Genomic DNA, 144,179 nt, shown 5'->3' with positions numbered 1-144,179 from the left:
TTGAATTTGTTACAATATTGCTTCTGTTTTGGTTTTGGGGCCACAAGGAATGTGGGATCTTAGGGTTTCCCAGGTGACACTAGTGGTAAAGAACACATCTGCCAGCACAGGAGATATAAGAGATGTGGCTTCAATCCCTGGATTGGGAAGATTCCCTGGAGGAGGGAATGGCAACCCACTCCAGTATTCTTGCCTGGAGAGTCTCATGGACAGAGGAGCCTGGCGAGCTACAGTCCATAAGGTCACAACGATCTGGACATGACTGAAGTGACTTAGCACATGTGGGATCTTAGTTCCCCAACCAGGGATTGAACCCATACCCCTTGCATTGGAAGGTGCAATGGACCACCAGGGAAGTCTCAAGAAGAGGGTTTTGAGTAGGAAGACGCTGTGGACGGCAGCCAATCCCGCAGCCGGACACCATAGGCTGACTGGTAAATGCCTGCTGGATTTGGTGCCAAGAAGGTCACTGGAGCTCTGGGAGCAGCAGATGGGCAGTGACAGAGGAGAGGGTGGCCCAAGGAGTGTGGACCAGGAAGCTGAGCTGGGAAGCTGAGCTCGGAGGAGTGGAAGGCTAAGGGCAAGGGCAGACTTTGTGTAGTTTCCTAAGTGGAGATACTGGATTTAGGAGAAAATAATGGGGAAGAGGAAGAAGCGATAATCCATAAACGAGACAAGTGTTTTCTGCAGAAGCCAAATCGCTGACTTCTCTTTCACACTTGAAATTTCTTGCTCTCCTAAACTGCACCACATCCCTTATTAGAATCCATCTCAGACAGTCCTCGTGATCCACACATAAATAGCAGTTATTCTCATTCAGGCAGTAATCAGAACTTCCTCCTCTCTCCTGCTTAGCTCCTGAGCCACATCCTGGTTTCCTCTTGTGTCTCAGGGGCCATCAGGAGCCACCTTGCCAGCAACAACCTTTCTAACTTCTAGCTTCTCTTCCCACTGTCAGATCAAGATGTTTGCATATTAAAGGCTCAGGAAGAACAGTGATGCTCAGGAGTGTAAAATCCATGAGTTGATACTTGGGGACTAAGAGGAAGAGGGTGCAGGGCTGTGGGGAGGGAAGGGGTTCAGTACAGCTGACCTTCTCACACTTGAGAAAAATGGTTAAAGAAACTCAAGTTCTTAAATAAGGGCTAAGGAAACCCCAGCACCTCATTACTTTACCTTATTAGTGTCATTCCCCTCCACTTTATTAAGAGAGCCTTTCCTGATGCTCAGCAATTGTCATGAAAGTCACACTTGTTATAGTTGAACATGATCAGAAAGACACTCAAGATGCCATTAAAGCACAGGAGGGAGATTAACACAGTAAGTTTGAAGTCAGGTGATTGGAGACGAAATGTTTTATGAGTTATTTTCCCAGGGTTCAGATTATTCAATAAACTTACTACTCATATATATTTTTAAAAACACATCAAGTCCAAGTCTGCACTGCCTTTTGCTTGCTTGTTGGTTCTGTACTCACCCAGGTCCTCATCATCACCATCGTTCTTTTCATGAGAAAAGCATTCATCTCCATCAGAAAGAGCTTCATCTTTAACCTAGTACAAATTGGTCATGGACAGAAAGTAGATAGCTGATTAAAATTCCACAAAGACTTTCAACAACCAACAGAAGCCAAGAAGGTAAAGGTTACAAATGCAGAGCAAAAGAAGAGGGTCAAGATTATCAGTCTTGGAAACTTTTCAAGGTCCTTTTGAGTAACTGGATGGTGGTACACAGTGAGAGCAACTGAACACAAGGAAATCCATGCTGATCTTAAGGTTTAGAGTCTGCCTGTTCAAATCAAGTAGAAACTAAGGAAGAAGAAAGATGAAATAGAGAGTTGACAAGCAGACAAGTGAAGAATTGAAATACAAATATATAGAAAGCAACTGGCTACACTGGGGAAGTAGTAAAGACAGATCATTTATCTGTGGAGGAGGCACAGGTGTTTTCTTTCTTGGGGAAAATTTGCCAGTTTTCTGGGGGAAATATATGCTTTGATTCCAATCCATTCTATGAGAACAGGGCTTTGCTCTTTGGAATTGAGTGTGAAATTTTGAACACTGGACACTGAACAACGTTAAGCCTCCTGTGGCAGCCGCTCAGAGCACAGGAAATATTTCTAACTAAAGGGTGTCAGTTTTCAAAGGCTGCCGATTCTTTATGAAAAATTCACAGTCCACGTTATCCTGAAAATATTGTACCTAAATCACAAGCAGTGCTTGCTGATCCTATTTCTCAAAGTAATGACCCCTTTCTAGTTAAAGATATGAACCCCCTGGGGTCACAAATAAAACCTAGGAATGAGAGGGGAGGGCAGGTCACCAGGAGAGATGTCCCCCCGAGGCTGACTCCTCCAACCCACTCCTGGATCCATAACTTCATTTTCATTCCTGAATTCGCTGTCAGGGTTACAGAAAGCCCTGTTGGGAGATCAAGTGGGGATGAGTGAGAAATAGATGAGACACTAAAGTGTTCTGGAGGAAGAGGACTTCTTCAAAGACTTCTTAGTGGGCCTTGCACCTCCCCTGAGCAGAAAGGCATTTACTGCAGCTTTCCAGGGATAAAGAGGACACTGGTGGGGCAGGGGAGTGACCTGCTGGCCTGGCCACTTACCACTCGCCGTTCTCTGCCTTCAGCCAGCACCCTCTTTTCTGCCTCCAGCTGCTCGCGGATGGTTTTCTCCAGCAGTGGGGCATTCACTCCTCTCACCACCGCCACCAGCTCTCCTCCCTGGAACACAGCACAGAGGTCCTGCTCGGATCACACAACAGCAACCTCTTTCAAGAGTTGGCAAGTGTCCAAGGGCTTTGTTTGGGAGTGTGCCCAAGGTCAAGGTCCATGGACTCCACACCCACAGCCTCCAGTCACTTCTCTGCCCCCTACCCCATGCCCCAACTCCCTTCAAAACTTCCTTGAGGGCATCAGGGAGTTAGGTGGGGGAGGACCAGGGCCATAGGTTGTGAGTCACTAAGTATGGATTCTCTGTGGCTCCTTCATCCAACAAGTATCAACTGAGCACTTACTATGCCCAGCACCAAGACAGAGGCATAGAACGTAAACCCTAAACATGGAAAGACACAGACACCACCCTCAGTGAGCTGGGTGTGGAGCGGGGAGGGAGACGGCGGTGTCAGAGAAACAATGACAACAGCATAAGACCATTGCATTAACAGGGGTGCTTGGGATTTGGGGCAAGAATCAATTCCCAACTCCATCTGGGGTGATGAGGGAGAACCTCACAGTGGAGGTGCTGTTTGCAGTGAACTGGAGCTTCCCATCTTTGATTCTTCAGAAGTCTGCATGCCCGTCACTCACAGACCCTCACATACACTGGGTCTTCCTTCTGTCTCCATCCCACCCTCAGGGGACCACCTCTGTGTGATGACAGTGACAAGATTCCACGTGTCCCCACATGGCCATTACCATTGATGCTTTAATCCACATGCTCCAGGCTCAGGCAAGCCAACTACTGTGGTAATGATGCCTTTTCTGCCACTGAGCTCTGATGCCATGTGGCTGGGGGCATGTCCATTTCAGCATCTCCCGCTCCCCCTCCCTCCCCCACCATCAGATAACTTCAATCTCCCTCCTGAAGGCCAAAGCTCAAATGAGGTTTCACCAGAAGCTTCCAACTTGTGAGACTTGCTGCCGAGGGCAGGAGCCTGAAGGTTTCCAAGGTAAACAACCCTGGTCCTGGTGAGCGGACCCCAGTTGCCCTGACTGTGTGATGGAGCGCTGCACTGAGTCAGGAGGAGAAAATCAACCCGTTGTCTTCAGGGCCTGGCAGGTGACCTAAAGCCAGGAGCCAGATGTGAGATGGCGGGCCCTTGGGGGCCGGGAGCCCCACGTGGATGTCACAGCTGAAGGCAGCCAGGCCGTCTTGCAAATGCTGGACCACTGGTTGTCATCCATTGACCCTCTCATTTCCAACTTTATGTCAACATATCTTCACATTTAATGATGAAACAAAGGTAAATACAGGAGCATTCATGTTCCCTCTGTGGAGCACAGTGGGACTCGCCAAACTCTGTGCTGGGAGTGAGTCTTCAGTCAAGAGTGCTCACGAGCTAGAAGGTGCACAGGCATTCGAGGGGATTGTCCTCTGTCCCGAGTCCAACCCTCAAGAGGCCTGCAGCCCAGAGTGACTCCCCAGGGTTCTGCCCGTGAGCAGTGCTGTGATTGAGGGCATTGGTCCTTGGCCAAACAATAAAGAGTCAGGATAAGCCAGCACCTTTTGCTGGGAGCAGTGTGGGCTCTTGGTGAGAGGCGTCCTTCTGAACCCTCAAGGGTGAGCCATGGGACCATCCCTGACTGAAAAGGTACTCACGGCATAAAACAGAAAGGTTGGCTCGCATCTCCCTCGGTATCTTTCGAGCACATCAAGACAGTCTGCCTCTGCCTAAAGGAAACAGATGGTCAACAGGGTGATGGGAGAACTGCATGGGACACACATATCACACACGCATCTCACACACACACACACCCTTCATCCCCCACATCACATACCACATACAAACACACAGACACCACAAACACACATGCCCCTCATCCCACACAAAACGCACACATCACACCCCCCCACATACCACACACACACATACACCTCATCCCCATACCACATACACACACACACACACACCCCACACGCACCACACACAGACATCACATACACACATACCCCTCATCCCACACAAAACACACATCACACACCCCCACATACCACACACACACATACCCCTTATCCCCATACCACATACACACACACAACACACTCACCACACACAGACATCACATACACACATATTCCTCACCAACAAAACACACACACCCCACATCCCCCCTACATACCACACACAGCAATACTACATACCATATACCACATACACACACCACACAACATGCACACAACATACATTATACACCACACACACACCACTCAACACACATACGTTACACACCACACCACACACAGTACACATAACACACGGATCACATCACACGCATACATTACACATAAGTCACATACTACATCACACACACGTACCACACACATACATTACACATAACACACATTGTGCACGTACATTACACATAATACAAACTACATAACACATATATGTTACACACAACTCACCACACACATCACACACGCACGCGCACACACACACACGAGTGATGCCCTCCCCAGGTGGAGCCCTGGCTTTTCACTCTCATGCTGCGCCTTCTAATGTCTTTTTATCAGAACCTTAACAAGTGTCCTGTCAACATATGGGTAAAATGTGTTGCTAGTGTAGTTTTCTGAGGAATAAAATAAGGAGGAAATGACAGCTTTTCCTGCTCCGGATCAAGGGAGGTCCTCCGCTACCATCCCACGTCTGCTCCTAGGGGCTGGGACACAGGAGGGTCCTTGAGCTCTGCCCCCAGGTCGGATAAAGCCCGCCATTTAGGCCCCTCCTGCGCTCCTCCACCGAAGCCTCACAAGCGGATCCCAGGAGGAGGGCAGGCCCCGGAAGCCCAGCTTCTCCAGAGTTATCGCGAGGGAGCGTGCTCCCGTGTTCACTGGCTGAGCCTCACCCCTTGCAACTCATCCTGCGTCTCCAATGTGCGTCTCCGGAAGTGATTCCCATCTCCATCCACTGACCCAAGGAAACTTGCTGAAAGTCCCCTTTAAGGAGCAAGGATAGAGATATTAAACCCTGTGCTCTGGAAGTGAGACTCCAGGCTTCACAGTGTCCGGGAGACAAGGAGGAGCACTGGCCTTAGAGCAGCCGAGCAGTCCCTGCTCCAGCGCCAGGGTGGCCGAGCCCACCGGGACTGCGGGAGGCGGGGAAGGCAGGAAACCTCCTCCCTTGAGAAACTGACATCAGCAGAAACTCCACAACGGATACTCTCTCCATGATCTGCCAAAGGCCCCTCAGGCTTCCTGTTCCTGTTTTTCAATGTTTAAGTTTTTTTGCAACCGTTGTTCGACATTCTGCTGAGAGAGGATCTTACTGATGCAAAATGCAGAAGGTCCGGGCCGACCTCCACCCTCATCTTCTGGAAGAGGCTCACCACGGGCTTGCAGGGGCCACACCAGCCTTGGTAGACGTCAACAACTGCGGAGAACCAAGAAGCCGGAGCCCCGAGCAATGTCAGGCAAAATTGATACCAGCACATTTCCACCCACTGCGATAGCCATCTTTATTTGCTGTGGTAGTTTAGTGGTTTAGTCCTTCATGTCCAACTCTTGTGACCTCATGGACTGTAGCCCGCCAGGCTCCTCTGTCCATGGGATTTCCCAGGCAAGAATAATGGAGTGGGTTGCCATTTCCTTCTCCAGGGTATATTCCCAACCTAGGGATTGAACCCAGGTCTCTTGCATTGCAGACAGATTCTTTACCAACTGAGCTACAAGGGAAGCCCCAATTGCTGGTTAAGAGGATTTATTCTCCCAGCAGAGCATGAGCAAGAGTGGAAACACAGCATTCCCTTATGAACTCAGTGTTCCAAATTCTAAGCTCAATGAAGTGAGTAGAGTGAAAATCACTTACTTAACATGCATCCTTTACCACAAGGAGTTTGCAGGCCTAGCACAGACAGGCCCTCTGTAACTATTTGAATTGGACTGAAAGTATCCCTTCTAAAAGGAACAGTAGGTGACCTGTCAACATACAATCAACTCTTAGCTAATAAACACAGCATTACCCTTTCCTCCTGACAAGTTAAAAGCCACTTGCTTTGGGTAAAGGGGAATTTTACCTACTCTATCAAATCAACATTGTTCTCCCAGACAGTGAACCTAAGAGAGACCTAGGTGGAAACTGGGGTGCCTGTTTCTGTCTTGGTCCTGGTCTCTGGAGTGTGGCAGGGACTGGATAGGAGGGACTCTCTTGTCTGACAGCACTAGACCTCGAGGCCTGCAAGAAGATAAGCAACAAAGCCAACACATGTGCAGCGGACACACATAGGACCCACCCAGCCCAGTCAGACACTGCGAGTAAGTGCTAGATGGTGACGTCCTAATGGTCACATTTTAGAGAAAGGATGTCTTCATGAAGACCTCAGCAGTCAGAGTTCATGCCAGCAGGGCCGTTTCTGTTCAGCAGCAGGAGTGCATGGTCATGAGGAGGGAGTACGGGCACTGCTTATAAACTCTCAGCTCTGCCAGTTTTAATAGCATGCAATTTGTGATTTTACTTTTTGAAGGTTCACATTTCAATTTTTCACATCATATGAGAACATTTATTAATAAAACATGGTATAAATTATCTTTTTTTCCTTTTTTTGGCAGTGCCATATGGTTTTCAGGATCTTAGTTTCCTGACCAGTGGTTGAACCGAGGTCCTTGGCAGTGAAAGCACCGAGTTCTAGCCACTGGACTGCAAAGGAATTCCCTAAATTATCATGACTGAAGTTAGCATAGCCTCTGGCAGCACTAACACTGTACCATAGGAATTGGGAAGAGGTTACCCAGTAGAGGGGTGACTTGCATTGGATACTGTGGAAATGCCAGGCTTGGGTGGGCAGAGAGGGAGCCCTTGGTAGGAAGCATGGTAGGGCTGTTCAGGGGCCACTAGGATTGGGCTGTGGGAAGTGGTGACAGAGAACACTGGACAAGCAAGGAATGTGGGTTTGAGGAGCTCCATCCTGATTTACTAGGCAATGAGGACTCACAGTACGTTTTTAGAAAAGAGAATTAATATTTACTAAGCCATCTGCACTTGGCTTTTCTCTCAAAAAAATCCAGCGGAATAGGTATTTTTATCCTACCATAGAAATAGAAATGAAATAATCAACCCAAGGTAAAACAAAATAAAAATTCTCAAGGGGTAGAAACAAGTTTTGGACTGAGGTTTGTCTGATGCCATAGTTCATGCGTTTTCAATGACTCTAGCAATGAAGATGCACAAATTCAAGAGTATATGAGTCAGTTCAGGTAAGCAACATAGTTTTGCAGAGATAGAATCAGACTGGGTTTGGGAGGGATGGGGAAGCCAGACACAGGGGTGGTAGTGTCAAGGGAGGGATGGAAGGAATGGAAGAATCCCTGAGACTTTGAAAAGGAAGTGGAAAGACTGGAGGGTGACAGTCCTGCGGGTGTGAGAAAGACCCGTCATTGAGCCCAGCAGAGAAAAAGAACTGAGTGAAGGCAGGGAAAGAGTGTTTGGGGAGGGAGGAAAGTGAACTAGATTCCAGATATGCTGTATTTCCAGTACCATCCAGAGAGTCTAAGCCAAATGGTCCCAAAGGCAGTTGGACACCAGCAGGGGCAAGACAGAGGGATTTGGTCCTTAGCATCCAGGCAGAGGATGAAGCTCTGGGCTTCCTTAAGGATGACAGCTTCACAGTTGAGCAATTTCAGGAGACCACAGTAATGGGAGAGAAAGGCATTGGGTCATATTGGGAAAAAGTCATGGAAGACTCAGACGACCCTGTATCCAAGCCCACCAAGGAAAGCAGGTTCAAGCTCTGGCAGGTAAAAAAAAAAAAAACTGGGACACAGTTAGCTACCAATGTCTATGCAGGATTTCCATTGATAGGTCAGCCCAGTCATTTGTACCAACTTCCCATCTCCTCTTGCACTCCTTGGCTCTCCAAGGAGTGCTAGGGACAAAATCACACTTGCGATGGTTATGGGGGAGAAGGGACTGGGGACTGGGGAGAAACTATATGAAGAGATTGGATGGAAGGAAACAGAGAAGGAAGGAAAGAAATGGCAGAGAAATGAGAAGGGAGGGGTGTGTGTGTGTGTGTGTGCAAACCTGAATAGACTTTTGCATGTTTGAAGGCAGATGGAAGTGAGCCAGCCAGAGTTCCAAGATGGTGGTTGACTTTGGGCACAAATCTCTTCTGGCTCTAGAAAGATTCATGCCTTCCTGAGACTGCCTGATGAACGGGGCAGATGAGCCCCTGCTGCCTTCAGTCCACACGATTCCCTCGTGTTGTGCTTAGCGCTGGGCTCAACAATTCCACGCGCCACAGATGGCAGCTATGATCACGTAGCGTGTCTGGAACATGGCAAATCCTCAAAACATGATGAGTTTGTGCTTTTCTTACTTATGAGTAGTAATAAACTCACTTTCTTATGAGTTTGTTGTTAAAGATATAGAAGTTTTGCCTGGGAGCCGTGTTCTGATTGCACAGACAAGCCATATGGACAAAATAGTTAAGACCTGGCACCACCAACAAAACTTTGTAACCCCTCAAGTAACAGAGTGTGACCAGACTCACACCCCATCCTGGATCAATGCAACCGCATTTATTAAGTACCCACTCAGCCCAGGCCTGGACACATGTGCTCCAGATAGAGATGAAAAGACAACGGCCCTGTGTCTAGAGCCTGGGTGCAGGCATGGAATGTCTAGCCACACAGGGGCCACACAAGGCTGGCTGTGTGCTAGAAAGTTGAGACAGAGTCCCACCCCAGATGCCCTAGAGACACCAGGTGGAAGTGACCACATAGAGGTTCAGGAAAGATTTCATTCAAGGAGGTTGCTTTAGAGCTGCCTGAGAAGGAGAAAGATTTCAACAGTCTGTTGGGGGACCATGATACTCCAGGTAGTAGGAACAACATGGATATGAGTGAGGAAGTGGGGAAACTAGTGGCATGTGCTGGAAACAGGCTGGAGGCCAGGACACACCCCAGGGTACAGTGGGTGACAGGGCTGCCGAGACTAACTGAGTCTTAAGAGAGGGATAAGGGATGGGGGTTTGAGTGCTTAAGTCATGGTGTGGGGGACAGTGAAGGAGAGAGATGAGAGCAGATACAACTTGACAGAGCAGGTGCATTGATAGAGAGAACTGACCAGACACAAAAATAGAGCCCTTCTAGAAGAAAAGAAGTGGAGAAAGGAAGAGTCAGGAGCAACTGTGCTGGGCATACTCTAAGATGCCATCAGTGGGCCCTGTCTCCCAGGATTCACACCTTTGTGTGGTCCTCTGCCCTTGAGTGCAGGCTGGACCCAGAGCTTCTAACAAATAAACAGGGCAAACGCGATGAGATGTTACTTTTGAGATTAGGTTACATGAAGACTGTGACTTTCACCTCTCTTGTGTACTTGCTCGCTCTCTCTTTTCCTCTCTCCCTGAACCCTACTTTGGGTGGAGAGGCTGAGGGGAAGAAGCTACCATGTTGTGAGAAATTGATGGCAAGAAATGGATGTCTCTGGCCAACAGCCAGTAAGGACCTATATCCTGGCAATGGCCACAGGAATGGACTTGGAAGTGACCTTTGAAGATCTGCCAAAGCCACATGACCAAGTTTGGAAGTAAGTTAAACTCTAAGTTGAGCCTTGACATTCTTGGTCTGACTCCTTAGCTGCAGCCTGGTGAGAGACCCCAAGCCAAAGGCACCCACCTAAGCAACTCCTGGATTCCGGGTTCATAGAAACTGTGGGATAATAAATTTTGAGTGCTATAGACTGCTAAGTTTTAGGGTAAATTGTTACTCAGCAATAGATATTGATTCAAGGAGGGTAGGGGACCAGGAGGCTGTGCTGTTTCCTAGTGACTGTGCAGCCCCTGGTTCTACTCTCTTGGGCTACCTGGCTCTCCTTCCAGCCCTTGAGTTCCAAGAGATCCCCTATTCCCTTCAATACCTTCCCCTTTTGTGCCTCAAGTAATTAGAAGAGGTTTCTGTTCCTTAATACCAAATATGCCCTGAGCATGACAATCAGCTCTAAAACAAGGGAACCCTGCTATCCGGCAGTACTGACTAGTTTCCTGAATTGGACTAACAGATGTTGAAACCAGATATGTATATATATACAAAAGAATTGCCTTCTTCTTTATTTATGAAACTCAAGGTTATAGGGAAATGGTGCTCTTTGCAGGTTTTCCCTCTGTGGTTCAATATGCCATTTAGGAATTTTGAAAAGAATGAGTCTAAAAAATCATCTTAAATTACCAGTTAGTCCTTTGGAACTGAGCATTTCCTCCCAGAGTTCTTGGGTGCTGATGTTGACCTAGCATCAGAGAAGAACAAATGCTGTATTACTAAAGGTACCAATGGGGAGGCAATTTGGTGCATTTGCTCTAGGTTATCTACTAATGTCTATCAATCAGGCCTCTCTCTTCTCTCTCCATCTCTTTCTCAATGAAATACTTACAAATACAGCTAAAGCTGCCCTCTTTGCCCAGTCTTCTTTTCTCCTCTCTCTCCTCCTGCCTCCAAGAAAATCTCATTTAAAAAATTGCTGGGACTTCCTTGGTGCTCCAGTGGTTAAGAATTCGCCTTCCACTGCAGGAGACATGGCTTTGATCCCTGATCAGGAAACTAAGATCCCACATGCCTCGGAGTAATTAAGCCCAGACACCACAACTAGAGAGGCCCACGGGGGGCAACTGCTGAGACCGTGCCCTCTGGAGCCCATGCTCTGTAACTGGAGTAGCCTCCCATGGGCAGCAACTAGAGAAAAGTCTGCATGCCACAATGAAGACTTAGCACAGCCAAAAATTTTTAAACTTTTTTAATTAAAAAAATCATTTTTACTTGTTACTTTGCCAAAACAATATATAAAATTGTTTTGTGTACATAAATAGGCATAAACAGTATCATATTGAAGATCTCCTTTTGCAATTTGTGTTTTTACTCAACATTAAACTTTGACATTTATCTGAATTTATGTACAGGGAGGTACTCATTTGCTTTTGCTTTTTTGTCTTTTTATATTGTATGGAGGAATAAATTATATACAGTGAGACATACAGAACGAAACTGTTACACATGAGTGAGTTTTAACAAATGCATGTACCCAGGTAACCACACTTCTATCACAATACAGAACATTCCATCTCCCTAGAAAGTTCCCTCTGGTCTCCTCCCGGTCACTCCCTACTCCTCTCCCCAGGTAAACAGTAACCTGCTTTCTGTCATAACAACTTAATTTTACTGATTCTAAAACTTCATATAAATGAAATAGTACAGCATGTCTTATTTTGTGCTGGTCTCTTTTGCTCAGCTATTTTGGGCATTCATCTGTGTAATTGTATCTCAGTACTTTGTTCACTTTTATTCTTGAGCACGTTCCATTGTATGACGACATCACATTCTGCTTGATAGATGATTTGGAGCTCTTATGAATAAAGACTTAGGAACATTCTTGTTAAATCTTTTGCATTCACCCTTTCATTTGTCTTCAGTAAGTAAATACCTAGGAGTTATATTGCTGGGAATATTGGGTCAACTGAGGAACCCAAATAGTGTTACCTAGGGAGAGGACAAGGTTCCTGGTTGGCGGACCCTAGAACACTGTTTTCAAGGAATTGACCTGGTAGAGAAGCAATGCTTACACAGAGGCCTCAGTGCATAGCGATCCCCCACCCCCTGCCTCAGCAAAAGGGAGTACTTCCTTTGAGCACCACAATGAACTCAGAGCTCTAGGGAATATGCATGAAAAAAAAATTATAACAAATGTTATTACTCTCCAAGGGAATATCAGACATAGACACATGAAGAGACAATCATATGGGGCAAAACGTTTAGAGCCACAAGCCTGGACATATCTAAAAGAGTCTCATCACAGCTCTGCCAGGTATGTATCATCCCTCCTGTTTACACAAAGAACAAGGAGGCTCAGAGAGGTTGAGGAAATTGTTCACAGCAATAAATGATAGGACCAGGTGCTTAGAATTGATTTACAGACACAGAAAAGGCCTCATAATTCTAGAGTACTAAAATCTCAGTGCTGGAAGGCGCTTAGAGATAATTCACCCAATGATGTCCTTCCACAGATGTGCAAGCTCTATCCCAGAGCAGTTAGGTGATTTATCCGAAGTCCCAGAAGAGTCAAGAACTGCATCAAATCTTTGACTTCCAGACCAAAACTCTTCCCTTCCCTGCCCATCCAGCCCCCTGCACACTATCATTAGCCTGATATTGCTTTCTTCTTTTTAAAAATCACATGCAAATTCACAGGTAAAGTGCTGATGCCACAGAGAACAATAAAGGAGAAATCAGATGCCTGGAGACCACTGCCCATCTACTGAGAGGTGCTTAGGGCCTGACCATGAAAAATTTTAAAGTTTATTTTAAAATGCACCCACATTACATTATGATGATAAAGCCCTCCATCCTGCATCCATCCCCTTTCATGCCTGCTTTTTTTCTTTTTTTAAACCATCACTTTAGAATCAACCAGTACTTATTGTCTAGGGCCAGGACAATAAGTAGTTATTGTCTTATTAATTCACTTGTCACAGCTGCAAACAAAGTAAAGCACTCTATAAGGAAAGTGTAGTGCATAAAATATCAAAACATTTTTTGAATAAGCAAATGATTTTAAGAAAACAGTGATGGGAGAAGTGGGTCTTCAGAGAGGGCACAGTTACAGACATATGCCCAGACTCTAAGAACTTGTAACGTATTCTCTCAGCAAGTCATAACTATATCTCAACAAAATATATGTCAGATCGAATTATATTGATTCATATTTTCTTGCTATTTTTTGTTTTATTTTAATTCATGTTTCAGTTTCATTGTTGCATAAGCATTATAAACATAAGCAGCTTTTATCCAAGTTTATGATTATATGTTTATATTTGCATGCATAAGTTGCTTCAGTTGTGTCCGACTCTGTGCAATCCTAGGGACTATAGCCCTCCAAGCTCCTCTGTCCATGGGATTCTCCAGGCAAGAATACTGGAGTGGGTTGCCACGCCCTCAACCTGTTTATATTTAAGTGCACACACAAAACATTGTCATTACTAGAGGTCAAGATAAGCTTTTATTCCTTTAAGGCAGAAGGGTACAATATTCAAGTTTGTGAACACTGTTATATGCTACATTTTTAATAGTACATTTTAATTTTTATTTTTTGCTCACACTGTGCAGTTTATGGGATCTTGGTTCCCCCACCAGGGATAGAACCCGTACCCCCTGCAATGGAAGCACAGAGTCGACCACTGGACCACCAGGGAAGTCATTTTTATACTGTACTTCCCATTCCAGACTATCCTCCCCGCCCTCTATTCCGCCCCAATCAACTGCTGGAAGCCAACTTCGCCTTGAGACTTACCTGCAGGGCAATTTCTTTTTTCTTGCTGCCCATGGCTCTACAAATAAAACAGAAGCTCTGTTATTGAGGGTTCAGGTCATTCTGGCCGCAGCCTCACGACAAAACATTGAGTAGATCTGCAAGCCTAGAGCCTCCTTCAGATAGAAAGCCCACCTCCCCATCTCCGCTCCTTCAAGTTAATAATGAATGGCAGCAAATAAACGCAGTGATCCAAAATGAACACCCCACGGGGAAAGCTGAGCTTAAGCCCGAGGACTCTTGGCTCGCCAGGTTTTCTGTGGACATGCGGAGTCGCTTCCCCGCCGGGAGCTGGCGGAGGGGCGGGCGCGGAGGCCCGAGTAGGTGCGCCGGGCCACGCAGCCCATCAGGCCCCTAAACGCCTGCCAAGGAATTTGGACGGAAAAAACCTACAGAACCCTGCCATCCCTACTGTTCCCATTTATTCCTGGGAAACTGAGCCCCTGCAAACAGGTACCGGGTCCTCAACCTGCAGCAAGTTTCCAACAGAGTTTGCAGCTACCCAGCCACGGTCGTCATGGCAACACTGCGCGCGGGGGGAGGGGGGGTTGGGGGGTGGTGGTATTAAGGCGGCCAAGAAATGAACCCGAGTACACATAAGCCACGCCCACTCTGGACTAGCTCAAAGGCAGGAGGTTGGCCCGCCTCTTGCTGTCAGGACTGGACTGCAGAAGCACTTTCACTGGCTGAAGAGTTTGTCCTGTCTGGTTCTTTTGCACCCACCAAGCACAGATCTGGTGCATCATGTACTGTAGAGCTGCATCCTCCATTCCTGCTTCCCTTCAGTCCCACCAGGACTGGCATGCAGCTTTTCTATTGTTACTGAATACATGCTGGGCAGGGGTGGCTCCCAGGTTTTGACAGATCTGAAGAGGTTTCCTTCAAGATAAAGAATACAAAATTACAAATTCAAAACTAAGTATGAAAGTCAAGTGGAGAAAATAGAAACAATTATAAACATGGTGTGAATGATCTACACCAATAAAAAGAAATTGCCAGGAGATTAAAAAACAAGGCCCAACTATATGTTGTCTTCAGGAAATCCACTTTAAATATAAAGCACAGGTTTAAAAGGGTTTTTTGCTTGTTTGTTTTTAAAGACAGTTAGAAGTAAAAGGGTGGAGAAACTATGCCATGCTACAGTAATCAAAAGAAAGCTGGAGTCACTATACTAATTTCAGGCAAAGCAGATTTCAGAGCAAGGAAGTTTATCAGGGATAAAGAGATGGTATTACATAATGCTAAAGGGATCAGTTCTCCAGAAAGACATAACAATACTTATGTATGGACCTAACAGCAAAGCATCCAAATCCCTGAGGCAAAAACTGACTAAACTGCAAAGAAAAAATAGATAAACCCAAATTGAAGGCTTCCCTTGTAGCTCAGTTGGTAAAGAATCCACCTACAATGCAGGAGACCCAGGTTTGATTCCTGGGTTGGGAAGATCCCCTGGAGGAGGAAATGGCAACCCATTCCAGCATTCTTGCCTGGAGAATCCCATGGACTGTGGCCTGCCAGGTTCCTCTGTCCATGGGGTCACAAGAGTTGGACATGACTTAGCAACTAAACCACCACTACTATTATAATTGAAGACTTTAACACCATATCTTTAGGAATGAGTAGATCCAGTAGGCAGTTGAGAATGAATATAGTTGAACTGAATAACAACATGGTCAGTTCAGTTTAGTCGCTCAGTCATGTCCAACTCTTGGCAACCCCATGGACTGCAGCATGACAGGCTTCCTTGTACATCACCAACTCCTGGAGTTTACTCAAACTCATGTCCATTGAGTTGGTGATAGCATCCAACCATCTCATCCTCTGTCGTTCCCTTTTCCTCCCACCTTCAATCTTTCCCAGCATCAGGGTCTTTTCAAATGAGTCAGCTCTTCACATCAGGTGGCCAAAGTATTGGAGTTTCAGCTTCAACATCAGTCCTTCCAATGAATATTCAGGACTCATTTCCTTTAGGATGGATTTGTCGGATCTTTTGCAGTCCAAGTTACTCTCAAGAGTCTTCTCCAACACCACAGTTCAAAAGCATCAATTCCTCAGCACTCAGCTTTCTTTATAGTCCAACTCTCACATCCATACACAACTACTAGAAAAACCATAGCTTTGACTAGATGGATGTTTGTTGGCAAACTAATGTCTCTGCTTTTTAATATGCTGTCTAGGATAGGATGTTTGTGGATAGGAAGAATCAATATTGTTGAGATGTGATCTATGGATTAAACACAATTCCAATAAAAACATCAGCAAGCTATTTTGTGGATATCAACAAACTAATTCTAGAGTTTATATGAAAAGATAAGAGATCCAGATAGTCAATACAACAATGAAGATTAACAAAGTTGGAGAACTGATATAACAAGACTACAAGACTTACCATTAAGTCACAATAAGTAAGACAATATTTTAGTGAAAGGATAGATACATACATCAATGGAATAAAATAAAAAGTGTAGAAATAGACCTGTACAAATGTAGTCAAGCAATCTTGGACAAGGGAGCAAATGAAAGTCAATGTAGAAAGATAAGTCTTTTCTAAAACTGGTGCTGGAATAATCAGACATCCATTTGCAAAAAAAAAAAAAATTGGACACAGACTTTACATTTTTCACAAAAATTGACTCAAAATTAATCATAGACATAAATATAAAATAGAAAATCATAAAATTTCTAGAAGAAAACATAGGCAAAATCTAGGTGATCTTGGGTTTGGCAATAATTTTAGATACAACATGAAAAGAATGAACCACGAAAGAAAAATTAGATGTACTTTAAAACTGGCTTCCCTGGTGGCTTAGACCGTTAAGAATCTGCCTCTAATGCAGGAGACCCTGGTTTGATCTGTGGGTTGGGAAGATCCCCTGGAAGGGGAAATGGTAACCCACTCCAGTTTTCTTGCGTGGAAGATTCCATAGACAGAGGAGCCTGGAGGGCTACAGTCCATGGGGTCGCAAAGAGTAGGACACAACTGAGCAACCAACTCCTTTATACTTACTCAGGGCTTCCTAGGTGGCGCTAGTGGTAGAGAACCTACCTGCTAGTGCAGGAGACAAAAGAGACACGGGTTAGATCCCTGGGTTAGGAAGATCCCCTGGGGCAGGGCACGCCACCCACTCCAGTTTCTTGCCTGGAGAATCCCATGAGCAAAGGAGCCTGGCGGGCTGCAATCCATAGAGTCCCAGAGTTGGACACGACTGAAGTGACTTAGCACACACACATACTTACTCAACTGATTTGAAAATTTAGGTGGACACAAAAACATGCACATAAATATTTATAGCAGCTGTATTCATAATCACCAAAAACTAAAAGCAACCAAGATATCCTTCAATAGGTGAGTGAATAGTCTGTGTTATATCTATACAATTGTATTTGTAAAACACAACATTACAAACTGGGTTTACTAGGTGCAAGTGATGACTTGCTTTTGTTTGTTTGTTTTTGCTACATGATGGTGGTTACTCAAGCTCTTTAATAGTTTGAAATCTCCTTTAGATCTTAGTTCCAAAAATAAAATTCAGATCAGTTATGAAACTCCTCCTGCCAGTACACTGAGAAATAAAGACTCTTTATTCACTTTAAAAGGGTTAGATTTCTTACCACACAGTCTCTATAAAATGTGGTCACAACTTTGTCAGGCTAAACCACACAAACAATTTAGGGGAGCCATGTGTCTTCACACCTTGACCTTATACCTGCTGTCCTCTGTAATTATTAATAGCAGCCCTTTTTACTTTCAAAAGTGTACAGTTCAGACAACATGAAACCTCTTCAATTTTTTCTCCAAATGGATCACCCCAACTTTTAGTATCTTGTTTTAAAGAAATTTCCATCTTTTTCATATTTTATAGCATGGGTCAGTAATTTGATTGCTTTGCTCAAAAGCTATCTTTTTCATTGATATCTCTTTTATTTAAGCCTGTCCTAAGGAAGGCACTTTTCTGGCTTGTTTTGTTTAATGCAAAAATTTCCAACTTTAAGTGTTACCACTGCGTTTTGGAGTATGAAAGACAGGAAACAAACAGAAACCTTTATTGGTCCTGCAAGTTATGCCCGTTGCCACAAGGTGGTGGTTTCCTCAAGGGAAACCCTTTCTGTGATCCCGATTGAACACCAGGAGCATTTTCTCTATTAAAACATTTCAGAACTGTGATGTGACTGTGTAAAAGAAGAATGAACCTACTTGCTTTAAGAGCAAATCACAAACCACAGCAAAAATTTTCCCCAGACAACTTCCAGTTTTCCATGTTAGACAAGAATTTACATTTTTTGTCTAGGCTGACAAATATCTCTGCTCCCAGATATTGTTTTCTTTTTCCATGATTACCAGCATGTCCTTACTGTAAGTTGCTCTGAGGAAGGCAGCCAGACGTCTTAGAACTGGGGACTTTTGAGTCTCATAGTCTTGGGTTGGGCCCTAAACCTGCCACCTACTGCCCGTATGAGCTTGGGTAAGTCACTTCAGCTTCCTCAGCCTTGGTTTCCTTGTCTTTAAAAGAAGGAGTATAACACCTCCCATTCGGGGATGTTGTGAAGAGAGACAATGTCCTTTAAATTTTCTTGACAGCAAAGCCATTATTGGTATTGTTAGAAGTATCACCTTCTAAAGGCAGTTTCCCAGTCAAGGATCACAGTGGCTGCTCCCTCCCCTGCCCCCAGATGGAGCTCTCTGGTTAATTTTCCTCAATCAGCCTGGTAACTGCAACCAAAGTGATGAAATAGCGGTGTACAATTCTCCACACTGTGACCCTAGCTGCCAGACTGATGCTGTTACCAAATTGGATTTAATGACCATAAATTTTAAATTTTTGAGGAGATTTAAGACTTTTTAATTGTTTATTGTCTTCTTTGCCCTAAGAGATCTTTTCCTAAGGAATCCGCCTAGTCCCATGAAGTTATTTTTTAATTATAATAAAAGGAGTTATTCAAAATTTACATGTAGGCTTATGAGCCATCTCAAAATCACTTTTTCACTGGAATTTTTGTTGAGATAATTGTAGATTCATACAGTTGTAAAAACCACCCTCAGAAAATCTTTGTATATTGTGACAAGTTTCCCCCAATGGTAATATTTTGTATAATTATAATATCACAACCAGGATACTGACATCAATACAATCCACCCATCTTACTCAGGTTTCCCTAGTTTTAGTTGTACTCATTTATGTGTATATGTGTGTATTCAGTTCAGTTCAGTCGCTCAGTCATGTCCGACTCTTTGCAAACCCATGAATCAAAGCACGCCAGTCCTCCTTGTCCATCACCAACTCCTGGAGTTTACTCAAACTCACGTCTATCGAGTCGGTGATGCCATCCAGCCATCTCATCCTCTGTCGTCCCCTTCTCCTCCTGCCCTCAATCTTTCCCAGCATGAGGGTCTTTTCAGATGAGTCAGCTCTTCACATCAGGTGGCCAAAGTATTGGAGTTTCAGCTTCAGCATCAGTCCTTCCAATGAACACCCAGGACTGATCTCCTTTAGGATGGACTGGTTGGATCTCCTTGTAGTCCAAGGGACTCTCAAGAGTCTTCTCCAACACCACAGTTCAAAAGCATCAATTCCTTAGAGCTCAGCTTTCTTTATAGTCCAACTCTCACATCCATACATGACCACTGGAAAAATCATAGCCTTGACTAGACGGGCCTTTGTTGGCAAAGTAATGTCTCTGCTTTTGAATATGCTATCTAGGTTGGTCATAACTTTCCTTCCAAGGAGTAAGCGTCTTTTAATTTCATGGCTGCAATCACCATCTGCAGTGACTTTGGAGCCCAGAAAAATAAAGTCAGCCACTGTTTCCACTTTTTCCCCATCTAGTTGCCATGAAGTGATGGGATCAGATGCCATGATCTTAGTTTTCTGAATGTTGAGCTTTAAGCCAACTTTTTCACTCTCCTCTTTCACTTTCATCAAGAGGCTCTTTAGTTCTTCTTCACTTTCTGCCATAAGGGTGGTGTCATTTGTATATCTGAGGTTATTGATATTTCTAGTACATCATGTGAAATGACAGGCTGGTTGAATCACAAGCTGGGATCAAGATTGCCGGGAGAAACATCAACAGCCTCAGATATGCAGATGTCACCACTCTAATGGCAAAAAAATGAAGAGGAACTAAAGAGTCCCTTGTTGAGGGTGAACGAGGAGAATGAAAAAGCCAGCTTAAAACTCAACATTCACTCCAGCTCAACTCCAGAAAAATAAATGACCCAATCAAATAATGGGCCAAAGAACTAAACAGACATTTCTCCAAGGAAGACATTCAGATGGCTAAAAAACACATGAAAAGATGCTCAACATCACTCATTATCAGAGAAATGCAAATCAAAACCACAATGAGGTGCCATTACACGCCAGTCAGGATGGCTGCTATCCAAAAGTCTACAAGCAATAAATGCTGGAGAGGGTGTGGAGAAAAGGGAACCCTCTTACACTGTTGGTGGGAATGCAAACTAGTACAGCCACTATGGAAAACAGTGTGGAGATTTCTTAAAAAACTGGAACTAGAACTGCCATATGACCCAGCAATCCCACTTCTGGGCATACACACCGAGGAAACCAGATCTGAAAGAGACACGTGTACCCCAATGTTCATCGCAGCACTGTTTATAATAGCCAGGACATGGAAGCAACCTAGATGCCCATCAGCAGATGAATGGATAAGGAAGCTGTGGTACATATACACCATGGAATATTACTCAGCCATTAAAAAGAATTCATTTGAATCAGTTCTAATGAGATGGATGAAACTGGAACCCATTATACAGAGTGAAGTAAGCCAGAAAGATAAAGACCATTACAGTATACTAGCACATATATATGGAATTTAGAAAGATGGTAACGATAACCCTATATGCAAAACAGAAAAAGAGACACAGATGTATAGAACAGACTTTTGGACTCTGTGGGAGAAGGCGAGGGTGGGGTGTTTCAAGAGAACAGCATCGAAACATGTATATTATCTAGGGTGAAACAGATCACCAGCCCAGGTTGGATGCATGAGACAAGTGCTCGGGCCTGGTGCACTGGGAAGACCCAGAGGGATCGGGTGGAGAGGGAGGTGGGAAGGGGGGATCGGGATGGGGAATACATGTATATCCATGGCTGATTCATGTCAATGTATGACAAAGGCCACTGCAATATTGTGAAGTAATTAGCCTCCAACTAATAAAAATAAATAAAGAAAGAAATAAAGAAAAAAAAAACTAAGATTATGGCATCCAGTTCCATCACTTCAAGGCAAATAGAAGGAGAAAAAGTGGAATTAATGACAGATTTTATTTTCTAGGGCTCCAAAATCACTGCAGATGGTGACTGCAGCTATGAAATTAAAAGATGCTTGCTCCTTGGAAGAAAAGCTATGACCAACTTAGACAGCATATTAAAAAGCAGAAACATCACTTTGCCAACAAATGGTCATATAGTAAAAACTATGGTTTTTTCAGTAGTCATATATGGATGTGAAGGTTGGACCATAAAGAAAGCTGTGCACTGAAGAATAGATGCTTTTGAACTGTGGTGTTGGAGAAGACTCATGAGAGTCCTTTGGACTGCAAGGAGATCAAACCAATCAATGTTAAAGGAAATGAACTCTGAATATTCATTGGAAGGACTAATGCTGGAGCTAAAGCTCCAATATTTTGGCCACCTGATGCAAAAAGCCCCTGATGCTGGGAAAGATTGAAGGGCAAAAGGAGAAGGGAGCCACAGAGAATGAGATGGTTAGATAGGATCACCAACTCAATGGATATGAATTTGAGCAAACTCCAGGAGATAGTGAAGGGCAGGGAAGCTTGGTGTGCAAAGAGTCAGACATGACTTACTGACTCAGTAACAAGAACAACACCAGTACCTCTCTGACTTGATTGTTACATTTGCATAGTATTATGGACTGAATTTTTGTGTCCCCTCAAAATGTATATGTTGAAATCCTAATCCTAAGGGGATGGTATTTGAAGGTGAGGCTTTAGGAGGTAATTAGGTTATGAGGGTGATGCCTTCCTGATGGGATTACTCCCCTTATAAGTAGAGGCTAGAGAGCTAGCTAGCTCTCTTTCTGCCATGTGCCATTCTAAAATAAGTGTGTTGGACTTCCCAGTGGTTGGGACTCTGAGCTTCCAAAGCAGGGGCATGGGTTCAATCCCTGGTTGGGGAGCTAAGATTCCCACATGCCTCAGGGCCAAAAAATAATAATGATAAAAATTGTGTGAACATCTAAAGTCTTAATTCTAAATGGCCTCTGAGTTCTCTAAACTTTGCAAATATTTATCTCAAAAGATTTGTGTATTTTGGGATGCTATCATATCCATATTTATTTTAATGTAAAAATGTTTCAAAATCTTAGCCATCAGAGATCTAAAATTCTTCTTTGTTGACAGGGGTTGATGCTATTGGATTTCAGAAAATTGGGCTAAATTGAAATAAGCCAATATTGTATTTTCAGTTTCAAAATCAGGGAAATTTCCCCTTTTCTGACTTGGTATACTTCAAATCCTAAGAATACTTCAAATCCTAAGGCATGAGAACATGTGGCTACAACTGATGATCATTTCCCTACCATTTTGCAAGCTGGGGCTGGGGATTATTTAGAAGTGGTGCTCGGGATGCTGGTCCCAGGCTCTGAGCTGCAGAATGATGTCGGGATTGACTCCTGTTGAGAGGCTGGCCACATTTTTCACATGGCAGGGAATGGCTTTCACTCAGTCAGCTTCTAATCAGCTGCCAGGAAATGTTCATCAAAGGGTTTTTTCAATGTCTGATGCTTAAAATTTTATTTTTCACTCTGCTGTCAGCAATGTAACTATGATGAGTCTGCCTACAGTATTCTTTGCACTTAACCACATGAATTCCTTTTGGGAATTTATCAAAATTCTTGAATCTATGGATTTATGTCTTTCACTGGTTTTGGAAAATTCTTTCCCAATGTCTTTCTGAATATAGGCATTCCCACTTTTTGAAAGTTCACTTTAAGCCACTTTGCTTTTATGAAAGACTACATAAGTACATGTTTTTACTAACAGAAAGAAATCCATAGAGAGTTTTCGAAAAAAGGCAAAAAATTGAAGATAACATTCAGCATTTGTTTTGCAGGGAGCTGTTACATAGGCAGCAAAAATGGCATTGCCAAGCTCCTTTCCCAGGAACTACACCCAACATCTCAGCATCAAGACATCATATCTTTGAACAGTGTCTATGAGCATCTCTGCTTTATCTCAATTTATTTCGTGCATCCATTAGCACCAAAGTAACTGATATTATGAAAGGTTTCATAGGAATGCTCTACTTTCCAATAGTGGGGGAAACTCTCATTGCTTCTGTGCCATTTTCTCTCTCTCCTCTCCTTCTGGAAAGGAGATAGGAATGTTAGACGTGTGAATATGCCCCACATATCTTTTTGATGCTAGTTTCTCTTTTTCTCTCCATTCCCCCCACCCTCATGCTTTAGCTTCAATGTATTGTTTTGACCTGTCTTCAAGTTCATTCATTTTGTGCTCAATAGTGTTCAATCTGCTATTAAACTTAGCCAATGAGTTCTTAGTTTCAGTTCTTCTACTTTTTAAGTTCTAGAGAGTTCATTTGAATTTTATTGCTTTGGGCTTTTTTTTTTTATAGATTCCACTTATCTGGTGGCATTTTTATGCATCTATTTTATTAATCTTTTCCTCCACATTACCCAATATATTAATCTAAGTGGAGATATTATGAGTTTTTAAAGTATAGTTTACCCTTGAAAGGCATGGATTTGAACTATATTGGTCTACTTAAACATGGATTATCTTCAATAAATATACAGTTGGCCCTCGGTAGCTGTGGGTTCTGCATCTACAGGTTCAACCTACTGTGAATTTCAGACTTAACACATATTCAGAAGTTCGTTGAATCCACAGACATGGAACCAACAGATATTGGAGGGCCGACCATGGAGCTTGGATTATCTGTGGATTTGGGTATCTGTATCAACTCCTAGGTCAGGAAGCAACAGTTAGAACTGGACATGGAACAACAGACTGGTTCCAAATAGGAAAAGTGTACGTCAAGGCTGTATATTGTCACCCTGCTTATTTAACTTATATGCAGAGTAGATCATGAGAAACGCTGGGCTGGAAGAAGCACAAGCTGGAATCAAGATTGCCAGGAGAAATATCAATAACCTCAGATATACAGATGACAACACCCTTATGGCAGAAATTGAAGAAGAACTAAAGAGCCTCTTGATGAAAGTGAAAGAGGAGAGTGAAAAAGTCGACTTAAAGCTCAACATTCAGAAAATTAATATCATGGCATCCAATCCCATCACTTCATGGCAACTAGATGGGGAAACAGTGGCTGACTTTATTTTTCTGGGCTCCAAAATCACTGCAGATGGTGACTGCAGCCATGAAATTAAAAGACGCTTACTCCTTGGAAGGAAAGTTATGACCAGCCTAGACAGCATATTCAAAAGCAGAGACATTACCTTTGCCAACAAAGGCCCGTCTAGTCAAGGCTATGGTTTTTCCAGTGGTCATGTATGGATGTGAGAGTTGGACTGTGAAGAAAGCTGAGCGCTGAAAAATTGATGCTTTTGAACTATGGTGTTGGAGAAGACTCTTGAGAGTCCCTTGGACTGCAAGGAGATCCAACCAGTCCATCCTAAATGAGATCAGTCCTGGGTGTTCATTGGAAGGACTGATGCTGAAGCTGAAACTCCAATACTCTGGCCACCTCATGGGAAGAGCTGACTCATTGGAAAAGACCCTGATGCTGGGAGGGATTGGGGGCAGGAGGAGAAGGGGACGACAGAGGATGAGATGGCTGGATGGCATCACCAACTCGATGGGCATGATTTTGAGTAAACTCCGGGAGTTTGTGATGGACAGCGAGGCCTGGCATGCTTTGATTCATGGGGTCGCAAAGAGTCGGACATGACTGAGCAACTGAACTGAACTGAACTGATCAAGTCCTAGAACCAATCTCCTGTGTATACTGGGGGATGACTGTGTAACACACATACAGTGAAACGTGAAATGTGTTGTTATTGTTCAGTCACTAAGTTGTGTCTGACTCTGCAACCACTGTGGACTGAAGCACATAGGGCCCCTCTATGCTTCACTATCTCCCAGAGTTGTGAAAACTGTACTAATCATTAATGCTCAGCTTGTTGAATTTTCACCTTAGTGTATATCCTTGTAACCACCACTCAGATTGAGATACATAACATTTCCAGCACTTTTTTCCCACCCACGCAGTTCTCATTCCTCTCCCCCAAGAGAAAACCACTATTCTGACTCCAATCACCATCAGTTAGTTTTACTTTTTACTGGACTCAGTATATGTTATCTTTTGCGTCAGACTTCTTTCACTTAATATAATGTCTGTAAGATTCATTTCTGTTTGTGTATCATTCTTAGTTATTGTAATAGAATATATCATTATATGAATAAACTACAATTTATTTATTCATCCTGTAGTTAATAAACATTTGGATTGTCTCCAGTTTGGGGGCTATTATGACTAAAACTGCTATAAATATTCTTAAATGTGTCCTTTGGTGAATGTACTCATTTGTCTTTGGATTTATACCTAGGAGTGTTAATAAAAAAATTTGAGTCCAAAGGTATGTTTAGTTTTAGTAGAGTCTACTAAACAGTTTTGCAAAGCCAGTTTTGTCAGTTACCGATTTATTACCTCCAGGTCCATTCTCAGCTACCTGCCCTGTTCTAATGGAGCTGGGCCCTGCCAGCATTTCTCCTTTGCCATCCAGTACAGAGTCAAGGTTTGTCAGTAGAGAGCAATGGCAGCCACCGTCAGAGAAAGAGGCTTCTCTTCTGGTTCTGATGTCTTCCCTTGGCAGGTTCCTGAAGCCTGTGGCAGTCAGAAATACAGAGCATATCTCCATGTGCAGCTTCCTCCAAAACCCCAGAGGCTGACTTCCCAGTGTATCATGCCTGTGAGAAATTTTCCAGTAGTTTCCACAGTGTGACTCCCTTCCATGGATGACTTCCTTCAGCACCAAGAGGAAAATGCTTTCCAGTAAATTCCATCTGCATGGACCTTCAACAAAGGGCCTGCCTTGTTTTTGAGACGGGCCGTTCTTCATCATCCAGTGGGTCGTGGCTACACACTCTCCAACAATGGAGATTCTCAGCCCTGTGGTAGAAGGTGAGGACTGGGACTCATGCAGCTTTGTTCCTCCTTTGGGTCCTCTGCCTCAGCCCTAGAGGCTACTCCCGACACCTGCTATAACTGTAATCTTTAGGGTTATCTTTTCTCCTTAGTAGGTACTCTCCTCTAACACTTAATAATTCTTTATATTAAAATTTATTATTTATTTCTGGGGCTGTGCTGGGTCTTGGTTGCTGTGAAGGCTTTTCTCTAGTTGTGGAGAGTGGGCGCTACTCTCTCTCTAGTTGCATGGGCTTCTCAGTGCAGTGGCTTATCTTGTGGCAGAGCACAGGCTCAAGGCACACAGGCATCAGTAGATGTAGCACGTGGGCTCAGTAATTGCAGCTCCTGGGCTCTAGAGAACAGGCTCAAAAGTTGTGGGGCAGGGGCTTAGTTGCACTGCAGCATGTGGGATCTTCCCCCATCAGGGATCGAACCTGCTCTCCTGCATTGGCAGGCAGAGTCTTCACCGCTGAGCCACCAAGGAAGCCCCTTAATAATTCTTCACAGGAAAATTTCCTGTGTAAAGTACTGTGCAGTTTCTCTATCCTTAGTGCACTCTGGCAGATACACGGATTTTGCACTTCCTCTAGCAGTGCATAAGAGTTCCAGTTCCTCCATTCATTATTATAAAGTTCTGTCTACTGACTCCAATATCTGAATGATTTGTATGTCTGTTGTCTATTTTTTTTCTGTTATCAATTATATATTCATGCCTCTTCTCAGGACTAGTTATGTTTTCCTATGAAAAAAAAAGTGAAAGTTAATTGCTCAGTCGTGTCCGACTCTTTGCGATCCCACAGACCATAGCCTGCCCGGCTCCTCTGTCCATGGAATTCTCGGGGCAAGAATACTGGAGGGGGTTGCCATTTCCTTCTCCAGGGGATCTTCCCTACCAGGGATCGAACCTGGGTCTCCAGCACTGCAGGCAGATTCTTTTTTTTTTTACCAACTGAGCCACTGAGGAAGCCCCCAGTTTTCTTATACACAGACTCTTATTGTATGTAAGAGGTAGAGAGACCCCAGATTAGGTCATTGGCCCCACAGAGTGCACCCTCTTTCCTCTCTTAAGCAGGTGAGGTTGAGGCATGATCATCTCAATCCATGGAAGGATCAAGCTAGGTTGCGACTAGGTTTTAGTTTTTGCAAGACTCACCCTATCTCTGGTTTACCCTTATTTCTCACATGTGGTTTTTGATTGAGAGCCTTGAAGATCTGCCTCCTAAGACGGAAGGCTGGAAAGAGTCAGCTCTGCCCTTCAGAAGTTCCCAACCCTGGGAACTTCTTAACCTGGTAAAGCACCTGTCTTGCAGTGCAGGAGGTGTGGGTTTGATTCCTGGCTGGGTAACTGGGATCCCACGTGCTCTGGGGCAGCTAAGCCTGTGCCACAACCACAGAGCCTGCGCACCCTGGCAAAAGATCCCTCGTGCCACAACTAAGACCTGACGCAGCCAAACAAATAAATACATTTTTTTTAAAAAAGACATTCTCTTAAGAAAAAAAATATTCCCAACCCAGCTGTCTAGACACTATCCTCATGGAGTTTCAAAATCTGGCAAATCTCAGGAGGAGGCAGGAGCTGGGCTTGGTTTTGAGGCAGGCCGTTCCTTCTTGGGAAAGCTTTATTTTCTAAGCACTGCAGTACTTTGGAAGATTTCAGTCTTTTAGATGCATTCTCAGGCCCGGAACTCAGCCAATGTCATGTGGAGAAAATTGGTCATGTTTTTAAGGCCCCCTATTTCCAGTTTGTCATTCTAATACCATGTAGCCCCTAAAAACTTTACTGGGGTTTCTCTTTATTTCATTAGAAGTCTTCCTTCCGGGCAAAGAATGATCATCAGCCGGTGTCCCCAATTAGCAAATGTCCTTGGGGTGGGGAGAGGGCAGAGCTGAAGAGCCTCACCTCATTTTGTTGCTGGAGAACTGGCCGGCCACAACCTACACATCCTACTTAGAAGAGGAAATCACCTGAGGGTGATGCCTTCCTGCATGGGATTATCACTCTTATAAGCAGAGGCTGGAGAGCTAGCTAGCTCTCTTTTCGCCATGTGCCATTCTAAAATTGGTGTGTTGGACTTCCCTAGTGGTCCAGCGGTTGGGACCCTGTGCTTCCAAAGCAGAAACTCAGAACCCTTTTCAGATTATTGTCCCCAGCATGGGTTTCAAAATCTTGGAGTAGAATTTTCTTTCTTGACTAACTTTTATCATGTTTCTACCCTGAGGCTCCAGGAGTCAAAACGTGGTTCAATGGCTTTCAAACCGTAGGTCACAACCCGTTTATGGAGCATGAAATCAATTTAGTAGCTCTCGCTAGCACTTTCTCACCAAACAGAATGGAATAGATCAGAGTGCATGGCACATAGTAATAAGTATTGTTTCATAAAATTTTTGTTTCATGTCTGTGTGTCTGTTCTGGTTTGCAATGTCAAGCCTCTTTGTTCCTATGGGTTGCAGGACAAAATGTTTAAAAATTGCTGGACTTTAAGTAGAGGAAGGACCAAGGAGAGAAAAATAAATGATCAGAAGCAAATGTTAGTTGAGTGTGGACAACTTTGGGGAGAAGTTTGGCCATGAGTGGGAAGTTGACTCTTCTGGCCCCAGAAAGCAAGAGGGAGCCCTCATGAAAGATGGACAACAAGCATCAGTAAGCATAAGCATCAAAGAAGAAAATCTTGTGAGTCCTCCCCAAATAGGGCTAAGGCAGGCGTGGTGGGTGCAGAGCAGGTAGCAGAGAGAGCTAAAGATGAGAGATGGCCGAACCGGGGCTGGGAAAGACCATGTCAACCCTGAGAGAAGACTGTGTATAGCTCTTAGCGCCAGATCATGGGCGGCCCAGGGGAAGAAAGGCCTTGTACTTGGCAGAGAAGAAAGGTTAGCTAAGGGGAAGAACAGGCCTGGGGGTGGGGTGAAGCTCTTCTGCTAAGCCATGATTGGTGCTCTAGGGTCAGCAAGAGATTAATTTGGGCCACAGGCCTGAAGGGACTAGGGCTGGGATGAGTGCTAGTGTTTTCTTCACCTCTGCCCTGCTTTCCCAGCACACACACACACACACACACACACACACCTGACCAACTGACCTGCCACTGAGGCCACCAGACACCAGAGAAAGAGTGGAGGCTCTGTGGGCGGAAGGCCCTGATGCTCGGTCCACTGGGTGGGATTGGGCTTGTGGTCTTCTTATGTCTAAAGCAGGGTGGGTGAGACCTTCTGCCCTGGGCCCTGGGAGGCGTGCAAGTCATCACTGTGCCCGTGTGAGGCACGAATGTGTATTCCAGAGCCCAAAGCTGCTAGAACCCCCAGGGGCTGCTCTGGGCAGAGAGTTCTGGAGGAAGGTTGTGCCACAGTGACTTACTTGGCTGGCTCCAGGTCCTGAAGTCTGCAGCCCGTCTCCTCCAGGTTTGCTTCCTGAACCCCAAGACACCAGCTTGGGTTTGCTGTGAGGCCTGGTGCTCAGCAAGGCTCAGGCAGAGGCAGACACGGGATGCACCGCGGCCCATCAGGTATGTTTGCTCTTGTTGCTGAGCAGGGAAGTTCTCCTCTGGGTCACAGCTCTGATCTCTGTCCTATTTTAGGAACTATCTCCTGGCCCCATGGCTGGCCTTAGACCTCAGTGCCTGAAACTTGGGCTTGAACCCTGCCTATGTTCTTGGCCACAAGCCTAGCTTTCTATCATACCCCAACCACACCTGATTGGCCATAGGGTTCTGCTGGAGTTTGGGGAAAGACTTCAACTCAGCCATACCTCAGTCTATAAGGTTTTCTCCCTCCCTTCTCAGCCTAGCTGATTGGTCTTTGTCCATCAAACCCTGGTTTCATCATCACCTCTCACAGAAAATCTGCCCCGGGTGCTTGCCCCTCCTCTGGGCTCCGTCAGCCTCCATGCCTCTCAATTCCACACCATTTCCCCCTCTGCTGGCACTTGGAGGTAGGACTATGCGTTGCATTGGCACATGGTAGGTGCTATGCTGTGCAGTGCTTAGTCACTCAGTTGTGTCTGACTCTTTGTGACCCCATGGACTGTAGCCTGCAAGGCTCCTCTGTCCATAGGGATTCTCCAGGCAAGAATACTAAAGTGGATTGCCCTGCCCTCCTCCAGGGGATCTTCCCAAGCCTGGGATCAAACCCAGGTCTCCCACATTGCAGGAGACCTGTCTGAGCCACCAGGAAAGCCCACATAGTAGGTATACTGACAGTATTTACTGAATGAATGAACCATCAACCCCAGGCCTCACTTTTCTGCTCAGTGACCTTGTTCTTTGAAGCTCCTATTTGCTAGCAGCAGTTTGCTTTAGTTCAGGGCTCAGAAAGCAGAGCAGGCAGCCCAAGTGAGACAAGTGCCCTGTTGTAAGACTCCAGTGTCAACCTGAAGTGTCTAGTCTCACCCTTAGAGAAATCCAGGTACTTATGTGCTAGTACTAACTGCTTAAGTTCCATTTTAAAGGGAAACAGGTTATTAAAGATTTGTGTATGAAAGTGGTATAAAGATGAACCTTTGAGGGACTTTCCTGGTGGTTCAGTGGCCAAGACTCCACATTCCCATTACAGGGGGTCCAGGTTTGATCCCTAGTCAGGGAACTAGATCCCACACTCGGCAACTAAGAGTTCACCTGCCTCAACAAAGATCAAAGATCCCACGTGCCATGACTAAGACCTGGTGCAACCAAATAAATAAATGTAAATAAAATAAATATTTATATAAAAAAATTTAAAGACAAACCTTTGACTCCTTTGCAAACCAGGACACACAGACCCCTGCCTCCTCCCCCAAGGCCTGTGGTAAATGGAAGGGGCAGGGGAAGAGGCAGGTCCTAGGGCAAGACGAGATTGTCAAGACGAACAGTTGTCCCTCAAGCCCCATACTCAATCGGGTCTTTCATTCCCTCCCAAGACGCAATAGTCTTGATGGCATTCAAACCCTCCCCTGCTGCCATGGGGACTCAGGGGGTCCATAGGACCTTCAGGACAGCAGGCGGGGGTAGGTGTAGGGGACACAGTAGCTCTCACTAAATGGCGGCTTGGGTACCTGGGTGCCAAATGAAGCTTGTATCAGACCCTGTGCCACAGTACAGCCTGAAGGACTCAGGATAGCAAAGGCCTGGGGTGGCGGGTGAAGCTTTGAAAATAATAAGAGGATGGGTTCCAGATGGGTTTACCAGATGTGTAAAGCTGGTTCCAAGCTATCATCAAGGTCTGTCTACAAAAAGAACATCCTCAAAAATGATACTGATAGGAGACTTCACTGGTGGTCCAGTGGTTAAGACTTCACCTTAGAATGCAGATGGTATGGGTTTGATCCCTGGTTGGGGAGCTAAGATCTCACATGCCTCAAGGCCAAAAAAAAAAAAAAAAAAATCAAAACATAAAACAGAACCAACATGGTAAAAAATTCAATGAAGACTTTAAAAAAATGGTCCACATAAAAAAACAAAATCTTTTAAAAAAGGATACTCGTAATCAAAACTACAATGAGATACCACTCCCCCATCCCCACTACTAGGATGGCTATAATCAAAAAGACAGATGATAACAATTGTTGGTGAGGATGTGAAGATGTGGAACACTCATACATGGTTGTATGATATGTAAAATAGCAGCTGCTTTGGAAACCAGTTTTGGGGTTCCTCAAAATGTCAAACATAGCATATGATACACAATTCTACTCCTAGGTATATACCCAAGAGAAATGAAAACATAATTCATACAAAGACTTGTACATGAATGTTCATAGCAGTTTTATTCATAATAGCCCCAAAGTACAAACCATCTAACTGTCCATCAGCTGATGAGAGATAAAATGTAGTGTGTTCACACAACCCAAGGCTATTCAATCACAAAAGGGAATAAAGCATTGCTACATGTGGCAACATTGATGAACCTTAAAAAAATCCTCTGAAGTGAAGGAAGCTGGGTCACAAAAGACCACATGTATGATTCCACTTTCATGAAATGTCCTGAGTAGGCAAATCCGTAGAGACAGAAAGTAGATTAGTGGTTTCTAGCGGTCGGTAGGAGGAGGGAATGGGGAGTAATTGTAAGTGGGTTCTTTTTTTTTTTTTTTTAAGGGGAGGTGGTGTTATGAAAATGATCTGGAACTAGGTAATGGTGACGGTTGCACAACATTGTGAATATATTAAAAACTACTGTATTGCCCACTTTAAAAGCTGGAATTTTTGGTGTGTGAATTATATCTCAGTTTTTAAAATCAGGGGAAAATGACGCCTATGGAGAGGAGTCAGGGGAACTGAAGAAATGAAATGGATCGCGAGAGTCGCCTGTGCCCGTCCGTCGCCTCCGTTTGAACGAACTTTAAGCTCAAGAACCGGCACTGAGATGGCCTTCGGGAAGCGACGCTGGGGACTGGATCTAGGAAGAAACACGGTCCGGGATTAGAAGGGAATGCGGTTAAGGTGGCGGCCTGGGATCGCCTAGGACAGGGGAGGCGTCCGTAGGCTCCGAAGTTGGCCGGGCGGGAGCGGAGATTTAAAGGCTGAAGCGCAGAGGCTCTTAAAGAGGCCCGGGCGAATTCCCACTCGGCGTCCACCTTAAAACCAGCTCCCGGGCGCCGGTGGTCGGGGCAGTCGGACCCGAGTAAGTCCGCGGGGCCGCGGGGGAGGCCCGGTACGCGCGCCCTGCTGGGTCCCGGGAGTTCGGCGCAGGTGGCACAAACCTCTTGAGCCGCGCGTCCTGGGAGTCAGGGGCCCGCTGGGGTGGCAGGGTCGCGGCGCCAGGCCCGGCCCCCCCAGCGCCCACGGAGGCGGCGCTCTATTTTTAGCTGGCGCTGTTGCAATATAAGGAATGCGCGTCTCGCCTGGCTCTAGGCTGGGGCGCGCGCGGACTGCGCGGTCGCTTTAAGGCGGCGCCGGGGCGGGGATCGGCCGAAGCGGCCGGCAGGCCGCGGGCCCGAAGCCGTCAGTCCGGCCGCCGCGGGGCCGGGAGGGCGCGGCGCTGTCTTCTGGTTGGCGTGGGCATGGAGGAGGTGGCCTGAGGCCGGAGCCAAGCTGGGCTGGAGTGCGCGGTGAGAGGTCGGGGCGGGCTGGGAGGGGAGGGGACCGGCCGGGCGCTTTGTTCCGGGCGGGAGGTGTGGCCGCCCCGGGCCGGGCCGCGCTCGCCGCTGGAGGACTGCGCTCCGGGACTGGCCTTTTACCCCCATCGCAGGCTCCAGCGAAACCGTGTGCGATCGAGAAGTCGGCGACCATCGGGACCCCAGAGAGATGGGCCTGCTCACCACCTAAAAAGCCCCTTTCATGGTAACCGCCCTTGGGTTCCTTTTTCCTTGGGCGAGAACCCGCGGGGAGTGGGCGGCGGGTCTCGAGTGGAATGGGGAAGGGTTGGTGGTGGCTCTTTATGTTTTTAGAAGGGCGTTAACGAGGGCAGGGATCTGCCGAGAGAGTTGTCAAATTCATCTGAATGATAAAAAGCAGGCTGCTGCATTAACAGTCTTTTGCGGCGCCACGGGGCTTGGGGCTCTGGTCACCACCAGGGCCCCGGCTCATTCATTGAATGGGACCTGCAGGGGCGCCCACTGCGTGTGGGGCACAGTGCCAGATCCTGTGCCGCGGGGAAAGTAGGGGTGCAAAGTGAGCCCTGTGTGTCGGTTCTGGGATCAGGGGAGCACAAGGACTGTGAAACAGACAGGGTGGAGGGTCAGGGAAGGCCTCCTGAAGGAGGTGATGCCTGGCAGAGCATGGGCACTAGGCACCCAGATAGACTCTTGTGGCTGAAGCTGAGGTCTGTGCTGGCTGGGGCCAGAGGCCCGTCTGGAGAGGCAGACAAGGGCCACTTCATCCGGGCCCTGATCCCTGCGCTCTGGGATTGTCCCTTCTTCTCCCCCACCCCCAGCCCCTACTCCTAGCAAACCTCTTTGGGCTAGAATGGTTCTTGCCCCTCCAAGACTCACACTGTGCCCTGGACCTGATCAGAGAGGGTAACTGACAAGGCTCAGAACTGTAGCCTCAAAAGAGTGACCTTCCTCACAGCAGGAATGATGAAGAAATCTGACCAAAAAGCCCTGAAGCTCCACTGTAATAATAGCTGCCAGCAGGGCTTACACAGACCAGGCACTTGACTTGTCTATGCTTGCTCATCATTTGATGAGACTCCAGAAGGGTCTTCTTATTACCTCCGTGCAGTTGGGGAACAGGGGCTAGAAAGAGTCAGTAACTTGTCCAAGATCCTGTCTAGGGTCCATGTAGACCCTCAGCTCTCCAGCCTTTCCGGAGAGGGTCTGGCTGCCCCAGCTTCATGGCTCCAGGTGCAGCCTGTATTAGGCTTTGACTCTGTTGCCTTTCACTGGTTGGTTCAAGTGTGGGGTGGTGAGCTGCTGGTATTAATAACTGACATGTGTCAGGGGCTTTGCAGCAGACAAAGCATTTTCACCATGACAATTCTTAGAGCTGCTCCTACTTCTCTTCCCAGGAAAGAAACTTGAGCTGGCTAACATATTTGTAAATCTCCCAATTTCCTGTAAATCGCATTTCCCTGCTGACTAGGGGACTGAAAATGTTTTGGGTCATGATTTTGACCCTCAGTCTCATGTCATCCCTAGCAGCTAGTTAGCTTCTCTGTCTGTGGATTAGGGTGTAGTTTATTCTTTCTCTGCTAGGTCAGGAGGTTTGAAGCTTTGATGCTCTGGGGTTTTGAAGCTACAGGGTCTGCCAGCCTCTATGGGGGTGGGGTGGGTGTTGTGTAAGCCAGGAGCTCTAGTAGAAACTACCCCTTACCCCCCTACTTCAGCATTTCCTTATGGGGGGTGGGGGCGGTCAAGGTCCTCTGCTGAATGCTGGTGAGGCAAGTGACAGTTGTCCAGGGCTGCCAGCTCTGTTTGTATTTGCCACTACTTATGTTTTCAACCTGCCTAAGATATCTTTGTGACAGGTATAACATTTATTAACTCTAACCACAGGTATTTCACACTTTCGGTTGATCTCAGTTGCTTAGAGAGAGACAAGTCCATTATCCCTGGGGTTGGCTCCTGAGCTTGAGTGATCACGTGGAACCAGGGAAGACTTCTGGGCTCTGATGGACTGAACCAGTTCCTGGAGCGTCTGGGTTTAATATCAGCTTGATTCACAAGTTGACCAGCCTGCTGGATCAAGTCACTTCTTGGGGAAATATGACCTCCATTTTATATTTCACATCTGGTGTCATCACCATCTCCCAATGAAATGTCCCATAAGGAGTATGCCTCCCTGCAAGCAATTGAAAACATACCTGTTTATGAATATCATGTAGTTTGCACAAAACACACACATGTGAACTAAATGAAAACGCATTCTCATGTGAAGTTGGATGTTCTCAAGTGTCCAAAAAGTGCATTGAGTTCCAAAGGCTCCGTACCTGCCAGGCCTGGGGCAGGTATCTGACTAGCTAGAAGGTACAGTTACCTTTGTCTGGGGATGGGAGAAAAGAAGGATGCTTCTGGCTGCAAATAATGAAACCCAAGTAATAGTGGATTAAGCAGAGTTTAGGTCTCCCAAAGATGCTCTCAACTCTGGTGAAGTCTCTGTATAGGGATGGGATGTTAGTGCCACTTCCAGTAAGTTCTTGCATAGGACAGGCAGCCAAGAAGGCTGAGTGTTCAGAGCAATGGTTTTTACCTTCTTGGGCCACTGCCTCTTTAATATGCCAGTGAGAAGCCCAGAGAAATGTTGCTTGGATGTATGAAGTTAGGCATCAGTTTGGGAGATTTGTGGATCTCTGAAAATGAGCCCTGGATCCCAGGCTAGATCCGCTGCTTTACTGCTGTTCACTGACAATCTGCTCTGAGGCTCTGACCTCCCAGCCAGGCCAGCAGGCTGTCGTGGTGGAGCCGGATGGGCATCAGTTCTCAGCCATGAGAGGAAATCCATGCCACCAGCCAGCAGATCTGTCTTGTGGAACTTGGAGAGCGTGGTGCTGCAATCTCTTCTTCAGACAACAGAGGGCGTTGTCAAGACCAGGGGGACAACCTCACTGCACTCGCTGGTGTCTGCTATGCCTCCCTGGATGCCCATCTGTAGTCTTCCAGGCAGCATTCTTGCTGCCATAATGAGGCTGGTGCTGCATGTTCCAACTCCTCACCCCTGGCCATCTACTGAGCCTCACCACCAAGCCAAGGGTCTGTTGCCCACTGGCGTGATCCAAGACAGCTTTCTGCAGCCATCCACATTGTAGGGGTCATAAAGTAGCAGTGTGTATTTAGCTTTTAAATGTCCCTATCATTGTCCTTTCATTTTTTTTTAATATTTATTTATTTGGCTGTGTTGGGTCTTTGCTGTGGCATGCAGGATCTTTAGTTGCAGTGTATGAACTCTCGGTTGGCGGCATGAGGGATCTAGTTCCCTGACCAGGGATTGAACTTGGGCCCCCTGCGTTGGAAGAACAGAGTCTCAGCCACTAGACCACCAGGGATGTCTCTCATTTAGTATTTTTGATAGCTTTAGTCAGTGGAAATTGCTGATAGCCAGGTGGCCAAATGACAATGTGGGTTACCATTGGTTATGAGATGACTTGCTCAGAGGGGCACATTTTCATCTACAGAGCTGGCATCTGGCCACCTAGATGGATAAAACATTGTGATTTGGATGTGGGTTGTGTTGCTAATGAGATTTTGGAAAGTACAGGAAGGGATTTGGCTGTTGAGCATGTGGTAGTCGAAGGAGGTGGCTGGGGATGGTGTCCTGAGCCCTGATTTGGGCCCTCTGTGACCCTGTCCGTAGGGCCTTGGGAGCGTCCTGTGCTGCAAGGGCTCAGGCTCCATCTGTGACTTCTCTAGCCCGCCCTCAGGGTTGTCATGGGGATTAGATGAAATACACAGATGAGAACATGCTTGGGAGACCAGAAAGGGCGGTAAGAACTAAGAGCATTATCAGTATTCAGGCAGCCTTTAGATAACAGAATCACAGACCAGGAAGGGGCCCCTGGAGCATATTTAGTCTCAATTCAGACCCAAGAGAGCATATTTCTCATAGTGGTGAGGTAAATGGTTTTTAGGCAGGACATATTTTAATAGTTACATATATACTTACTTATGTGTATTTTAAAAATAAAGGTATGACATCAAACCTATTTTTTAAATGGCTATTTTGCTCAGATTAAGGCCAAGTAAGGCTTTTAAGTTAAAAACTATGCTGACTTTTAAGGTAAAGATTAAGCCAGTAATAGTTCAGTAGTAGACATTTTGGCCCAAATGGGCCCTTGAGTAGAGGCTGGGAAAATTTTTGCAGCCTTTGAGGAGCAGAGCTTAGCTGGGCCCTTCTAGAGGCAGGGAGGCTGCTGCCCCTCAAATCAGTTTACCCAATGGGGATTCATTCATCATTCATTCATTCATTCATTCTTTCATCCTTGAAAAGTTCTTTCCTTTCTTACCTTAGCCTGTCCCACTGGATCTGTGCCACATGAACCTTGACAGTCATGCTTTTCTCCAGCACAAGCAGCCCTGCATTCTCCAACCTATCCTCAGATGACGTGGCTTAAAGATAGTCTCTCTAGATGTCCACTCTCCCTCCGGGCTGGACTGGACTGGAGGCCCTGCATTGGCCATCTCTAAGCCTCACGGCAGTTTTGCTGTTAGCCCTTTCTTTACAGATGTGGAAACAGGGACTCAGAGTGGTAGTCACCCCCATGGCCATGGCCTAAGAGGGGCAGATCCTGGAAGGAGTCTCACCAAAGTCTGTTTGGTCCCAGAGGGCATGCTCCACCTGTTACACAGTGCTGCTCCCAGGACTGATAGATAACGCTGGTCATTCTGATGACATCTCCCTTCTCTCTCAGTGCTCCTGGGGCATGGCCCATGGGGGTCTGGCCCGATGAAGTCAGTGCTGAAGTGGAGTGGAGGCCTTGTGGGGAGAGGGGGCAGAGCCGTTCACACACAGGGATGCTGTGAAGCGACAGCACCCATGGAGGTGCAGGTGCGGCTGGTTGACAAGAGAGGCAGAGGGACCCTGGATGGTGGTAGTTTTCCCCTAATTTCCATTAATCCTCCGGTCAACCAGGAACCCCTCCATCATTTGCATACTTGACATATTTTGTAATTTTCAAAAATATAAAAATACAAAGGATGATACATAACAAACACCATGTACCCATTACCCCAATTGAGCAGATGGGACCCTTTTGTCTGCCCTTGATCCCTTCTATGATGGCAGGACTTCATCACATCCCTGCTCAGGAGACCTGGCTGGCTGGGCCTGCCCTCAGTCTCTGACTGACTTTCAGAGCCCCGCTCCCAAGTTTCCATGTCTTGGCTCTCTTAGCTCCATGTCCCCAGCAAATTCAATGAATAACCACCTGGGTCTCCATCAAGGTCCTCAGTAGATCTTTTTGCTGCCTGAACTCACACTGGGCAGAGATAAGTGTGCGTCTCGGGATTTAACCTATTTCAAAAACTTCCTCCACCCACATACATACCTGCCTTGACCATCGTGGTTTCAGGCCAGACTGTGGCGCATCATTTAGTCATAGCTACCCAAACCAAACTGTGATTCAGATGGTAAATGTAAATATTTGGAAAAGAGAGGAAAAAAAAAAACAGTTTTCTTTTTCTGATTAGATGACAATTTGTTAAGCTGCTCATCTTCAAAACCTTGAGCAAAATACATTTTATGTTCTAAAGTGCAGGACTGCTTTGAAGGAAGGAAGATGGAGTCTGATATAGTGCCTTTCTAACCTCTAACATGGCCTTGGGAAAAGAGCCTGATGTTGGGAAAGATTGAAGGCAGGAGGAAAAGCGGGCAACAGAGGATGAAATAGTTGGATGGCATCACAGACTCAGTGAACATGAGTTTGAGCAAACTCAGGGAGATAGTGAAGGACAGGAAGCCTGGTGTGTTGCAGTTCATGGGGTCACAAAGAGTCAGAGACGAATGAGCGACTGAACAACACCATCGCAGCCTTGCCAGCTGTCCCTTTCCTGGGCTTCCCCGGAAACAGGGCTCCCGTGTGCCTGGCCCTGGGTCCTCCTACCTGCCAAGCGTTCCAGCTGCAGAGGGGGCAGCTCTCCATGAGGACAGGAGATGGTTTCTCACCCCAGTCTGCAGGCTCCTTCTTCCACCCCGGCTGACTGAGCTGGAACCTGACATGGCCCATTTGCATGTAGCTTAGGCTTGAGTTAAGACAGTTAGCAAAGCACCACTTGTAAAGCTGTGAAGTAAAAATTTAAAAACCTTCTGGAAAAGCCCTGCAGATTGGCTTTTCAAGGAGTCACTGTTGGAAATAGAGATTTCAATTAGTTTTGTGATAGAATACAGGGACCTGAGGTGGTCCCCAGGTTTTCTTTACTAAGTGGTGAGAATGAGTTGAAATGTTTCCTGTGCCTGAGTTGCCAACAAAGGATAACACTGTCTGCATCCTTTCCCTTGACTTGATGGAGATGCTGCAGAAGCTGGCAAAGGCTGGAACCCCAAAGACCTCAGAAGGATCTGCTTTGTTGGGGTTTCTCTTGCAATAGAAATGGTCAGAGGCTGTGCCAATGAAGGCAGTTAAGTATATTCTAAAGCTGATAACTATTTGTTTATGCAAGAATACACATACATATTATGTTGATGGCCTACTTTTTAAAGAAAAGTTTTGGTTCCAAAAGAATCTGCTAAGTAATATTTCATTATATATAGGTACCACAGCTTCTTTATCCATTCATCTGTTGATAGCCCTCTGGGTTGCTTCCATGTTCTAGCTATTGTAAAAAGTGCTGCAATGAAATTGGGGCACATGCCTCTTTTTCACTTATGGTCTTCTCAGGGTATGTTACTCAGCCATATAAAGGAACACATTTGAGTCAGTTCTAATGAGGTGGATGAAATTAGAGCCTAAGAAGTAAGTCAGAAAGAGAAAAACAAATATCATATGTTAATGCATATATGTAGAATCTAAAAAAAATGGTACTGATGAACCTATTTGCAGGGCAGCAATGGAGACTCAGATATAGAAAACAGACTTGTAGACCCAGTGGGGGGAAGAGAGAGTGGGACGAAGGGAAAGAGTAGCATGGAAACATATACATTACTATGTGTAAAATAGATAGCCATTGGGAATTTGCTGTATGATGCAGGTAGCTCACACTTGTGTTCTGTGACAACCTAGAGGAATGGGATGGGGTGGGAGGTGGGAGAGAGGTTCAAGAGGGAGGGTCACATGTATACCTATGGCTGATTCATGTTGATGTATGGCAGAAACTGTAAGTATTAAAAAAAAATATTTTTTTAAGAATCTGCTATTCATACTCTATGTTAGGATGTCCCTTGAATCCTAACTACCCAGAATAAAAGTAAACGTATTTGTAAGCATGTGGTGCTGTGTGGAGACAGTCAAAGATGTGCTGGAGCTGAGGAGACCCATCCTCCCTTTAGAGCTGACCATTCTGGGGGGGCCTGGGGACAGGTTCTTGCCTCCCCAGAGCATTATATATTCATTTCAAGGACAAAATTTGTTTTGATTCAGTTCTGTTTGTTTTTTCTTCTTTTTTAGCCTTTAGAACTTTTAACACACCTTGAAAATTCCCCCTTTTAGATGACCCCAAACTCACCCCTTTGTATTTTAATTCCACTGGGAATGGAGGTCCCAAGGGAGAGGCAGAGGCAAACGCATCTTTTTTGGGGACTACCGTTCTCTCACAAGAAGGCTCGGCAGCCCAAAATAGCATCCATCATGTTCTTCTTTCAGTGCCTGTTTTATTGTAACTGGAGATGATGGAAAAGGGTGGAACCACAGTCCCAAAGCCTTGGGAGCATATGTTAGAAAAAATAACTTTCGTAAGATATGTCTTCTCAGTGGTCCCTCCACACCCACATTCCTCAGGTTGAGATTCCCCAGGCGTCAGAGTCAGGAAGGCCTAGGCTCCCCACATGCTCCTCACACCCATTCTCTTCTGGAAGAGGAAGTCAGCCCCCCCCCAACCCCCTTGCCCTGCTGGTGCTCCTGGGGTGCTAAGACGGGTGACCCCCGCCCCACCCGCCCACAGGGCTCCTTTCCACTTATCTGGGGCTGGGTGGATGTTTCCTGCATGTTTGAGATTTTAAAGAGGAAATCAAAATAAAGAAACAAAGCCTTTGTTTTACTTCTGGGCTCAAACTGAGGGCGGCTGGAGGGATGGAAAGGGGGAGCAGGAGCAGGTCACTTGGCGCTTCCACAAAATAACCATTCTCATAAGCACTTAAGAGGGGCTTTTTTTCTACTTGGGGCTGGTATGTGTGGATAGGAGAGCTGGGTGGAGGCTGGGAGAGCCCCTGTGTGGAAGGAAGGAGGAGAGGGCCCAGGCAGGGTCTGGGGCCGCCAGCAACTGGCCTCAGGGGGAGGCCTCAGGGCCCCTCAGTCCTCACTGCCTTCCTCAGAGGACCCACAGGAGAGGGGGGAGGGTCCTGGGCCACAGGCCCCCCTACGTGTCCTTTGTGTGACCTTGGGCAGGTCCCCACCTGCTTGGCCCTCCTTTGCCATGTCTGTAACAGAGACGGGGCTGCTGTGACTTACGTGTCCTGGCTGCGCCGCCCCCCTTTTTGTTTAATCCGGTTAGGCTGGGCAAGCTCTCATCCCACAGATGTGGAAGTGGGGAGATGTTCTCCCTAACAGTTCTTTGTTTTCCACAAAGATTTTCTCCCTGTGGAAGCTCTCTGAGAGTATCATTTATTTTTCTTTGAAGATTACCAGTTCATTGATGGAAACCCTCCCCATCCGCAGTATTTCTGGGGATTGCAGGGTGGGGGATCAGGCCCACTGGCTATCTGGGCTCCAGAGTCAGCCGCCACACTTTGCGTGGGTCCCCTAAGTGTGGCTTCCTCATTCCCTAAGCCCCACCACGAGAACGCTGTTGTGTGTAACAGGCTGTCGCCAAGGGCCTATAAGAAAGGGCCCATCGCTCAGAATGGGGCAGAAGTTAAAAGTGAGTGCCAGACCTCTTCCCCCTCTTCCCCTATCTTCCCCTTGGCTGTCTGTCTCCTCAAGCCTAGTTGACTGCCCTTTTCCAGGGACCGCTTTTGCTGGACACTTTCCTCCAGAACTTCTGAAAACTCCCAATTTGATTGTTCTCTTTTTTTTAAATAAATGTACTTATTTTTAATTGCAGGATACTTGCTTTACAGTGTGGTGTTGGTTTCTGCCATACATGAACATGAGTCAGCCACAGGTATGCACATGTCCTCTCCATCCTGGACCTCCCTCCCACCTCTCACTCCATCCCACCCCTCTAGGTTGTCACGGAGCACCAGGCCGAGCTCCCTGCACTATACAGCAACTTCCCATTAGCTGTTTATTTTACACTTCAGCCAGTTTAGTTCGGTCACTCAGTTGTGTCTGACTCTTTGTGACCCCATTGACTACAGCACGCCAGGCTTTCCTGTCCTTCACCAGCTCCTGCAGCTTGCTCAAACTCATGCCCATCAAGTCAGTGATGCTATCTAATCATCTCATCCTCTGTCATCCCCTTCTCCTGCCTTCAGTCTTTCCCAGCATCAAGGTCTTTTCCAGTGAGTCAGTTCTTCACATCAGGTGGCGAAAGTATTGGAGCTTCAGCTTCAGCATCAGTCCTTCCAATGAATATTCAGGGTTGATTTCCTTTAGGATTGACTGGTTTGATCTCCTTGCAGTCCAAGGGACTCTCAAGAGTCTTCTCCAGCACCACAGTTCAAAAGCATCAGTTTTACACATGGTAATGTGTATGTTTCAGTGCTACTCTCTCAATTCTTCCCACTCTCTCCTTGCCCTGTTGTGTCGGTAAGTCTGTTCTCTATGTCTGAGAAATAGATTCATCAGTACCACTTTTCTAGATTCCATATATATGCATTAATATATTTGTTTTTCTCCTTCTGACTTATTTCACTCTGTATAACAGGTTCTAGGTTCATCCACCTCACTAGAACTGACTCAGATTTGTTCCTTTTTATGGCTGCATAATATTCCATTGTATATATAGACCACAGCTTCTTCATCCATTCATCTGTCGATGGACATCTAGGTTGCTTCCATGTTCTAGCTATTATAAATCATGCTGCAGTGAACACTGGGATACATGTGTCTTTTTCAATTATGGGTATATGCCCAGTAGTGGGATTGCTAGGTCATATGGTAATTTTATTTCTTAGAATAAAACTCCTAAGAAATCTCCGTGCTGTTCTCCATAGTGGCTGTATCAATTTACATTCCCAACAACAGTGCCAGAGGGTACCCTTTTCTCCACATCCTCTCAAGCATTTATTGTTTGTAGATTTTTTGATGATGGCCATTGTGACAGGTGTGAGCTGATACCTAGTTATAGTTTTGATTTACATTTGTCTAATAATGAGTGATGATGTGTATTTTTTCACATGTTTACTAGCCATCTGGATATCTTCTTTAGAGAAATGTCTGTTTAGGTCTTCTGCCCATTTTTTGATTGGGTTGTTTGTTTTTCTGATGTTCAGCTGCATGAACTGCTTGTATATTTTAGAGATTAATCCTTTGCCAGTTGCTTCATTTGCAATTATTTTCTCCCATTCTAAGGGTTGTCTTTTCATCTTGTTTATAGTTTCCTTTGCTGTGCAAAAGCTTTTAGGTTTAATTAGGTCCCATTTGTTTGTTTTTATTTTTATTTCCATTACTCTAGGAGGTGGATCATAGAGGATCTTGCTGTGATTTATGTCAAAAAGTTTCTGCCTATGTTTTCCTCTAAGAGTTTTATAGTTTCTGGTTTTAGCATTTAGGTTTTTAATCCATTTTGAGTTTATCTTTGTGTGTGGTGTTAGGAAGTGTTCTAATTTCATGCTTTTACACATGACTGTCCAGTTTTCCCAGTTATCTTTTCTCCATTGTATAGTCTTACCTCTTCTGTCAAAGATAAGGTGCCCATAGGTGTGTGGATATATCTCTGGGCTTTCTGTCATATTCCATTGGTCTATATTTCTGTTTTTGTGCCAATACCATACTGTCTTAATGACTATAGCTTTGTAGTGTGGACTGAAATCAGGACTGTTGATTCCTTCAGTTCCATTCTTCTTTCTCAAGATTGCTGTGGCTAATCGGGGTCTTTTGCATTTCCATACCATTATTTGTGACTACAGAGAAATGATGACATGGAGACTAGGCTGGGAGCCTTCCCTTTTGCTTGTGAGCCATTAAAGAACTTGTTCGAGCAAGAGGTATGCACCTGCACCCCAGACCTACACTGTGACCTTCTGCAGGAACCACAGCAGGAGCTGTGGGATTGTTGTTGTCACTGTTATGAGCCCGGTCAAAGTCTTCAGCCAGGCTTTCTTCTCCAATGACCAGAGCAAACACAAATGTTAATCTTTTTTCTTTGTGTTAGAACAGTGTGCACTGTAGCTGTGAGGATTAGAACTGAGGTAGGTCAATATATTTATTGAGCATCTTCTCAGTGTAACTTATGTGCTGGGCTCCAGAGATACAATGGAGGATAAAATGGAGCATGGGCCCTGTCCTCCTGGAGCTGACAGTCTAATGGGGTATACACACTGCCTCATAAACAATTAAGCCATGAGTGTAGCATGCAGAGTGCTGTCAAGACAAGACAACTGGGTGTCTTGGGAGGTGGAGCTGTGACCTCACCTTGTCTGAGGTGCTGGTCAGGGAAGGTAGGTGAGTGCTTAGCACTTGGTCAGGACGTGATGAAGAGGCATTCTAATGATCAGCCCTGGCCACAGGACTCAGCCTAAATTTGCTCCAGCTGGTTACTGCTACCCGTCCAACAATGATAGTTTTGCACAGAGAGGTTTATACATTAATTTGTCAAGAGTCACACAGCTAGTAGGTGGCACAACCAGGATTCCAAACTGGGCCTGTTGGACTCATTCCCATGCTTCTAACATCTGCTCTGCCTCCAGTTTTACCTCCTGGGCTCATCCTTGTCAGATGGGATGAGGCTCTGCAGTTTCTGCCTTTCTCTGCACCCCAAAATAAGCCACCCATGGGTTGTGGGTGGTGATCATTCCTTGGGTCATCAGAAATAAAATGTGCTTCCTTGTTGAGCCCTGGCATGCCCTAGCAGCAGGAGTGGTGGTCTTGCATCCCGCTGGGTGGCCGAGGTCTTGCTATAGTCTCCCTACTGATCGCCTCGCAGGCCGAAGGAGGTGATCCAAAGGCAGCCCCTTCATTCCCCTCCAGCCCCATCCTGAGTGCTTCAGGGAAGCCTGGAGAGCAGCCCTGAATGGCCCCAGGCACCCTTCTGCGCAATTCGGTGGAGGGGACCCTGGCCAGAGTTCTCACAACATAGTGATGACAACGATGATGACGACAGTAATAAAACAAACACTTCACGTGCCGGGCGCTATTCTAAGCACTCATGTATATTGGCTCATTCCATCCTCAGAACAGCCCTGTGAGGTGGATTCTGTTGTTAACAGGTGAGAAAGCTGAGGCGCACATGGGTGGAGCAATTTGCCTAAGATCACGCTTAAAGCTGGGCTTCTCAGGTGGTGCTAGTGGTAAAGAACCGCTTGCCGGTGCAGGAGACATAGAGATGTGGGTTTGATCCCTGGGCTGGGAAAATCCTCTGGAGAAGGAAGTGGGAGCCCACTCCAGTGTTCTTGCCTGGAGACTCCCATGGACAGAGGAGCCTGGCGGGCTCCGTCCGTAGGGTCACAAAGAGCCAGACACAACTGAAGTGAGTTCGCAGCAGCATCAGCACCTGCGTAGCCAAGGGGGCAGATGCTTTGATTCACAACTTTTTATAAAAGTGCTGTATGTAGGAGAGAGAGAAGTAGGCAGCCAGCCCCCCGGCCGCTGGAGGCTTCTAGGTGGCTCCTGCTGCTTGGGAACCGAGTGGGCCTGCCCACTCTGCCCTTTGCTCTCTGTCCATCCTGGGCTTGTGGTCCAGCCTGGCCAGGAGGGCAGGGAAGATGCAGCTGCTCTTTAAGGTCTGGGGAAAGAGATTGAAAAGTGGTCTCCTGCCCTTTCAGAGTTTGGCAGGGTCCTTGAGGAGTCCGCCTTCCTCACCTCCGGCCGAGTTCAGGCCTTGAGACCCAGGGAGCTGGACCCTCCACCGGTCCTGCCTCCCTGGCTTTTCCCTTTGCCCAGGAACGCCACCCCACTCCACCCCCAGCTCCCCAGGGCGCTCATTGCCATGCCTGCCTCGCCTTCAGAAAGTCTCCCCTTTGTTTTGCTCCAGCCCTTTTCTCTATAGTCTGCTCACTCATCTAGAATGGGGATTGGATCGCCTCTCCTCACCTCAGGGATGGGCCTCAATCCTGTTTCTTTCTCATTTTTGGTTAAACAAAATTTTTCACATTTTTCATTTATGGTGTTTAACATTTTGTATATACATGATGGAAAGAAATCAAAGCAATAGTCATTTTTGAGTGTGCCTCTCTGCCCTCCTCCTCCTCAGGCTCTGCCAGGCTTTGGGGTGGTTGCGTGTGCCATCCCCCTTCCCAGCTAAAGATGGCCAGACTGGAGAGTCTCTGAACTGAGTACCCCCTACTGTTGCTCCTTGGTGTGATGGTCGCTTCCTTTAATCTGTGCTTAGTCACTCAGTCCTGTCCAACTCTTTGCAGCCCCATGAGCTGTAGCCCCCACCAGGTTCCTCTGTCCGTGGGAATTCTCCAGGCAAGAATACTGGAGTGGGTTGCCATGCCCTCCTCCAGGGGATCTTTGCAACCCAGGAGTCGAACCCAGGTCTCCCTCATTGAAGGTGTATTCTTTACCATCTGAGCCACCAGGGAAGCCCAAGAATACTGATGTGGGTAGCCTGTCCCTTCTTCAGGGAATCTTCCCCAGCCAGGAATAGAACCGGAATCTCCTGCCTTGAAGGCGGATTCTTAACTAGCTGAACTACCAGGGAAGCCCTTCCTTTAACCTCACACCAAAGTCAAGGCCAAAAGCCAGGCCAGGCCAAGGCAGTGCAAAAGGTTATCTGCCTTGGAGCGGCCACATCGCTCAGCGCTGGCATGCTCAGGGTGGCCAGGGGGGCATCAGGTGCCCTTATGGGCTGGGGTCCCTCAGGAGGGTGATTTGTTTGGCTTGTATAGTGTACACAACTTTTTAATTGGTGCGTGTGTGCTAAGTCGCTTCAGTCATTGTCCAACTCTTTGCAACCCTGTGGACTGTAGCCTGCCAAGCTCCTCTGTCCATGAGATTCTCCAGGCCAGAGACTGGAGTAGGTTGCTATTTCCTCCTCCAGGGGATCTTCCTGACCTAGGAATCAAATCCTCATCACTCTCTTACGTCTCCTGCATTAGGAGGTGGGCTCTTTACCACTAGCACCACCTGAGAGGCCAACATTAAAAAAAATTAGTTTCACATAAAAATTCAGATGTCTGGCTACTCTTAAAAAATTTGGACTCTCTGGTAACCCTGTTGCAGACATGCTCCTGTTGTTACAGTCAGCTGGTGGAGGCTACCAGAGGTCTCCTGTTTACCCCAGGCCCCACTGCTCCCTACTGCCTGTCCCTATTCCCTTCTCTCATTTATCCACCTCACCTCTGCCTACATGTGAGTTTGGGATATCCATTTGTCTCCCGAGTTCCTCTTTCTGCTACTGCAGGATAAAGCAGTTCAGATGGTGGGTCAGCCAGGATGTGGGAGGGTGGAGTTTAACAATTCAGCCCTGACAAGGAGCATCCATCTCAGAGGCAAGGGGCTGCTGACACAAATGGAGGCCTGCTCCCCGCACCCAGGCCTCCCCTTTGCTGTCTGTCACCATGCCTGCCCTTCTCCTGGGCCACTTGCCTCCTGGGCTGGTGGGAGGCCCTGGGCTCTGTGAGGCAGCAGCTCTAGGCTGGGTCATCCCTGAGACACAGCCTGTGAAGTTGTGCCCCAGTTAGCACACACCCCACCCAAGAGAAAGACAGTATGAGAACATTTGCCTTGCTGCTATCAGGGGGTTCCGGGGGTGGGGTATGGTACCCACATCCCGAAGGCAGGGATGGTCCGGGAGCTGGGCCTTGGGAGAGTGGGTGGCAGGGAAGGACCCCCTTACCGTCACCCACTCCTCCTGCTGGACTGGTAGCCATGTGTGCCCACTGGGACGCCTCACATGGCACCTTCCCTGTGAGGACCACTGCCCCACTTCTCTGTGTGGCCCACAGTCATAGTACCCACACCACCTTACCTTACCCTCCACCCAAGCAGAACCCCGGCGAGCTCCCAGGGTCTCCCCTGCATTTCTGGAATGCAGACAGCAGACACTGGGAGTCTCTCTGCCAGGGCCTTAGGGTGACCTTGAGATAAGGAAAATGAGGTCCAGCCTGTAGCTCCCCAGCCCCACTCTAGCGGGGGAAATGTGATAATAAAACAACTCCTGGCTCGTTGATTTGAAGGGAGAAGACAGTGTGGCCGTGCAACTAAGAAGGGAGCTCGTGATCACTTACAGATGGAGATGCGTGGCCTGGACAACCTCAGGGACCTCAGGGGCTAATCAGAACCCTGTCAGCAAGGTGGCCATGATGAGTCAAATGGAATAGTGGCTGCAAAGCCCTCTGGCTGCCACCTGGCCAGTGCTCCAGGTCGTCACAGGCAAGGTGGTTCAGTGGAAGGTGACTTGGGGAGTGAGAGAGGCCGGGGAGGAAGGTGTGGCTCTGGGAGGCTGAGGGGACAGGGTGGGTGTTCCTCAGAGGGAATGTTTTCACAGGCAGGGAAGGTAAAAAGGCAGTGCAGGCAGATAGCATTCATTTGCAGACTCCCTGACAGATTGGCACTGCCTCTGTCCCTAAGGACGCAGATGCTGGGGCAGTTCGGGTGGGCATGTGGGAAGAGCTTCCAGCTCCCATGGTGGGTTTTCCAGGAGCAGTGCCCGGGATTGGGTGAGGGATGACAGTGCTGGAGGTGGGGAGGCCAGCACTGGTGGAGGGGTCCCAGGCGACAAGGCAGAGCCAGCCACAGAGGGGGACGTGCCACCAGGCCTTGGCCTGGGACTCAGGCAAGGTAAAGACAGAGGCAAGGCAGGGGGCAGAGGGCCAGGGCAGGGGGCGGGAGAAGGGGCCTGCGGGGCTGGAGCCGGAGCAGCCCAGGAGGAGATGTGAAAAGGCGGGAGCCTCACAGGAGCCCCTGCTCCAGGCATGGCCTGAGAGGGCAGCTCAGTCAGAATGGGGAGGAACCTGCCAGGCTTTGGGGAGTCCGAGGACCTCACTTTGGGAGCCCAGAAGTCAGCCCTCTGCAGTGGGGTGACAGCTAGCAGGACTTTCCCAATGTGCACACAGATGCCTCTCTAAGGTTGGGAAGCTCTCCTCCAGCTGTCGATGGAACTGCCCTGCACTAGGGAAACAGGGAGAGGTCCCCAGGATTGAGAATAAGAACAACAAAAAGTCTTTCTTTCTTTCTTTGGCTGCGTCGGGTCTCAGTTCTAGCATGCAGGATCTTTCATTGCAGAACACGGACTCACTAGTTGTAGTTTGTGGGCTTAGCTGCTCCATGGCATGTGGGATCTCAGTTACCCAACCAAGGATCGAGCCCACGTCCCCTGCATTGCAAGTTGGATTCTTAACCACTGGACCACCAGGGAAGTCCCTGAGAATAAGAATTTAAATTCCTCTCTGCCTCTTGTTGGGGGGTGGCAGCCCTGGCCCTCACCCCTGGACTGAGTTCAGCCCCACCCTCCCTGTGGTGGTGGGATGTGGGGACAGAAGGGGCAGGGGGTTGGTGGGACCCCAACCCATGAGGACGTGGGTCTGTGAGGGCCAAGCGACCGGTGGCAGCACCCCGTGACCCAGGGATGCTAACAGAGTACGTGGTTCTGAAGGGCAGTGTGGACCTGAGACCTGAACCCTCATTAATCCCTCGGTCCTGAGAGCCTCTCTGACCACCCACCCCTGGAGTAGCTGGGTGGGGAGTGGGGCAGAATTTTAGTGTTTTGTTGTCAGTCTTGGTGCCAAATCCCAGTTTGGCCCTCCTCGAGCTGTGCCCAAGGGCACATGCCTTGGTGTCCCTGACGCTGCTCCCAGCTGCTAACAGGGGAGACCAAATGCCACCCTTTGCAGCTCTGCCTTGGGACCTTTGTGGCCATGCCAGCTGTGCCTATGTGACCTTCCTGCTCCCACCTGACCCTGCAGCCCCTTCCATCTGCTTCCCCTCTCCTCGGAGCCTCTGGAGCCCTTAGTTCTCACCCAACTTATCCAGTCTCCACTGGGCTTTTCTGCTGGGTGAACATCGCTGTGGTCATCAGAAAGGGCTGTGGGCCCACCAGACTGGGCAGCCTTCCAGAGAGCCTGCGTGGCGCCCTGTGGGGAGGGGAGGGCCCCAGGGCCCCCGGGCCCCCTGTGCCCCCCCACCTCGCCCCACAGCCCCTGCACGTGTTCATCATTCAGTGCTGCTGGGCAGCCACCACCTGCCAGATTCTGTGCTTAGTGCTCAGGATGCAAAGACCAACACCCCTGGTTGTCAGGGAGCAGCAGGCACTCCTCACCGGCCCCTTCCCACCCCACCCCACCCCCACCCTCCCACCCTGGCACACGGCACACAGCACACGTGCTGCAGTCCAGTCACAGCGTGTTGTTTGCAGAACTTGGCACCTGCTTGGTTTTTCACACCTCTGTGCTTTACTCCTTTGCACCTTCTGGTCCTCACCTAGGATACACTTATCTCCATCGCTCACCTTAGCTGATACCTACTTGGCCTGCAAGACCCCATTTTGGCATTGCTTCTACCAAGAAGCCTTCTGCAATGCCCACAGGCTGGGCATGATACCCTTCTGCTCTCCCTGTGTGCCTGCTTATTAGCCTCTTGTATTGTAACCCTGTCTGCCCCTCCCCCGACATACCCCTTGAACCCTGAGGCCAGGGGTGGGGCTCATTCATCTCAGGCTCCCCAGTTCCCAGGACCAGGCACACTGGTGGTGCTCTGGCAGCATTGACTGGACATGCATGTCTCCCGGACTTGAGCCTCTGTGTGACTGGTGGTCTGTCCACTTTACTCCTCCTGGCTCATTCTCCTCTGGGCCCTTTCTCATGTCGTGTGTTCCTAACAGGTTTTTCTTTCCAAGGATAAATCCTCCAAGCCAGTAGTAACCCAGAGCAGGGCTGGGTTTTATGATGGAGAGCACCTCTGGATTTAAAGAGGGAGAAACTGTGTCTCATGCTGAGTTCCCAGTAATTTGATATTTGCTGTGGTCTCTTCAGTGAACAAGCATCTCCTGAATATTTGGGGACATGTCTTTGAGGAGCTTAAATCTCCTCCAATGTTGGATCAGCAGCATGTGGGGGCTTGATGTCTTACAGCATCACTATAGGAGACTGCCCCCCCCTCAAAGACAATGGGGTGTTGAGACCAGCTGGCAGATGTGTGTGAGAGTGCCCCAAGGAGGGACTGACGAGGGGCTGAGTTGTGATGAGTCGTCATCTGTTGAACCAGCTGGTTGGCAGGGCATGAGCCCAGGAAGGACAGGAAGGACTCTGGGGAGGCAGGAGGGCTTCCTGCAGGAGGAGGGACTTGGGATGAACTTTGAAGGATGCTAATGATGGTAACTTTGCTGTTGTTGTTCAATAGCCCAGTCATGTGTGATTCATTGCAACCCCATGGACTGTAGCACGCCAGGCCTCCCTCTCCCTCACCGTCTCCTGGAGTTTGCCCAAGTTCACGTTCATTGCATCATCCAGCCGTCTCATCCTCTGACGCCCCCTCCTTGTGCCCTCAATCCTCCGCAGCATCAGGGACTTTTCCAATGAGTCGTCTGTTCTTATCAGATGACCAGAATACTAGAGCTGCAGCTGCAGTCCTTCCAGTGAATAGTCGGGGTTGATCTCCCTTAAGACTGATTGGTTTGATCTCTTTGCTGTCCAAGAGACTTTCAGGAGTCTCCTCTAGCACCACAATTTGAAGGCATCAATTCTTTGGCATTCTGGTACAGAAATGATGGTAACTACCTGATGTTTATTGAACACTGTCTGTGAACCAGACCCCCACAAGTCAAATACTGCTGTCTCCACTTTTATGGAAGAGAAAACCGAGGTACAGAATGTAACTTGACAGAGTTTGCAAATGTGTGATTCCTAGCTCAGGCTCCTTGGTAAGGGGTTTTAAGTGAGACGCAGCCCCAAGCTGGTCAGGGAGCAACTGGTGTGTAAGACCACGAGATGGACTGAGGCAGGGACAAGCACAGTGGAGAGGGTCCCAACCAGGGTGCTAGAAAATGAGGTCTCAGGGCCCTGGTGCTCCCACGATGCTGAGCAGCCACCTGGTCCCTCAGCTTCCTCCCTCGTCCTCAAAACAGGAGTACCTGGCAGTACCAGCCCTGTGTCCTGCTTGGTCATAGTCAGGATAGGGGATGGGGCGGGGGGGGAGGATGGCGTGTCTGTTCCCAGAGACTAGCATTTGCCCTGATGATTCTTGGGTGCTGACCTGCTCAGCTGCTCCTCTGGGGGCAGCCGTCTGGTCATGGAGGTCGCCCTGACTCTAACACCACCTCCCCGGCTCACTGCTGACCTCTTCCCAGGGCTTCTGGATCTTCTCTCTCTGGCCTGGCCTGACTCTGCCCCCACAACATCCTGCCTATCACGAGAGGATGCCTAGCCTGATGGGCTGGCCACAGGCTCTGGAGCCATAATGCGTGGTTTCAAATCCTGTCACTGTTGCTTTCTAGCTGATGACCTAAAAGAAGTTTGGGAAACTGACAGTCCAGTGATTAGGACTCCGCATTCTTACTGCTGAGGGCCCCGGGTTCAGTCCCCAGTCAGGGAACTAAGATCCCACAAGCCACGGGGCATGGCAGAAAAAGAGAGAGAGAGAAATGTTATTTTACTTCTTGTGTCTCAGTTTCTTCAACTGTAAAACGGGGACAATTAAGTTATACCTCATAGGGTTGTTATGAGAAATAAGTTAATTTAGTAAAATCTTCCAATAGTGTCAGACACATCACTTATATTATTTAAGTGTTCCTATTATTTTTAACAGGGCCACTGATATAATTATTATAACAGGTCATTTCTGCACACCTACTCTGACTCATAATGCTGGGTTGTAAATGGCTAAGCTCCCAGGCTCTGTCAGGAGGCACCCACAGACTAGCAAGTAAGACCCAAGTGTTAACGCTGTGATATAAGGAAGCACATGGTACTTGGGATTCATGAGGAAGGTCAAGGGCATTGTTTTCCTCACCTGAATTACTTCAAGCATTGGCCTTTGCCTGGATCTCTGGACTTCCATCTGGTATTTCTGCTCTGCTGCCGCAGTCCGTGTGTGATCCTGGCAGAGGAACTTGGATTTGATGGGGTAGAAAAGCAGGGGCTGATCCATTAGCAGAGTTATCCAGAGATAGCCAGGCAGGCTCCCCCTAAAGGTCCTGAGCCCCTCCCATGGAACAGGATTGCTAGTAGGTGGGATGTTTTGGAAGGAACCTAAAGAGTAGTGGGGCTTCCCTGGCGGCTCAGACAGTAAAGAATCTGGCTGCAATGTGGGAACCTGGGTTCAATCCCTGGGTTGGGAAGATCCCCTGAAGAAGGAAACAGCTACCCACTTCAGTATTCTGGCCTGGAGAATTCCATGGACAGAGGAGCCTGGCAGGCTACAGTCCATGGGGTCACAAAGAGTCGAACACGTCTGGGTTCCATCTGGGATGGCAAACAAGTTTCATCTCTGGACCAGTCGTCTGGTTCTGTCTGCCAAGGGTGCTGCATTGAAAAGGGTTGTAAGACTGAGCAGGAAAGAGGAGCACAATGGACTTCCATATCTGCCTTGGCTCTGGGAAGGAGGGGCACCCATGCCATATACTCACCATCTAGACCTGGTGATATTTAAGGTCCTGTCCAGCATAAAATGACACACACGGTTGGGTTGGTGGTCATCTTTTTTTTTTTTTAAACTTGTTTATTTTTAATTAGAGGATAATTTCTTTACAATATTGTGTTGGTTTCTGCCATATAGCAACATAAATCAGCCATAGGTGGTTAAGTCTTAATAATTAAGTGAGCTGAATGCACCAGTAGCTTCCTGGATGGCCTGAGTGATGCCGTAACAGTGCAGGCCTGGGAATAGCCAAGGTGGGAGACAAAGTGTGGAGCACAGTCTCCTCGAGGTGAGAGTGGAGCCTTAGGGATGCCAAGTGGCCTAGACCCCTGGCGGGTCTGCACATCACTTATGCACCGCCTGCAAATCAGCAGCCCCCGGGGAAGCTGCCCATTTCTGGGAATTGTGCAGAAGGGAAGGGCAGCTCCTGGAATGCAGAGCCATTTCCTCCACATGGGTTGGGTCCTCCCCCGCAGTGTGTCCTCATCCCCCTGCACCGGGCACACCCAGACATCACAGAGATGAGATTAATTTCCCCAGGCTGATTCCACTCAATGTGAATGAAAGTCCATTCACTCTCCCAAGAGCTGCATTAATAATGAATGTGTCCCCCTCTTCCAGCTTTATTTACCAGACAACTTGTAGTTCAACTGATTGGGTTAGAAAGGAATCTTTAAAATGATTAGTCTAGAAACAGAGAAGCAAAAAGCAGTGGAAACTAAACCTTCAATTAAGTTGGTAGCATCTTTGGGGGAGGCTCTGGGATGACCATTACCAGAGCTTGTGGTCAGGGAAGATGAAGAGTGCCCTTTGGGTTCTGAATCACAAAGACAGTCCAAGAAATGCCCTGTGATGCTGCAAAAATAACCAGAAGAATTCTAGGTGGTATGGCATGATGGCGCCTTTGGTGTCTGATCCATACACAGCCAATGCCCTCTAAATGGTGGGGGTTGTTACTGCTGTGTAGCTTCTCCTGGGCACCTCTTCTTCTGGCCAGCACTATATGACACTGTTTTGGAAGTGGTGCTGGCGGGGTGGGGTGCGTGGAGAGGCTAGGAAGCCCAGTGAGCCCCTTGACAGTGTCTGCAGCCAAAGTCTTCTTTTACCATGTGTCCACTTGGAAAAATGGGCAGTGTTCTGGACTATTCTTTTGGGAAATAAGCTCTGTAGAAGCCCTAGAAACTGGGAACTTGGGGAGAAGGGGGCAGATTTGGTGAGGGATAATAACCACTGGGCACTGCTGTTTTGAGGGACTGCTGGGGCCCACCCCTGTCCTAGGCATTCATTACTGTGTTGGGTCCTCCAGCAGCCCTCTGCGGTACGGGCGCCTTCAGGACGGGGTGGGCAAGGTCCAGATCACTGGGGCCTACCACACTGGGAGGGAGCCCAGGGGCCCAGCTACTTGGCACATCAGTGCAAATATGCCCTTACTCGGGGACCCCCGCCCCCAGTTTTTTCCCACTGGGACTGTAATTACGCATTCTCGAGGGTTCTGTTCTATTTTATAGATGGGGAAACTGAGGCTCCCGGAAATTAAGAAACTTGCTCCCAGTCACACAGGCAGTCCATATCAGAGATACTGAGTGGCTGGAGTCCACGGCTATGACTGATACCCCCGTCCAACTCCCCCTCCCCCCGAAAACAGAGTCTTTGCCCAAGACTTCCCAGGAGGTCTCAGGCATCACCCCCCCCCACTTCCAAGCACACTTTGAAAATTGCTGGGTGAAAAGATTGTTCTGGGGTCCTGTGTCCACCTAAGCCACCCCACCCCCCACATACACACCTTCTAGGGCCAGGGGGCTGCCCCTATCAGACGGGCGGGTATCTTGCCCTGCGTCTTGATCCAAGGGAAGGCGGGCTGGGTGGAAGGCTGCTCTGGGCAGTACTGAGTAGTCAAATACACTCTAAGGGGTATCGATGTGTTGGGCCCTGCCTGGCTGCATGAGTGGCAAAGGATTGAGGAGACGTGGCTGTTGCCCGCGTGGAGCTCCCCAGTTGCTGGGGAGGTGAATTTGCCATTCAGGAAATAACTTCGACCCATGCAGAATGGTGCTAATTCTGGGGAGAGAAAAGGAGCAAAAGACAGCCACCAGAGAAGCTTATTTCTCAGCTGAAAGATGCCTAAAGTTTTCATATACACGTCACTAAAATCGTCCAGGCAGTGATACTGCCTTTTAGGAAGAAGTTTCCAATATGAGGTAGAATTTGGGTTGCCTGTGCACTGGGAGGGGTTCTGCGAGCGGTGGTTGCCACGGCAACCCGCATTCAGCCGCCTCCTCTGCCCCGTGGCTGCTGTTCCAAAAGTTGGTTTCTGAGTGGAGCGGGCTGCCTGGAACCTCAGAGCCATTTCCCATGGAAACAATGTTCTAAATGATGGGTGACGTTGCCACAGAAGCCTATTTAATCCGACTGCAAGGGAGCTGAGGTGGCAGTGGGGCTGCTGATGGGGGCGGGGGAGGAGGCTGGGAATTGCCGAGCCCCTAGAGTGGAGGGAGGGAGGCTGTGGGTCTCTCTTCTGGGAAAAAAGTAAACAAGGCAAGAGAACAGACATTTGAGCACCTTCTCTAAGCCGGGCTCCTCTCAAACATTTTAATTTCATGCCTAGAGCGATCCTGCAAAAGATGGTTCTCTAGCCAACCCCGTATTACAAGTGTTAATAAAAACTGAGGTTGCAAAAGGTTAACTCGCCCAAGGTCACTCAGCTGGTGGGCTGGGAGAGTATCAGACATGGAAAATCGGTGGGGAGACTTTAAAGGGAGCCCCAGACCCACCTTATTTCACCCTCCCACCTCCGAGGGGCCGTCTGTGACCCCCAAATGGCGAAGAACCAGTGTTCTAGAATGATGTCCAAGATACTATCTAGTTGAACAGGCCGGAGAGGAGAGGGATGTAAATGGGAACAGTTTGCTACTTAACTACCAACCAACCTTTTACCCTGTGGTGACTTTCAAAAATCTTTCTCCACACCACGTGAGATCAGCCGACTTTGTAGGAGGGTGGTGCACGCCCCTTGGCATTTTGACTGCCTTCCCTGTTTACAAAGACATCCTTTGAGTCAGGGATTATTTCAGGGAAGGTTCTGCCCAAGAGCCCTTACAGACTGGGGAGTTTTCTGGACTCCAGTCCCACCCTTGCAAACCTTCTTTTTCTCCTAGGCTCACACTTGGGACCAGGAGGGTCTTATCTGTGTGACCAGTCATGCTTGGGGAGGGAGGGAGACAGTCCCAACCTGTGCCTGAGTGAGCTGTCTCCGAGCCCTCTGTGTGGAGAGGCTGGCGCTATGTGGTGGGTCGTCTAATGGTTGTTCAGACTTCCCTCGTGGTCCAGTGGCTAAGACTCCTTGCTCCCAATTCAGGGGACCTGGGTTTGATCCCTGGTCAGGGCCCTAAGATCCCACATGCTACAACTAAGACCTGGTGCAGCCAAAAAAAAAAAAAAAAAAAAAAAGCCATTGATGGGCTCTGGTACCTCTAGCTAACATCTGTCCTTGCTGATGCTGTGCCAGGCCAGGTGATGGAGGAATGAGATGCAGCCCTCCCCTGTTACGTGCAGTTAGTGTAGAGGACTTCAAGTCCTCTGCAAGTAGTGGGGGTCTCTGCACCAGGAGCTGTGGGGCATGGGTCGAAGGGGGCACCGCCCATGGGAGGCGATACCTGGGCCTGAGCTCTTTCCCCAGGGCCCCAGTGGGGGTGGGGTGGGCAAAGGGCACCGCATGACCTCAGGGTACACTGGAAAACACAGTTGCTTGGGAGAGAGCAGTGTGAGAGGTCAGCCATAAATGTCCAGTGAATCCCCATCTGCTGTGGGAAGCACTGAAGGGTTTTCCCCTATGAGGGACCAGTCCAGTGTTTGTGTTAACCATGCTTTCTAACCCTGTTGCATTGAGTCTGAGTTTGGAGGGAACTCTGAGTTGACCCCCACCCTGTGATCTCTTGGGCTTAACCCCTGAGCGTGGGGCACTGTGAAAGGAAACTGGCCCTCGTCTGTTTCCTGCCAGCTACCTTGTTTGCAGGCAGAGGGCAGTTTTGTCAGGTCCCCAGGTGATTCTGCTGTGGGTGGTTTGAGCGCTGCCTCGAAGGTTGGATTCATGTCCTCTATCATATCTATGATGTATTTCTTGTTTTTTGAGAAGAAAATCAAGAGAAACTATTTTTCTTCCTGATACCTTTCCACCCGCGTAGTATTTTTTATTCACGTTGCTGCCAGCGAGAAGGAAAGATAGCTTTCAATTTTATCTATTTTACTTTATTTAATTGAGGTATAGTTGATTTATATTATATTAGTTGTAAGTGTACAAAATAGTAATTCAAAATTTTTATCAATTATATTCCATTTAAAGTTATTGTGAAATATTGACTGTATTCCCTATGCTATACATTATATCCTGGGAGCATATTTATTTTATGCATAGTAGTTTGTATCTCCTCGGAAGGGAGCTTTAAAAACAGCCTCTCACAGGCAGACACATTCACTCTGGCCCAAGTGTCACCTCCCTCCTCAGACTAGGTCAGCGGTTAAGGAGAGGCAGAGAAGACAGAGAGTGGCCTATACCCTCCCCCACCGTCCGCCCCATTTCTGTCTCCCTCAACACCCCTCTGGCCCCATGGGACCACCAGCTTTGTCATGTGGGAAAGCTCAGTGTGTTGAAACCACAGCTTATCCTCACCATTATCCTTACCTGTTGTGGGGATGAGAGAGCCAGATGCTGGGGCTTAGCTGGCACCTGGTCCTTTTATCCTGCACCAGGGGAGCTTAAATTCCCACTCAAAAGGAGAGGGAACTGCACATTTCCAGGTGGCCTGAACATTCATAATATTGTCCGGCTTTTCTAATACACAAATAGAATACATGCTTATTGTAGAAAATTGAAAAAGTGCCCCCAAATCTGCCTTAGAGACAGCTATGTGCCAATCCTCTGACTGTGCCTGGAAGCACACCTGACATGTAGATTCATAAGTAGGTAACTTCGTGGAAATGTAGTCATATGTACTTACTGTTTTGCAGCCTGTTTTTTGAAATATATATTGTAAACCTTCCCTAGGCTAGTCAATAGCATTCTTTTTTAATGACTATCTAGTATTTCATTGTATGGATAAACTTTTCCTTAACTCTTCCCCATCTACCCAGTATTTATTTCCATTTTTACCCCTGTTCTTAACATCTTTGTACTACACTTGTCTGATTACCTCCTTGGACTACATTCTCACATGTGGTATAGCTTTACAAGAGGTTATGTCCATTTTAAATTTTGACATATCTATGCAAGTGTACTCTCAGCCCAGTTTGGACAGATTTATATTCTCATACGCAATGTATAAAAATGCCTACTTCCCCACCACTGCAGGAAATCCTAAATGTCTACATCAAGCTTCAGTAACTGCACAATCGCCTATAGCCCCATGCAAATCAGGGTGGCCTCGTAATCCACATTTGTGTCCAACACCCTTTCTGTTGAAATCTAGAATGGAGGACTCTTGGAGCTAAGAACAACTGTGAAAACTCAGCCCTTTACTCTATTAGATAAGGAAACTGTGGCTCAATTGGTGGCATTCCCAAGCAGCAGAGATGCAAACAGGACAGCAGTTCATTGTCTCCTGGCATGCCACCCCCCACCCTTCTACCAGCCCTGAAGCTACCCGGGGATGGCTCACCCCAGGTAGTTTGTGCTTCCCTCCAGCAGCATCTGCAGTGAGCAGCTTAGGTCTCTGGCAACACCCTCAAATTCTTCCTTAGATGACTCTCCTCCTGTTTCCCCCACCAGTGTTTAGCCTTGGTGCTGTCACCCTCCTCCTTCTGGAAACTCTGGGCTCCCTTTGCTGTGACAGGTCCTAGCTTCCCTCCGTTTTTCTGAGTACTCCTTCCATGCTCCATGCTCTCCTCCTTGTCACTTTGTGATACAGATTCCAAAGACCACTCTTCATGTCTCTGCCGTCTCCTCTGCACAGCCAGTCCTGAGCTATTCAGGCTCAATTGTCTTTTGGAATCTTGGTCCCATGTTTCCAGCCCCTGCCGAGTCGCCTTGACACTCTGGACATTTTAGGATGGATAATTGTGTGCTGGAAGGGGGAATTCCCTGGGCATTATAGGATGTTTAGCAGCATCCCTCACCTCTGCTGATGGGACGCTGGTAGCACTCACTTGGTTTTGGCATCTAAATACATCTCTAGGCATTGCATTTTGCCCCTGGTTAACAACCACTGCCTTCTCTGGACTCAACACCATCAACATAAAACTTGTCTCTGATCCTCCTCCTCTTCCTCCCCAACTAAAAGACGGGTTGACCAGATGTCATGACATTCTCACATGACTTTCTGCATGATCAAAGGCAAGTTGGCCAGAGACTGGAACCAGGATCACCGAATTCTGAGAGTCAGAAGGGACTTAGGACTCTGAGTGCAGATGTGCTAAGCTCTTGTGCTCCTCTTTCCACTGAGCTCAGAGAACCTCCCATCCTTCTCAGCACTTCAATCCAATGACCAGACTCGATGTGAAAGGTGAACCTCTATGCCCTCCCTGCCCAGACCAATGCCCATGTGTTTAGCTGTACAGGAATATAGTGCAGAATTCAGTGGTGGTATAGCTTGTTTGACACGGCCTTTGGCTGGTTCAAGACTCCATGGCATCTACTAGTATTATGTCCCCAAGGCCAGGCCTGGCACATAGTTGGTTTCCAGTAAATGATTGAATAAGTCATTTTAACAGTTACAGTCTCCGGGTGAGGGATCAGGGTTGGTACTTTTCTTTTGCAGGTCTTCATTTTCAAAAGAAGAAAAAAAGGAAACCCTGTGAATATTTTCCCCTAAGTCAAAGAGGAAGAAGCCCCCTGCCTCATTCCACATGTCTTGCCTCCCCAGGTCTGACCAACCAGCAACATGGCAACGAGTGCAGTCCCCAGCGACAACCTCCCCACGTACAAGCTGGTGGTGGTGGGAGATGGGGGTGTGGGCAAGAGTGCCCTCACCATCCAGTTTTTCCAGAAGATCTTTGTGCCTGACTACGACCCCACCATTGAAGACTCTTACCTGAAACATACAGAGATTGACAATCAATGGGCCATCTTGGACGGTGAGACTTGATGACAGCCCTGCATGGGGGTGGGGCATTAATACAGGTTTAGGGAAAGTTGACAGTTTTTTATCTCGGTGTGCTGGTTTCATCCATGTTGCCATTATGGGATGGTTGGTGTAAGGCTGTGCGTGTTTTCCAGGGTAAATTCTGAACAGCTTTGTAGAAACCAAAATGTGTATTCAACAAAGAGGCAAGGCTTAGAATCATGCTGACTCAGTGATGTCATGGTTGTTATTTCTCTCTGATCAGAAGCTCTGATTAACATTTACAGATATCTCTAGCTGATTAAGAAGTTTCCAGGTGGCGCTAGTGGTAAAGAATCCATCTGCCAATGCAGGAGATGCAATAGACCCGGGTTCGATCTCTGGGTCAGGAAGGTCCCTGAAGTAGGAAATGGCAACCCACTCTGGTATTCTTGCCTGGAAAATCCCATGGGCAGAGGAGCCTGGAAGGCTACAGTACATGGGGCTGCAAAGAGTTGGACACAACTGAGCACTAACTAATTAAAAAGTAGGAAATCAACTTTTTTCTTAATAAGCATAGTTTATTTGGTAACTGCCCCTAGGACAGGCTGGGAAAGCTTGCATTTGACATTGTGTTTCTAGTTTAGTCTATGTTGGTCTGGAGTAGCAGTTCACCAGCAGGAAACTTAGCAGAAATGAAAACCCTCAGTCCCTACTGATTCAGAAATTCTGAGGTTGGGGCCCAGCAATCTATGTTTTAACAAGCCCTACTGGCTCAGACGGTAAAGCGTCTACCTGCAATGCGGGAGACCTGGGTTCGATCCCTGGGTCAGGAAGATCCCCTGGAGAAGGAAGTGGCAACCCACTCCAGTACTCTTGCCTGGAAAATCCCATGGATAGAGGAGCCTGGTAGGCTACAGTCCACGGGGTCGCAAAGAGTCTGACACGACTGAGTGACTTCACTTCACTGGTGGTGGTGAAATTAGAGAACCACTGTTCTAGATTCTTACTGATCCTTACTTTGTACTGTTTTGACTCTTGAAACAAAGAGCCATTAATCATAGAGTGTTATGCTATGAGGCGAGTCTTTGAAAACCACCAGGATACAAGTCCTTTATCAGATATGTGAATTGCAAATATTTTTCTAGTCTTTGGTTTGTTTTTTGTTCTCTTAACAGTGTCTTTCAAAGACAAGAGTTTTTAATTTTGATGAAGTTCAGTTTATCAGTTTGTTCTATGGATTGTGCTTCTGGTGTTGTGTCTGAGATATCTTTTCCTAACGCAAGGTCACAAAGGTTTTCTCCTATGTTTTCTTCTAGAAATTTAATGGTTTTAGGTATTACCTTTAGGTCTGTGATCTGAATTAGTTTTTGTATGTGGTGTGATATGGGACAAAGTTAATCTTTGGGTATGTGGACATACACTTACTTGTCCAAGCACTATTTGTTGAAAAGATTGTCCTTTCCCCAATGAATTGTCTTTTTTGTACCTTTGATGAAAATTGATTGTCTGTGTATTCTATTTGTTTGATCTATTGTCTGTCTTAACACCAGTAGCATACCATCTTGTTAACTGTAGCTTTATAATAAGTCTTAGAATCAGGTATGGTTAAATCTCCAACTTCATATACTTTTTCAAGCTGTTTTGGATAGCCTAGTTTCTCTCATTTCTGTATGAATTTTGGAATCAGTTAAATTCTAAAATTCTGGATTTTGATTGAGCTTATGTTGAATTTATGGATCAGTTTGAGGAGAACTGACATCCTAACAATGCTGAGCCTTCCAATCTATGAAGACAGTGGAAGTGAAATCGTTCAGTTGTATCCGACTCTTTGTGACCCCATGGTCTGTAGCCCACCAGGCTCCTCCATCCATGGGATTTTCCAGGCAAGAATACTGGAGTGAGTTGCCATTTCCTTCTCCAGGGGATCTTCCCGACCCAGGGATTGAACCCGGGTCTCCCACATTGTAGGCAGATGCTTTACAGTCTGAGCCACTATGGACCAGTTTGAGGAGAACTGACATCCTAACAATGCTGAGCCTTCCAATCTATGAAGACAGTGTCTCTCTCCATTTATTTAAGTCTTCCTTAATTCTCTCATCAGTTATTTTGTAGTTTGGAGTGCATAGGTCTTTTACATATTTTGTCAGATTTATACCTACCTTTGTATTATAAATGACACTAGTTTTTATTTCAGTTTTTAGTGTTTGTTGCTAGTATATAGAGATACAATAGAATTTTATATATTGTAACCTACAGCCTTGCTAATTACTTATTAGTGCTAGTGGATTTTTGGAGATTCTATTGGATTTTCTGCAGAGATGACCATGTCTGTGAAAAAGGATAGTTTTACCTCTTCCTTTCCAATCTGGATAGCTTCTATTTCTTTTTCTTGCCTTATTTCATTGAATTAATGTTGTCTTGTTTCTGATCTTAAGGAGAAAGCCTATAGTCTTTCAGCACTAAGTATGATGTTGGCTGTAGAGTTTTTACAGATATCCTTTATTGAATTGAGGATGCTCCTTTGTATTCCTAGTTTGATGAGAGTTTTTATCAGGAGTACATGTTAGATTTGTTCATTTGCACATGTCACATGCTTTTTCTGTGTCTATTGAGATAATTATATGGGGTTCTTCTTTTTAGTCTGTGATACAGTAAATTACATTGATTAATTTTTCTAATGTTAAAACAGCATTGTATTGTAGATAAACCTCACTTTTTTTTTTTTGAATTATTGCATCTATTTTCTTGAGAGATATTGGTTTGTAGTTTTCTTGTAATGTTTGAGTAATGCTGGTTTTTAGAATGATCTCAGAAGTACGCTCTCTTTTTCAATTTTCTGGAAGACTTTGAACAATATTGGTATTATTTTTTCCTTAAATGTTTAGTATTATCCACCTATGAAAACATCTGAGCTTGGAGTTTTCTTCATGGGAGGTTTTAAACTACAAATTCAATTTTTAAAATAGATACAGGGCTATTCAGGTTATCTGTTTCTTCTCCAGTGAATTTTTGTAGTTTGTGTCTTTTAAAAACTTGATCAATTCATCAAGCTTATCAATTTTATTGACATCGAGTTGTTCATAATATTCTCTTATTATCCTTTTATATTCTGTATAATCCATAGTGCTGTTGCCTCTCTCATTTCTGATATAGGTAATTTGTGTTTTGTCTTTTTTCCTAATCAGGCTGACTAGAGATTTATCAGTATCATTGGTTTTCACAAAGAACCAGTTTTTGAGTCAATTGATTTTTCCTATATGGTTTTATTGCTTTCCACTCTTATGTTTTTTATTTCCTTTTGCCTGACTACTTTGGGTTTAAGTTTCTATACTGTTTCTAACTTCTTAAAGTAGAAGCTGATATCACTGATTTGAACATTTCTTGCTTAATAAAATATTCATTTTTGTGTTATAAATTTCCCCTAACTACTACTCATTTAGCTGTGTCCCACAAATTTTAATATGTTTTCATTTTCATTAGGTTAAAAATACCATTTAATTTCCATTTTGATATCTTCTTTGACCCATAAGTTATTTAGAAGTATATTATTTAGTTTCAACTATTTAGGAATTTTCCAAAGATCTTTCTGTCATTGATTTCTATTTTAGTTTCACTGTGTCAGAGAATGTACGGTATATTATTTGAATTCTTTAAAGCTTATTGAGGCTTGTTTTATGACTCAGGATATGGTCTATCTTGGTAAATGTTCCACATGCACATGAGAAGAATGTGTATCCTGCGGTTGTTGGGTGTGGTGTTCCGTAAATGTCAACTGTATCAAGTTTGTAAGTAGTGTTTCCTGGGTTTTCTGTATCCTTATTGATCGTCTCTCTACTTGTCCCCTCAATTATTGAGAGAGGGGTGTTGAATTTCAGACTTTAATTGTGGGTTTGTCTATTTTTTTCCCTTTTACTTTGATCAGTTCTTGCTGCATGTATTTTGATGCTCTGTTATTAACTGCTTCGTGCTTAGGATGAGTACATTCGCTTGATGAACTGACCCTTTTATATTATAAAATGATGTTCTTTATCCCTGGGCTTCCCCTCTCAGCACTGCAGCCTGGCAGTGCTCAGGGCAGTGAGCTGGGCACTCACAGGTGCCCTCTTTTTTATCCCACCCCCCAGGAGTCACTGTCCTTTGTTGCCTGTTGTCTGATGTCTTGAAATCCAGTTTCATATATTTTGTCTGTTTTTTGGTTATTTCAGGTAAGAAGGTAAATCGGGTCGCCCATATTCCATCTTGACCAGAACCAAAACAAATCATCACTTTAAAAAAATAGAACAACTTTGTGTATGTACTAAAAAGCACTGACTTGTATACTTTAAAAGGGCAAATATTGTGGAATATGAATTTAATTAATTTTAAAAAGCATCCTTCAGAGCTTGTCTGTAGTCCTGGAGCTTGGAACAGTTTCTTCAGGTACCAGGTGCATTACCACCTTGGGGATTTGTGTTTGCTATTCTTTCTGCTGAGCACGTTCTTCCTGCAGAATTACAGTCTCCTTCATTTAGATCTCTGTTCAAGCGTCCCTCTGTCTGAGAGGTTTTCCCTACACTCGTATCCACTCCACCCCTGTCACTTCTGTCCCCCTGCCCCCCTGCCCAGCTCTTTTTCTTTATTCTACCTTTTGCTGTTGAACTTGTGTTTATAAATGTTCAATTTATTTATTTGTTTCTTTGAGTTTTTGTTGCTCCCCACTAAAATATTAATTTATGAGAGCAGGGACTTTACTTACTGCTATATCCTCAGCATCTAGAGCATTGAGTAGGTCCACAGTGAATGTCTCTGAGATAAATGAATGAGTCCTGAACAATATATGTGCAATCACAGGTTTGATGTGCTAGTGATATACATTTGCTAACTGACATCAAAATAAATATGTGTAACCAGTAAAGTTTGAAACTTACATTTACACACTTTCTAAAATCATCTCATGCATCACCCATTTGAATATATACCACACTTTGGAATATACTGAGTTAAAGAAATATAAACAGTTTCGATACTACATGGTTTGAAAGAACCTTCAATATACAAACATGTTAGAAGTATATTAGGAGAATATATTGCCCTTAGGGTTTCCCAAGGGACCGTTTTTAGCACATCATTCTTGGTCTATTTCTACAGAAAATGTTCTGAAAAACATTGCGTAATGCCTGTAAGAGAGTAACATCATGCCTGGTATGTCGATGGAGCTCAATAAATATTATTTCTCTTCAGAGACATATTATCTTCTCTAGCGTTTTAAAAATCCATTAACTGTGGTGGTGGTGTTGGGCTGGGTCTTTGTTGCTGCTTGCGGGGTTTTCTCTACTTGCGGTGAGAGGGGGTGGCTCTTCATTGTGGTGCATGGGCTTCTCATTGTAGTGGCTTCTCTTGTTGCGGAGCACGGGCTCTAGGATGTGCAGACTTCAGTAGTTGCAGCTCGCAGGCCCTGGAGCACAGGCTAAATAGCTGTGGTGCATGGGTTTAGTTGCCTTGAGGCATGTGGGGTCTTCTCAGGCCAGGAAGTAAACCCATGTCCCCTGCATTGGCAGGCAGATTCCTATCCACTGTACCACCAGGAAAGTCTCTCTCTAACTTTTTAGAAACTAACTTTGGGTATTAGACTACTCAAAGTTGTTTCTTAAAAAAATTTTTTTTCCTTAAGAGTGACTTTAGGAAGGTTTTGGGATAACATTTATAGCAGCAGAGCCAGGGAGGGGGAAGCATGGCCACGGCATTACTTTGTAAGTGCGAATCTGCAGAGCTTGTGTTCTGAAGCTCCTGGGCTCCCCTAGGGGCTGCACCTCTGATCCGGACCCCAGAATCAGACCTGATTTAGGGCATTGCCCACCCAGGCTTATAGGGCTTCCCAGGTGGTTCAGTGGTAAAGAATCCACCTGCCAATCCAGGAGATGCAGGAGACATGGGTTTGATCCTTGGGTTAGAAAGGATCCCTGGAGGAGGAAATGGTAAAACCCAGTCAAGTATTCTTGCCTGGAGAATCTCATGGACAGAGGAGCCTGGTAGGCTCTAGTTCATGGGGTCGCAAAGAGTTGGACATGAGTGAGTGACTGAGCACACACCACCCAGGCCTGCCTCAGGAGTAGATACTAGATTCCCAGATTAGCATAGTTCTCCACTCAATCAGGTCTTATTAAGAAAAGAAAGGATTAAAACATTACAACTAGTTCTAATTAGTCTAACATTTAAAAGGATGTCCCCTATCTGGGGAACTTTCATCAAACGCTGGTTATGTTTAGGCTTGGGCATAATTCTGACCCCTGCTGGGACTGAACTCTTCTCAGTGGTTTGCAGCCCTGGGATGGATGGGACTTTCCCTGACATCTTGCTTCCCTGGAGGCCAGAGCATCCTGGGGAGGTGCTGAGCCTGGGATGCCTGCCACGTGCCCCGAACTCTGGGGTTTCTCCTCTTCCAAATTCAGAAGGAGGAAACACATGGCAGCTTGATATTGATGATGAAGAGGAGAGAGTAATGATTCTGCGGGCGATTACCGTGTGCAAGGTCCGTGCCACATACTTTTCGTCCTTACGGACATAATTGTGGTAGCTACTGTTGTTATAAAAATAAAGCGCAGAGAGAGTCACACAGCCAGCAACAGTCTCGACTTCCCTTTGTCTCTGTTCTCTGTCAATCTGGCTGGGTGGGAAAACCTCCCAAACCTCACACAGCTGGCCCCTGCGCCTCTGGAAATAGAGTTGAAATCCCGAGAGCACGGGCTGTGGCCTGGATTATCAAGGTCGACAGACACCTGCACCTGCCCTTGCAGCTCCTTGACCCAAGGTCTCCAGAGGGCCAGGGCCCCCGTTCTGATCTGAACCTCAGAGCAGAGATGCTCACGATGCTCAAGGGGCCTTCTCTGTGGTTTCCACACTGAATAGTCTCACAGGCTCCCTACCTCCTTACAAACAAACTTATTTCTTATTTTCCATATTTCTTTCTTTGTGTGTGTGTGTGTGTGTGTGTGTGGCCTCTCCACAGAGCATGTGGGGTCTTGGTTCCCTGACTGGAAACTGAACCTGGGTCCCCTACAGTAGAGGCGAAGAGTCCTAACCACTGGACCCCCTGGGGAACTCCCTATTTCTTGTTTTCTTTCAAGGAGTCTCATTGCCCAAGTCCTCCCAGAATCTAAAAGACAGGAGATGGACGACCACAGGGGCCAGCAGTCATGTTCCCCAGTGTCTGCAGGGGGCCCCCAACTTTGGAGCAAGCCTGCTCTGTGTTCTTTCCTACAAGGGTTGGGGACCTTTGTCTCACCTTCCGCTGTTAAGGGCCCAACTCTGGGAGCACCTCCCCTCGTTACTGGGCCCACCGCTTGCTGTGGGACTGCCTCTCCTCCCCGTCTCCCAGGTCTATGGCCCCCCTCTTTGGGGGTCTGTGACTTGGAGCTGTGTGACTCTCCACACCGCAGTCAGAGAGACCCAAGCCTGAGGCAGAGTCCTGGAGTTTTGTGGGGTTTGTGTGTGTATGTGGTAAAATAGATATAAGACAGACAATCTTCATCATATTTCAGTGGACAGCTCTGTGACATTAAGTACATTCATACTGTTCACAGCATCACTACCATCTATCTTCAGAACATTTTCATTTCTTCCAGCTGAAGACCTGTTACAACAACTCCTATTCCCCATTCCTAGCTCTTGGTAACCCCCATTTTCCTTTCTGTACTCTGGGTACTGCATATGAGCACATTCATACAATATTGTCTCTTGGTGACTGGCTTATTTCACTTGCCACAGTGGTTCAGCTATGTTATACCATGCGTCAGAATTCCCTTCCTTTCTAACACCGAGTAATCTTCTGTATACATCTACCTGCATTGTGCTGAGCCATGCATCCAGCGTGGACATTTGCATTGTTTCCGCCTTCTGGCCCTTGTGACTATTGCTGCCGTGAATGTGAGTCTACAGATATCTGCTCCAGTCCATGCTCTCCCTCGCTTTGTTGTGGAGTTCTTGCCTGCCTCTTTTTCTTGTTAGCTTGGAGCTGGAAGGCTCCTGAGCTGTGTGGTATCAGCCCCTTTACTTTATATCCAAGAAAAGTGCGGTGCAGACAGAGAAGTGACTTGCCAAGGTCAGAACTCACTGGAGGCAGAGCCAGGCCCAGGGCCTCCTCACTCTGCCCAGCATGTCCCATCCTGTCAGCCTGCCTCCTCCTCTGCCCCAAGCCTCAGGCCTGCAGGGGAGGATGTTGACCAAATCCTCTGCCCACTCACAGTCTTTGCTTTGCCACCCACAGGGCCACCAGCCCCGCCCTTGGCCCCACCAGTCTCTGGAAGCTGGAATCTGTCTCCCCTCAACAGAGGACAGTGGTCTCTGGACTCCCCTTCCCACCTGGGGGCTCTTGGGCCCCCAATTTGCAGTCACTCTCTCAGTCTCTGCCAAGAGCGAAAGCATCAGCTCCCCTCCTGCACCCTCAGAAGCTGGGACGTTTCCACCCTGGCTTCTGCCCAAACCACAGACACAAGTGCTGTTGTCTTCACGGAGGGGCCTGGATCTGGCCTTTCCCCGAACACTCGAATGCACATTCTTTCTGGGGAGGTTGGGGAGGAGGGCGTGGGTAGGGCAGTGAGAGGACAAGAACACTTACTGAGAGTTTATTCTGAGCCGGGGGCTTTGCATGGTGGGCTCTATGCTCAGCAGTCCTTAGGTCAACTGCAGAGCAGGCTCTTCTCTGTGGCCCCCACTAAGAGGCGGTTCAGGCAAAGCTGGCTGTCCTTCCTCCACTCCTGCCCTGTCCCCCCCTTTCCCTGTGGGCAGTGATGGGGGAGGAATTCCCCTCCTTCTTCTCCTTTCTGAGGGAGTAAGGCCACAGCCCTGAGATTATGCAATTCAGCCCTGCAGACCTCTGCCTGACCCTTTATCTTGCCTCCATCAGCTATCACTGCTTGAATGCTCCCAGTAACATGGAGCTCACTGATCTCCAAGGTGCTGGGGGCAGTGCCTGCTGGTAGAAAGTCCTTCCTTCCACTGAGGCCAGGTCACTGTCACTCCTTCTGCCCTCAGCACTGTTAGCAGCTACTGCTGGACAGATAGGAGGGCAGGAAGTCAGAGTTCCCAAGGGGAGGGCTCTTGGGAACACAGGGTGGCAACCGGGGTGACAGTTTTCCAATGGCACTAAAAGTATTGGGTTGGCCAAAAAGTTTGTTTGGGTTTTTCCTTAACATCGTATGGAAAAACCCGAGTGAACGTTTTGGCCAACCCCACATTTCACCGCTTTCCCCACAGGTAGAGTAGCACTGGCACTTCCTAGCCAGACCCTGTGCTGAGCGCTTCGCGGGGATTGCTTTGTTTCATACTTGTAGCAATTCTGCTACGTGGAGATTAGTGTCTCCACTTTACCAGTGAGCACAAAAGCTCTTTAGCCAGTATGCACCAGTACTACTGTACCAGTGGGTAGGGTGGTAAAATCCTTTGGTACCACTGGATAACTGCTGCTGCCGCCACCTGCACTCCAAGAGCACTTCTCCTGGGAACCCAGGCCTCCTGCTCCCACACCTGTCCAGCAGCCCTCGTGATTGGTCAGGCCTCAGCAGGGGCGGGAACTAAGACTCAGAGAAGTGAAAGAATAAGTCCCAAGTCACACAGCTAATCAGTGCCCCATTCCCTCTGACCCCAAAGCCGACTATATCTTGCTCTGTGCTCACCTTAGCCCTACTGGCCAGCCTGGGAGCTGAGGGACCGGCCATTGGCCAGTGACCTAGAGTCTGCTTGGCAGGGCTGAGTGATGAAGGTCTGAGTGCAGTGTGGGGTCAGTCCCTGGCTTGTCAGCAACCCAAACCCCAAGGGGAGTGGTTTCCTTTTACTCACAGTCAGGCCGTAGTCTCCTGCAGTTAATTTTGGCTTTTGCCCTGATTTCAGAACTTTTTGTTGATCACTGTTAGAAGTCATGTGACTCGTTCTGGGTTGCACGCTCCAGCCCACTTTGAGATTTCTCCTGTTGCCCTTGGGTTGGGTGATGCTCCTGGCTCCAGGCCCCAGTGGAGCCACTGTCAGCCTGTTATCACCAAGCCCCAGGTCCAGTGACTGGGGGCTCCTCTTTCCCTTGGGCACAAACACCCTCTGGACCAAGACCACATGCCCTTGTTGGTGGAGTCTCTGTCCGAGCTATAGAGCCTCATAGTTGTTGCCAAGAGTAAATGAAACATTACAGACTGTAACTCCTGGAGGAAAGATTTTGCCCACCACTGTGTGTCTGCTGCCAGCAGCACCTTTTGTGCTGTGCTGTGCTTAGTCACCCTGTCGTGTCCGACACTTTGTGACCCTGTGGACAGACTGTAGCCCGCCAAGCTCCTCTGTCCATATGATTCTCCAGGCAAGAATATTGGAGTGTGTTGCCATGCCCTCCTCCAGGGGATCTTCCCAACCCAGGGATCGAATGCAGGTCTTCACCATTTCAGGTGGAATTTTTATCATCTGAGCCACTGGGGAAGCCCAAGAATACTGGAGTGGGTAGCCTATCCCTTCTCCAGGGGAACTTCCCGAGCTGGGAATTGAACCAGAGTCTCCTACATTGCAGGCAGATTCTTCACCAGCTGAGCTACCAGGGAAGCCCAGCAGCGCCTATCAGGTACTTCATTGTTTGTTGAGTGAGTGAGGGAATGTGACATCTTGTGAAGCACAGCACAGAGTAAGCCTCGAGATGCTTTCATTGTTAAAATTGTTCTAATGTGACATTTGAAGAGGGTGGCCTGATGTTTTCAAGAATAGGTCCTGTTGGGGAAGAGGAGGGTGGGACAAACTGAGAGAGTAGCATTGACACATGTATACCCTGGGGAAAAAAGAAATGTGAAAGTGTTAATTACTCAGTTGTGTCCAGCTCTTTGTGAGACCACATGGACTATAGCTCACCAGGCTCCTGTGCCCATGGCGATTCTCCAGGCAAGAATACTGGAGTGGGTTGCCATTCCTTTCTCCAGGGGATCTTCCCAATTTAGGGATCGAACTCGAGTCTCCTGCATTGTAGGCAGATTCGTTACTCTTTGAGCCACCAGGGAAGCGTAGGCTCAGCTCTGTGCTCTGTGTTGACCTAGAGGGGTGAAATGGGGGTGGGGTGGGAGGGAGGCTCCGGAGGGAGAGAGGGAAGTAGCTGATCTACTTCACTGTATAGCAGGAACTGACACATTGTAAAGCAATCATACTCCAGTTTAAACAAAAAGAAGCAAGCAATAAAATGCATCATCCAACCAGGTGAAAGAAGGAAAAAGAATAGGTCCCATCACACATGCAAATGAGGAATCGCTGACCTGTCTGCCTATATCTGGGGAGGTCCAGAGTGAGGCTTGTGCCCCTGACTTGGACCTGCCACCGCTCCCCTTCAGTGATGTGTGGATCAGTCCCTGAGATGTATGTAGGTGAGAGTGTTCACTAATTCATTCTATGAACAATGCTGGGTACCTGCTGTGTGCCTGGCTCTCTTTGGAGCTCTTTGGTTGCAACAGTTGGCAAGGTCAAGTCCCTGGTCTCATGAAGTTTCTGGTAGAATGGGGGAAACAGAGTGTAAACAAATATGTAATGTGTCAAATGGTATGAATGCTGTGATGGAGAGTGAGGCAAGGTAGAAGAAATAAACAGAGAGGAAGAAGTTGCTACCTCATCCACACAGAGCAGGAAAGGCCTTCCTGAAGAGATGATATTGGAACAAAGACCTTAAGGAAAAAGCTGGGGGGAAAGGATCTTGGATAGAGAATCAGGGGCAAAGGCAGGGATGTTTTGGGGGAATAGCTAGGAGGCCAGGGTGCAGAGGAGGTGAGCGAGAGGCTAAGAGGAGAGATCAGGGAGATAGCTGGGGGCAGTGACTTCCATATCCTAGAAGGGATATAAACCATGGGAGGTTTTGAGCAGAGGACAGGCATGGTCTGACTGATGTTTAAAAGGTTCACTCTGGCCACGGGGTGGAGAATAGACCAGAGGGGAACCAGGACCGAACTAGGGAGACCAGTTAAGAAGCTCTTGATGGTAGACTAGGATATCGGTAAAGGAGGTGGTGAGAAGGAGTTAGAATCTGGATGTATTTTATGGAGGAAATAACAGGATTTGTTGATAGAGTATGTGGGATGGGTTGGGGGAGAATGAGAAGAGCTTTCAGACTGGACAGTTGGTAGAATAGAGTGATGTTTGTCAAGATTAGGAAGACTGATAAATCAACTATACTTGAATAAAATAAAATTTAAAGGAGATTAGAAAGACTGGGAAGAGTAAGTTTGATGGAAAAATCAAGAGTCTAGTTTTGGGTGTGTTAAATCTGAGATGCCTTTCACACATACAAATAAAAGTCAAGTCAGTGGCAGAGGTCTAAGTTTGGAGTAAGGGGAGGTGTGGGCTGGAGATGGAAACTTGGGAATTGCCATGTAAAGCCAGAGACAGGAGACCTCTGAGAAAAAGTGAACATGGTTAGAGACGGGGTCCCAGGACTGAGTGCGGGCACCCACCAATGTTCAGAGAGTGACTGGAATCAGAGAAGAAGCAAGACAGAGTGACTCACCAAGGCCAAGTGCAGAGGCTCTTCAAAAAGGAGGGAACCATCAAGTGTGTCAGGTGCTGGCAGGTGACCCAGTGGGATGAAGACCACAAAGTGTCTGCTGGATTTAGTGACCTGGAGATCATAGTGACTTGACAGGATCAGCTTTGATAGAGTGGCCTGATCACAGCGGGTTCAAGAGACAGTGGAGGAGAGGAAGGGCAGGCAGTGAGGACAGACTAGTCAAGGAGTGTGGCTGTAAAAGGACTAGAGAAATGAACGATCATTGGAAGGTATGAGGTCAAGGGGAGGGTTGTTTTTTACTTTTAATTTTTTGGTTTTATTTTTGTTTTATTAAGATAAAAGAAACTATGCCATGTTTACATACTGATGGAAAAGAACCAACAGAGCAATGGATGATGCAGGAGGGGGAGAGGTCAAAATAATGGCCATGTCCTTGCATAGGGGACAGGAGACAGGATCCAGCATGTAGCTGGAGGGGAGGGGATGGTCTTGGGCAGGAGTGGGCTGAGTCATCCACCGTAGAGAGAGGCAGGTGGAGAATGTGCTGCAGAGAAGGGAAATGGGTTTCCGCCCACCCCCCTGTACAATTTTTTTTTAAGTTGAGATGTAATTCTCATGTGAAATACACCCCACCTCCCCTTTTAAAGTGCACAGTTCAGTGGCTGATAGTATATACACAAAGGTGTGCACTCAACATTTCTGGTGGATTAAAAAAATCACCCATCACTGGGATCACTATCTCATCCACATTTTCATCACCCTCCAAAAACCTCACCCCCATTAGCCATCCTCCCTACCTCCCAGTTCCCAAACCTCTCGTCTCCTTTCTATGTTTATGGACATTTCACATAAATAGGATCATATAATATGTGTCTGGCTTCTGTCCCTTAGCACTTCAAGCATGCTCTCAGAATTTCATTCCTTATTCTGTGTGAATAATATTCTAATATGGTTGGTCCTTGAACAACACAGGGGTTAGGGGTGCCAACCTCTCATGCAGTTGAAAATCTGGGTATGACTTTTGGCTCCCTGAAGACTTAACTACTAAATAGCCTACTGTTGACCAAAGCCTTACTGGTAACTTAAATAGTTGTTAACATGTATTTTATATGTTATATATATTATAGACTGTATTTTTACAATTTTTACAATAAAGTGAACTAAAGAAAATGTTATTAAGCAAATCATAAGGAAGAGAAAATACTTTACAGTGCCATACTGTATATATTGATACCATAAGTTTATGTCATCTGTTTATATCTGTCAGTACCTACATCAATTTTGTCTTACCGGATATAAAACACTGCCAATATTATATGTATTACTAACACTAAACATCAAAAATGAAAGGATGATATGAAAAACACATTGTACAGGTATAATTATTCATGAGGAGCACACAGCAACCCACTTCAGTATTCTTGCCTGGAGAATCCACAGACAGAGGAGCCTGGCAGGCTACAGTCCATATGGTCACACAGAATCAGACACGACTGAAGTGACTTAGCACTTACATACATAATGATTCATGCATTGATAACAGAAAAGCAGCGATATAAGTGTTTTTGGTAGCCTGGTATAACTGATACAATTGTTTCCCAGTAGCCTAGTTTTTACACTAATGAAGGGTTATACAGTTTTTATGACATGTAGTATTATAGTCACATCCATAATACTGTATTGGAAACACTGTTGCATTTTTTAAAAAAATCACTAACCTGTGATGATAGACTGATACACAGTTTAATTATGAAAGAGAGAGAAGAAAAGAGGGGTGGGGGCCAAACATTGTGTGGTACTATAATTCTTTGAAAGCAAAGTTATAAAGTAAGAAAACTAACACATTTTAAAATTAATTAATTAATTTTAATTGGAGGATAATTACTTTACAGTATTGTGGTGGTTTCTGCCATGCATCAAGATGAATCAGCCATGGGTATACATGTATCCCCCAATCCTGAAGCCCCCTCCCACCTCCCTCCCCATCCCATCCCTCTGGGTTGCCCAGAGCATCAGCTTTGAGTGCCCTGATTCATGCATCGAACTTGCACTGGTCATCTGTTTTTCGTATGGTAATATACATGTTTCAATACTATTCTCTCAAATCATCCCACCCTCACCTTCTCCCACAGAGTCCAAAGTCTGTTTTTTACATCCATGTCTCTTTTGCTGTCTTGCATGTAGGATCATCATTACCATCTTTCTAAACTCCATGTATATGCATTAATATACTGTATTGGTGTTTCTCTTTCTGACTTACTTCACTCTGTATGATAGGCTCCAGTTTCATCCCCTCATTAGAACTGACTCAAATCCATTCTTTTTTATAGCTGAGTAATATTCCATTGTGTATATTTACCACAACTTCCTTATCCATTCATCTGTCAATGGACATCTAGGTTGCTTCCATGTCCTAGCTATTATAAACAGTGCTGCAATGAACATTGGGGTACACGTGTCTTTCAGTTCTGGTTTCCTTGGTGTGTATGCCCAGCAGTAGGATTGTTGGGTCATATGGCAGTTCTACTTCCAGTTTTTAAAGAATCTCCACATTGTTCTCCATAGTGGGTGTACTAGTTTGCATTCCTACCAACAGTGTAAGTGAAAGTTGCTCAGTCGTGTACAACTCTTTGCGATGCCATGGATTGTAGTCCATGGAATTCTCCAGGCTAGAATACTGGAGTGGGTAGCCTTTCCCTTCTCCAGGGGATCTTCCCAACACATGGATCAAGCCCAGGTCTCACGCACTGCAGATGGATTCTTTACCCGCTGAGCCACAAGGGAAGCCCAAAGATACTGGAGTGGGTAGCCTATCCCTTCTCCAGGGGATCTTCCCGACCCAGGAATCAAACCAGGGTCTCCTGCATTGCGGGCAGATTCTTTACCAACTGAGCTATCAGGGAAGCCCAACAGTGTAAAAGGGTTCCCTTTTCTCCACACCCTCTCCAGCATTTATTTTTGATGGCAAACCATTCTGACCATCATGAAATGGTACTTTGTTGTGGTTTTGATTTGCATTTCTCTGGTAATGAGTGTCTTTATTTCTTTTAAGATTTATTTATTTGGTTTTCTTGACTGTAGTGGGTCTTCATTGCTGCGTGCAGGCTTTCTCTAGTTGTGGCAAGCAGGGGCTACTCTGCATGGCGATATGCAAGCTTCTCTTTGCTGTGGAGCACAGGCTCCATGGCTTTCAGGCTTCAGTGACTGTAGCCTATTGGGCTCAGCAGTTGCGGCTCTTGAGCTCTGGAGCACAGACTCAATAGTGTGTGTGTGTGTTCCATGGTATATAGGATCTTCCCAGACCAGGGATCGAACCAGTGTCCCTTCCATTGCAAGGTAGATTCTTAACCACTGAACCACCAGGGAAGCCCAACACATTGTTGATTTTAAATATCACGCACCTTATGCCTAATGTAAGGATAGGCTATCCACTTTAATACCAGTCTTTCACACAATGTTCTATACATATATTTTTGTATATTTATTGGGGAAAAAATCTCCATATAAATGGACCTGCCCAGTTCACACCTGTGCTGTTCAAGGGCCAGCTGCATATGGAGGGATGACGTTTTGTTTATCCTTCATCAGTCGATGGACACTTGGCTTGTTTCCACTTTGGGGCTGTGATGGAGAATGCTTCTGTGGACAGTCATGTGCAAGTTTTTGTGTGGACCCGTGATTTCAGCTCTCTTGGATGCACCTGTAGGAGTGGAATTGCTGAGTCGAGTGGTAACTCTGTGTTTAACACTGTGTTGTTGTTCAGCTGCTCAGTCGTGTCTGACTCTTTGCAACCCCATGGACTGCAGCAGGCCAGACTTCCCTGTCCTTCCTCATCTCCCAGAGCTTCCTTAATCTCAGGTCCATTGGGTCAGTGGTGCCATCCAACCATCTTGTCCTCTGCCGTACCCTTCTCCTCCTGCCGTCAATCTTTCCCAACATCAAGATCTTTTCTAATGAGTGGGCTCTTTGTATCAGGTCGCCAAAGTACTAGAGCTTCAGCTTCAGCATTAGTCTTCCCAATGAATATTCAGGGTTGATTTCCTTTAGGATTTACTGGTTTGATCTCCTTGCTGTCCAAGGGACTCTCAAGAGTCTTCTCCAACACCACAGCTCAAAAGCATCAATTCTTTGGCACTCAGCCTTCTTTATGGTCCAACTTTCACATCTGTACATGGCTACTGGAAAAACCATAGCTTTGATTATACAGACCTTTGTCAGCAAAGTAATGTCTCTGCTTGTTAATATGCTGTCTAGGTTGATCATAGCTTTCTTTCCAATGAGTAAGTGTCTTTTAATTTAATGACTGCAGTCACCAGAGTGATTTTGGAGCCCAAGAAAATAAAGTCTCTCACTGTTTCCATTGTTTCCCCAACTATTCGCCATGAAGTGATGGGACCGGATCCCATGATCTTTGTTTTTTGAATGTTGAGTTTTCAGCCAACTTTTTCACTCTCTTTTTCACTTTCATCAAGAGGCTCTTTAGTTCCTCTTTACTTTCTGCCATAAGGATGGTGTCATCGCATATCTGAGGGTATTGATATTTCTCCCCGGAATCTTGATTCCAGCTTGTGCTTCATCCAGCCCAGCATTTCACATGATGCACTCTGCATATAACATTGTGAGAAGCTGCCAAAATGTTTTCTGAAGTGGCTGCACTGCTTTACCTTCCTCACCCACAGTAGGTGAGTCTTGTGCTGTCCCTGAGGTGGGTTGGTTTGGAAGCTTGTGGAGTTTAGTACCTGCTGATCTGTTCTAGACCTTCAGCTGCAGTGGAAGCTTGAGGAGTGAGGACATAGTGGGAAACGGTGGCTGGAGAATGGATGGACTGGTAGGGCTGTGTTTAGATTTATTGGGTGCTCTAAGGATGCCCTGGGAACTGCTGTGAGGGAACCAGGCCAGTGTACCCGAGCTCTCTCCTCCTGGCTCAGCGGGACTGCCCAGGGGCAAGTGTGGAACAGGTAGAGGGTTTGGGGTAACCAGGTGGGAGTAGGGGAGGAGGCATAGCCCTCAGGCCTTTGTCTTCCATCCCCTCAAACCTCAGGTGTTCTGTCCTCACCCCTCCTTTTGGGCCTGCCCCTCTTCACAGGCCATGGAGACAGATAGAGCCAGGAGCAGAACCAGACCAGGCCCAGACACACTTGTGTGCAGATCTTGCCTCTGCTGCTCATTACAGCAGGAACCTGGGCAAGTCCCAACCCTGCACTGCTTCAGTTCCTTCCCCTGTAAACCCCCCACATCCCTGTGGTTGTAAGGTGGAAATGGGATCCCAGGACAGTGCTTCGCCTCCCTGTTTCCCTCCCTCCTGGGCCCCATCTGTTTCTGGGATGCTCCTGGGTCCCTGGTTACACTGGTGAGTCCCCTGCTGCTCTCTGCCCTCTCTTCTCTTCCCTCCCTGAGAGTGACATTGAGGCGGGACTGGGGGGAGGTCCAGGCTCCTCTTAGAATCCCACAAAGTCATGGACCCCTCACATGCAACATGCCCATCAAGTCAGGGGTCTCATGGGCCTCATGAAAACGTCTCCCAAGACCTCCCCCCAACCCCCACACCTCCAACTGCAGTAGTGTCGTCATGAGGACAACTGTTCCCTGGGGCCGGTGGCCAGCACGTCTCCCCTGACGTCAGCCAGTCAAGGCTGGAGCCACTGCCAGAAGGAATCTTCCCCCATTGCCAAAGAGCCAGCCCGCGCCTGCCACAGGATTTTAGCTCCCTCCCGCTTAGAGCTGCCTGGCTCAACATGCTGGGCCAGTGCTTCGGAGAAGGAAACAGCAGCCCTTTTCCTGGGCATGGTGGCTGGTTGATGCATCAAGCCCCTCTGCCAGGCACCTAGCCTACCCCATAGGAGAACCCTCATCACTATTGATCCTCAGTGAACTGGCATTTTTTAATGGGAGTCTTTTCCAAGGCAGAGCCCAGGCTTCCCTGCCTGACTGCCCTGTGAAATTGGACACAGTCCCTCCCGCCTCCCAAGGTGAACCTTTGGATGAGAGACGTCGGTCCTTGGAGGCATGGTATCTCTAGAAATTATCATCTGTGTTGTTTCATATTCCAGAACACTTACTTCACTCTGAAGAGTGAGTTATAGGGCTTTAAAAGTCCGTTTTTAGTGGTTTCCCTTGCAGCTGGCGTGGGCTGTTTGAACACAATAACTGCATTTCCTGTAGCGTGCGTGTGATTTGTCCAGTCATTCTGCAAATATTTTTTGAGCCTTCATTGGGTGCCAAAGCTTTTGGGGGACCCAGAGAAATGAAAGCTAGACTCCCACCCTCTGGGGCTGCACCCTAGTCGGAACTGAGCATAGGCTTGGAGGAACCAGAGCCACATGCAACAGAAAGGGTTCAAAGATGGAGATCAGAGGCCAGGGCCCTCAGGAAAGGAGAGGGGCTGCAGCCCAGCGCGGGGGCAGCTGGGGGAGCCCTGTGTAGGCATTCTGGTAGAGGTCATGGCTGGGCAAGGGCCTGGATCTGAGGCATAGCTGGTCAGATCCACACCCTCTGGTTGAAGCAGACAGCTTGGACGAGCTGAGGCAGTTGGGTCTTGGGGAGTCAGGGTGACCTTCTCCCTAGCATGTGGCCTTGAGCAGATCCTTTAACTTCCTGGGCCTCAAATTTCTCATCTGTACTAGGGGGACAGTAATACCTCCTTTCCAGGGCCATGAAGAGGACTTCAGGGACAGATGTGTGTATAAAGTCTCAGCGCAGTGCTTGACATCAGTCGGAACACACTGGGCAGGACTACTAGCCAAAGAGCTTGGACTGTACCCTGGCTGTGGGCCAATGTCAGAGCCCCTAGACCCCTCTCCAAGGGTTTGTCTCCTTTAGGGGCCCTGGAGGAGAAGGGCGAGGGATAAGGAGAGACCGAGTAGGGGTTAGGAGGGGAGGGCTTAGCAGGGACCCGGGCTGGTGCTGCCTGCATGCTGGCTGTCCGCCTGCCTGGGGCCCCATCCCTGCCAGCACATGGGCTTGGCTTCTAGAATCCACCAGATCCAAGAACAGCTCCAGGGTGTCCACTCAAATCTTCCTCAGCAACACTGCAGGGTCATCCACCCCCGGGTGGGAAGCCTGGAGCAGGGCAGATGGAGTGCACAGCCCTGACCCGCTCTGATGCCAGAATCTCTCTTTCTCTCTTCCCTCCTCCAGACTGGCTGCCTCTGTCTGTCTCTGCCTTTGTCTGTCTCTCACATGCACACATTGGCAGGACCCCTCTCACAGTGACTAATACTTTCTGTCTCAGGAGTCCTCCCACCTTCATGACATCAGGCATGAGGGATACAGGCAAAATCATGATTTTTTTTTTGAAGCGCAGCTGCCCATTTTCTTCTTGGAGGCAGGGCTGCTGACAAGGGGCCTGTGACCAGGCATTTGCAGGATGTGTGGAGGGGAGAGGTGGGCGAGGGGTGGACCCCAAACCAGACAAGGCTCAGCTCAGCCCCCATGTCCTCCCTGGGTGTACCTGCCCTCCCCTCCTAGGGCTCAAGGTTAGTCTTCGGTCTCCCATTGGCTCCCATCCCTGTGTTCCATGTCCTTGGGGCACCCCGCTTGTTCCTTTTCCTCTATTTGAAGCACACACCCTCTCTCTCTTCCACGCTCGTTGCCTCTGCCCAGGCCCCTCCTTCTCCTCTTCACCAGTGCTTCCTTCACTCACTGTCCTCTGACTACATCTCTTCCCTCTCAGAACCTTCAATAGCTCCCCAGTACCACCAAGTTCTGACATCTTAGTTTAGAATCCGAGGTCCCAGCTTCTGACCTCCCTATATCCTCTTTCTCCCACCTCTTCCAGCACAAGCCTTTTCCGCAGTCACCAAGCTCATTACTGCTCTCTCCTTTCCAGCCCCTGGGCCCTTGCTTCTGCTGTTCCCCTGCCTAGAAGGGCTTTCCCCAGGCCCTGTCTTTTTATATCAGTTTCTATTCTTCCAATAAATGCCCTCTCTTCACTAAAACCTTCCATTATCCCTCTAAGTTGAAGCGACCCACCCCGCCTCTAGGTCTCCAATAACGTGTATCATTTACTGTCCTGTTCAGTTCAGTTCAGTCATGTCCGACTCTTTGTGACTCCATGGACAGCAGCACGCCAGGCTTCCCTGTCCATCACCAACTCTGGGAGCTTGCTCAAACTCATGTCCATCCAGTTGGTGGTGTCATCCAACCATCTCATCTTTTGCTGTCCTTTTCTCCTCCCGCCTTCAATCTTTCCCAGCATCAGGGTGTTTTCTAAAGACTCAGTTCTTTGCATCAGGTGGCCAAAGTACTGGAGCTTCAGCTTCAGCATCAGTCTTTCCAATGAATATTCAGGACTGAGTTCCTTTAGGATGGACTGTTTGGATCTCCTTGCACTCCAAGTTATTCTCAAGAGTCTTCTCCAACACCACAGCTCAAAAGCATCAATTTTTCAGTGCTCAGCTTTCTTTTTTTTTGTATTTTAATTTATTTTTTTAATTGATTTATTTTAATTGGAGGCTAAATACTTTACAATATTATAGTGGTTTTGCCATACTGCTTTCTTTATGATCCAACTCTCACATCTGTACATGACCACTGGAAAAACCATAGCTTTAACTTGACAGACCTTTGTCGGCAAAGTAATGTCTCTGCTTTTTAATATGCTGTCTAGGCTGGTCATAGCTTTTCTCCCAAGGAGCAAGTGTCTTTAATTTCATGACTGCAGTCACCATCTGCAGTGATTTTGGAACCCAAGAAAATAAAGTCTCTCACTGTTTCCATTGTTTCCCCATCAATTTGCCATGAAGTGATGGAACTGGATGCCATGATCTTAGTTTTTTGAATGTTGAGTTTTCAACCAATTTTTTCACTCTCCTCTTTCACTTTTATCAAGAGGTTCTTTAGTTCCTCTTCACTTTCTGCCATAAGGGTGGTGTCATCTACGTATCTGAGATTATTGATATTTCTCCCGGCAATCTTGATTCCAGCTTGTACTTTATCCAGTCTGGCATTTCGCATGATGTACTCTGTATATAAGTTAAATAAGCAGGGTGACAATATGCAGCCTTGACGTACTCCTTTCCCAATTTGGAACCAGTCTGTTGTTCTGTCCTATATTATTATTTAAGTATCAGCCCAACTGGCCTCTTAAGTACCCTGAGAAGGAGATGCATCTTATTCTTTAACCACCCAAAGTACCAAGCAGCACAGTGGGTTAGCACCAAATAAGTGCTGAGAAAGTAATTGGCAAATGGATGGGTGTACCTCATAGGGTCACAATGCAGGCTACTTCTGTCCCCCAAAGGTGGTCCAGGCCTGGCAGTCACTACATGCCCACGTGCTATTTCTGTTCAGGTTGTTATTAGGATTATGCTAGGTTGTTACAATGGCTAGAAAGTTCTGTATTGTTCTTGTTGTTGTTTAGTTGGTGTGACTTTAGTTGTTAGTCTTTGTGATTACATGGCCTGTTGCCAGTCAGACTCATCTGTCTGTGGGATTTTCCAGGCAGGAATACTGGAGTGGGTTGCCATTTCCTTCTCCAAGGGATGTTCCTGAACCAGGAACCAAACCCACATCTCTTGCATTGGCAGACAGCTTCTTTACCACTGAGCCACATTGATTATAAAACTAGTTTTGTGCTCCTCACAGAATAGTTCTGTCTCTTCAATTTCGCTGATAAGTATTGACTTATTTGGGTTTTACATATTTTCTTGAGCCAGTTTTGTTCATTCATATTTTCTTAAGTTAAATAAAGAGTTGAAAATGTATTGCTATAAAACTGTAGATAGTTTTCTCTTGTAATTAAATATTTATCTATATCCATAGACAGGGCCCTTTTCTCATTCCAAATATCTTATTTTTCCTCTGATAAGAATTCCTAAAAGGTTCTTTTTAAATTAGTTTTCAAAGAATCAGCTTTTGATTTTTAGATATCAGCTACTTTTCCCTTCTTCCCATTTTCTTAATTTCTACTTTTATTGACAATTTCTTCTTTCTTTGGTTTTATTTTTTCTTTTTAGCCTTTTGGTTTAAATGCTTAGTTACTTTTCAATCTTTCTTGTTTTTTAAAGTACATTTAAAGCCATAATTTTCCTTTGAGTACCACTTGGGTCTCAAAGCAGAGGGGTTTATTATTGTTTATTATCATACAATTCTAAATCGTCTGTTATCTCTGCTTCACTTTTCTCTTTTACTGGAGAGTTACAGAGCACTATGGGCTTGCTTGGTGGCTTAGTCGGTAAAGAATCTGCCTGCAATGGAGGAGACTCAGTTTCCATCCTTGGGTTGTGAAGATCCCTTGGAGAAGGAAATGGTAACCCACTGCAGTATTCTTGCCTGGAAAATCCCATGGACAGGGGAGTCTGGAGGGCTACAGTCCATGGGGTTGCAAGAGTCGAACACCACTGAGTGACTAAACCACCGCCACACCATAGAGCACTATAGCTTTTTAGATTTTTCAAGTGGATAGTTTCTTTTAGAATCATGTTGCTGTTCAGTTCTGATCTTGTAGTGCAAAACATGTTCCATATGACTTCTGCTTTCTGGAATTTGTTGACATTTTAATTTATGACCTAATATATAGCCAATTTTTATGACTGTTTCACATGTGTTTGAAAATATTTATTTATGGTTTGGATGTAAAGTTTGTTCTTTCAGTCTCTCAGTTTACATTTTTGAATTGTGTTATTTAATGATAAATCATTATTTGGGGAGTAACTTGTTCTGTCTCTAAGGAAAGGCTGTTCAATTCTCCCACAGTGATTGTGGGATCTGTCAATTCCTACTGTTTTAGAAAAATCAGTTTTTTATACATATACATATAATTTAGGCAATATTCTTATATATTTATGACTCATGACTTTGATACTATTTGATGCTGTACTTTTTCCCTAAATACTCTGGTTTGTTCTATTTGATGCCTTAGTCTTATTCTGTTTTGTGGGTGCATATTACAGGCATATCCTTTTTTTTCTTTCATTGTTTATTTCTTCTGTGTCATTTTGTTTTATACATATCTTTTATAGTAGCAGACAAGTGGATTTTGTACTGAGTATCTGCTTTTAATAAGTGGATTTAACCCATTTACTGTCGTTCCTCATAGATTTATTTCTGCCATCTTATTTCACGTCTATGTTTTAAACTTTCTTATTTGTGTACAGTTTGTTTGTTTGTTTACCATACTGTGTGGCTTACAGGCTCTCAGTTCCCCAATGAGGGATTGAACCCATGGCAGTGAAAATCCAGAATTCTAACTACTGAGCCACCAGGGAACTCCGTGTATAGTTTATTTTTGCCTTTCATTGAACTGGTCCCATTTACTTTGTCCTGTTTTCTCTCCTCTAATGATTAGGAAGTTTTGAGTTTTATCTTGGGTGATTATTCTATATATTGTACATATATGTGTGTATACTTAACATTTTTATATCAGCATCTGGTTGTAATCAGTATCTTTAGACTCTTCCCAAATGAGGCAAGAACTTTAGTATTTATTAGTGATAACATTTTTCCCAGCCCCTACATTCACATATGTATCATCATAGATTTTAGTTCTAGATTGTCCTTCATTGTTGTCAAATTGTTTTATAATATTTATTATAATATGTGTTGAAACTTAACTCAGGTTTTGCTGTTTCCTTTGCATACCACTGTTGGCATCATTTATAATACCACTCATCTTTCTTTTTTATGGATCTATTTTTCACTTTGCTGGAGTATGTCCTCCAGGAATTCTTTTAGAAAGCATGGATAATGTAATTTATAAGGCGGTTGATGTCTGGAATGACTGTTTTTCCTTTCTAGAGGGGTCCATTTTGATTTTCAACTCCCTGTTGAATTTTTTTTTTTTTAATTCCCAATGATGGTATTTATAGATATCTTAGATCTCTATTTTTGTTTCAGGTAATATATACCCTCAAAATCTGTGCATACATGAATTACAATATTACCTGAATGTCTTCTGCTGTTCAGTTCAGGCCTTGCCATCCCCACTTTAGTCAAATCCATGCCATTTGCATCTGTTTTGTTGACTACAGTTCTGAGTGGGATTCACTCTCTCTGGGTGAAGGTCAGTCTTCATCCCTCTTCCCAAGGAAATTGGGGAAACTTCCTCAGTCTCCCCACTGGTCCTCAGCTGTAAATCTTATTTTCTTAACCCCTTCATTTATTATTAATATTCAAACCAAAGAATTCTAGGATGTCAGAACTTAAAGGACTTGAAGACCCAGGAGCCCTGCCCTGCTTTCATACATGAGGAGACCCGGACTCTTATGTGTGGGGTACAGCTTGTGTCTGTGTGACCACCAAGCCTTGGCCCTCTGCCTTGCGGAGTGACTCAGGGGGGTGTGCAGGGTGACAGGCTATGGGGACAAGGTCACTTTCTCAGGCATGATCTCACAGTGTCTGCCTGAGATGTGGATTCCTGGGGGTCCTGACTAGCTTGTGCTATGACTTTCCTGGCCATCCGCACACTGGCAACTCCTGTGTCTGTATCTCTTGCCGCTCTTCTGCTTTTCTGACTTAAGTCTCCAAATGCCTGTTTGAAGTCCCACATACATGTCTGAGAGGTTCTGAAGTGTGTCAGAAACTGAGCTCCCCCCCAACCCTGTTATTCACCATCTTCCCCCATTTAGGATATGATACCACCATTCATTTGGCTCAGGCCCCAAACAGCCACCATCCTCAATGCTCTTCTCTCTCACCCCCACGTCCCCATGTTTCCCTCTAGAACACCCTGCTCCCGTTGGCTCTGTCTTAGACAGTGGCCCGAATCGGGCCACTCACAGCATCCACCTCACCCCACCTTCAGTCCAGCTCTCCATCTTGTCTTGCTGGATTATTGCATAACCTCCTACCTAGTGCCCCTGCTTCTATTCTTGGTCTGGATTTCCCCAACAACCAGGGTAAACTTTTCAAATATCCTATAGATCATCTCTCTCTTTTGCCCAGTCTCTGCCGTGAATGAAGTCAGCCTTATCTGGATGCAGCAGTGCCACCCACCCTTGACCTGCCCCACCTCCCCCCATCTTCCACTCACCAGTCCCTCCACTTCCCCAGTTCAGCCGGCCTGCCTTTGCACACCTCCACCCACCATGCTCCCTCAGCCCGGAATGCTCTTGCCATTGGCCACATGGCTCCCCCCCCGCCCCATCATTTAGTCACTGCTCAAAAGCTTCTCCTAAAGGAGAAGGAGAGATGCCATCTTTCCCTGTCCAAAATGACACCAACTTCCACCAGTCACCTCCAACTGGTGCTACTGTTCCTAGTATGTACCCATCTTTACTAGAAATTACAGTATCCACTCATTTATTTATCTGTCTTCCTGTTAGATTGTAAGTCACATGAGAGCAAGGATTTTGCCCCATTCCCCTTTATGCACAGTGCCTAGAACACTGCCTGACACACAGTAGATGCTCAAATATTTCTTGAATAAATGAACAAATGAAAGTGTATAGACTTCACATTCATTTATTCACTCAGCTGCTGTTGAGTACTGTTTATGCCAGGCTCCGAGTAGACGGGTGACGCACAAACCAGGTCCCTGCCTCTGGGAACTGACAGTCCAGCTAGGGGCCTTTTAAGTGGGCCTTTATGGGGGTGGAGAGTCAGGGCTGAGGCAGCAATATTCTGTGAATCAGTATCAGCTCACCAAAGCAAGCGGAGCAAGGAGGAGGAATGGCTGGGGAAAGGAGCCCCAGCAGAGGATAGATACTCATAGCAGACACTCCTAAGGGACTTCTTTGTGTCAGCACTGCTCTCATGGCCTTAGTATATTAACTCAGGACAACCCTGATGAGCCCCATTTTAGGAATAGGAGGCACAGAGAAGTGAATTTGCACAGGGTCACACTCTGGGAATGAGGAGCCAGACTCAGCCCAGAATCGGGCTTCAGAATCTGTAACCACCTGCTCCACGGCCTCCAGGAGAGGGGAGGTGTGTGGTCAGAGGTGGAGAGCTGGGGGACTGGGGAGGGGTGGCAGGCAGCAGAAGCTGAAGGGTTTAAATTTCACAACCCCCATGGGCCTGAAGCCTGTCGTGCTTGCAGATCTAGAGAGACTCCCCCCAGCTGTGGCTGTGACCTCTGAAACAATCAGGGAGAACCTTTGTCTCTGGAGAATAGGCTTATGGGGTGGCAGATGGGGAAGGTGAGGGGAAGAGCCTTTGGGGAGATGGTCTCCCCAGCCGCCTCAGTTCCCAGATCCCAGGAGGCCTGCAGCAGCCTCATCCTTGGTGGCAAAGGCCCTGGCTCTCAGGGGGCTGCGCCGTCCCTTGGTCCTGCCTGGCGTTTGTGCACACAGGGCCGGGGGCCCTTTCTGACCTGGGAAGGCCTCTTCGGGCTTCCCACAGGCTTGTCCAGGGCCTCTGGTTCCAAAGGGCTGCCAAGTAGAGGCACTGTGTCCATTTTACAAGTGAAGAAACAAGGACTCAGAGAGTCAGGTGACCTCCCCAAGACTCAGCTTGTAAGGGCTGCTGAGGGCTCCAGGCCCAGGTCTGGGGACTCTGGAGGAGTTCTGCCACAGAGGTGATCACTGACTTCATGAGGCTTTTTCTTCAAACAAAGAATTAAGGCCCAGGGAGCACCATGGGGTAGAATCAGTGGGTCCACAAGTGAGTCAGTCAGAGCCTCACACTGAGGCGCCTGAGGCCCCACTGGATCCTAAGAGCACAGCCCGGGGCCTCGTGGAGACGCTCCGTGAAGCCGCCCTGGGCGGGGCGCAGCTGTAGCCTGGGGGTCCGCAGGCCCCAGGGGCTCCCAGATGGGTGGTGCCAGCCCCTGAGTGGCCTACTCCTACCGCAGTTCTGGACACGGCCGGGCAGGAGGAGTTCAGCGCCATGCGGGAGCAGTACATGCGCACAGGGGACGGCTTCCTCATCGTCTTCTCGGTCACGGACAAGGCCAGCTTCGAGCACGTGGACCGCTTCCACCAGCTCATCCTGCGCGTCAAGGACAGGTGAGGGTCGGGACACCCCACGCCTGCCTCAGAGTGGGCTCTGTCTGTCTATCTCAGATCTTTAGTTGAAAGCCGAGATTCAAGGAGCAGAACTGAATTCAGCCCTTGGTTCCTCCAACTCCCACCAGCTCCCACCCTAGTCCTTTCCACATGGCAGAGGGGTCGACATGCATCCACAGCCTCGAGGGGTTGGCTCCCTCCCATCTTGCCTAAACTGTCGCCACTGATGACTCAAGGAATCATAAATAACATCTGTTTTTCAGCTCAAATTTAACCAAATTTTATTACAGCCAAAGAAAAAGTGAATTTTCTCTCCAATGTACATTGTAATTGGTTAAATCACATTTAACTGTGAGATTTATAAGCCCCTAATTAAAGGCTTGGGCTTAACAGGTGGCTCAATAGTAGAGAATCCACCTGCCAATGCAGGAGATGCAGGTTCAATCCCTGGATCAGGAAGATCCCCTGGAGGAGGAAGTGGCAACCCACTCCAGTAGTCTTGCCTAGGAAATCTCATGGACAGGGGAGCCTAGCAGGCTGCAGTCCATGGGGTTGCAAAAGAGTCAGACACGACTTGGCAACTAAACAATAGCAACAGTTAAAGGCTCATGTTTTCCTTAGCATAACGTGGAGTAGTTAAATAATTTGAAATTGTTGTAAGTCCAACTGGTCTTTTCAGTTAATCAGCTCTTGAAGAGGTTAGTATAAAAACAAAAGGACAAACTAACAGGAGTTTTGAACAAATCTCAGTAAATTTGAAAACTCCAGTTAACACCTATCTTAAAGGCAAAGTGTTAGTAACTTTTCAAGATAAAGGTATACATGCTTACAAACATGTACACATACATACACATAAAGTTCTAAGAGATAAATGTGGGTTAAACCCTTGACTATAGGAATCTCTAAAGAGAAAACATAAATGACACAAATGTGGGAAGATATTCAACTTTCTTGCTAGTCAAAGAAGTGCAGTAAAGCAGGATAAAGTACCATTTTTCAATTACAACTTCTTAATGAAAATACTCACTGCTGACAAAGATGCTGTGAGATGGGCATTTCAGTGACTTCGGGACAGGAGTGTGGCCACATGTGTCCTTCAGAAATTTTCAGGCAGACACGCCTCCAGATCCCTTCCTGACTCTCCTGGGAGCCATCCTGATTTTGTAGCTGCCATGGTTGAGGGGCAGCCGTGTGCCCACCCCTGGCCCTGGTGCTCTTCACGAGTCATTGCTGATGGCCACAGCATGATGGCCTGCATGGGCGTGTGTCACGGTGACTGGGAGATGAGAAGAAGTGGGCCTGGGAACCCAGCCACTGGCCCAGACAGTGTAAAGCCACAGGGTTCCCAGGAGAGTTCCCACCCACCTTGCAACAGGTATGAGGCTTCAAACCAAGGCAGCCAGCATCCCGCAGGCCCATCTTCCATCCCTGGAGATGTGGCAGGAAAGACTCTGAAGTCAGCCTCAGGCCATAGGGAGGTGCTGTGTGCTGTGTCAGGCCTGACACGAGGGCACCCCGCCTTCACCAGGGGCGCCTTCACCAGGGAAAGCTCATGAGCTGTTCCTTTTTTCTCCAGGGAGTCATTCCCCATGATCCTCGTGGCCAACAAGGTCGATCTGATGCATTTAAGGAAAATCACCAGGGAGCAAGGAAAAGAAATGGCGACCAAACACAATGTAGGTGGTGTGTGTGTGTGTGTGTGTGGGAGTGTGACATCAGGGGATGTCAGTGTCACCTCACTCCTGCAGACCTCCTAGGTCATGGGCTGGATTCCGTAGACATGGGGCATGTGCAGTGTGGGATATTTTGTGAAAGAAGATGCCAACCTAGAGAGAAAGCACGTCCTTGTCAGTCAGTAGAGGCCCTGCTCTGGGGAGGGCCCTGGCCCTGGCCCTGACACGGCAGGTTCATCACTGGGCCATGCAAAGAGTTGGCTTCTGGCTCTGAGCCAGCACCTGACTGTTCTCAGAACCGTCGGATCAGTCACCTTCACTGAGCACTGCTCGTTCCAGGCATTGTGAGGGAGCATCTACTCCCGGCCACCACACAGGGAGGTAGGCACTACTGTCTTCATCTTGGAAGTGATCAAACCCAGGTTGGCCCACCCACAGTGCATGTCAGCAGACATCTTTAAGTTTTTTGTTTTTGTTTTTTCTATTCATTGTGATGCCCCTTTACCCACTGGATGGTGGGGTCACTGGGCTTCTTCCCACCTCTCCCCTGCATTGGCCAAGCCATGCCCTGGCCTCACTAGTCAGTTATGTAGACATCCACCTAGACTCCCAGGAAGTCTACAGGATTATCGCCTCCCTCTGCCCGGTGGGCCTAGCTCTGTGAGTAGAGGAAAGGGTTCACTGTGGGTTAGTTTTGCTTATCTCTGCCTTCTGTGTTTATTCACATATTCATTCAACCATCCTGTGTCCTGGGAAACAAAACTCCATGCTCCAGGTGCTGACTCCTAGTGACAGAAGACAGTCAATAAACAAAGCAGGGAATTCCCTCATGGTCCAATGGCTAAGACTCCAAGCTCCCAATGCAGGGGGCCTGGGTTCCATCCCTGGTTAGGGAACTAGATCCCACATGCTGCAACTAAGATCCAGCCAATGCAGCAAAATAAATAAATAATTTTTTAAAAACCCAGCTTTAAAAAATATAAGTAAACAAAGTAAATTAGAGTGTGCCCAAAGGTAACATGCTCTGGGGGAAGGTAAATTAGGGAGAGAGGGAGGGAACATGGAGTGGGGGGGCACACTTTTGCAAATAGGTGATCAGGGAGAGCCTTGCTAGAAGGTGCATGTCAGCCGGGACTGACTGGAGATGAGGGAGTAGGTCCTCTGGATATCTGGGGGAAAAAGTTCCAGCAGAGGAATAATCCAGCAGTCCAAAGACCCTGTTGTGGGAGTTCAAGGAACAGCAGGGAGGTGAAAGGAGGCCAGAGCAGAAGGAATGGAAGGGGTGAGTAACAGGAGGCAAGGTCAGAGCAAGTGGGGTGCAGTGGGTTAAGGCCTAAAGGGCTTTTACTCAGTGAGGGGGAGACCACTGCGGTTCTGAATGAGGAGTGACATGGCCTGACTCCTGGCTGAACAAGGGAATTCCAAAAAACCATCTACTTCTATTTCCCTGACTACACTAAAATCTTTAACTGTGTGAATCACAACAATCTGTGGAAAATTCTTAAAGAGATGGGAGATCCAGACCACCTTACCTGGCTCCTGACAAACCTGTATGCAGGTCAAGGAGCAACAGTTAGAACCAGACATGGAACTCTAGATTTCCAGGTGAAATATCAATAACTTCATATATGCAGATGACACAACCCTAATGGCAGAAAGTGAAGAGGAACTAAAGAGCCTCTTGATGAGGGTGAAAGAGGAGAGTGAAAAGCTGGCTTAAAACTCAACATTCAAAACACAAGATCATGTCATCTGGTCCCATCACTTCATGGCAAATAGATGGGGAAACAGTGGAAACAGTGACAGATTTTCTTTTCTTGGGCTCCAAAATCACTGTGGACAGTGACTGCAGCCACGAAATTAAAAGACACTCCTTGGAAGGAAAGCTATGGCAAACCTAGACAGTATATTAAAAAGCAGAGATCACTTTGCCAACAAAGTTCTGTATAGTCAAAGCTATGGCTTTTCCAGTAGTCATGTATGGATGTAAGAATTGCATGAAGAAGGCTGAGTGCCAAAGAATTGAAGCTTTTGAATTGTGGTGCTGGAGACTCTTGAGAGTCCCTTGGATAGCAAGATCAAACCAACCAATCCTAAAGGAAATCAACCTTGAATATTCATTGGAAGGACTGATGCCAAAGCTGAACTTCTGATACTCTGGCCACCTGATGTGAAGAGCCAACTCATTTGAAAAGACCCTGATGCTGGGAAAGATTGAAGGCAGAAGTCGAAGGGGGTGATAGAGGATGAGATGGTTGAATGGCATCACTGACCCAATGGACATGAGTTTGAGCAAACTCTAGGAGATAGTGAAGGACAGGGAGGCCTGGTATGCTGCAGTTCATGGGAGTGGCAAAGAGTTGGACATGACTTAGCAGCTGAACAACAACAACAAATAGCAAATCATTATGTTGTACACCTGAAATTAGTGTTATATGTCAATTATACCTCAATTTTATGTGTACATATATAATTATATGTTTATATACATGGAAAAAGAAAAAAATGCCTTGAAACCCAAGGGGAAAAAAGTCATGAAACCCCTGTAGGTAGGGCAAGAGTCCTGGGATTGGGGCTGGGGACACTTCAGTGCCATGCATGCGGGGAGATGAGTGGAAGCAGGAAAAGCAACAGAGTGGTCAGTGATGTGACCAGAGTGAGGTCTTGAGAGCTAAGAAAAGGACATGCCTCAAAGAAGAGGGAGTGATTGACCAATACAGATGTGCTCAGAAGTCTCCAGGTGAGCACTGAACTGACCACTGGGTTTAGAATTAGATTCAGACCTTAGAAAGCACCCACCTCTCTACCAGCCAGCATCCTGAACAGAGAGAGGCCAGGAGCTATCCCATCCCATAGACTCAGGCTCCACACAGTGAGCTGATGCTGAGGGCTTTCATAGACCACTTCTGGGTGGGTGGATAAGGATGGGGGGAAGTGGGCAGTGCAGGGGTAGCAGCAGCCCCATTCTTCAGGTAAGAGACTGAGACTCTGGGGGCTGGTGAGGCGTACCCCACCTACCCCCACTGGAACCCAGGTCTCCAGTGTCTCAGCTTATGTTGCTTTTACAGCAAATGCTGCAACCTCATTTATCATTAGACCACATGACCTTGTTAGCTCCTGTCCTAATTTTAGAGCTCATAAGGCAAGTTCCTCTTGAGCTGACCAAGGCAGCTCACCCCTACTCAATGCAAGAAGGAGGCATTTCCTGGCCTTCAGTGGAGTCAAACAGTATTACCATTTGTTGCACGATTTCCCTTAGCTTAAGTCTTGTTACTGCAAAATCTTAGAATTCTAAGGACCCAAGTAAAGCACATCAGTGTTTCTGCAGAGGCCGAACCCCCCAGAAAAAAGGTGGCAGTGTCTGGGGACCAGGGATATTACAGCTGGTGTGCTTGTGAAGGGGTGGGCAGGTAGCAGAGGTCTGGCCCTAGGAACCTGGGACGTGCGAGCTGGCAGGGTAACAGGATGCAAAGAGGCTCTGGGTAGGTCCTTGCCCCATGGATGTCCACAGGGAAGAACACTGTTCTGCCCTCAAAAGGTTGAATAGGGCTCCAGCTCCCGGAACCTATTGGGGTGCCTATCATGCTTAGAAGAGGCTCTGGAGTGGACCTCAGCACCCCTACCTGTCCGCGTCAGGCCAGGCAGGAAGTGGAAGGTATTCCCGGTCCAGATTTTGAGTCTCCACTGGCTGCTGTGTGGCTTTGGGCAAATACATCACCACTCTGAGCTCAGTCTCCCCAGCTGCAAAATGGAGATAGCTGATTTGCTTGCCTCAGCAGGTTAACGTGAGGATTAGTGAGGTCAGGGACATTGAGACCTGGGAGGCCAAACAGCCCACAGTCACCTCAGTGAGGAGCCTACAACCTAATAACCTTCAGGAAGGCAGTTTCCTCTCAGGGTTATCAGAGGCTCAAATATTTGTTGAATGGAAGTTTGGAAATTTTGAAGGTCTGAGCCCTGGCCTTTGTGCTCTGCTCTTTGTGTCTGGATCAGTAAAGCAAGACCCCTGCTCGAAGCCACAGCAATGTGTGAACATCTGATCTGCGATGATCGTTGGTGGGAAGGTACTTTTTGATGTGTTCTGGGCACTCACTTACAACCTGCTCCTCCTCTAAGATGACGACTTACCCTATCCCCAGGTTTAACCTTTCGGTCATTTTTATTTTGTTCGCTGTGTTTTTTTCCAATAGTGAAATGTCTTAATTTTGTAATCAGGAAAAAGTTGCAAAAAATACCAGAATTCTTCAGTCTAATCACAATTGGCTTGCCTGCATCTCATCTAGGGAGCCCAGTGTGTGCTGTCCAGAGCCCACACTCTCTCCACTTGTTAGGAAAGTGGGGGTGTGCCTCCTGCTTTTATGGGGTCCCTATGAAAGGAGGAGACTCTGTCCTGACTTCATGGAGGTTTTGTTTGCCCATGGCTTGAGGTAGACATGGCCCTATGAGGTCCCTTCAACCACGTCTTCCAGTTACTGCCACCCTCTAGCCGAATGCAGACATGAGCCTTCTGTAAACATACTGAGCTCTGGGCTCACAGATGCACACCAAGAGAGAGCTGGGCCAGGCAGGCTGCCAGGGACCAGAAGGGATGCACAGACCACCAGGGTGCAGAGTCCTGCCCAGGGCCATCCGCTTTCCCACCCACATCCCCTCAGGAGGACCCGGGAAAAGGGGCAGGATCCCCCAGGGCACAGGAAGAGACCTCGGGGAGCAAAGTGAATAGAATCAGAACATACGTCAGTTTGATAAATGAAACAGTCTTTAGTTTCAAGTGTATAAAAAGGTCTTTTTCATTCTATTTTTAGGGGGCTCTGAAATATCTCTGTGAACCAAGAACAAAGAGAGAGTCAGAAAAGCCGTCAGGAAAACTTTCCAACTTTAAAGAGTGAGAAACCATAGATGACTAATGAGAACCTACTGTACAGCACAGGGAGCTCTACTCAATGCCCTGTCATGACCTAAGTGGGGAGGAAATCCAAAAAAGAGGGGCTGTATGTAAACATATAGCTGATTCACTGTGCTGGGCAGCAGAAACTAACATCGTAAAGTGAGTATATGCCAATAAAAATTAATTAAAAAATAAAATCCACACAGCTTCTAAAAAAAGCAATAATAAGTAAGCAAAGAGTGAGAAGCCACCCAAGGCTTGAGGTTGTAGGTGCCAGGGGGCTCTGTCGGGTTCCTCGGGGACTCTGAGAATTTTGCATTTTTTAGGGAAAAGGGCTTTGTGTATCTCAGCGACTCCGCTTTGCCTTCCAGATTCCGTACATAGAAACCAGTGCCAAGGACCCACCTCTCAACGTCGACAAAGCCTTCCATGACCTGGTTAGAGTCATCAGGTGCGTGAGGCTCACCACCCGGAAGCCGGGTCTCTGCAGCCAGATGGGCGCAGGGCAGGCTGGAAGAGCGCAGGGGCACCTTGTCCAGGCCCAGGCCGGGCTCTTCTGGGCCTTCTTCTGGGTTTCTTATGCCTCTGTCCATCGATCTCTGTCCTCCCACCCACCTGTGCCTTCCGCTACTCCCTGTAGATGGAGCCACAAGCACCAGCGCAGCCTCCTCCCTGGATCTCCTCCATCCTGCAGCTCAGAATCCCCTTGGGCTGCACCTCCATCCTGTATCCCCCCCAATCCCAGGCTCTCCCGATACCAAAGCTGCCAACTCAGTAAAAAGTAGGCTCTCCCCTCTTCCCTGATGTCAGAGCACCCCTTGACATTTTAGCTAAACGACCAGCATCCGATTCTTAGGCTGCAGTCACAGAGGCTTTGCACATGTGTCTCCTCACCAGTCCCCACACACTGGCAGCCTGCGAGGATTGTCAGAAACCCCAGCCATGGTCTCTTGTACATTCTTTTGCATAGCTAGGTGTAAAGCTTCATCATCTCATGCTTGGATGACAGAGACAGCCTTCTGGCTGGCTCATCATCCTCTATCTTTCCTGTTCCCCAAATCCTCAACCTACAGAGACACCTAATCAGTGGTTTGCAGATGACGTGCATTTAGCCCGTTGTCTTATGCTGGGGACCTCTAGGACTGTCATATAGTTGTGGAATCACATGCAGGCTGTAACCATGTGCTTCCTCACCTGCCATCTCTCAGCCCCCCCACCCCCAGTGCGTGCACACACTCACACTCATGCATACACACCCCAAAACCTCCTTTTCTGATTATTCCCGAGCGTGGACTATGGTTGGCAGCCTTCCACTTTATGCTTTAGCTGGCAGTCCTGCACTCGTGAAATTATTTTCTCATGGGTGTTTTCCTGGTGTTAAGAGATGCTACCACACCAGGAGGGGGTGATGTCTTAGTTATGGACCTCCTAGTTCCAAGGGCAGGTTTTAGATACAGGAAAAATGAACAGGACTTCCCTGGTGGTCCAGTGGTTAATACTTCACCTTCCAATGCAGGAAGCAAGGGTTTGATTCCTGGTCAGAAAGCTAAGATTCCCACATGTCTCTCGGCCAAAAAACCCAAACATAAGCCAGAAACAATATTGTAACAAATTCAGTAAAGAATTTTTAAACGGTCCACATTAAAAAAAATCTTTAAAAAAATAAAATAAAATATGAAACACAGACATAGAAGCCAACACTGTATGACATATAACTGTATGACATATAGCCTGATGTTATATGTGATGGAAACAAATGCAGCCATAGCATGTTATCAGGAATGGCAGGTTCATCCAGTAGGATGTCAGGTTTTGCTCTGCCCTCTCTCCCTTCCCACTTTCCCTGCCTTAGAGATGCTTTCCAGGCCAGGCCTTCATCCTCCAGTGTCCAGGACCAGGATGTTCCCTCCCTGTCCCCCTTCCCCCACCCCCCCCATCCCCTAACTGCTCCCCATCCAGAACCAGAGCTGACCCCCCAGTCACAGACCCAGGAGCAAGGGAGGAGAGGCAGGGAGAAGCAAAGCCGTTTGTAACATTGCTATTCTGTCCTTCCTTCTCTCAAAAGGCAACAGATTCCGGAAAAAAGCCAGAAGAAGAAGAAGAAAACCAAATGGCGGGGAGACCGGGCCACGGGCACCCACAAACTGCAGTGCGTGATATTGTGATGGCCCAAGGCCCTGGGCACAGTGACCGGGAACTGGCCAGCCCTCAGGACCCTTCCACTGCCTAACTGCATCGAAGACCATTCTAACCATGACCCTTGGCCCGAGGACTTGGCACAGAAAGAGAGAGAGGGAGGGTGGGTAGGGAGGAGGTAGGGTCTGGCTTTTCTGGAGGGGCACGGGTGGCCCGGAGTCTCACAAGAAACGAGGAGGCAGCGGTGAGCAAAGCAGCCTCCGAGCCCCCATGTTGATGCAATCCGGTCCCTCCCTCTCTCGTGGCTGTTGTTTTTCTGAACTCCACAGTGTGGGTTTGATGTGGAAGTGTTTCTCCACGTACAAAAACAAGCCATGATCAAGCTCCCCCCATCCCCACCCCCAGTCCACAGTGTCTGAGCCTGGGTGTCTTTTGTAGATTTTTAAATTATTTTAGGGATTATTATTTTATTAAAGGGGTCTGTACCCACTGCCTGGTGAAGTTTCAAGTCTTCAGCAGACCTCTCCGATAACATGTCTGGAATATTGTGGGTTTTTTTTCAAACTGAATTTTCCCAGCCGTGCCAAAACTCAACTCAATATGAAAGTAGAGTGACTGAGAGACTGGGAAGTTCACGGGGACGCTGGCTGGAGGTTCAAGAGAAACAGACCCCACTCACAGCCTGTAAACTGGAGAGAAGAGAGATGTGTTTACCCAGAAGGCTTTACTGTGGTTCAGGATACAGATATTATGAAACGAAATTTTATTTTGCTGAGGAGAGAGGCTGGCACATCAGTTTTTAAAGGGCTTTGCCTTAACCTGGAGATGTATAAACTAAGCAAACTGACTGGCATTGTGAAAGTGTTCATTCCTTTTTCAACTGTTGTGGGTTAAGTTCTGTGTTCTTCACAGCATCTGTGAGAGAGCATTCTCCCATCACCTGCGCTATCTGGTGCCTCTGATACAAACACACTGAGCAGGTGTGAATGGTCTCCACGTTGAAGTCGGCTAGCATGGACACCATCTGGAAAGTTCTGGTTTGTGCTAAGTCTTCACCAAAAATGATCCAATACTGTTCTTACTAAAATAGCACCAAGACCTGAAGCCATTTTCCCTTTGAGTCAACTGACTCACTTCTTCAATCCAATAAATGAGCAAAAACCCCTTGAAGTATTTGCAAACTTAGTATTACAGGTTGCCCTTCTGGCACAAACTTTTATTAACCTCTTGGATCTTTACTATAATTGGAAGAGAAAGAAAGGTTGGGGTGATAACATGGCTCTCCTACACCTGTTTCTACAAGGGGCCAGCCCCCAGCTCCTTGACAATGCCCACCTGCCTCTCAGGTGCTGCTGGTATGAGCCAGACGGGGTGAGGTGGGGTGGGGCAGGGTGGAGGGGCAGCAGGAACCACAGTACACCCCAGAGAGAAAGTAGGAAGACAAGGCAGTTGGCTAGTGACCTTATTTTCTCTCTGTTACAAATCAGGCCACCAAGCAAAGTGGAACATCCCTAGCAGGTGGCCTGGCCACCACTTGGAGAAAGAAACTCCGGAGTAAGCGAGCACCCCGCTGGACATGGAGACACCTGGATTCTTCTTTAGTTTTGAAAATTTGCTATGTTCCTAACTCAACGAGGTCACCAGCAACGTGGGGGAAGGGGTGTGGGCACAGCCAAAGAGTGACTCTGCTGCCGAACGAAATAGTTTGTTGGAGAATTAGCCTTCATCATTTGTCTAAATGACCCTTTTTTTCTGAGTCGAAAAGGAAGGATAACAAAGAACATTCAGCTCAGGCATTCAGATCTTCCCAAGACCCTGTAACGTTAGTGGGCCTTCTAAACACTGACAGGACAAGGCCGTTTCCAACTGCCATGCTCCTCTGGGCCACATCCCAGCTGCCCAGGTACAGCTCGGTGGTGGCTGTAAACTGGAGATGAGAAAGAGGCAAGACAGAGGGAAGAAGGAAGGATGGAGATGTGGTGATGGAGAGAGTGGTGGAGTGGGCCAGGAAACCTTGCCCACAGGGCAGCATCCGCTGTGAAACGTTCCCAGGCATGGACCACCACCAGCACCCTTATCCACTGTGGAGCCCATAGTTCCCCGATGGCACTGGGGAGTCTTGTTGGAAGCAGACCAGTTGACTTAGAATGAAGCCCTTATCTCTGAATATAACCAGACAAGGGGATTCCAGCTGCTTCCGGGCCCTCCCCCAATTAAGGCAGTGCCATCTACCCCAGCCCCCAGCCCCATCTTCCAGGGCATCTCTCCTGCACTCAGCACATAGCCCACGATGCTAAAGGAAGAAACTGGGTAAACGATGGCCTTCGGCAGCCTCCCTGTTGAGTTAATAGTCTGCCTTCATTTCCCATGACCTCATTTCCCCCACAGCTGCGATGGGTAAACAACAATTTTGAAAGATGGTTCTCTGCATTTTAGAGAACTGTGGGCTTTTGGGGCAGTGATGGCTTCCACCTAGGCCTGAGTTAGAGTATACCCAGGGGTACCTCCAGCACATGGGCACCTGGCAGGGTCAGTTTGGAAAACCAGTAGCCATGCTCTTCCCTGAGTGCAGAGTCCAATGAGACCTGTATCTTTGGTGACACTCTGGTGTTCCTACTGGCTTTCCACTTGAATTGTGCTACCTTCATGCCCCTGGAGCACACCATTCCTGAAACCCCCTCACCCCTAGCCTTTGTCACTGTGCGCTCACAGATTTCCTTCTGACATCCTGCCCCTCCCCCCACTCAGAGGGTAAGCAATCCGAGCTATCCTCCCCAACCCCCTGCCTGGGGCCATGGCCACTGACTTCCCCTCACAGGGTACTTTGCCTCACAGGGGACACTGGATGGCTTCAGTTAGGACTTTGTGTGTCCCACCCCACCCCCATCTTCTTGTGGAGAGTGCCTGTGAGCCTCGTGTGGCCTGTCTCCCGTTCCCAGGAGACAAGACCCACTAACACATGGCCACTCTGACCTCAGAGGCCCCTCAGATGTGTTACAGTCAATCCAGAGCCAGAGACAGGGCCCCTCCCTTTTCTGCCCCCATTGGAGTAAGGATTCCATGTCGGGTTTACTTAGAATGAAAGACACTTGAATTGCTGAGTGCCCATGAGCACCCAGCTTCTATCACACAGTGTTAGCCATTGTCTACGCTGGTGGCCGTTGTCGTGAAATGAGTGATACCTGAAGATCTCGATGATGCTTGAGCCTTTTGTGTAACTTTTATTAAGTCTTTGTGTATCCCAACTCATTAATAAAGAAAAGCAGAGGAACTCTTGTCTGTCTGATTTCTTCTTACTCAAATATGCCTAAAGTTTTGACAAGAACGTTTTATGTGGTCTGGCCCAAAATGACACCCTCTTGCAGAGCAAATCTAACATGAGAAGGAGACCACAGGTGGCTATGAGCTGTGTCCCCATCCTGCATGGAGCCAGAGGATGAAGGCAGGTGAGCACTCATGTAGAGACACAGCCTCCTGATGTCCAACAGCCCTGCATTCGGGCTCTGCCTCTGCTTTTATATGCCTTTGAGTAAGTTACCTGCTTCAATCTTTAGCTTCCCTGCCTATGAATGGGACAATGCTGTGCGCTTCCTAAGTAGACAAAAGCTAAAGCTAAGTGTGGACATCCATACAGATGTACACATACAGATCTTAGAAATGATGCTCTTTATAAAGGACACCAAGTGGATTGTCTGATGTTGCTTTTCATGGAAACTGCCCCCTGCCCCTGACTGTAAGATTATAGTCTTTTGTATAAAGTGATTTCTCTTTTGATTAAAACTGTTGGGTACTTGGCAAAAAACTTTGGGTCTTTTTTCCCAGGGTGTAGAGATCAAATCCCTTCCTGGGTACTCTTTGGGTGATGACAGTTGAAGCAGGTTAACTTGGGGGCTAGAGGAAGCTTCTCATCCCCTCTGGGCTGGGGGCAGAGAAGACTGTCGACTAGAATGGGGAGGGGTGGTGTGGCTGCCTGCCTATTCATTCCTTCCACACAGATTTATTGGACTCCACCCATGACAGGCATTGGGCTGGGTACTGGGTATATGGTGCTGAGCAGGGCGAAGGATGTTCTGATAGTTCTCCTTTAGTCCTGTCCTACTCAATCAAAATCAGGACAAAATTTTTAACTCTGATTGTTGTGATTAAGAATCTGCCTTGCAATGCAGGGCACATGGGTTTGATCCCTGGTCACAGAACTAAAACCCCACATGCCTTGGAACAACTAAACCTGCACACCACAACTACAGAGCCTGAATGCCCCAAACTAGAGAGTCCATGTGCCACAACAAAAGATTCTGTGTCCCTCGACTAAGACCTGACACAGCCAAATAAATAAATATTTTAAAATAAGTAAATCCAGGCTATAAAAAAAAAAATCTGCATTTCAACAAGATCCCCAGGTAATTCGTATGTGCAGTAAAATCTGAGTATCACTGCCCTACAAAGGACATCATCTCAGCATCTGAAATCCAGCCTGGATGCATTGTGCCTTGGGACCCAGCTCAGCCAGTCCACCCAGGAGAAGTCTCATCTGCTTTCAACTCAACAATTAGAGTTTGCTCCTTTGCCTATAACAGTCACAAGATTCTGCCTGGCCAGCAAACTGGCCAGCAAACTCAGAAGTGTTCCCACAGCCAGCAAGTCATTTCCTTACTTATGGGAAATTTTTACACAAAGGCAAATTGGATCCCAGTTTGCTTCTCAAACACTCACTCTTCTGAAAATGTAGACAGCCACATTCAATGTATAGAGCTCTGAATCCAACCTGAGAACACACAAAAGCTCAGTGTTCTTGGAGCTTTCTCTAAAGGTGGGTGTTCTGTACCAGCTAGAGATACTCTCATCCTCCAGGACTCTCACTTTGCAGAGTTCCACCATCGTGCTTGGGGCTTCCCTGGTGGCTTAGCTGGTAAAGAGCCCAGGAGACACAAGAGGCAAAAGTTTGATCCCTGGGTGGGGAAGATCCTCCAGAGAAGGAAGATCCCCAGTATATTCTTGCCTGAAAAATTCTATGGACCGAGGAGCCTAGCAGGGTCCATGGAGTCCTAGCCTAGCCTAGCAGTCCATGGGGTCATAAAGAGTTGGATATGAATGAGGGTGCATGAATTGTTCATGCACGCGCACGCACACACACACACACACACATTGTGGCAAACAGCGCATTATCATGCTAATGTGAAATTTTAAACATAAGAAAGCTGAGTTCTACCGGCCAAGAACTGATGGATGCTTTCAGTAGAACATACATCCTGGCGATGATAAGGGAAACCATTAACTCTGACTCAAATCAGCTTCCTGTTCAATCATGGGACATGTACCTGGAACTGATGAACAGAGGTAAAATAATCAGGTAAGTGGCTCTCAAAGTTTGGTCCCCAGACCAGCAGCTTCAGCATCACCTGGAATCTTGTTAGAAATGCAAGTCACCTAGGCCTACTAAGTCAGAAATTGTGATTTGAGGCCCAGCCTTGAGTGCTTTCCTACCACGTGGACGTAATGGCAGCTTGTTTGGTTCTAATCTGCAGGACAGCAGCCTGCTTTCTGGGGGAAGTTGCCCAGATCCTCCTCTCCTTCCTGTGTCTGATGAACAAGGGTCCCTTAAGGGACCCTAGGGACCACCAGGAACCCTAGTACGGGGGTTATCAGCCTTGGCTCTGTGGGGTGACGGGTAGGGTGGCTGACCCTCTCTTGACCCTTCCTCAAAATCATATGTAGGGGCTTCTCAGGTGCTCAGTGGTAAAGAATCCTCCTGCCAATGCAGGGGACATGGGTTCAATCCCTCACCTGGAAAGATCCTACATACTGCCAGGCAACTAAGACCAGCATCACAACTACTGAAGCCTGCACACCCTAGAGCTGGTGCTCCACAAGAGAAACCACTGCTATGAGAAGCCCACACACCGCAGCTAGAGAGTAGACCCTATTTGCTGCAACTAGAGAAAAGCCCAAGCAGCAATGAAGACTTAGCACAGCCAAAAATAAACAAATAATAAACATTTTTCAAAAATCACATGCAAAATTGTGTGTACATATGCATTCTTCTGGGGAGACGGTCATGGATTCCCTTCCCCCTTCCACAGTGAAAACGTGAACCAGCCCCTTGAACCTCCTCTTCTGACTGCAGGGCCTTCTGCTAGTTTCAAGGCCATGGAGAGTAGGGAGAGTAAATGAAAGGAGCGAAGGTCCATCTTTTCTTCTGAGCAGCTCTGACAACATTCTTCACACACCCCTGCATCGCCCCCGCAACATCCTGAGATGAGGGTGGCCTCCCCTCTTCTCCCCATCCCCCAAGTGACTAAGTGTGTGACCCACACATGACTCATCCAGCTCCTCCCACTGGGGTTAATACCACCTGCCGCTCAGGCCCCAACCTCCTGGGCAGAATTGGCAAAGTGGAGAGGAAACTTAGGATGCCATGATGGCATGAGACCACTTGGCAACCCTCTCCAGGTGGAAACCAGGTTCGGAGAAGAGATGTAAGGCATATAGCTAAGGTTCCTGACATGTCATCATCTCGAATTCATAACTGGTGGTTTGCAAAGGATTGTATATTAGTATTAGAATCATTTCCAGAGTTTGGGGAAAAAACCTTGCTGCCCAGGCCACACCCCCGGAGAATCAGGTGCAGTTGGCCTGGGTCAGAGCCCAGGTATGCAGAGTTTTTAAAGCTCCCCAGAGGATTCAGTTGATGGCCAGGGTTGAGACCACCAGATGGGTTCCATTTTTATGCTAATTATATATATATATATATTAATTTGGAGGCATACTTTTGTGGTTTTTTTTTTGGCTGTGTGCAGGCTTTGTCTAGTTGTGGCCAGTGAGGGCTACTCTCTAGTTGCATTTTGTGGGCTTCTCTTTGCAGGGGCTTCTCCTGTGGCAGAGCACAGGCTCTAGATCACGGGCTCAGTAGTTGCTGCACATGGGCTTAGTTGCCCCATGGCATGAGGAATCTTCTTGGACCAGGGAAGGAACTCATGTCCCCTGCATTGGCAGGTGGATTCTTAACCACTGCACCACCAGGGTACATTATGCTGATTCCTTGAACCATATAGTTTCCCAGTGGAAACTGGTTAATAAAAGAAGCAAATGGGTTGAGGAGCCCAACCCTTTGTAAACTAACACTTGACTATGATGATTCTCTCTTCACCCAAGCTGGTCTCTCAGAGCTTGGCTTAACTTGTTGACCAGTCTGTCCAATCTACCATGATGTACATGTATGACCCCAGATGCAGGGCCAGGCCTGGTGCTACAATGTTAATGCTGAATGTCTATTAAATGGATTAATAATGATTATAGATATCAGCAGGGGCTTCCATGTGTTCAAACCTAAGTCAGACAGACCTGTGCTGCCCTCCTCTGTCCCTGGTCCCCAGCCTACAGCAGCCCCAGGGCAGCTGCAGACTCAGTTTCTGAGGCTCCACAGCCTCCTTCCTCTGAAGTTCAGCCTCTGCCTCAGTTTCTACAAAGGAAGTCCACACTCAGTAGCCACCCCTGAGCTGTGCTGAGGACTTGGGGTCCCCAGGATGGCCCCCAGGATAGCCCCTCGGCTGTCAGGGCCTCTCAGTTGGCCTTCACCCCACACCTTGCCCAGTTGCCATCCCACCCACGCCTCCTCTGACAGCAACCTCCCCCCACAACTAGTCAGCTAAGCACCTGCCCCTCAGATTCCCTCCCCCTCACCTGGTTGGCTTTCTTTTGCCACAATCCCATAATCCCTTCCTAGGGTACAGTATGGTTCCAACTATTTGGTTTTTGGAGGGGCAGGTATGCTATGCTGGGTCTTTGTTATGTGGCCTGGTCTTTCTCTAGTTGTGGCGTGCAGGCTTAGCTGCCTGCTGGCATGTGGAATCATCATAGTTCCCAGACAGGGATCGAACCTGCATCCCCTGCATTGGAAGCCAGATTCTTAACCACTGGACCACTAGGGAAGTCCCTGGGTCCAACTGTTTATGGGGGAGGCCAAGGTTCCAGTTTGCCTGTGACCGAGGAGTTTCCTGGGATGTGAGACTTTGAGTGTTAACCCAGGACAGTCCCTGGCTCCCCCTATTAGTAAGAATAAAAATTTTCACCTTGTTTTATAACAGCAATACTAATATTATCAGTTAGGTGGCAGTTCTCAAACATTAGCAACCATCATAATCCCCTGGGAGACTGGTTAAGGCTGATTCAGCAGGTCTGGGATGGGGCCTGAGCAGTTGAGCTTCTCCCAAGTTCCTGGCACGTGATGCTGAGAACCCTGAATCAGCCAACCCACATTACTCGGTCCGCACAGGGTACATGAACCAGACACACTAGTTACCAGCGAATGTTTCATGATACTAGCCTACAGTAAGCTAGGCACTGTGCTATTTGTGCATATTATCTCGTTTACTCTCCTCGGGCACCCAGGAGGTAGGTGTTATGGCCCTTGTTTTACAGGAAAAGATGAGGCCCAGGGACAGCTGGGGCTGATGGGGCCTGGCCTCGCTTGCGGGTCCGTCTGGCTCCCAAGACTGTGCTGTGTACTGACATCCCCTCCACACCAAGGATGAGTTGGTCCCGCCAGTCACCCCACCCTCTTTTAATTTTAACTTGTTTGAGGCAAATCGTTCACTGCATCTCCCACATCCCCGCCTCCTTCCAAGTGAGCTGATTGCAGATCAACTTCCCGTGAGTGACTCAGCAGAGGCGTTTTGAACCTAGATCACTGTCATTTTCTGGAGCTTCTGCACTGGGCCTCCTTCCAGGGACACCGCCTGGCCTGTCTGCTGCCTTTTCCCAGACTTTCTTCCTGAGCAAGGCTGGCCAGCCAGCAGTTAGCACAATGGGTGAGACCCAGGGGCCCCAAGTGCAGTCTGGAGCCTCCGGCCTCCAGCCTGTGGGAATAGCCTGCAGCCAGGGGCCGCTTGGGATCCACCTCGACCCTACATGAAGGCAACCTGGAGGAGTCATTGATGCAGGCACCACAACTGTTTTCTGAGTCAATGTGACAACTATCCCTCACCCTCAAATGAATTCAGGCTTTTGGTCCTTCTCTGCAGCTGGCATTGCTGAGATTCTGATATTACTGATGTGCAGGGTGGCATGGGGTGGGGCCATGAGCATGGGTGCCCAGGTCTGGCCCAGTTGTGCTGCTGGCTGAAGACTTTGGCAAGGCGCCCAACTGCTCTGTGCCTAGATTTCCTCATTTATCAGATTGTTCGGTTTGAATTAGACATATACACTTTTAGAATAATGGCTGGCACGTGTGTGTGTGCTCAGTCATGTCCAACTCTTTGGAACCCCAGGGGCTGTAGCCTGCCAGGCTCCTCTGTCCAGACTTCCCAGGCAAGATTAATGGAGTGGGTTGCCGTTTTCTAGTCCAGGGGATCTTCCCAACCTAGGAATCAAAGCTGTGTCTCCTGTGTCTCCTGCATTGGCAGGTGGATTCTTTACCACTGTGCCACCTGGGAAGCCAATGGCTGGCACAGGGAATGTCTTATTTAAGTGTTAGCCAAAATTCCAGAATCAAATCAGTAAATGCTTCTGGAGTTCTGACTAGTAACTACAGCCACCATTTATTGACCACTTCGCAACCGACCACCTACCAGTCATTGCACTTTGCCTGGTTCACTTCACTTAAGACTTGGAGGAGCTGGGTGACTGCCCCAGTAAGTGAAGTGCTAGAATCCAGGCCAATCTGCCCCATGGGGTCCCCCTGCCTCCCTTGTGGGGCAGGCCTGGGCATCAACTATCCTCCCTGGGATGGCCAGCCTGGAAGGCTCCGCCGTATACCCCGTCCTCTGACTTCTGCCCTCCCACCTCTCCCCGTCTGCCTTTCTCCCCCAAGTCCCTCCCGCCCCATGCTCCTCATCTGCAAGGCAGCCTCCAGGCTCTCCTCACTCTGCTGTTGCCTCTTTTCTCCAGGCCCAGGGCTGCTCTGAGCTCTGCTCTTACCCAGCTCCGCTTGTCAAGCCAAACATATTCTACCTTCATGGGAAGTCACTTGGAGCCAGCATCAAGAGGTTTCAAATCCTCTGACCTAAAACTTCCATTCCTGGGGCCCTTTCCTAAAGAAATTGTCAAAGTTGCAAAGAATGGATGAACAAAGATGGTCTTTGCATTCATAAGACAAAAAAAAAAAAAATTGGAAATGATCTAAGCAAACAGTATTTGGGCAAAATTAAATAAATAATGCAATACCTGTGACCAGCTAGTAAAGAGAAAATGTATGAACCAGCATAAGAAATGTACATTTCCTATACTTTAACCATCCCTGGCTGTTATCATCTTTTTTGAAATGTCTGCTTAACGGAAACGTGAAGAAAATGGCATCAAATTTCTATTTTATTTTCATTTCTTTGAGCACTTGTAGGATTGGACATTTTAAGCTTTTTATTTGACAGTTTTTATTCCTCAGAAATTGCTTATTCATGCTTATTTTCCTAGCATCTAATTAATCTTTTAATTTTATTTATTGTTTGTATAGATACTTCTAATTTTCAATGTTTAAAACAACAACAAAAAAAAACTATTATTTTCAAGGCTTCCCTGGTGGTCCAGTGGTTAAGAATCTGCCTTGCAATGCAGGGGACACCAGTTCAATCCCTGGTCTAGGAAGATTCCACACGCTATGAAGCAACAAAGCCCATGTACCACAACTATTGAGCCTGCACTCTAGAGCCCTGGGCCCCAACTACCGAGCCCACTCTCTGCAACTACGGAAGCCCACACACCCTAGACCCACGCTCCACAAGAGAAGCCACCACTGTGAGAACCCCACTCACCACAACTAGAGAAAGCCCATGTGTAGCAATAAAGACCCATCATAGCCAAAAAATAAAATAAATAAGTACATATTAAAAAACTATCATTCTCTCCTTTTTGGTTTTCTGTCTTTGGTATTAAGGCTAACCAGGTTCTTTCTCACCCAAATATTTTATTCTGATACCTTTATATTTACACCTTTCCCCCAGATCACTTCCTATCCACTAAATAGCAAAATGGAATCATCCATACCTCATACCATTGTTCAGTTCAGCTCAGTTGCTCAGTCGTGTCCGACTCCTTGTGACCCTAATGAACTGCAGCACGCCAGGCCTCCCTGTCCATCACCAACTCCTGGAGTTCACCCAAACCCATGTCCTTTGAGTCGGTGATGCCATCCAACCATCTCATCCTCTGTCGTCCCCTTCTCCTCCTGCCCTCAATCTTTCCCAGCATCAGGGTCTTTTCCAATGAGTCAGCTCTTCGCATCAGGTGGCCAAAGTATTGGAGTTTCAGCTTCAACATCAGTCCTTCCAATGAACACCCAGGGCTGATCTCCTTTAGGATGGACTGGTTGGATCTCCTTGCAGTCCAAGGGACTCTTCCTTGGACTCTCATACCATGGTAGTGAATATTAAATGAGCTAATTCATAGAAAGCTCTAGAAACAATTCTAGCACATAGTAGGTGTTCTGTCATCAACTTTACTTCATTGGAAATGTATTCTGGAATTAAGAGTGAAATAAGTATTAACTTTCATGTTAAGCCAGTTGTCCCAATAAAAAGCCTGTGTACAGAAGGCAATCTTTTTGTTGACCCCAGAATTCCAGGGGGAATTCCCTTCACAGAGCAGTAATCTGGGGGTAAGTTTGCTCCAAAGTGTCCTGTGAACCCTCTCACCCAGAACTTTTCCCCAGGCCGAGTTCAAGACCTCTGTCACAACAGGTTTCCTAACGGTAGGGGGCAGAGCCAAGTCACACTCAGTCGGATGCCATCTCCCTCTCCAGTCCAGCTTCAGAGCCTCCTGAATTTAAGGCCTCAGTCTTTGCATAAACCCCCACTCCACTTGGGCCTCAGGGGTCAATGAGATCCATATTTCTCTAACCACACCCTTCCCACAGCCCACTAAGTCTGTTTCGACATAGTCACTAGCTGCCCCCAACTTGGCCAGCATATGCCCCAGCAGAAGCCAGGGGAAGAAATTGCCCTGTGCTGGGGCATAGTAAGGGGGTGAGGGGTGCTCTAGCACTGGGCGGAGGCGGAGGGTACCCAGCCAGGCTCCCTGGCCACTGCTGGTTCCTGGATTCAGTCAGGGCCAGATTTTCTCTGTCTAACACTCAGACAGTGTTAATTTCTCTCCCCTTGTCATTCACTTCTGCGAGGAAGTTCTCCAGAAGTGATGCACATTTTCACTGGGCGGGGGTATAGTATTGAAGGCGGGGGAAGGAGATGGATTTATTGACACAGATATTTTCTTTTAGGTCAGCAGTCCCTAACCTTTTCAGCACCAGGGACCGATTTCATAGAAGACAATTTTCTCACAGACTGGGGAAGACTTGATGGTTTCCAGATGATTCTCTTAAGGACCATGGAATCTAAATCCCTCACTCGTGCAGTTCACAGTAGGGTTTGTGCTTCTGTGAGAATCTAATGCTGTTGCTGACCTGCAGGAGGCAGTGTTCAGGTGGTACCAGGAGCGATGGGGAGCAGCTAGAAATACAGGTGAAGCTTCACTTGTTGGCCCACCGATCATGGCCTGCTGTTTGGCCTGGTTCTTAACAGGCCATGGATTGGTACCAGTCTGTGGCCCCAGGGGTGGGGGCCCCTGTTTTAGGCCAAGAGCTGAAATGCTGCTTATTGAGGGCTTGCTCTGTGCTGGGCAGGGCTGGGTCTGTTGCATGGGATGGGAAACCACTGACCAGACATTTGTGGGAATGATGCCCTGGGGCTGCACAGCAGCCAAGCCCAGAGCTGAGGGCTTCCCTCAGCACGTCTCCCCTCACTTAGTCCCTAGGAGGAGGACACTAAACTCCTCTCAGGAGAGGAACCTGAGCTTCAGAAATGTTAAACAGATCTCTCCAGTTCTCAGAGGCCAGAGTGGCAAAGCTTGGACTACAAGGGTGCCCTCCAAGCCAACCCCAAACAGGAGTCTGAGGACACTGCCTCACTAAACATGTGGCCTTGGCAAGTTATTCCAGCTCCATGGGTCAGGGTTCCCTCATGTGAAAACCAAACCCATATGACTACAGTCCTCTTGTGTCATGAAGATTGAACGCTGATGAATCCACAGAGCTTATATGGTATGTGTCTGGCATATATAGAGTACGTTCTCGACATTTGCTAGCTGCTGTTCTTGGCACTACCAACATGATGTTTGTAGTAGTTCAGCACTAAGTGGTATGTGTCATCCCCATTTGAAGGTCTCCTTGCCACCAGGCCAGTTTCCCTCTTGTCCACCAGGTGGCGCCATCGCAGAGCAGATGGGTCCCTTGCCAGCCTCTCATGGTGGGGTTGGTCCCAAAGGCCTCTGACTGGGCTCCCAGGGTAAGATTCCTGGGATATCAAGGGTCAGACCCCTCTACCCTGCTCTCACTCCACCCTCTGGGCCTTTCTGCCTTCTAGAACAGCAGCTTGTATCCATATTCAGGTACATCATGGGACCCAGGGTGTGTAGCGTAGCAAGTTCACCATATATTTCACAAATGGTTCACACATGCCCAGGCTGGAGAACCCTCTTAGGAACCATTAGATGAACCCCAGTACATACCCCGCTCTGGGTCTAAACACCCACACACCTAAGTCCCTGGCCTCTGACCAGGGCTGATCACCCTGTAACCAGCACTTAACAAAATGTTAAAAGTCTCTGCCTCAATCATAGACGGAGCTTATTAACAGGGCAGATTCCAAAGCCTCTCCTGGGCCAGTGGTTCACAAGTCCCTGGTAACTTGTAAGAAATGCAAATTCTCCCCACCCTGCTGCTGCTGCTGCTAAGTCACTTCAGTCGTGTCTGACTCTGTGCGACCCCACAGACGGCAGCCCACCAGGCCTCCCCCATCCCTGGGATTCTCCAGGCAAGAACACTGGAGTGGGTTGCCATTTCCTTCTCTAATGCATGAAAGTGAAAAGTGAAAGTGAAGTTGCTCAGTCGTGTCCGACTCTTCACGACCCCTTGGACTGTATGTAGCCCACCAGTCTCCTCCGTCTGTGGGATTTTTCCAGGCAAGAGTATTGGGGTGGGTTGCCATTGCCTTCTCCTCTCCCCACCCTAGACCCACTGAATCAGAGACTTGGGTGGGGTCAGTGACCTGTGGTTCACAAGGTTCACAAGGTGGCTCAGATGCATTGGGAAGATTGAGATATACTAGCCAGCACTCTCTCCTCTTCTATGGCCACAGGACTCCTTTCCACAGCTCCAGTGGGTCTACTTCCTTTTAAAAAATTTTTTTTTTCTTGTGGTGAGAACTTAAAAAATTTTTTAAAATTTATTTGGCAGTGCCTGGTCTTAGTTGTGGCATTTGGGATCTTTACTGGCATGTGGGATCTAGTTTCCCAACTAGGGATCGAACCCAGACCACCTGCATTGGGAGCGCAGAGTCTTAGCCACTGGACCACAAGGGAAGTCCCATAATTCATAACTTCCAAGAGGCTGAACTGTTTTGTCAGTGGTTTGTGTGGTATGCCACCTGACAGGGTTGTGACAAGTATTTTCACTTATGATGATGCTCAGAATTATTGTGGTTTTAGTTTTTAATCTTGATGGAAATGTGTACTGTTTTCATGACAGTTGCTTAGCAAATAGAACCCTGACTTGTGACAGCCAGTCTCATCAGATTTCATGATCTCTCTTTTTTCCAGCAGCTACACTATTTTTCTCCTCAAAGGGAGGTTGCACTGAGGTGGCCCTGTGACGGCATAAAGGGGGAGGAGATGCGGGTCCTGCCCTCCTCCACCACCTCCCACCATGATGCTATGAGAGCCCCTGCCCTCAAGAACTGCCAGGCCTGGGAAGGCAGCAGCATGCTACCCAAAGGAATGATTCTGTGCCTCTGATTCCCCTACTCTTTAGAAAGCTCAAAATCTCAAATAGATGAATAAACTTTTTGCAGAAAGTGTGAACCATTTGTTCCTTTCTCTCCAGGTCACCTCTAAGGGAGGAATTTCACAGAACCCAGTGTTGCCATCCAAATCCCCCACACATGTGGTAAAAGGAAGCAATAAACTTATTTCCTGTGAAAATGGACCTGGTGGCATCTTGTAAACAAGGCTCTCTTACTGGTGCTGGAAGCTCCCAGAAAATAAAAGATTTTAAAAATTTTAATTACAGATAAATGTATATGTTTCTCAGAAACCTCAATCCAATTCTCATGATTCTGTAGTGATTTGAATGGGCATCCTGGATAGCTAAGTGGTAAGGAATCTGCCTGAAGTTCAGGAGACATGAGTTTGATCCCTGGATCAGGAACATCCCTTGGAGAAGGAAATGTTAACCCACTCAGATATTCTTGCCTGGGAAATCTCATGGGCAGAGGACACTGGCAGGCTAGAGTCCATGGGGTTGCAAAAGAGTTAGACACAACTTAACAGCTAAACAGCAACAAACTGGGTTGAATAGTGGCCCAAAAAGAGATATGTCCAAGTCCTGAACTCCAGTACTTGTGAAGGTGACTTTATTTGGAATGGGGGTCTTTGCAGATGTAATTAAAGATCTAGTGATGAGATTATCCTGGATTTAGGGTGACCCCCAAACTCGATTCCCAGGTGGCTCGGTGGTAAACAATCCACCTGCCAAGCAGGAGACTTGGGTTTGATCTCTGGGTTGGAAAGATCCCTGAAGAAGGAAATGGTAACCCATTCCAGTATTCTTGCCTGGGAAATCCCATGGACAGAGGAGCCTGGGGGACTACAGTCCATGAGGGCATAGAGTTGGACACTACTGAGCAACTAAAGAGCAGCAGCAGCTAAGTTTAATATCCAGTGTCTCATAAGAAAAAGGAGACAAGATCAAAGACACACAGGGGAGGCTAAGTGAGGACGAAGGCAGAGACTGGAGGATGAAGCTCCAGCTCAAGGAGGACCAAGCTTTGCTGAGAGCGTCCAGCATAAACTGTCCTGTCAACACCTTAGTTTCAGACTTCTGGCCTCCAGAACTAGGAGAGGATGGATTTCTGTTGCTTTAAGCCACCCAGTTTGTGGTAATTTGTTCCATCAGCCCTAGGAAACTCACACATGTGCTACTTTATGGCAATAAATGGCAAAGTCTATAAAGAAAGTGATTTTCTGACAAAGTATGTATTGCCAAATATGAACCATAGAGAGGTAGAAAACTTGAGGAATTCAGTGACAGTAGAAGAACTTGGAAACACTGTTACAGATTCATCACTTTAAAAGGTACCATGCCAGGGCTTCCCCAGTGACTCAGTGGTAAAGAATCTGCCTGAGACATAGGTTCAATCCCTGATCTAGGAAGATCTCTCATGCTATGGAGCAACTAAGCCCATGCACCACAACTGCTGAGCCTACCCCCTAGAGCCCGTGCCACAAGAGAAGCCATTTCAATGAGAAGACTGCACACCACAATGAAGCGTAGCCCCCACTTGCTGCAACAAAACCCCAGTGCAACCAAAAAAAAAAAGGCATCATGCCAGGACTTTGCTGGTGACCCAGTTGTTAAGAATATGCATTGTGATGCAGGGGACTTGGTTTTGATCCCTAGTAGGGCAACCTACTCCAGTATTCTTGCCTGGGAAATCGCATGGACAGAGGAGCCTGGCAGGCTATGGTCCATGATGTCACAACAGAGTTAGTCGGACACGACTTAGTGACTCAACAGCAACAAGGGCTTCCCCAGTAGCTCAGATGGTAAAGAATTTGCTTGCTAATACAGGAGACCAAGGTTCAATCTCTGGGTTGGGAAGACTCCCCTGGAGAAGGGCATGGCAACCCACTCTATTCTTGCCTGGAGAATTCCATGGACAGAGGATCATGGCAGGTTACAGTCCATAGGGTCGCAAAGAGTCAGATACAACTGAGCAACTAACACACACAAGGAAACTGAGATACCACAAGCCATGGGGCAACTAATCCCATGCACCGCAACTACAGAGGCCATGCACTCCAGACCCTGCAAGCCCCAACTATAGAGAGCCCGTGTGCCTCACTGAAGGATCCCATCTGACACAACAAAAATTTCATGTGCTGCAACTAAGACCTGAGGCAACCAAATAAATTAATAATAATTTTAAAAAGGCACCATGCCAAGATGGTTTTACAGCTAACTTTTACTTAACTTCCCCCAAAGAAACAACTTCCTTGTTATTCCAACTTTACAAAACTATAGAGAAAAGCCCCTGAGTAATTTCATGAAGCTAGAAATACCCTAGTATCAAAGTCTGGTGAAACAAGTAGAAAAAAATAAACGAGAAATTTCATGTGTGAAAATAGGGGCAAACATTAAAAGATACTAATAAACCTAGCTGTGTATAAAGAGAATACTTATTCCACACAAGGGATATTAAAAATAGAGTTTTGGCAGAACCTCACAGGCCAAGGAGAAGGGCAGAGTTGTCTAGCACCTCCTTTCCTTGACATGCCAGTCACCTGACTTCTGCCCACCCAAGAGAACCCTCTAGATCACGAGGTTACTTGAGGGGTTGAGGAGGAGGAGTGCAGAGGCGTTTGGAAAGTGAGTGTTATCAGTGAGCGTAATCCCCACCACTACCACCTGGCCTTGTACTTCAAGTCAAAGGAGAGGTTCCTGAAACCTGAGGGGACACAGGACCTGATAAAGACTCAAGGTCAGCAACTGGCTGGAGTTGCCCTTGTCTGGCAGCAGATTATTGGTGAGGACTGTCTTAAAACAGGCCTGCACTTCAGATCTTCAGACCGTCAGCATTGGCCTGTGCCTATTTCCTGTGGGCCAGCAGTGGACCCCATGGAAAGAGTGGTATTTAGTAGAGATTCCCCACACTGGGCAAAAGGAGAGCCGGGGACCAAGAGGAAAGGTCAACACTTGCCAACACGAGGAGGCACAGCCTGGGTAAAAGCTCTACACAAGAGAGCCTCAGTGTTGGGGGAGCAAGTCCCCCTCAGTAACTGTGGATGCAACACAGCCCAGGGTACCAACACCAGGTGACAAAGTACCAGATTAATAGGACCTTCCCACTCCTTAGCTCTGCTCTCTCCCAGACAGTCCCCACGATGTTAATTTTACATGTTAACTTGACTGGAGCATGCACTGCCCAGATATTTGGTTCAGTATGATTCTAGGTGTGTCTGTGAGCATGTTTCTGGATGAGATTAACACTTGAGTCCATGTACTGAGAAAAGAGGATGGCCCTCCCCAGTGTGGGTGGACATTGCCCACTCCATTGAGGACCTGAATAGAATAAAAAGATGGAGGATAGGAGAATTCACTTTCTCTGCCTGACTGATGAGCTGAGATAATCAGTCTTCTCCTGCTCCTCGGGACTTTGGACCAGGCTGGGACAAAACCCCAGCTCTCCTGGGTTTCCTACTTATAGACCCAGATGCGGGAACTTCTCAACTTCCAGAATCATGTGAGCCAATTCCTCATAAAAATTCATTTCAATGTAAATATAGATATCCTACTGGTTCTGTTTCTTTGAAGAATCCTGAGGAATACAGCCCCCAAAACAGCACTTAAGAAAGAAGTAAAACCCCTGTCCCCCTCTCAGATCTCCTAGTCAGAGGCAGAGCTAAAGGGGAGGAGAAATTTGAATTAGATAAAACACTGGAGTTTTAAATATTGGATTAAACAGAGCTTTTTAGTTACTAAAATGAAACTCTCCTTAGACCAAAAATAATTATGAAAGCTGAAAGCTTCCCAAGATTTCATTCAGAGTGAAGAGGAGCACACCCAGCAAGTGGGCTTGAAGGACAGTGGGAAAATTTTGCTTTCTGCTTGTACCCTACTAAGTAGACATTTGTGCAATAAACTGCTTCCCCCAGGAATGCCAGTGTGGCTCAGTAGGAGGAGAAGTTAAAAATCATGACATCTGTACATGTCATTTGATAAAATTCAGTACACTTTCCTATTAGTATAGGAAATACTGAATACAGCATGTTCCTATGTACAGTATAGGAAATACACTGAATAAAATAGGACTAGAAAGAAACTACCTAACATTTAAAAGACTGGGTACTGAAAACAAAACAAAAAATAGTATCTATTTTTATTTTAAAAATTCAGAAAAGTACAAAGAAAACCACAAATCATTCATATTCCCATAACCTAGAACTAATAAAACATTTGCTCATTGTTTTTTCTTAAAGAACAGTTATTCTACTGCATAATCATATTTGTTAAGATTCAAAAAATATAGAAAAGCACAACTACACAGTTTTTGGTTTTTTAACCACCAACCAGGAAAATCATCATTAATGCTAGGTAAATATGTTCCCAAGTACCTTTCAATAGGAGCTTCCATGGTGGCTCAGATGGTAAAGCATCTGCCTGCAATGCGGGAGACCCAGGTTCAATCTCTGGGTCAGGAAGATCCCCTAGAGAAGGAAATGGCAACCCATTCCAGTACTCTTGCTTAAAAAATTCCATGGACAGAGGAGCCTGGTGGGCTACAGTCCATGGGGTCACAAAGAGTCAGACATGACTGAGTGACTTCACACTCACTCACCTTTCAATACATATTTACAGGAGTGATAGTTACATAAGTGAGAATTTAATTTTACTTAAATTTACACCTATTGAATGAGGAATATGGGCCTTTCCTTGTAATATCTTCATCTGGTTTTGATATTAAGGTAATACTGGCTTTGTAAAACTGTCAGGGAATGTTTAACAGGAGGATTCCTATGTGCTGTTTCTCATAACTCCTCTGTTCCTTTCAGTTTCTGGCAACAGAAGTGAGTGGAACGGCACGCCGCTCCCAGGACTGAGGTCATAGGAGGAGACATGCATGAATCTCCTTCAGTAAACAATCTCCTTATGACAAAGCTGCTTAGTCTTGATCCTCTTTCTTGAGATATGGATTCTCTCCTGACCCTATGACCATTGTTAATCCCTTGTTCCCTTGGTAACAGTTGCTGTACGTTTAGTTTTCTGACCTTTATCATTGTTGAAAAAAATTCCTTGTACAACAGCCTATATATACGCACAGAAAGATCATTAAAGCACCTTTGCTCCACCAGAGCTTGGGTCCCCATGTCTTGTCTTTCCTTCTCTCTCTCTCTCTCTCTGGCTAATCCTCTGGAGCGTAGAACCCCCCTGAGCTCATTCTCCTGCCTGGGCTTTCAAGACCCCCTCGAGAGGGTGCCCTGTGCCTTCACGAGCAGTGCAAGCCCTGTTCTAGGGTTTTATTGGTTCTCTGCATAAACCAGGGAGTATTAGCTTCTTTCTCTCTTTCACTTTCTTATTGTCAACTCCAGACCACCAGGTTCCAGTCCATTAAAGGACCGCAACAAGTGGCACCTGAACAGGGACCTGGTATACGTGGCATTTCGGGCAGAGTGACTCATGGCCTATTGAGGTCGGTAAGTACTAAGACATGGATCAAACGGCTAAAAAGCCCCATCATTTTTCTACTTTACTTCACCATTTATTTAAAGCTCAGGGACTTTTGGTTTTGCATCAATGAATAGAGGCTTACCTTCAAACAGTGGTTAAATGCAATCCTTGGTTCCTTGATAAAGACAGTTTTGATTTAGAAATTTGGCACCAGGTCAAAAAAAAAATGTTGAATGAGTCACCAGACAGGGAAAAAATATTCCAATTGATTTCTGGCTCACATGGGCTCTCATTAAAGCTGTAATTCTGCAATTTCAAGGTAAATTCTAGCCCTCCTAATATTCGACAACAGACAGAACACTTATTACACGAATACAAATTAAATGACAAAACTTTACAAAAGGCCCAATTAAAACAACATAAAATATTTCAAAATTTTCCTACTAATCCTACCCCAGCTACTCCAAATGCTCCTCCTCTGCCAACAGGTGCAACTCCAAAAGTCTCTCTTTTGCTAGAACCTAATAATTCTGACAGCGACTCTCATGAGACATCTTTTGACACCAAAACTGGCAATACCTTTTTAGATAATAATGGTAAGTCCTTAATACAGACTCATATTTGCAAAACATAGACATTTACTCACTCTCCTTTTGACAGAGGCTCTCTAAATTGCTGGCTTTACAATCTCAAGTCTCTGGGGCCAATGATCTTTTTGCCTTTCCTATGTTAAAAAATGTTAATGCTCAAAGACAACTAATACCTCAATATGAAGACATTGATTTTTTTTCACATACAGTAAATGAAAAAAGCTATAACTATGTATGGCCCTCATTCACTTTTCACTAAAGAACTTCTAAATGCTATGACATCATCTATTAAAAATTTTATTCCTTATGATTGGCAAATTTTAGTAAAACTCTCCTTAAACCAGGAGAATATCTTCAATGGACAATGTGGTTTCATGATATAGCCAGAGATCATGCTAATAAGAATGCTGGAGCTGGCACTCCCCAAAACCAAGTTACTTTTAAAATGTTAACTGGCACCAGACAATTTGATGCCATAAAAGCTCAAATACAATGCCCTCCCTTGTTACATGAACAATTAAAAACAATGGCCCTGTAAGCTTGGGATCAAATTACTCCTCAAGGAAACCCTACAAGTAGCTACACTAAAATATTACAAGGACCTAATAAAGATTATGCTGATTTTTTAGCTAGATTAGAAACTGCTATTTCCCATACTGTAGTTGGAGAAAAAAACCAAAAAGCAGCTAGAGAAATTGCTTGCTTATGAGAATGCAAATCAGAAATGTCAAAAGGCTATCACTCCAATTCATGAGACTATTATTGATTATTTGAAGGCTTGTCACAATCTAAGATTAAAAACTCAAAAGATACAAATGCTAACTGAAACAATGACTACTACCTTTAGAAAAGAAAGTGAAAGATGTTTTACATATGGAGATAAGAACCATTTAAAAAGGGACTGCCTTAAAAAGACTAATATAAAACCTCCAAGAATCTGCCCTCACTGCCATAGAAGAATGCATTGAGCCAAAGATTGTAAATCTAAAATTGATATTGAAGAAAAACCTATTCCAGAAAACTCCAAGCAGGGGACCCCCCAGGTCCCCTTCAACAAAAACCAGGGGCAAATTCTCTCTTTTCCCTCAAACCCTCAACATCCGACAGTGCTGCCATCAATATACCAGCCCTAAATGATTTTCTCCTTTACCCTCAAACAGTCCCTTTTAGAATGCCTACCAGACTTTTTGGGCCCCTGCCCCCACAAACCTTCAGTCTTTTACTTGGCCAACTAGTTTGACTTCTAAAGAAATTACTGTTCACCCGGAGTAATTAATTCAGATTATTTTAAAAAATTCAAATCATGATATCATCTCAGATTCTATGACAATTCAAAAAGGGAGACAAAATTGCTCAATTACTTCTTTTGCCTTACATTTCTATTAACTCCTCTAATGATGTACAGACAGGTGGATTTGACAGTACAGATCAAAAACAATCGTTATGGACATCATTGATATCTAAATATGCCCAACCAAATATAAATATCAAAATTAATGGTAAAAGATTTTCTGGTCTCCTCAACACTTGATCTAATATTACTATTATTTCCAAACAGTTATGGCCCAAATCCTGGCCTATACAAAAAAATCTCTTGCCAAATTGCAAAAATTTCTCAAATCAAAGTACAAAAAGTTTATGAAAATGTTCAAATCTACCCATATGAAAGACCAAAAGGCCAGCCTACAACATTAAGATCTTATGCGATAGATGCACCCCTTAATCTAATAAAAAGAGACTTACTTTATACAATGACAAACTCAGATATACATTCCACATTTTTCCTAGGGGCCACTGCTCATTAAACAAACAAAACAATTATTAAAATAACTTTAAAAAAATGACGAACCTATTTGAACAGAACAATGGCTCCTTACAAAAAAAAATTATAGGCTACTAAAAAACTTATAGACACATAATTAAAATTGAAACATATTGAAAAATCTTGCTCTCCTTGAAACTCTATTTTTGTTATAAAAAAAACTAACAAATTGCATCTCTTAACAGACCTTAAAAAAGTTAATGCATCTATGACACCTATGGGTACATTACAACCGAAATCCCATCACGTACTACTATTCCTCAAAATTAGCACATTATTAGCAGTGATTTACAAGATTGATTTTTTAATATGCCTTTACACCCTTTAGACCCAGGAGAGACTAACTTTCTCTCTCCCTTTTCCTAATCACATCGGGCCTCATAAAATGTTTCAGTAGACTATGTTACTTCAAGGTATGCTTAACAGTCCTACTATTTGTCAAAATTTTGTAGCCAAGTCTTTACGTCCTATGTGACAAAAATTCCCTCAAGCATATATCATTAATAATATACTGTAGCTACAAAAAAGAGAAAGGATATTTTTGACACTGAATGGCCATGATATTCTTTAGACTCCAGAAAAAATAATTAGAATAAAATCTTTTTTAAAATTACAAAACCAGTCCTTCTTACACATACAGTTAAAAAAGGTTAACTTGTTAAAATACTTTTTTGGAGCTCCAATTCTGCCTAGGAAACAAAAACAGGCCTAAGAAAAAACCTAAAGTTAACTCTTATCATGTCCTTGAGATACACAGCCCACTCTATCTGGGACTCCAGCCATAAAAAAATTGGTAAAACCAAAAAGAAAAGATAAAACAAAAAAATATTTTAAATTTCAAACAAACAACTATGTCTGTCTCTCTATCTAAATTTATCTGTGTCTCAATATATGTCTTTGCTTTTAGATAATATAAAGTTAATGAACTCTATTTAAATTCAAGTTCATGTGAACTGAAAAATATTCAATATTAAATGTAATGTTTATTTAAATATAAATATAATTTAAATATAATTGTTTGCTAATCTAATTAAGACATGTCTTAAGTCATCAACATTATATAATACTTTTATTGTGCCTAGGTTTAAGGTAAACTAAATTTGTCAACAAAAAGATAACTCTTTATATATATATATAAATATATAAATGAGATAAAAACTTTAAAATAAACTCTATTAAAAAGAATTAAATTAAATTAAACTCTATTAAATTAAATTAAACTCTATTAAATTAAATTAAACTCTATTAAAAAGATTTTTAAATGTCTAAAATAATCTCTTGGGATTGAGATAACTTAAATTTCTAAAATTATACTAAACTAAATGATAAAAATTTATTAAATAGCTAGATCATTTCCAAATAAAATAAGATTTTAAAACATTAATTACTAAACACTAACTTCCTCTTACAAAAAGTTTTTCTTAAAGAAAAACTAAAGGGATTTTAGACTATCAATAAATATATTACATAATATATGATATATATATAAATATATATTAAAATATATATTATAATGTATAATATAATAAATATATTTACCAATTTATAAAATGCTAATATACAAGACACTTCATGGTTACTAAAAAAATAAGATATATGCTTTTAATAAAAAGGTATAAAAATAACAAATAAAATGATAAATAGAAAAGTATAAAAAAAGTATAACAAAAAAAAATTTTATGACAAATAGATGTAACTCATTGCCTAAACCTTCTTCCTCTTCCTTCTTACATGTCTCAATCGACACAAATTCTTCTTTTATATGGGCCACACCTCTCCGGGGTGAAACTACACAACATGTTATAACCCACTTGTTAGCTTACTTTACAATAATAAAAACACCTAATTCTATAAAAACAGACAATGGCCCTACCTATATTTCTAGACAGTTCAAACAATTTTACATTCATTCTCTATTAAACAGATTACAGACATTCCTTATAATCCACAAACACAAGACATAGTTAAATAAACACATCACACACTAAAACTACAAATAAAAAAATTAAAAAAAGAAAAATACACAAGAACACTTTTATCTTCCTTATCCAGAGCAGACTTTACTAGATTCCAATGCAATATATTCTTTAAGCCTATAACTATTGTTTCTTTTCTTTTTTTTTTTTTGGACACAGGGTTTTCTTAAGAGCTAACCAAGATTTGTAAGGTAATATTAAGCCTATAACTATTGTTAATATAGCTTTATTTGTTTTAAATTTTTTAACTTAACAGGAGGAGATATTTTTACAAAAGCAGAAAAACATTTTGAGGCATTGACTGACACCTCCCTTCCTCTACCCATTTGGTATCGAGACAGATTAACTAATCAATGGAAATCTAGGAAACTAATCTTATAGGGAAAGCGGTATACCTGTATTTCTCCAGATGGATCCAACGAACTCACATGGCTTCCTCCTCGGAAGATTCAACCTAAGGGCGCCCCCAGCATTCAAACTAGAGACAAAATAACAAAAACCCCAAGGGGAAAAAATTTCAATACAAGCCATGACGGCTTTAAAAATTTTCAAAAAACGCCACACTCGACGTCATCGACCTTATGATCTCCCTAGTTAGTTCAGTCGCTCAGACATGTCCGACTCTTTGTGACCCCATGAATCTCAGCACGCCAGGCCTCCCTGTCCATCACAAATTCCCAGAGTTCACTCAAACTCATGCCCATGGAGTCGGTGATGCCATCCAACCATCTCATCCTCTGTCGTCACCTTCTCCTCCTGCCGTCAATCCCTCCCAGCATCAGGGTCTTTTCCAATGAGTCAACTCTTCGCATCAGGTGGCCAAAGTATTGGAGTTTCAGCTTCAGCATCAGTTCCTCCAATGAACACCCAGGACCTATCTCCTTCAGGATGGAATGGTAGGATCTCCCTGCAGTCCAAGGGACTCTCAAGAGTCTTCTCCAACACCACAGTTCAAAAGCATCAATTTTTTGGTGCTCAGCTTTCTTCACAGTCCAACTCTCACATCCACACATGACCACTGGAAAAACCATAGCCTTGACCAAACGGACCTTTGTTAGCAAAGTAATGTCTCTGCTTTTTAATATGCTATCTATGTTGGTCATAACTTTTCTTCCAAGGAGCAAGTGTCTTTTAATTTCATGGCTGCAGTCACCATCTGCAGTGAATTTGGAGCCCCCAAAAATAAAGTCTGACACTGTTTCCACTGTCTCCCTATCTACTTCCCATGAGGTGATGGGACCAGATGCCGTGATCTTAGTTTTCTGAATGTTAAGCTTTAAGCCAATTTTTTCACTCTCTACTTTCACTTTCATCAAGAGGCTTTTTAGTTCCTCTTCACTTTCTGCCATAAGGGTGGTGTCATCTGCATATCTGAGGTTATTGATATTTCTCCCGGCAATCGTGATTCCAGCTTGTGCTTCTTCCAGCCCAGAGTTTCTCATGATGTACTCTGCATATAAGTTAAATAATCAGGGTGACGATATATATCCTTGATGTACTCCTTTTTCTATTTGGAACCAGTCTGTTGTCCCATGTCCAGTTCTAACTGTTGCTTCCTGACCTGCATACAGATTTCTCAAGAGGCAGGTCAGGTGGTCTGGTATTCCCATCTCCTTCAGAATTTTCCACAGTTTATTGTGATCCACACAGTCAAAGGCTTTGGCGTAGTCAATAAAGTAGAAATAGATGTTTTTCTGGAACTCTCTTGCATTTTTGATGATTCAGCAGATATTGGCAATTTGATCTCTGGTTCCTCTGCATTTTCTAAAACCAGCTTGAACATCTGGAAGTTCTCAGTTCACGTATAGCTGAAGCCTGGCTTGGAGAATTTTGAGCATTACCTTACTAGCGTGTGAGATGAGTGCAATTGTGCAGTAATTTGAGCATTCTTTGGGATTGCCTTTCTTTGGGATTGGAATGAAAACTGACCTTTTCCAGCCCTGTGGCCACTGCTGAGTTTCCCAAATTTGTTGGCATATGAGTGCAGCACTTTCACAGCATCATCTTTCAGGATTTGAAATAGCTCAATGGGACTTCCATCACATCCACTAGCTTTGTTTGTAGTGATGCTTTCTAAGGCCCACTTGACTTCACATTCCAGGATGTCTGGCTCTAGGTGAGTGATCACACCATTGTGATTATCTGGGTCATGAAGATCTTTTTTGTACAGTTCTTCTGTGTATTCTTGCCACCTCTTCTTAATATCTTCTGCTTCTGCTAGGTCCATACCATTTCTGTCCTTTATTGAGCCCATCTTTGCATGAAATGTTCCCTTGGTATCTCTAATTTTCTTGAAGAGATCTCTAGTCTTTCCCATTCTGTTGTTTTCTTCTATTTCTTTGCATTGATTGCCGAGGAAGGCTTTCTTATCGCTCCCGGCTATTCTTTGGAACTCTGCATTCAAATGGGAATATCTTTCCCTTTCTCCTTTGCTTTTCACCTCTCTTCGTTTCACAGCTATTTGTAAGGCCTCCTCAGACAACCATTCTGCCTTTTTGCATTTCTCTTCCATGGGGATGGTCTTGATCCCTGTCTCCTGTACAATGTCACGAACCTCCATCCATAGTTCATCAGGCTCTCTGTCTATCAGATCTAGTCTCTTAAATCTATTTCTCACTTCCACTGTATATTCATAAGGGATTTTATTTATGTCATACCTGAATGGTCTAGTGGTTATCCCTACTTTCTTCAGTTTAAGTCTGAATTTGGCAATAAGGAATTCATGATCTGAGCCACAGTCAGCTCCCAGTCTTGTTTTTGCTGACTGTATAGAGCCTCTCCATCTTTGGCTGCAAAGAATATAATCAATCTGATTTGAGTTTGAGAACTCACTGATATCTCCCAGACAGAAGCTTATATTCCAATCTGAGTCCGGATTTTTGCAACTACCACACAGGGAACACCTCTAGATCACCTGGCACTGAAGGAGCAGCTGCTGCAAGGGCGCATGAGGGCCGAGAGGAGCTACTCCACATTCAAGGTCAGGAAGGGTGGCTGTGAGACGATACCCCTTGTCCAAGGTAAGGAGCAGCAGCTCTGCTTTGCTGGAGCAGCCTTGAAGAGATACCCCAAGTCCAAGGTAAGAGATACCCCAAGTCCAAGGTAAGAGAAACCCAAGTAAGACGGTAGGTGTTGAGAGAGGGCATCCGAGGGCAGACACACTAAAACCATAATCACAGAAAACTAGCCAGTCTGATCACAGGAGCACAGTCTTGTCTAACTCGATGAAACTAAGCCATGCTGTGTGGGGCTACCCAAGACCGTCGGGCCATGGTGAAGAGGTCTGACAGAATGTGGTCCACTGGAGAAGGTAATGGCAAACCACTTCAGTATTCTTGCCTTAAGAACCCCATGAACAGTATGAAAAGGCAAAATGATAGGATACTGAAAGAGGAGCTCCCCAGGTTGGAAAGTGCCCAATATGCTACTGGAGATCAGTGGAGAAATAACTCCAGAAAGAATGAAGGGGTGGAGCCAAAGCAAAAACAATACCCAGTTGTGGATGGGACTGGTGATAGAAGCAAGGTCCGATGCTGTAAAGAGCAATATTGCATAGGAACCTGGAATGCTAGGTCCACAAATCAAGGCAAATTGGAAGTGGTCAAACAGGAGATTGCAAGAGTGAACGTTGACATGCTAGGAATCAACAAGCTAAAATGGACTGGAACGGGTGAATTTAACTCAGATGACCATTATATCTACTACTGTGGGCAGGAATCCCTTAGAAGAAATGGAGTAGCCATCATAGTCAACAAAAGAGTCTGAAATGCAGTACTTGGATGCAATCTCAAAAATGACAGAATGATCTCTATTCGTTTCCAAGGCAAACAATTCAATATCACGGTTATCCAAGCCTATGCCCCAACCAGTAATGCTGAAGAAGCCGAAGTCGAATGGTTCTATGAAGACCTACAAGACCTTTTAGAACTAACACCCAAAAAAGATGTCCTTTTCATTATAGGGAACTGGAATGCAAAAGTAGGAAGTCAAGAAACACCTGGAGTAACAGGCAAATTTGGCCTTGGAGTACAGAATGAAGCAGGGCAAAGGCTAATAGATTTTTGCCAAGAGAACGCACTGGTCATAGCAAACACCCTCTTCCAACAACACAAGAGAAGACTCTACACATGGACATCACCAGATGGTCAACACCAAAATCAGATTGATTATATGATCTCCCTACTCGGGGACAAATAAAAACCCTTACTAATCAAGCTGAAAATCTGATTTCTCAGCAGGAAATGCCTCAGAATCCTGAAAATATTTTTGTCGCTATGCTTGCTTTTGAACTTCCCCTCCTCAGGCTGACTTGATTGATCACACTTATTGGGCTTATATACCTAACCCCCCCTTTTATTGTAGGTTATATAATGGACATATTTATGTATCCACTAATGTATCCACTAATGACAATATCCATTGTATCCACTAATGACTTAACACATATGCCCCCTCCTTGGAACTTGGAAGGGCCCTCTCATTCTGAGGAAAAAAGAAGACTAATTAACGTTCCTCTAGGCTATGAAATCCTTCCTTTATGCATCGGCCCAACAAAATTATGCATTAATGTTAATCAACAAACATGGGTTTTTGTCCTGCCTCCAAAAAAGAACTTCCACACATTGCCTGCACAGTTTACTGCCCTGTCCTTTTATGAAAACCATGTCAACTCAAAGAAAAGGACAAAAGTTAGGATGTAAGGGGTTTACTTATCTTTATAATATACTTTAAATATACTCTTGTTTATTGAGATAAATGTCAAGCTAAATCAGGGAAATTAATGTTTATGGCCAATTACACCATTGTTGATTGGGGACCCCATGGTATATGGTTATCTAACTGCTCAGATGATATTAACAGCACTGTGTGTGACTATGCTACTCAAGTAGCATGGAAAGTTACTAACAATACAATGGAGCATTACCATGAAAAGGACTTCTTGGCTGGCGTGACAGCAAAATGGCACCTTCTCGCCCCCAAATCGTCCTCGATAAACAGATTGGGCCTAAACAATGGGACATCTGGAAACTTGCTGTGAGCACCGAAGAACTTGAGACTTGGACTGGACATTTCAGAGGGACCAGTTGTAGTCATAGTAACTATTTCTTTCATTATAATCAATCATATTTCATCCAAGCTTGTGTTCCCCTTCCGTTTGTTTTAGCTATAGAGAGTTTACAATTCAATAAAACTTTACATTCTATAACTTGTATAAATTACAAATTATATACTTGTCTTAAGTCTTTTGTTTCCTTAAGAAATGAATCCCTTTTGATTCTTCAATCTCGACGTAGTCTGTGGTTACCAATAAATCTCCAGCAGCCCTGGGAAGAAGGTCCCATGGCTGGACTTGCTTCCCGGTTACTTACTAAACTGCTCCAGCGATCTAAACGATTCATTGGATGGCTGATTCTTGACATTTTGGGATTAATAGCTATTTGCACCACTGCTGCTGTCGCTGGTGTTGCTTTACAAACTTCAATTCAAACACATAATTTTATCCAAAATTGGATTAACGATGCTCATCCTAAGTAGGCCACTCAGGCTCAGATAGATGAGGATATTCAAGATGAAATACAGTAACTAAAAACAGCCATCAAGTGGGTTGGAGCTCAATTAATAGATGTACAAAAACAGGTGGTACTAAAATATGATTGGAATTCTACTCAATTTTGTGTTACTCCTGTTCAATTCAATCATAGTGCCTACAACTGGGAACAAATCAAATTTCATTTACAAAACATACATGATAATGCATCTCTGTACAACTATTACAAAAAGAAATCTTTGAAACCTTTTCTAAAAATCTGCCCTCTTCCACTAATTTGAAAACTTTAGCTAAACAACTAGCTGATCAATTATCTGGGCTAGACCCACACAGATGGTTTTAGAACATTACTCACAGCATCGGATCTGGAACTGTAACTTTGGTGATTGTCTTGACAATTATATTTCTTGTTTACCGTTGCCTTTATACAAAAATTGTTAAAACTGTATAAACTCAAATGGTCAAGACCCTTTTTACAAATATAATAAATAAATAAGGGGATAAAACGAATTGGGAAGTGTTTCCTACTTCCTTGTTTTCTAAAGGAGTTTGTATGGGATGGGTTTTTACTTGTAAAATGTCTTATAGAATTCATCAGTGAAGCCTCTTGGGCCTGGGGTTTTCTTCTCGGCGAGTTTTTGTGTGTGTTTTTAAAACAGGAACGCAGTGTTATTGTTACAGATCCGTTGAATACAACTTATTAAGGGGAGATGCTGCAGGAGGTCACGGAGGCCGGAGAGGATCAGGGCGGTGCCTTTCGGGCTCTGTCCTGGAGGGGCTCAGGTTGCCGCCACCGAAGCGGCTGGGCTGATGGAAAGCTGGCTGCTTGTGGAGGCCTCGGGGTTTCACCAGCAGCTCCTGGATGAAGCCCTCTGTGGAGTTCATGCACGACTTTAGAAGATCCCTCGATGTTCCGGCTTCTCTCCTCTTCGCTCACTAGTTTCAACAATTCAGTACGTTGACCTCATTGTCTGCCTCCCTGCACTGTACAACTCCTCCAAGCGCCCGTCGATCCACTTCTCCACGTCCAGGCTTAGCCGCAGCTCCAGCCGGTCATATTTTACCGCAACGTGCACGCGTCGCGCAGCGACCCCCAGCCCCCGGAGCTGCCCCCGCCCCCACCCCGAGCCCCGGCCAGCGCTAAAGACTGCCCCTTGCTCAGCATCCGCTCGCCCAGCCGCTGAACTGCTAGGAGGTCCTAGCACGGCCCCCGCGCCGCACTGTGCGCCCGGGGCACCTCTTACGGGTCGTGGCCTTTTTGGGCAAGTTTTAAATTACACATTCAATTTTTGACATTAATAAAGGGCTATCCAAACTTCCTGTTTCTTTTTGTGCCAGTTTAAGTAGTTTTTGTCTTTGAGAGAACTAGTCCTTTTCATCTAGATTGCCCAATTTTTTGGCATAAGGTTAATTATAATACCTGATTCCCTTACTATTCTTTTAGTATTTGTAGAGACTATTATGATGTCCCCACTTTCATTCCTAATATTAATATTTTATGTCTTCTTTTTTTTTTCCTTTGTCAGTTTAGCCAAAAGCTTATCAATTTTGCTGACATTTTAAAAGAACCATTTTGGCTTTATTGATTTTTCACTATTGTTGGCCTATGTTCTATTTCATTAATTACCGCACTTGTCTTTATAATTTCCTTCCTCACTTACTTTATGTTCCAACTTGTATTTTGTTATATAATTTCTTGAGGTAAGGTCACAGGTCATTGGCTTTAGGTTTTTCTTAGTACTCTTGCCTGGAAAATCCCATGGAGGGAGGAGCGTGGTAGGCTACAGTTCACGGGGTCGCAGAGTCGGACATGACTGAGCGACTTCACTTCACTTCACTTCTTTCTAATATAAGCATTTAAAGATGTGAATTTTCCTCTTATTTAGCTGCATCTCACAAAATATTAGGGCTTCCCAGGTGGTGCTAGTGGTAAAGAACCCACTTCCAATGCAGGAGACATAAGAGACGTGGATTCAGTCCCTGGATGGGAAAGATCCCTGAGGGGGGACGTAGCAAACAACTCCAGTAGTCTTGCCTGGAAAATTCCATGGACAGAGGAGCCTGGCAGGCTACAGTCCACGTGGTCTCAAAGAATCAGACAGGACTGAGCAACTTAGCACAAAATATTGTAATTTTAATGTTATTTTATAAAAGATTAAAATATTTTTCAATTTCCCATGTGATTTTTTTTTTTTTTTTGGCTCATGGATTATATAGAAGTGTTTTTTCATTTCCAAATGTTTCAGGTTTTTCAGGTTATAGTTACTGAGCTCTGATATAATTCCACTGTGGCAGAGAATATAGTCTGTATAATTTCAATCCTTTTAATTTTATTGCTTAGCACCTTGTGTATTACATATACTCGAAGTAAGTAGTCAGCCATTCTGTGATGCAACATCCTGCAAATATCAATTAAGTCAAAGTTTAATAGTGTGGTTCAGATCCTCTACATCTGTTGATTTTATGTCTGGTTCTACCAATTGGTGAGGGAAGGGTGTTAAAACCTCCAATTATGTATGAAGCTTTGTCGGTTCTCCCTTTGCTTAATTTTTTTAATGGTAGAAAAGGCAGAAAAGGGAATGAATACCAGATGGAACACAATGAAAGCAAAGGGTGATGCAGTAGACTTAAATCCAAACATTTCAGTTATCAACTATATACAAAAGGATCAAATTCTATGATTAAAGACAGAGATTTCTGATTAGTTTGTTTAAATGACCCAACTTTATATATATGAGACACACTTTAAATATAAGAACACAGATAAGTTGAAAGTAAAAGGATAGAAAGAGATATATCACACAAACAGAAACAGTAAGCACAGAAAGCCGGAGTGGTTATATTCACATTCAAGACAAGGAGAACTCTCAGAGATAAACAGGGACATTCTATAATAATGGTGAATTCATCAAGAGACAGGGCTTCCCAGGTGGAGCTAGTGGTAAAGAGTATGCCTGCCAAAGCAGGAGACATAAGGGACAAAGGTTTGACCCCTGGGTCAGGAAGATCCCCTGGAGGAGTAAATGGTACCCTACTCCAGTATTCTTGCCTGAAAAATCCCATGGACAGAGAGGCCTGGTGGGCTACAGTCCAAGGGGTTGCAAAGAGTCAGACCCAACTTGAGAGTCTGAGCATACAGCACAAACATCAAGAGACAATTATAAATGTGTATGTGCCCAATATCACAGCTTTAAAATCCATGAAACAATATTTGACAGAACTAAAAGAAGGAAGAGACAAACCAACAGTCACAATTGGAGATTTTAACTTTCAATACCTTAAGAAGAACAAGACAAAAAATTAGTAAGGATACGGAGTTCTAATCTATAGTATTAATTCTTTTGATCTAAATGTCATATACAGAATATGATGCCTAACAACCGCAGAGTGAAATTTATTTGCAAGCACACATGAAACTAAGAGTATATTTGTTGTTGTTCAGTCACTAATTCGTGTCCAACTCTTTGTGACTGCATGGACTGCAGTGTGCCAGGCTCGCCTGTCCCTCACTGTCACTCAGAGTGTGCTCAAACTCATGTCCATTGAGTCAGTGATCCTATCTGACCATCTCATCCTCTATTGCCCCCTTCTCCTCCTACTCTCAACCTTTCCTAGCATCAGGGTCTTTTCCAATGAGTAAGCTCTTTAGATCAGGTGGCCAAAGTACTGGAGCTTCAGCTTCAACATCAGTCCTTCTAGTGAGTATTCAGGGCTGATTTTCTTTAGGATTGACTGGTTTGATCTTGCAGGAAAGGGACTCTCAAGAGTCTTCTCCAAAGTGACAGACTTCCTCCGGTTGCCTCATTTTACCAAACGGCGAACTGCATGGAGAGAGGAAGAGCAGAAGAAGGCTCAAGACATTGAAACTCTGAAGAAATTCCTTCTGAACAAAAAGCCTCACGTGGTGACAGTTGCAAGAGAGAACAGGATGCCCAGATGTTGATTGAGGATATGAAGCGCATCGTGCATGAGCTGGACCAGGGTCAGCAGCTGTCCTCTATTGGGGTGGAGCTGATTGACAACGAGTTGGCCATCCTCTATATGAACAGCAAGAAATCAGAGGCAGAGTTCCGGGATTACGCTCCTGTGCTGAGACAGGCCGTCTCCCTGGCCCGGCGTATCCAGGACCCTCTAATTGAGTTTGCCCAGGTGTGCAGCTCAGATGAAGATATCCTATGCCTCAAGTTTCACCCCTTGCAGGAGCATGTGGTGAAAGAAGAGCTACTCAATGCCCTGTACTGTGAATTCATCAACCGAGTCAATGAGGTTGGAGTTGATGTCAACCGTGTCATTGCCCACCCCTACGGCCAGGCCTTGATTCAGTATTTCTGTGGCCTGGGACCTCGAAAAGGGACCCATCTCCTGAAGATTCTGAAACAGAACAACACCAGGCTCAAGAGCCAGACTCAGCTGGTCACCATGTGCCACATGGGTCCCAAAGTCTTCATGAATTGCGCTGGCTTCCTCAAGATTGACACTGCCTCCCTAGGGGACAGCACTGACTCATATATTGAAGTCCTTGATGGTTCCTGAGTTCACCCTGAGACTTATGAGTGGGCCAGGAAGATGGAAGTGAATGCTCTAGAATATGATGAATCAGCTGAGGATGCCAACCCTGCAGGAGCCCTTGAAGAAATCTTGGAAAACCCAGAGCGACTCAAGGACCTAGACCTTAATGCCTTTGCAGAAGAACTGGAGAGGCAGGGCTACAGTGACAAACACATCACACTGTACGACATCTGAGCGGAGCTGAGCTGTCGATATAAGGACCTCGGGACAGCCTACTGCTCTCCCAACACAGAGGAAATCTTCAATATGTTAACCAAAGAAACACCAGAGACCTTCTACATTGGAAAGCTCATTATCTGCAACGTCACTGGCATTGCCCACAGGCGTCCACAGGGTGAGAGCTATGACCAGGCAATCCGCAATGATGAGACGGGGCTGTGGCAGTGCCCTTTCTGTCAACAGGACAATTTCCCGGAACTAAGCAAGATCTGGAACCACTTTGACAGTGGTTCATGCCCAGGCCAGGCCATCGGTGTCAAAACACGGCTAGACAATGGTGTCACTGGCTTCATCCCCACCAAATTCCTCAGTGACAAAGTGGTAAAGCGGCCAGAGGAATGAGTGAAGATGGGAATGACTGTTCATTGCGGCATCATGAAGATTGACATCGAGAAGTTTAGTGCAGACCTGACCTGCCGCACCTCGGACCTCATGGATAGGAACAATGAGTGGAAGCTGCCCAAGGATACCTACTATGACTTTGATGCTGAAGCAGCAGACCACAAGCAGGAGGAGGACCTGAAGCAGAAGCAGCAATGGACCACATATATCAAGCGGGTGACTGCACACCCGTCCTTCCATAATATTATTTTAAGCAAGCAGAAAAAATGATGGAAACCATGGACCAGGGTGACGTGATCATCCAACCAAGCAGCAAGGGTGAGAATCACCTGACAGTGACCTGGAAGGTCAGTGACGGCATCTACCAGCACATGGATGTGCGGGAAGAGGGCAAGGAAAATGCCTTCAGCCTGGGAGCCACCCTGTGGATCAACAGTGAGGAGTTTGAAGACTTGGATGAGATTGTTGCCTGCTATGTTCAGCCTATGGCATCCTTTGCCCAGGATCTTCTAAACCACAAATATTATCAGGACTGCAGCAGTGGGGACCGTAAGAAATTAGAGGAGCTGCTCATCAAAACTAAGAAGAAGCCCACCTTCATTCTCTATTTCATCTGTGCCTGCAAGGAACTGCCTAGAAAGTTCCTACTGGGATACCAGCCCCAGGGTAAACCCAGGATAGAATATGTCACTGTGACTCCAGAAGGATTCTGGTACCAGGGCCAAGTCTTCCCCACTGTGAACGGCCTTTTCAGATGGTTTAAGGATCACTATCAGGATCCTGTACCAGGCATCACCCCCAGTAGCAGCAGCAGGACCTGAACACCTGCTTTTATCAATGCTACCCCAGCCAACATCAACCTTGCAGATCTGGCGCGGGCTGTGAACACCCTGCCCCAGAACATGACCTCACAGATGTTTAATGCCATTGCTGCCGTGACAAGTTGGGGCCAGAACCCTAATGCCACCCCAACACAGTGGGCCTCCAGCCAGTATGGCTATGGTGGCAGCAGAGGGGGCAGTAGCGCTTACCACATATTCCCAACACCAACCCAGCAGCCAGTGGCCACACCACTAATGACCCCCAGCTACTCCTACACAACACCCAGCCAACCCATCACCACGCCACAGTACCACCAGCTGCAGGCCAGCACCACCCCACAGTCGGCCCAGGCCCAGCCCCAGCACTCCTCCGGCTCCTGGCAATGCAGCAGCAGCCAAAGTCCAACAGCCATGCAGCCATCAACTGGGGCAAGATGGTGGAGCAGTGGCTACAGGAGGAGGCGGAGTGGCAGAAACAGAAGCAGCGGCTGATCCCTCGACCCTCCCCTAGCCCTATGATCGAAAGCACCCTCATGTCTACTGCTGGTGATGCCACCCCACTCCTGGACAAGATGGATCAGTAGGGCGCCTGCTCCTAGGACTCTGGTTACCTCTGAGGCTGGGAGAGACCTGGCTGCCCACTGCCTCACTCCCTGCCCCTCCTTTTCTGTCCATAAAGTGGCGTGAATTGACGTTCTCTTTGGTGGTCAGCCTGGATGGATGGGCAACAGGCTGGATGGCCTTGCGAACTTGAGCTCAGTGTGCACTAGGCAACAATCCTCCCCTCCAGGCCCTCACTGACCGCCTGTCCTGGGACCAGGCTGGGAGCAGCGTATGGCAGGGAGGAAGGAGAGAAAGAAGAAGGTGAGAGCAGTTTTGTGCTCTTCTCCCTACAAGCCATTTTGAGCCTCTGCCCTCCCCTGACTCTGGGCTGCAGCGGGGCCAAGTTCAGCACACGAGTCTCCCTGCATTCGTGGGGAGAGGGATGCTATTTATTCAGTTTGGGACAGGAGGGCGAGAAGGGCGAGTGCTTCCACCTTGGTGCCAACAGCGGGGTGGCCGTCGACGCAGGATGACGAGGGATGTAGGGGAGCAGTGTTGACCTGCCCAGCCCCAACCTGGCTCCCCTCACCCCTTGCTGCCACCGCTTCCTGCCTGTCATTTGAATAAACAGTGTTTCTACAGAGCAAAAAAAAAAAAAAAAAAAAAGAGTCTTCTCCAACACCACAGCTCAAAAGCATCAATTCTTCAGTGCTCAGCCTTCTTTATGGTTCAGCTTTCACATCTGTACATGACTACTGGAAAACCATAGCTTTGATTAGATGGACCTTTGTTGGCAAAGTGATGTCTCTGCTTTTTAATATGCTGTCTAGGCTTGTCATAGCTTTCCTTCCAAGGAGCAAATGTCTTTTAATTTCATGGCTGCAGTTAGTGTTCACAGTGGTTTTGGAGATCCAAGAAAATAAAGTCTGTTAAAGCTTCCACTTTCCCCCTTCTAATTGCCATGAAGTGATGGAACTGGACATCATGATCTTAGTTTTCTGAACGCTGAGTTTTAAGTCAGCTTTTTTATTCTCTTCTTTCACCCTTATCAAGAGGCTCTTTAGTTCCTCTTGTCTTTCTGCTGTTAGAGTAGTATCATCTGAATATCTAAGGTTGCTGATATTTCTCCCTGCAATCAGCTTATCATTCATCCAGCCTGGCATTTCAGATGATGTACTCTGCATGTAACTTAAATAAGCAGGCTGCCAATATACAGCCTTGTCTTACTCCTTTCCCAATTTTGAGCCAGTCAGTTGTTCCATGTCCAGTTCTAATTGTTGCTTCTTGACCTGCATACAGGTTTCTCAGGGGAAAGGTAAGGTGGTCTAGTATTCTCATCTCTTTAAGAATTTTCCACAGTTTGTTGTCAATTAAGCAGAAGTAGATGTTTTTCTGGAATTCCCTTGCTTTCTCTATTATCCAACGAATGTGGGCAATTTGATTTCTGGTTCGTCTGCCTTTTCTAAACCCAACTTGTACATCTTGAAGTTCTCGGTTCACATACTGCTGAAGCCTAGCTTGAAGGATTTGGGGCATAACCTTACATATGAAATGAGCACAATCATATGGCAGTTTAACATTCTTTGGCATTGCCCTTCTTTAAGATTGGAATGAAAGACAGAGTATGTATGTGCTGGACCATAAAACAAAACAGCATATATCTGAGGACCAAAATTGTACAAAAGATGTTCTCTAACCACAATGGAATCAAATTAAAAAATCAATAATGAACAAACTGAAAATTTCCAACTATTTAAAAATTAAATAGAAAATTCTAAATAATCAATGGATCAAAGAGAAAATCACAATGGAAAATAGAAGAGTTTTTAATGGACAAAGAAACAATAAAATATTGAACATAAACCTGACGTTGTTGTTCAGCCACTCAGTTATGTCCAATTCTTTGCGACCCCATGGACTACAATACATCAGGCTTCCCTGACCTTCACTATCTCCTGGGGTCTGCTCAAACTCATGTCCATTGAGTCAATGATGCCATCCAACCCTTCTTCCGCTGTCACCTCATTTTCCTCCTGCCCTCAATCTTTCCCAGCTGACATAAGATTAAATAAAATACAGGAATAGTCATAGGTGTTACTGAAGTTAAATTAATAATAAATAACTTTTCCACAAAGAAAACTCTAAACCCAGATGACTTAATTTCTACCAAACATCAAAGGAAGATATAATTCAAACCAAATACAAACTCTTTCAAAGACAGAGGAAAATGAAACTTCTCCCTCATTTGAGAAGACAGGATAATCCTGATGTCACAAATTGACAAGGGAAGAAAACTACAAGAATGGAATATTTCAGACCTATGTTGCTCATGAATACAGATGCCAACATTCTATTAGCAAAACATTAGCAAATCAAATAAACTAATAAATTATAAGGATAATATCTAATGATAAACAGATTTTATCCTAGGCATGCAGGATCAAATGTATACATCCATTTAATTAATATCTACAAATCAATCACCATAGTTTGCTGCATTTACTGAAAAAAAGTGGGGGGGACTGTATAATCATCTCCATAGATTCAGAAAAAGCACTTACTCAAATTTAACATCAAATCCAGCCAACTAATTAAAAGGAGAAGTTTCTTAATCTGATGAAGCACATCCTTAAAGATTTACAGTTAAATCATACACAGTGATAAAATATTGAATGCTTCAACATCAGAAGTAAAAAAAGAATTTTACTCTTGTTCTATTCAGCTTTGTACTGGAAGCCCTAGCCATTCCAAAAAGGCAATTAAAAGAAACCAGAGACATAAAGATTGGAAAGGAAGATGTAAAAATGTGCTAATTGGCAGACAACATAATTATATTTGTGTAGTATCTAAAAGAATCTGTGAACTAATAAGTTGACTTACTGAATACAAGTTCAAAATACAAAAATAATCTATGGTATTTCTATCGGCTGGTCACAAAGTACTAGAAAATAAAATTTAAAAATCAACACCACTTACCATAGCAACAAAAATATTTAAAACCTAGGAAAAGCTCTTTTAAAATTATGCAATTCCTCTATTCTGAAAATTACAGACATTGTCCTAAACAAAGGAATTAACAAAACCAACCAACAAACTACAGAAGACCTTACCAAATGAATGGATATAACATGGTCATATGTTCATGATTAGAAAACTCAATCATGAACCGTGAAATTCCAGATGTTCAAGCTGGTTTTAGAAAAGGCAGAGGAACCAGAGATCAAATTGCCAACATCTGCTGGATCATCAAAAAAGCAACAGAGTTCCAGAAAAACATCTATTTCTGCTTTATTGACTATGCCAAAGCCTTTGAATGTGTGGATCACAATAAACTGTGGAAAATTCTGAAGGAGATGGGAATAGCAGACCCTGCCTCTTGAGAAATCTGTATGCTGGTCAGGAAGCAACAGTGAGAACTGGACATGAAACAACAGACTGGCTCCAAATTGGGAAAGGAGTACGTCAAGGCTGTATATTGTCACCCTGCTTATTTAACTTATATGCAGAGTACATCATGAGAAACTCTGGGTTGGATGAAGCACAAGCTGGAATTAAGATTGCTGGGAGAAATATCAATAACCTCAGATATGCAGATGACATCACCCTTATGGCAGAAAGTGAAGAACTAAAGAGCCTCTTGATGAAAGTGAAAGCGGAGAGTGAAAAAGTTAGCTTAAGGCTCAACATTCAGAAAACAAAAATCATGGCATCCGGTCCCATCACTTCATGGTAAATAGATGTGGAAACAGTGATAGACTTTATTTTGGGGGGCTCCAAAATCACTGCAGATGGTGACTGCAGCCATGAAATTAAAAGACACTTACTCCTTGGCAGGAAAGTTAATGACCAACCTAGACAGCATGTTAAAAAGCAGAGACATTACTTGGCCAACAACTTGGTTATCTAGTTAAGGCTATGGTTTTTCCAGTAGTCATGTACAGATGTGAGAGTTGGACTATGAAAAATTGATGCTTTTGAAGTGTCATGTTGGAGAATACTCTTGAGAGTCTCTTGGACTACAAGGAGATCCAACCAGTCCATCCTAAAGGAAATCAGTCCTGAGTGTTCATTGGAAGGACTGATGTTGAAGCTGAAACTCCAATACTTTGGCCACCTGATGCGAAGAGCTGACTCATTTGAAAAGACCCTGATGCTGGGGAATATTGAAGGTGGGAGAAGAAGGGGACGACAGAGGATGAGATGGTTGGATGGCATCACCGACTCAATGGACATGAGTTTGAGTAAACTCCGGGAGTTGGTGATGGACATGGAGGCCTGGCGTGCTACAGTCCATAGGGTTGCAAAGAGTCGGACGCAACTGAGCAACTGAACTGAACTGAACTGAACTGAGGCAAAATTTGTAAACAGGCCATGATCTCTCCCCTCTAGTGTTAAGCCCTGTATAATCTGATCTGCCCCACTTGAGTGAGAAAAAGTGACGTGCTTTTAGCCAACAGAACATGGAAAAGGTGACAGGCTATCACTCTTGTGATTGTGTTATGATAAATATAGGGAGTCGTCAATTTGCACAGTAGTGTAGGACAAGTTGAAACTGTTCAAAGTGACTTTAATAATCTTAGTCTTAATAATAATCTTAATAATCTTAATCTTAAGGAGAAAATTATGATTATTCCGTGACCTTTAAAAATGTTTGAGAGGGGACTTCCTTGTGGCTCATTGGTAAAGAATCTGCCTGCCAAGGCAGAAGACACAGGTTCAATATCTGGTCCAGGAAGATCCCACATGTTGCAGAGCAACTAAGCCGGTACACCACAGCTATTGCACCCACCGAAATTATTGAAGCCCACAAGCCTAACGCCTGTGATCCACAACAAGAGAGCCCACTGCAATAACCCAGTGTACCATAATAAGAGTGTAGCCCCTGCTCACTGCAACTAGAGAAAGCCTGCACACAACAATGAAGAGCCAGCGCAGTCAACAGTAAATAATTAAAACTGGAAAAGACATAACAGCATAGATATATTATTTTAAAAAGAAGTTTGACAAAGCATTAAAATCTTCCATGAAAGTGAATGTGTTAGTTGCTCAGTTGTGTCAGACTCTGTGACCCCATGGATTGTAGCCCTCCAGGCACCTCTGACCATGGATTTCTCCAGGCAAGAGTACTACAGTGGGTAGCCATTCCCTTCTCCAGGGGATCTTCCCAATCCAGGGACTGAACCCAGGTCTCTTGCTCTGCAAGTGGATTCTTCGCTGTCTGAGCCACCAGGGAAGCCCCAACTCTTCCATACTGTTAATTATAAATATGTCAGGAAATAAGAAAAATAGTAAAACTAATAATTATTTGGAACATTGTAATTTAAAATAGCAGAAACATTGGCAGTATCTACTAAGACTAAAAATTCACATATCCTATTACCAAGCAATTCCACATAAGACCAAGAGAATATATGTCTACCTAAAATATTTAGGTTGGTGCAAAAGTAATTTTGATTTTTGCGTTATTGAAATTTGCTGTTTGATATTGGAATACATTCTTAAATAAATGTGGTTATGTTATATGTCATTTTTATGTGCATTTCTCGCTTTTGCTAATTTATTTTTTGCTAATGATTTATTATTTGATGTTATTTTATATTTATTTTAGGCTAGAAAAATGTTAGACAAAAAAGAAAATTTGAGCACTTCTTGTTTGAATTTAAAATGGGTTGTAAAGCAACAGAGACAACTCACAACATCAACAACATATTGGCTCAGGAACTGCTAATGAACGAACAGTGCAGTGGTGGTTCAAGAAGTTTTGCAAAGCAGACCAGAGTGTTGAAGATGAGGAATAAAGTGGCCAGCCATTGGAAGTTGACAATGACCAGTTGAGAGGATCGTCGAAGCTGATTCTCTTACAACAACATGAGAATTTGCCAAAGAACTCAACATCGACCATTCTATGGTTGTTCAGCATTTGAAGAAAATTAGAAAGGTAAAAAGGCTTGATGAGTGGGATCCTCATGTATTGACTACAAATAAAAAAATATCATCATTCTGAAGTGGCATCTTCTCTTATTCTACACAGCAACAATGAACCATTTCTCCATTGGATAGTGATGTGCGATGAAAAGTGGATTGTATTCAACAACCGGCAATGACCAACTCAGTGGTTGCACAGAGAAGAAGCTCCAGAACACTTCCCAAAGACAAGCTTGCGCCAAGAAAAGGTCACGGTCATTATTTGGTGGCATGCCGCCTGTCTGATCCACTGCAGCTTTCTGAATCTTGGCAAAACCATTACATCTGAGAAGTAGGCTATATTGCTAATTCTGTTCATGATGCCAGCTATCTCGCTATTCACACTGTCTGCACTGTTTGCTGAACCCAGGGCAGGTAAGGCTCAAGCTAAGAGGCTGGAAGAAGACACGAGGAGCTGTAGGAACTGCAGACATGTCTCTCCTGGCTGGCACAGCAGCCAAACACAGCCTCTCTCCTCTCTGATGCAGCAGCTGTAGCAGCAGTCACAACATAATCATAACACAGCCATAACATAACCATGATGCCACCCCAATGTAGCCCCAATGCAACAGCAAAGCCTTACCAGATGGTGCCCATACAGGCGTACTGCCCAAAGTAGCCCACAACCAAGCAAGCACACGCACAGTGCCTTAAAGCGATCTCAACTGTTACACAAACATGCAAAGTCATTGTTCACAGAACATGGGCCAAGAGGGCATGAGAGCATGGAGCAAGAGTGCCTGACTGGCACCATCTTGTTCATTTCCCCACATATGCTCAGCAAGTTGACGAGATGCACTGAAAACTGCAATGCCTGCAGCCAGCATTAGTCAACAGAAAGAGCCCAATTCTTCTCCACAACAACACCCAACCAAATGTCACCCAACCAATACTTCAAAAGTTGAAACAATTGGGCTACAAAGTTTTGCCTTACTGGCCATATTCACCTGACCTCTTACCAACCGACAACCAGTCCTTCATCTCAACAACTTTTTACAGGGAAAATGCTTCCACAACCAGTGGGAGGCAGAAAATGCTTTCCAAGATTCATCAAATCCCAAAACACAGATTTTTATGCTACAGGAGTGAACAAACTTATTTCTTGTTGGCAACATTGTGTTGATTGTAATATTTTCTATTTTGATTAATCAAGATGTGTTTGGGCCTAGTTATAATGATTTAAAATTCATGGTCCAAAACCACAATTACTTTTTCATTAAACTAATACAAGTGTAAGAATTTTCATAGCAGTTTTATTTATAATAACAAAAAACTCTTTAAAAATCTACTAAATTTCTACCTTCAGAAAAATGGATCAATAAATTGTAGCATGTGCTCGGTCATGTCTGACTCTTTGGAATCCCATGGAGTGTAGCTTACCAGACTTCTCTGTTTATAGAATTTTCCAGGCAAGAATACTGGAGTGGGTTCCTATTTCCGTCTCCAGGGGATCTTCCCTGCCCAGGGATCCAATCCTCATCTCTTGCAATGACAGGTGGATTCTTTACCACTAGCGCCACCTGGGAAGCCCAAATTGTACTACATCCATACAATGGACTATTAGAAGGTGTTTTTAAAAATATCACACATGCAATAACACAGATTAATATTTAATATCTAAAACATTAAGTCAAGCAAAAAAGCTGGACATAGAAGTATATATACTACTGAGCTACTGTTGGATTTGATTTATATGAAGGTCAAGTACAGGCACATCTACCAATGGTAATAGAAATCAGAAGAGTAGTTACCTCTGGATATGGGTGGTAACTGGGAAGAAGCATGTAGAAAATTTCTGGAGTGATAAAGATGTTCCGTATCTGAATCTGGTGACAACACTGATGTATAATTGGCAAACATTTGTTAAACTGTATCTTTAAGATTTGTATATTTTGCTACATGTAAATTATGTTTAACAAAAACGTATAAAATTGAGAGACTGCTTATAAATCTTTTCATACAGTGCTTTATACACAGTATGACCTAAATAAATGTTAGCAATTTGTTATTTTAAAACTTGCTGGATGCAGTTGTAGCTGTGCCTAGAGGGAAATCTATAGCTCTAAACTATATAAGAGAAAAGAGGCTGAAATTAAATTGTCTTAACTTCTATCTCAAGAAGTTAGCTAAAAGGAAAAAAACTGAGCAGAGTAAACCCAAAGAAAGTAGAATAATGGAAATAATTAAGACAGAAGCAGGATGATTAGGAAGCAGAAAGACATCCAATAAAGAAAATAATTGAAGTAAAAAATTGATTATTAAAAAGATTAATAAATTATATAAATCCCTAACAAGACTGACTAAGGGAACAAAAAGAGAAAACAAAAAGTAGCTAACAAGAATTTAAAAGGAATATTATTATAGATCCTACAGCCATTTAAAACCAACACTATAGGGGGTGGCAGTCCTAAGATGGCTGAGGAATAGGACGGGGAGACCACTTTCTCCCCCACAAATTCACCGAGAGAACATTTGAACGCTGAGCAAATTCCACAAAACAATTTCTGAATGCTGGCAGAGGACTACAGGCACCCAGAAAGGAAGCCCATTGTCTTTGAAAGGAGATGGAGAAGTCTTGAGGCTACTGTAAGAATGAAACTGAAAACCAGAGGCAGGAGGCTTAAGTCCAAATCCTGAGAACACCAGGGAACTCCTGACTCCAGGGAACATTAATCAACAGGAGGTCATCAAATGCCTCCATACCTACGCTGAAACCAAGCACCACCCAAAGGCCGACAAGTTCCAGAGAAAGGCATACCATGCAAATTCTCCAGCAACACAGGAACATAGACCTGAGCTCCAATATACAGGTTGCCCAAAGTCACACCAAACCCATTGACATCTCAAAACTTATCCTGGACACTTCATTGAACTCGAGAGAGAAGAAATCCAGCTCCACCCACCAGAACATGGACACAAGCTTCCCTAACCAGGAAACCTTGACAAGCCACCTGTCCAACCCCACCCACAGCAAGGAGCCTCCACGATAAAGAGGAACCACCAACTGCCAGAATACGGAAAGGCCACCCCAAACACAGCAACATAAACAAGATGAAAAGGCAGAGAAATACTCAGCAGGTAAAGGAACAGGATAAATGCCCACCAAACCAAACAAGAGAAGAAGAGATAGGGAATCTACCTGATAAAGAATTCCAAATAATGATAGTGAAAATGATCCAAAATCTTGAAAACAAAATGGAGTTTCAGGTAAATAGCCTGGAGACAAGGATTGAGAAAATGCAAGAAAGTTTAAACAAGGACCTAAAAGAAATAAAAAAGAGTCAATATAAAATGAATAATGCAATAAATGAGATCAAAAATACTCTGGAGGGAACCAAGTGTAGAATAACGGAGGCAGAAGATGGGATAAGTGAGGTAGAAGATACAATGGTAGAAATAAATGAAACAGAGAGAAAAAGAAAAGAATTAAAAGAAATGAGGACAACCTCAGAGACCTCTGGGACAATGTTAAACGCCCCAACATTCGAATCATAGGAGTCCCAGAAGAAGAAGACAAAAAGAAAGACCATGAAAAAATACTTGAGGAGATAATAGTGGAAAACTTCCCTAAAATGGGGAAGGAAATAATCACCCAAATCCAAGAAACCCAGAGAGTCCTAAACAGGATAAACCCAAGGTGAAACACCCTAAGACACATATTAATCAAATTAACAAAGATCAAACACAAAGAACAAATATTAAAAGCAGCAAGGGAAAAACAACAAATAACACACAAGGGGATTCCCATAAGGATAACAGCTGACCTTTCAATAGAAACTCTTCAGGCCAAAAGGGAATGGCAAGACATACTTAAAGTGATGAATGAAAATAACCTACAGCCCAGATTACTGTACCCAGGAAGGATCTCATTCAAATATGAAGGAGAAATAAAAAGTTTCACAGACAAGCAAAAACTGAGAGAATTCAGCACCACCAAACCAGCTCTCCAACAAACACTAAAGGATCTTCTCTAGACAGGAAACATAGAAAGGGTGTATAAACTCAAACCCAAGACAATAAAGTAAATGGCAATGGGATCATATTTATCAATAATTACCTTAAATGTAAATGGGTTGAATGCCCCAACCAAAAGACAAAGCCTAGATGAATGGATACAAAAACAAGACCCCTATATATGTTGTCTACAAGAGACCCACCACGGAACAAGGGACACATACAGACTGAAAGTGAAGGGCTGGAAAAAAGATATTCCATGCAAATAGAGACCAAAAGGAAGCAGGAGTAGCAATACTCATATCAGATAAAATATACTTTAAAATAAAGACTGTGAAAAGAGACAAAGAAGGATACTACATGATGATCAAAGGATCAATCCAAGAAGAACATATAATAATTATAAATATATATGCACCCAACATAGGAGCACTGCAATATGTAAGATAAATGTTAACAAGTATGAAAGTGGAAATTAACAATAACACAATAATAGTGGGAGACTTTAATACCCCACTCACACCTATGAATAGATCAACTAAACAGAAAATTAACAAGGAAACACAAACTTTAAATGATACAATAGATCAATTAGACCTAATTTATATCTATAGGACATTTCACCCCAAAACAATGAATTTCACCTTCTTCTCAAGGGCACATGGAATCTTCTCCAGGATAGATCACATCCTGGGCCATAAATCTAGCCTTGGTAAATTAAAAAAAAATTGAAATAACTCCAAGTATCT

General features: G+C 45.7%; 2 protein-coding genes, 1 long non-coding RNA gene and 1 pseudogene across 9 annotated transcripts in view; 2 read left to right on the top strand and 2 right to left on the bottom strand.

Annotated features, from left to right (window-relative positions):
• The window catches only part of NME9 (NME/NM23 family member 9), a 23,285-nt gene extending 8,759 nt beyond the window's left edge, over positions 1-14,526 (bottom strand). Inside the window, exons 1-7 of the mRNA XM_020911646.2 lie at positions 14,473-14,526; positions 13,998-14,034; positions 10,889-10,946; positions 5,995-6,098; positions 4,328-4,399; positions 2,614-2,730; positions 1,478-1,553 (exon numbers count right to left, since the gene is read on the bottom strand). Of these exons, the coding sequence (XP_020767305.2) occupies positions 1,478-1,553; positions 2,614-2,730; positions 4,328-4,399; positions 5,995-6,098; positions 10,889-10,946; positions 13,998-14,030 (460 nt within the window). The 5' untranslated portion in view covers positions 14,031-14,034; positions 14,473-14,526. The remainder of the gene's footprint in view (positions 1-1,477; positions 1,554-2,613; positions 2,731-4,327; positions 4,400-5,994; positions 6,099-10,888; positions 10,947-13,997; positions 14,035-14,472) is intronic.
• Positions 14,527-31,879: 17,353 nt separating this feature from the next.
• LOC139034800 (uncharacterized) lies at positions 31,880-33,085 on the bottom strand. Its single transcript, XR_011487352.1, has 2 exons — positions 32,832-33,085; positions 31,880-32,527 (listed from the first exon to the last, which is right to left on the bottom strand). It is a non-coding gene; the product is annotated as an uncharacterized lncRNA (long non-coding RNA).
• MRAS (muscle RAS oncogene homolog) lies at positions 32,552-100,147 on the top strand. Of its 7 annotated transcripts, XM_070466683.1 has the most exons (7): positions 33,396-33,411; positions 42,198-42,257; positions 60,628-60,838; positions 88,026-88,179; positions 89,756-89,855; positions 95,112-95,191; positions 96,806-100,147. In XM_070466683.1, the coding sequence occupies exons 3-7, from the start codon at positions 60,646-60,648 to the stop codon at positions 96,903-96,905; spliced, it is 627 nt and encodes a 208-aa protein (XP_070322784.1). In that variant the 5' UTR covers positions 33,396-33,411; positions 42,198-42,257; positions 60,628-60,645; the 3' UTR covers positions 96,906-100,147. The 7 variants fall into 7 exon arrangements, with proteins under 7 accessions (XP_020769063.1, XP_070322786.1, XP_070322787.1 ...); XM_020913404.2 differs by lacking the exons at positions 33,396-33,411; positions 42,198-42,257 and adding an exon at positions 32,552-32,752; XM_070466685.1 differs by lacking the exons at positions 42,198-42,257; positions 60,628-60,838 and adding an exon at positions 32,986-33,179 and having other exon boundaries at positions 33,320-33,411.
• Positions 100,148-129,914: 29,767 nt separating this feature from the next.
• On the top strand, positions 129,915-133,553 carry LOC110150451 (transcription elongation factor SPT6 pseudogene; annotated as a pseudogene).
• Positions 133,554-144,179: the final 10,626 nt, after the last annotated feature.

The sequence above is a fragment of the Odocoileus virginianus genome, chromosome 4 (assembly GCF_023699985.2).
Source record: "Odocoileus virginianus isolate 20LAN1187 ecotype Illinois chromosome 4, Ovbor_1.2, whole genome shotgun sequence".
In the NCBI taxonomy this organism is placed as follows: Eukaryota; Metazoa; Chordata; class Mammalia; order Artiodactyla; family Cervidae; genus Odocoileus; species Odocoileus virginianus.
Note: the sequence above shows the minus strand (reverse complement) of the source record. Positions and strands in the feature narration are given on the sequence as shown.

Coding starts and splice junctions, on each gene's coding strand:
- MRAS (XM_020913404.2), top strand. CDS start 60,646: ATGGCAACGAGTGCAGTCCCCAGCGACAACCTCCCCACGTACAAGCTG. Junction 88,180..89,755: donor ATCCTGCGCGTCAAGGACAG/GTGAGGGTCGGG, acceptor TTTTTTCTCCAG/GGAGTCATTCCCCATGATCC. Junction 95,192..96,805: donor GACCTGGTTAGAGTCATCAG/GTGCGTGAGGCT, acceptor TTCTCTCAAAAG/GCAACAGATTCCGGAAAAAA.